At 44.9% G+C, this 144,179-nt stretch overlaps 2 protein-coding genes and 3 pseudogenes across 2 annotated transcripts; 1 reads left to right on the top strand and 4 right to left on the bottom strand.

Moving 5' to 3' along the window:
- Nucleotides 1-21,389: 21,389 nt before the first annotated feature.
- LOC8024047 (beta-1,3-galactosyltransferase 1-like) lies at nt 21,390-22,445 on the top strand. The gene has a single exon (XM_002404110.3). It carries the CDS (start codon nt 21,390-21,392, stop codon nt 22,443-22,445), a length of 1,056 nt encoding a protein of 351 aa, XP_002404154.3.
- A 12,390-nt stretch (nt 22,446-34,835) lies between these two features.
- LOC121836114 lies at nt 34,836-39,087 on the bottom strand (annotated as a pseudogene).
- Nucleotides 39,088-41,237: 2,150 nt separating this feature from the next.
- LOC115317677 lies at nt 41,238-91,967 on the bottom strand (annotated as a pseudogene).
- Nucleotides 91,968-95,458: 3,491 nt separating this feature from the next.
- Nucleotides 95,459-95,917, bottom strand: LOC8024044. The gene has a single exon (XM_002404107.3). The coding sequence runs from the start codon at nt 95,915-95,917 to the stop codon at nt 95,459-95,461; it is 459 nt and encodes a 152-aa protein (XP_002404151.3).
- Nucleotides 95,918-97,999: 2,082 nt separating this feature from the next.
- Nucleotides 98,000-113,372, bottom strand: LOC115317675 (annotated as a pseudogene).
- Nucleotides 113,373-144,179: the final 30,807 nt, after the last annotated feature.

Genomic DNA, 144,179 nt, shown 5'->3' with positions numbered 1-144,179 from the left:
TCTATCGGATTTTCAGTAAACCATCCTGTGGTTGGAAAGAAAGGAGTCTGTGTTGTTCCTTCTTCCCTCACTGTGAGTCCGTCACCAGGGCGTAGACCTATCGTCCGGTTAGCGGTCCTATCAAAATTATAAATTTGTTTGCATAGAATATCTTTTTTTTTTTTCACCGAACCTGTAACAGGATTGAATCAGTGTCGCCAGTGTTCTACTGATTATGAAACAGACACCTTACCACTGCGCCACTTTACAACTTCGAATTGCTGTTTTCACAATTTGTTTTATACGAGACCGATATGGGACAACGGCCGGCATTTTTTTCCCTGGTGTGCCAGCTACCAGCAGAATATCCACTTCCAATCAAATGCTGGGGCGAGACTGACCCCGGCTCGCAACACGGAGCTCCTTATGTACACAAGTGGGCTCCTGAAAAAATCAGCGTAGGAGGTTCGGCCCATAGAACATTCAAACAACAAATAAGCAACAGGGTTCTCGAATTTACCAGAACTCAAAATTTACAGAAATAACAAGAAGGCGCGCCCGCTCCCAGGCATCAAACCTCGAGCCCCTTGCGTAGGATTTAAAGATGATAAACATTCGGCCACGAGCGCTTGGTCGGCGATGCGCGTGACAATAAGGTGGAATTGTTTGCAGTCATATGAACGTAAACGGTTGAGTATATGGTACTGGTGCGACCATATGAATGAATATAGTTTTGTATGGGCTAGACTATACAACCATACGGAACCACATGTGTATGGTATGGCTCGGTATGGTTCAGTCATATCCAACTATACGGAACCATATATGTATGGTATGGCTCCGTATGGTTCAGCCATATCCAACTATAAGGAACCATATGTGTATGGTATGGCTTCGTATGGTTCAGCCATATCCAACTATACGGAACCATATGTGTATGGTATGGCTCGGTATGGTTCAGCCATATGGAACCGTATGAATCCATACCATGCCATACGGTTGGCCATATGGAACCATATAGATCCATACTATTCCATATGGTTTGCCGTATGGGTTCATATAGTTTTTTTCAGTAGGGAACGGCGACGATATCGACATCGCGGGCTCCGAATTTTCCCATAGTTCTACTCCACGGGCATTTCTCGAAACGCTTAATATTGTGTACGCCCGCCTGGAAGGATTTCAGGCGCGTAGTGAAGATAAGGTGGTTCTCCGCGGCAAAAGAAAGCAATTTCACAAAAGCTTGAAAGCGGCGGCGACGCGTGTGCGGTGAACGCTTGTAGTTTTGGTGTAGACAGGGTGTGTGTGTTCTCGTTGTTGACACCAGCCGGCGATAAGGCACTGCAGGCGGTAGCTCAGTACAGCAAGGGCTAATCCGAGTGACCATCAACGTAACCCCACCGCCAACCCCTCGCGAACCGGTCGCCGACATGGCTCAGGCTGTGTCATGAACCACGTGGTAGAAGCTCGGGTGCTTTCATATCAGCGCGTGGAGGGACGACAGTGCGATTCCGGAAAGTCTTTTTCGAAGGCCGCTGACCACAATTTTTTGACTGGAGACTTTCCCTCTTTCTTCCTTTGACGTGGATCAAGCTTTGCCGACAGCCTCAGTTGTGACCTCTCTTTTCAAATGTACGTTTGCAGTGAGTGAGCTCCTCAGCCTCGGACTTGTCACTTGTGCACCCAGTAGTTCTTTCACTTGGCAATTATATGCCATCAGTTGGGGTTTAATTTCTATTATTTATGTATACATTATGAAGACGTCCTGGAGCTCCGAACGAGTGTTTTGTGCAGATTACTTTTGCAAACACAAAAAGACTATACCAAAGCAGCGGAATTTTCGAAGTGTTGGCGAGTTGGACCTAAACTCGTTGAAGCAAATTCTTCCGCCTGACTGTTCCACCAAAGTGAGTGCGACGGACTACCTGTGCTACCATTGCTTCATGCACATCACTAAGGAGATCTCGATGCGAAGCTCAGAGCAGTGCCCTGACATATTTGTGCCAGCTGAAGAAGCAATTGAAGATCTAAATCGCAGCATACTACCTACAGATGTGCCGCCGCTGAGACAACCAAGCGTCGTAAGAAGTCGGGACAGGCCTGCCTATGTCAAGAGAAAGCAGACAGAACTGGAGCAGGTTGCTGTCAAGAATATACGCTCAAGGCTACGTATTGCGTACGACAGGGACGCACAATCGGGGTCGTCCGAACCAACATGCTCCACATGCACTGAGTGGGTGGACAACTTTCGGCAGGCCTTTGAAACCGCCACCTCTCTCCGGGAACGTTGTCAACTGCTTACACTCCTGCCGTCAACACTGACGAAGAATGAGGTTCAAAAGATGATTCCACAGGCCTCAATGTACCTCATCAGTAAATCCCGAAAACTCAAGGAAAAGCATGGCGTGTGGTATGAGCCGGATCCTTACACGAGGTGCAAGGTGAGCCCTGAGAACCTGTCTGCTGCCCTAGAGTACTTCATGAAAGACGAGCTACAATGTTCGCGCCAAAGTCCCAACCAGAAGGACGTCATCTCTGTCATGCTCAACGGAGAGAAAACGTTCGTGCCAAAGCGCTTCATGACACGCTCTATACGAGAGGCCTTCCGTATATACAAAGACAAGCATCCCGATTCCGGCGTTGGGCTAACGAAATTTTATTCGTTGCGCCCTAGATGGGTTCAATGTATTCCACACCAGGAAGTGTGCGTTTGTGTGCGCTGCGCCAATTATTATCTTTGTATTGCCGCTCTAGAGAACGTTACAGGCTCAACATTCAACACTGGTGAAATGAAATCGGCATTTCTGTGCGACCCAGCAACAGAACTGTGCCCTCAAGGAGCAACCCCAAGATTCCGAGACATGCGCGCACCGCCACTACTTACGCCATCTATCGGCCGCCGTTGCGCCGCGGCCCGTAACTCAATGGACGAAAGCGATCTTTTTTTATACCAAGAAAACTAATCGCTCAATCGCTTTGCACTTTTGTGTCACTTTTTACTACGTTGCCCTCAACTTGCACGAGAAATTTCCTGGTCATGGGTTTATATTAAGTACCGCCAAAATGCAACCAAACTTTAACTCATTGGTTCCTATGGCGAGCCGCAAAAAATCGTACGTCTTTTCAACATTTATTGCAAACCCCAAGAGAACCACACCATCAATTTAGTTGCATTTTGCTATACGTATAGCCAATATGTCTAGCTACATGGAGACATTTTTTATTTTCAGATTACTTAATATTAAAGTGGTTCTACAGGACTTTAAATACAAAAAGAAAAGCCGCCGTCGGTGAGTGGACTCGAGAGTTCAGTGACGTTGTTGCGTTCCTAAATACATACTTTAGCAACATATTACCGTAAAACAAAACGGCAATTACACTGAATATTTTCTTAAATTATAAGCACGGAGCCTGAATGCGTTTTTCTTTGTTCTCATCACGTAATTACCTCAAACAAATTCTACTCAAAAAATGTCCGAATTTTATTTCTCCAGCTATTGCACTTCAAGGATAGTATTAAAGATAAGAATGCCACAATGAGTGGGCGTGGTCCAGATATTTTGGCAAACGCGACATGAACAGTACCATTTATGCTGACATTTAGCGCGCTGTTAGTGCTAAATAATCAATCTAATCTAGGTTTGCTAAGCGTACGCCAGAGAGCTTTTGAAGCGGCCCAATATTTCTTCAGTTTTCGCAGCCTCAGACGTCAAAATCAGGCACAAAAGGGGCGTGTCTCAGAAATTTGGGCATGCGCGCCGTCAATTGCATTATTAATGGCGACACTCAGAGGTCTATAATTCATTATAATGAATCTCCTCTAGGTCTGTGACGCATACGCCCGAGTGCTTTTGAAGCGGCCCTGTATTTCTTAAGTTACCGCTCTCCAAAGATGGCCTCAGACGTTAAAATCAAGCAAAAAGGGGGCGTTTCCTACAAATTTGGGCATACGCGCCGTCAATTGTACCATCAATGGCGACACTTAGCAATCTGTAATTCAGTATAATGAATATCCTCTAGGTCTGTGACACATACGCCCGAGTGCTTTTGAAGCGGCCCTGTATTTCTTAAGTTATCGCTCTCCAAAGATGGCCTCAGACGTTAAAATCAAGCAAAAAGGGGGCGTTTCCTACAAATTTGGGCATACGCGCCGTCAATTGTACCATCAATGGCGACACTTAGCAATCTGTAATTCAGTATAATGAATCTCCTCTAGGTCTGTGACGCATACGCCCGAGTGCTTTTGAAGCGGCCCTGTATTTCTTAACTTATCGCTCTCCAAAGATGGCCTCAGACATCAAAATCAGGCAAAAAGGGGGCGTTTCCCGCAAATTCGGGCATACGCGCCGTCAATTGTACCATCAATGGCGACACTTAGCAATCTGTAATTCAGTATAATGAATCTCCTCTAGGTCTGTGACGCATACGCCCGAGTGCTTTTGAAGCGGCCCTGTATTTCTTAAGTTACCGCTCTCCAAAGATGGCCTCAGGCGTTAAAATCAGGCAAAAAGGGGGCGTTCCCGCAAATTCGGGCATACGCGCCGTCAATTGTACCATCAATGGCGACACTTAGCAATCTGTAATTCAGTATAATGAATATCCTCTAGGTCTGTGACACATACGCCCGAGTGCTTTTGAAGCGGCCCTGTATTTCTTAAGTTATCGCTCTCCAAAGATGGCCTCAGACGTTAAAATCAAGCAAAAAGGGGGCGTTTCCTACAAATTTGGGCATACGCGCCGTCAATTGTACCATCAATGGCGACACTTAGCAATCTGTAATTCAGTATAATGAATATCCTCTAGGTCTGTGACACATACGCCCGAGTGCTTTTGAAGCGGCCCTGTATTTCTTAAGTTATCGCTCTCCAAAGATGGCCTCAGACGTTAAAATCAAGCAAAAAGGGGGCGTTTCCTACAAATTTGGGCATACGCGCCGTCAATTGTACCATCAATGGCGACACTTAGCAATCTGTAATTCAGTATAATGAATCTCCTCTAGGTCTGTGACGCATACGCCCGAGTGCTTTTGAAGCGGCCCTGTATTTCTTAACTTATCGCTCTCCAAAGATGGCCTCAGACGTCAAAATCAGGCAAAAAGGGGGCGTTTCCCGCAAATTCGGGCATACGCGCCGTCAATTGTACCATCAATGGCGACACTTAGCAATCTGTAATTCAGTATAATGAATCTCCTCTAGGTCTGTGACGCATACGCCCGAGTGCTTTTGAAGCGGCCCTGTATTTCTTAACTTATCGCTCTCCAAAGATGGCCTCAGACGTCAAAATCAGGCAAAAAGGGGGCGTTTCCCGCAAATTTGGGCATACGCGCCGTCAATTGTACCATCAATGGCGACACTTAGCAATCTGTAATTCAGTATAATGAATATCCTCTAGGTCTGTGACACATACGCCCGAGTGCTTTTGAAGCGGCCCTGTATTTCTTAAGTTACCGCTCTCCAAAGATGGCCTCAGACGTTAAAATCAAGCAAAAAGGGGGCGTTTCCTACAAATTTGGGCATACGCGCCGTCAATTGTACCATCAATGGCGACACTTAGCAATCTGTAGTTCAGTATAATAAATCTCCTCTAGGTCTGTGACAAATACTCCCGAGTGCTTTTGAAGCGGCCCTGTATTTCTTAAGTTATCGCTCTCCAAAGATGGCCTCAGACGTCCAAATCAGGCAAAAAGGGGGCGTTTCCCGCAAATTCGGGCATACGCGCCGTCAATTGTACCATCAATGGCGACAGTTAGAAATCTGTAATTCAGTATAATGAATCTCCTCTAGGTCTGTGACGCATACGCCCGAGTGCTTTTGAAGCGGCCCTGTATTTCTTAAGTTACCGCTCTCCAAAGATGGCCTCAGACGTCAAAAATAGGCAAAAAGGGGGCGTTTCCCGCAAATTCGGGCATACACGCCGTCAATTGTACCATCAATGGCGACACTTAGCAATCTGTAATTCAGTATAATGAATCTCCTCTAGGTCTGTGACGCATACGCCCGAGTGCTTTTGAAGCGGCCCTGTATTTCTTAAGTTACCGCTCTCCAAAGATGGCCTCAGACGTCAAAATTAGGCAAAAAGGGGGCGTTTCCCGCAAATTCGGGCATACACGCCGTCAATTGTACCATCAATGGCGACACTTAGCAATCTGTAATTCAGTATAATGAATCTCCTCTAGGTCTGTGACGCATACGCCCGAGTGCTTTTGAAGCGGCCCTGTAGTTCTTAAGTTATCGCTCTCCAAAGATGGCCTCAGACGTCAAAATTAGGCAAAAAGGGGGCGTTTCCCGCAAATTCGGGCATACGCGCCGTCAATTGTACCATCAGTGGCTCCACTTAGCAATCTGTAATTCAGTATATTGAATCTCCTCTAGGTCTGTGACGCATACGCCCGAGTGCTTTTGAAGCGGACCTGTATTTCATAAGTTATCGCTCTCCAAAGATGGCCTCAGACGTCAAAATTAGGCAAAAAGGGGGCGTTTCCCGCAAATTCGGGCATACACGCCGTCAATTGTACCATCAATGGCGACACTTAGCAATCTGTAATTCAGTATAATGAATCTCCTCTAGGTCTGTGACGCATACGCCCGAGTGCTTTTGAAGCGGCCCTGTAGTTCTTAAGTTATCGCTCTCCAAAGATGGCCTCAGACGTCAAAATCAGGCAAAAAGGGGGCGTTTCCCGCAAATTTGGGCATACGCGCCGTCAATTGTACCATCAATGGCGAAACTTAGCGATCTGTAATTCAGTATAATGAATCTCCTCTAGGTCTGTGACACATACGCCCGAGTGCATTTGGAGCGGCCCTGTATTTCTTAAGTTACCGCTCTCCAAAGATGGCCTCAGACGTTAAAATCAAACAAAAAGGGGGCGTTTCCCGCAAATTCGGGCATACGCGCCGTCAATTGTACCATCAATGGTGACACTTAGCAATCTGTAATTCAGTATAATGAATCTCCTCTAGGTCTGTGACGCATACGCCCGAGTGCTTTTGAAGCGGCCCTGTATTTCTTAAGTTACCGCTCTCCAAAGATGGCCTCAGACGTTAAAATCAAGCAAAAAGGGGGCGTTTCCTACAAATTTGGGCATACGCGCCGTCAATTGTACCATCAATGGCGACACTTAGCAATCTGTAATTCAGTATAATGAATCTCCTCTAGGTCTGTGACGCATACGCCCGAGTGCTTTTGAAGCGGTCCCTGTATTTCTTAAGTTAACGCTCTCCAAAGATGGCCTCAGACGTCAAAATCAGGCAAAAAGGGGGCGTTTCCCGAAAATTCGGGCATACGCGCCGTCAATTGTACCATCAATGGCGATGTTCAGCAGTCTGTAATTCATTATAAGGAATCTCCGCTAGGTCTATGACACGTATGCCCGAGTGCTTTTGAAGCGGCCCAGAATTTATTTAGTTATCGCTCTCCAAACGTACGCGACGCCATATCCCATGTTACAGTAGCCATGTCCTCCGGATTTCGACAACAGCGCCACTCGCGGCAGTCTGCACTTCTGGCTTCACACGGCCGATGGGACGACGCCGACACTTTTTCCACTGCCCCTATATTCTAGTTCAGTGTAACTAGAGCGCCGACGTTAGAACGCGCGACTCGAGAGCGCTGCGATAGGAGCGCGCTTGCCATTAGAGTGCACGTCACAAGAGCGCATGACCAGTAGAGCGCATGTCACGAGATTGATTACCTTGTCCGAAAAAGAAGCTTTATTGTACGCAAACACTCTAAAGCACGCAGAACCACTTGACGATCGGCTGGGTGCAGGAGCCGAGATTGAATGTTATGTCGAATGGTGAAGTTGTGTACATTAGGAAGTGACTTCATACTCAACCATAACCACATTTTCTGAGTTCCAAGTTTGCGAAGCGCTGCTCAACAACACAAGGTGCACCTCACTAGACTGTTTTTCTCTACCACACAAACTTATGGTGTAGTGGAAAGTCATCACTGGGGCCACTAACTTTATCGCGTCGGTGTCGCATTGGCCCTGACAGCATTCACAAACACGTTATGAAAGTGCGTCACACACCGCTAACAAATAAATGCGCCCCGCAAACTCAATAATGAGCGGCCGCATCATCGACGTCTGTCCTGAGCCGGCTCTGCATGCCATTCGTGCCTTCTTTTTCTGGACAGCATCTCCGTCGCAGTGCACGTTGCGATCGCCGGAGTACGGTAGAAGCTGGCCGTGTAGTTTCCGCTTCTTTTTTGTTGCGCGAGCGCTTGCTGCAGCCCAACGCACCACCGTCTTCCATAGCTCTGTTGCAAATCGCGGTCGTCTCAACCACCAGCATGGTCGACACCGGCGTGCGACGTCCTTTTGTGGCGTAGGTGCAGCCCATGTATAGTACAATGATTTGTTTTAGGCTTCATCTAGCAGTCTGAAGAGTCTAGGACATTTCGGTGCTCGAAATATTCGGTGTGCGGAGCTTTTGTTGCATGGTCGTGGAACACAAAGCGACGCAAAGAGTCGCTTTTGTCCTTATTTTACGAGTATTGTTTGCCCGAACTTCATAAAAAAATGTAATCTCTTTCTGCTCGAGTTTTTAGCAGACACCACCGCCCCAAGGGCGTTAGAGCATGTGTCTTCTCGCCTCCGACCACAATGGATAAATTTGCACCCCCGTGTAGCGTCTTTTGGGGAGCCGGGATCAGGTACTGCAATGATGCTCGACGATTCCTCAGAAGCGTTGCTAGCAACGCCGATTAGGTCACAGAGCAGTGAGCACACGCGTTTTGTAAATAAAAGGGGTCCACATTACCCTTTGTGCATGATTATATTTCTTTTGAAGGCAGCTGGCCTCAGACTCTTACTTTATTACGTATACGACGACTCACCTGTGATACGTGGGCGTTATAGTATTTGGGAGGGCTAGAAACTGGCATTCTTTCCAGAATATATTATTATCAAGCCACACCTGTGAATAACTTCATATGCGTATGCTTATGCACGTTACATACCTATCATCCATACATATTTATGACAAATCTTAATAAAGATGTCCTAGACGTATATTCTAACCTTTAGAATATTAAAGCATGCTATTGCCAGAAATGACGGGCCGTTTACACCGAAATATCCGTTTACCTTACGTCTTTTATGAACATGTCCTCATTGGATCACACAGGCAAATAATTGCTTAATTACACGTATCGTTTATTTTCATTAGGGTAAAAACATAGTCAAATAAGACATCTTGATAATTACAACCATTATATTTTATGCGCCACTGCCGCCACAATATTTGAACATTCAAATGTCCGCAATGCCTGCTGGAAAGCTCAGCTATTTGAACTTCCAAACGTCTATTTACACAAAAATCTCCATGCATCAAAAAGTCCTTGCACCGAAAAGTCCGTGCTCCGAAATGTCGGCACCGAAACGACCTACACCGAAAAGGTAACCGGACAAAAGCTCACCGGACAGAAGCTCACCGGACAAAAGCTCACCGGACAAAAGCTCACCCATTTTCTGACAGACCCGACAAAAGCTCACCCGTTTTTTGATAGACACGGGCAAAAGCTCACCTCGATTTCTTTTTTTTTTTTCATACCCGGGCGAAACACGGGCTGAAATAAAGGGCGGACGCAATGGACATTGGACCATTTTTATGAGAACTTGTACCCCATCCACCATTGAGTTACGAATTTTTTTTTTAATACTTTGAAAGAACGGGATTTCGGCCTTTTGGAAAAGTACAAGACAGATGACCAATTCAGAAAATTGTGCGGGATTTTAGATAGGCTCGGGTTCCTTCCACCACAGCTTGTTCCACAAGAACTAACCACCAGGGAAAAGTCTACCGGTGACACCGGCTACCTGCTGGACTACTTTGATTGCACGTATGTCAACGGCCGCTTTCTTTATGCTTCTGTTCCATCTGCGGCGGCACCCAGAGCGAGTTCTTCCCTTCGCCTGACTCTGCGCCGACGGCGACCGGAGTTTCCCCCGGTACGGTGGAATATGTACGACACCACTCTTCTAGATAAAGACCGGATGAACACCTGCGAAATATAGAGTACCGGGTTCCAGAAGCTCGTCGGCCACGCCCATCCAAGCGTCTTGAGGCTGATTGAATACCTACAGCAAAATCAGGCGCTCGTTGCCACGGCATTGACAAAAGTCCGGAGAGGTGAGCCTACAGTAAAGCGGGTGCGAAAAATTACTCTGCACCTGCAGAATCGTCTTAGAAATATTTGCGAGGGCTTGCATGTACATCGAGATCTACCAAGACTGCTGGAGCTAGTGGGGGACTGCATTCGCTTCTAACCAATCGATAAATAAACTTGTTTCTATTAAAATCAACAAACCATGCGCCTGTCAGATTTAATTTATCGTTGCCTTTTTGTGTCGCGCGCATGCACCTAAGTTGTCCGCACTCGTGTTAAGACCAACATGAAATTTTCTCGTGGTGAGCTTTTGTCCGGGTCTGTGAAAATATGGGTGAGCTTTTGTCCGGGTCTGTGAAAGAATGGGTGAGCTTTTGTCCGGTGAGCTTTTGTCCGGTGAGCTTCTGTCCGGTGAGCTTTTGTCCGGTGAGCTTTTGTCCGGGATTCACCGAAACGACCTACACTGAATTGTTCGGATCCCCAGCCTGAAGAATCCAACAACCTTGCGAATAAAGACAGAGCCATTTGACTCTCCTTGTATTTTTCTAAATTGTAAAACGCCAAGTATCCGGGTTCATCAGAGATTTAAGCCATAACTGCAGCGACTGGCGGCTTTATAATAATATATAAAAACAAAACTTATGCAAACTTTCACAAGAGCGGTCGTTGAAACAGGGCGCTCTCGCACTACCCCATGCCTCCCGCGCTTGGAAATATTTATTTAAAAAAAAAAAAAAAAAAAAAAAGAAGCAATACTGGAACGGGGTGTGTGTGATTCATGCTGAAAGCGAGGACCGGGGGGGGGGGGGGGTGAACTTATCATTCTTCTTTGTTCAGTATACCAGGAACTCTGTGATAACGTTATTGCCCCGTTCAAGGTTTTCGAAACGCACAATGGTGGTCGCTTTAGAGCCTGCTTGGGGAATTCCTTCGGGTCGCTGAGGTGGGGCTTGATGGAAGTAGGACATCCGGACGCTACAAGCTGTTCCAGCCGATGCACTGCTGTGAGGGTTTCATAAGCAAAGCGCACATGAAGGCTCCCTAAGTTTCATATGACTTCTCGCTTTTTGGCGCGCATCGCTGCACCAAATCCGAATGCCACGTGTCACTTTTCCCAGCACTGAGGCACCTCCGATGTCTCATGGTATCGAGGCGCTCGAGGCGGAGGGGGGAGGGGGGGGGGGGGAGAGGAGGCTCCACTACGTTCTTTCTTGTGTTTGGGTTCAATGTTTCAAGCCCAAGTCTGTAAATAACGGGGAGGCTTGGGAGAAAGCTTCGAAAACCAGACAGCTTCTTGTAGAAATCGTGATTGATTTGAGCCTGAGCTACGAACTACGTGCATAATGAAATGTCCGAAAATATTTGTACCCTTTTTTTATCCCTTTCATCGCCTCATCTAAAACTTTCTGGTTTTCTCGTGCGTAAATGACATCTTTAAAACAATTGTGAGCTTGGATGTTCCCTACTTTAGACAAGCTTAGTAGCACAAGTGTGACACAAATAGGCGGCGCACACCAAGTCACTGAGCCAGAAACTTTCTGGTTGTCGCGGGGTAGTCAGCACTGCATAGTGTCCGCGTGCTTGTCCTCATGCGACTACCATTATATTGCCGGAGAAAAGCAATTCTTTTCTTGGTCCTGACATTTAATTGAAAATATGAAATAGAATATAGTTATCCTTCGATGCAAAAGGAACTATTTCCGAAAACGAGAAACGATCTCCAAATACTATTTTAAAGCATTCAATTAAACGGCTTTGATGAAATGGCGTTTGATTCAATAACGTTCGATGAAATGGCTTCGATGAGACGGCCTTCGATGAAGTGTCCGGACCCAATCACCATCATTAATTTGAAATACGAGTTCATCTTTCTTACCTTGCTCAGTCCACGGATAAAACCACCTCATCTGGTTGGTTGATAATATCCATGACCTATCTTGATTAGAAATGCCATCAGTGACGTTTTTGCGGTGGCCCGTGACCTGCTCTTTTGTTTCTGTTTATTATTAGTAATTATTTGTTACAGATGTACAGACTATTTCGGCAGTGTATTTACCTTCCGCTCTATAACGACTTCGGGTCACGAGAGTGCATTCGATAAACAAGTACACAAAAGTAGTAATTGTGGTCGCGTTGTCAACTCTATCCCTTGCTTAATCATGTATACAATGCGTAGGAAGAAACGCGTTGACAGCAATATAAGGGGAGAAGCTTGGAGAATTGTTAAGCGGGCGTTGGTTTTTAAAAGCCGGGGATCTTGAAGATGTGTGACAGAACGCGGGGGTTTGCGGCAGGGGTATGGAAACGGGGCTTTCGGATTTGGATTATTTCTTAAACTGATCATGGAATGGGGCAGAATCGTAAATGTCGGCGAGGAGCACTTTATTGTCAGGAAGACCCGGCTTGCTTTTGTAAGTAAACGACCGCTGAAACAGATAACAGACATGCACTGGATTCTCCAGTAGCTTCGAAAAGTCACGTTACGTTCTCCGCTCAAACCGTTACATTGGACTTTAAAAATACGTGGAACAGAAAAAACGATCAGATAGAAAAGCTACACGGACTGAGTGTATCTCCGTTTCACCGTAACTTGATAAACGGCGAAAGCTACGATCCCCGTTAGCCAATCAGAGCAAAGGAGCGACGCACGAGACAGCTCTCCGTGGGAGGATCGTGTTTCAATGGTACATCGTCAAGTGCTTTGCTCCGATGCCCCGATTGGCTCACGAGGGTCGTAGCTTTATATCCTGTCTTCAAAGCACTGGCTCTCACAACGCTTGAACGAGCACTTAACGCCTCGCCTTGTCCTGTGCGGAAGGTAGGTACTCCGTGACAATGGTTTTGTCCGGTTCGACATTCTCACAATATACAATGACGCTTTTGTGAGCTGCTTGGAGATGTCTTCGGGGTGATCCGGAAAGTCAGACATACTGCTTTGGTACAAGATTATGTTCTGCATACCCAGGGATGGACCACACCGGACGCTGCAAGTCGTTCCAGCCAATGCAGCGCTGCGAGCGCTTCATTTGGTCTCGTGCTCCGCGTGTTTCCAAACTCAGCGCATGTCACGTGTCACACACTCAGAACTGATTTAGCTCCGATGACTCGTAGCGTCCGCTGCGGTCCATTTTAAGGTAGAACGGATCGTAACAGACTACGCTGCTTTGTGTTTGCAAATAATGGATCGCTTAGAGTGGTTCATTGGTAAATCCTGCTTGAGTTCAGCCTGAGCTCGCAAACTCTGGACACAATAAAACTATGTGGCGTAGAAATAAAAGCCACTGAAAATGTCAGTACCGTTTTTCTTTTTGTACTTGCAACTTTTGTTATTGCTTGGGACCGAGTTCGGCCCTGGGAGCTGTTTGCCGCACTGTAAATTTCTCCAGTTATTAGTTAGTGCAATGATTTTCATGTAGGTGATAGTCCCTCTTGGGAAGAACATATTAGAAATAGTTCAATGCTATATCTTGAAGACATTGGCAGATAACAACTCACAAATATTGGGTAAAAATTTCAAAGTGGCCTAGTTCGTGTATTTCGAAGCGCTGCATTTTGCATGGAGACAAAATAATGCAACATGTTAATGGAACACCACGCGATATAGTGTAAAATATTTTCCTCGAGATAAAAAGAAAAACGAAGTTTTCTTTTAATTGCACGCTGAAGTTGGGGAACTTTTCACATTGAAGCACGTTTGAAGCGTTGTAAATATTTTCAGTTATAAACTCGAGTAAAAAAATATTTTTAGATGATTTACCGTTCCGGAAAGAATATACAAAAAAAAATTAAACGCTTTATCTAGAAAATATTACGAGATATGCACTCGCAAACATCAGATACAAATATCAAAGTTACACGCACGCACACACGCACGAAGGTACACAATAACCTGAAAACCGAACGCAGAGGCTGATGTACGAGTAGTGATCAAACTGTTTCTGCGGTTGACATCATGGGACGTCGCGTTCATGTGGGAGCTGTAAAGGTTAGGTGATCAAAAATGCACAATCATGACAATCAGAGCACATATCTCCAACATTTTTTACCCTCAACAACCTTCTCTCCCCCTCCCCCTTTTTTCTCGCTCAGAAAAAAAGAAAAGAAAAAGAAGGGAGATCATTTAATGGTGCGACTTTTGCCGACGGTGCACGCGCGCAAAAGTACTTGTCAATCGCAAAAGTGTTATTTACGAGATAAAGTACACATGAGAGTAATTGTCACTTTAGATGTCATTATAATTGGTTTTAGTAGTGCACCGATACAGTAGCACCACATAGTTTTAACCCAACTACGTGAAAACGATCAGTTCTTTCGTTGACCCGTTCAAGACTGGCAGTTGTTGAAATATTTTAGCAAAGCGAAAACCGGGTATCGGCGCAAATGATAATCTCTACGCAAACCCGAGCCCCTGAAACTTCAACAGTGCCTCCGGTATATGCGTGCGTGTGTTCACCTTGATTAGAGAAGTCATTCCAGATATAGTCACGGCAGTCCGGAAAGTCGAAGTGCTTCCGTCGCATTCAAATTAATGCTCGGAGCCTTTATTCTTGGCTGTAAGCATATAGGTTAGCTCGCACCTCACGCGTGATCCTAAGAACAAACGATTCCGTCAAAGCATTTTATGCTCGACAGGTTACGCCACCTCAGCTTATCGGATATCAGTGATACATTACAATAGACTTGAGTAGCTCTTGCTGTGTTGCAACTTACAAGCACAAGTAGAGAATTAAAGAAAAAAAATATTACCTTCTTTTTTATTAAAAACGAGCTTGCGAGAGCACGGTTATGGTCTCATCTCATATGTTGCGCTGTAGTACAGCATGGCGACACCACTGATTCAGACACTTTGGTGTCGTTAGCGCATCGTAAAACCTCGTTGTCATCGGCGGCTTCCTGAACAAGCTCGCGGCATGACAGTAATATATTATATTGCGCCTACATTGCACTGTTTGCAACAGCAGACTGATATTTCATTATCGACAAGCAAACTCTACCTGCAAAAATTAAATGTAATACGAAGAGAATGCCCAGAGTTTTAGTAATCAGTAATTTGTAATGTGATATAATTAAATTTTAGTGATTTTTAAGAAAGGAATCGGTAATGTAAAACAGTTAGTTTTGGAAAGTGCTTTTGCCATCTCTCGCCTAGAAATCTCAAGAGGGCGACTGTACTAAAGTGATTAACCATTTCGAGAAGAGATATTGAGTTGAGAAAAATTAACGAAATATTGTAATTAGACTTCCAAAATTTGACGGGTGAACTTGTACTTTAAACTTTTGCTTACGGAAGGGTGAGTTCTAGTCACCGGTGTGGCCACGTGCAATATGACGTCTAAACGCGGCACTGGTCACTAGTAGGATCTCAAAACGCAATATAAAAATGCAAGGAACCGGAAAAAAAAAAGGCTGTTTCGTATTATGGATTTTTGCAGATCTCAATATTTGGAGTTTCGGTCAAATTTCAGAAAAAAACAACGGTTTGACAGCCCCCAGCACTGTTTATTTCAACGTGTGTCCCATTTAGGCAACACCAGGTGGGTTGGGGTAAAAGCACCGGACATGTTGGAGTACGCACGCTGGCATGAGTTCCCGTCCCGTAAACACTTTTTGTAAGGCTCGCCGCTTCCTCTTCAAGTACCCAGGGTCACAATACACTCTGTAGTACCGTATTTTCCGGACTATACAAGTTTAAAAGTTGAAAATTCACCCGATGCAGAATATCTACAGGTGCGGACAATACAATGATTTAATTTTTCTAGATCCTTCACTATGAATTTTATTTTATGAGTAACGGACTATACTAATGTTGATTTACGTACGATATAGCTTCATCGTGACCTAATACAGTAGGCGTTTGTCAAGATCTGCTGAGTATGATACTTTTTACGTTCGGACTAGGTGCTAAGTGCGGGCTTTGCACTGGGTGCCGATTGTGTACCGGGTGCGGACTATCTAAGAAAACACTTTTATTTTTGACGCAAAATATTTCCCTGCGGACTATGCACCGGGTGCGGGCTATAGTCCGGAAAATGCGGTAGTTCCTTCGAACTCTAGGGTTTTTGGACGATGGCTCTTGGCCTATGCCCATCCTCACATGGCCTTGGGTCACTTTACATGGACGGCAGAAGCAGTCAAATGCTCGGAGTAGCCAAGCATGCTTATCGCAAAACAAAACAAAAATTCAGAGACAAACCCGAGAGGCTAGGCTCCGCCGCAAATCGCCCATTATGCGCTTAGCTTGGCTTATCTGTCCCCGAGATGCAGCAACAAAAGGAGTCTCCCCGCCGTCAACTGTGGGAGAGGAGGAAATGGGAAGTGTGGCGAGGGGAACTTTTTTTCTGGTTGAAAAATATTCTGCAGGTTGGTCTTTGAGCGCCGCGTGGTGGGAAGTTTTGAAACTAGCCCGAATGTCTCGGAATCTTGGCCTTGACTGTGATCACTGCCCAAAAGGCCAGTTTCTTACACTCCAGGAACTTGATATCCCGGAGGATGAAGAGATTGTGCTTGCAACATGGGAGTCCGGCGACCTTGTGAAAAAAACTTTGGAACCTGAGACTTTCCTAAAAGTCATCCAAGTGACGGTTGGAAGTTGGGTACTTCACAACCATATCCGGCAAACGCAAGGTAAAGCGATCTACGATGAAAAACAGTGCATGCAACGCGGGAGCATTGTCTTTCATTTTGACTTTGCTGAAAACTGGACCATCGTGCTTCCTGACGAAGTGCAAGCATATCACTGGAAAAAAAACAAGTTTCGATATTTACATGTGTAGTGACGACAAGAAAATCTACAAACAGCTTTGCCATCATCAGTGAGGACCTGTGTCACGACGCCGCTCACGCTTGCTTGGCTCTAGAAAAAGTGAAGGAGTGGGTTGAAGACAACGTTGCGGTATACTCGTACGTGACGTACGTAAGTGACGGCGCCGCCAGTCATTTCAAGAATCGCTACCAGCTTCACCGATTTGCAAAGGACGATTGCCCACAAGCTTAGTGGTTATTTTCTGCATCTGGACTCGGGAAAAATGCATGTGACGGAGTTGGCGGACTCGTGAAGCACCAGGCCACGCTGAACAACCTGAGAGAACGTTCAGTAAGCGCAATTCAGACGACCAGGACAATGGTGAGCGTTCTATCAAAGAAACTGAAAGGCGTGCATCTTGTATATCTGGACGAAAATGAGGTTGTTCGGTATCGTGAACAAAAAAAAAGAAGAGTGGCTGACGGTGCGCGCCTTCCCTGGCATTCAGTCTTGGCACGCGTGGCGGCTCAGCAAGTCATCAACAGAAGGGACCTGTGACGTATATGTAGCACGGACAGTCGGATCTGCTTGGAAGCAACTTTATTAAATGGGTACAGCGAGGAAAACCTTAGCGTAAAGTGCCGAATTCGATTTCCCGAGGACTGCTCATTTTGAATGCAGGGACATCTTATTTATCACATTTTTCTTCACGGGGTATTTAACCTACTGTTTTTGTTTTGGTTACTAATAATTTTTATCTGATCACTATAAAAAAAATCCCACAATGTTATCCTCGAGCAGGATAAAATATATCGGCTTGCCACGATTCATTCATACACCGAGAGCATCGAAGCTGCTCCAGTTAGGCACTATGGCATCCGTCACCTGAAATTGTTTGTAATCGTAAATACACAGCCAACCTAAATATGTTACTATTATATCTTTGTTTTTGTGTGTGGAAGTAAAGTTATTTATTTTACTCTAGATGTAAAATATACCGGAAGGTACAACTTCACACTGCATCATCTTTTCTCAAATCATTAGTCTCTAATATGATACCACTTTGTACGCTTATGTAAAATGCTGTATATAGTTTCTCCTCCCTTTTACTGTGTTAACGATCGCTCTTTTTATGAATGACCTCATCTGAATAAATGTATATAAAATATTTGTGCAAGTTTCATGAAACTGGAACTCAGAGTCACTTCTTGTATAGGACACTGCTAAGTGTAGGCTTTGAAAAAGGACCCTACTTTGGGGAGTTGTTTCTTCTTTCACAGTGCAATGATGCAACATGTTTTTAATAGAAATGAGTGCCGAAATAGAGTATAACAGGGTACCCAAATTTTAAAAAAATCGAAGGTGGTGTTTTTTTTTTATTCGCATTGGAATTTTTCTTTGCTTGATTTTTTCCCATGTTTGCCTAAATATATTGTAACTATTGTGTCACTCAGATACCTTATTTATTTTTTCAAATAATAGCCATATATTAGTAAAATAATGTCTGCAAGTTATGTAATAATGATTAAATTATTTCATGAGATACAGATTTCCAAAGTTTGCCATTTGTCGTTCGAGCAGGCATGTTTGGCAATTTTTAGAAAACTAAATAAATTTTTAATAAATAATATTACTTTATATTACAAGCAAGTTGTACCCATAGTTTGTTTGTAAAAAGTTTTAAAATTCTCCTAATTTTATTGTTTTAATTATTCACTTTCAAACTTGCCCCCTCCATCAGTGCGTGTTATTGCAACTGTCCACCTCTCCCTGCCTTACGATTTTTCTTGTCTCCAAATTTTTTTTCTGGTCAAAACTAAATGTGGATTCGTTTATACCAGACACTAGACAATGTCATATAAAAACATCAGTTGATTTAAAAATGTCGACCAGCCACCCTTTGGTCGATCTTATCTGAAATCACCCAGCTATTCGTTCAAAATACAGACGCGCGATTATGATTTGCGGATATCATTGATCATATTGAACCCATTTCTGACCATAATAGGTGTATTTCAAGTTTCGCTTTAGTATCCCTTTAAAATCACCGCCCAAAATTAGCTTCTATTTGTTATCATTTACATAATTAAACAACGTCTCGAAGAAATCAACAAAAGGCGCAACTGGAGAACGGGGGAGCCTGTATAAAACTGGATGCAACGTGTTTTTCGTAAATATAGTCACGACTTTCAAGAAAAAAAACAAAAAACAGTGGGTTTGCAGAACCGCTTGAGCAGCTCGTAGCTTGCCGGCATAGCAACGCCACCATCCTGCCTATATGTCCTATTTACGTTAGAATGCGAATATCCCGGAAACAGATTATAATCAGCATTACAACGGCACCACATTTCGGTAAGCATAATCACACCAATATTCGGTCCAGTACAGTCAAAGAAAACATGAAGATCATTGTGCTTGTTTCTTGCGGATCTATCATTTAGGTGAAGTAGTGATTTTAAAATGCGCATTCTTTTTTAAGTAGAGGGTTTAATTGAGAAGGGCGTAATCACGGCTTCTGGCATAGTTCAGGAAAAATTAAAAAAAGAAACAAAAAAACGGAACACAAAAGTGACACAAAACATTGTACCTTGCTGTCTTGCAAACATCATCAGCGCACGTTACCTTCACAAAGGAGGTTTTTTCGGCCTTACGGATTCCCTAGATGATCTCTAGGGAATCCACAAAAATTAAAGGAATATCCATTGGTGGATCACCAATGGATATTCCTTTAATTTTTGTGCTAGCCTCTCTTTGTTACACGTGTCCGGCAGAAAAACAAACACGTAAATTTTTTTTTTGTCATCTGTTTTTTTTGTTGTTTAGTAAACATTGCGAAGATAATTTTTTGGTGTTCGATTCAACATTCGATTCTTTGGCCCCTATTCGACTCTATTAAATTCGAGCTAAAATTTCGCTATTCGTACACCTCTATAAATAAGTGATTTGTAGCGTGTTCTTTTGTGAATGGAGTGATGCAATCTGTCAAAGTACCCTAGTCATCGACGTTCTTTAGGTGACTTTATTTGTAGATTTGCCTGCACCTGCAAAATTGTCTTTCGTAGCAGTGACGCAGCAGGTTCGATAAGATATTTTACTCGGCAAGCCTCGCTTCCACAAAAAGTGTAACAGTGTACAGCCCTCACTCAAATTAGAAATTTACTTTGATTGGTTTGCGGACAACTGTGTTCGTGAAATATGAACGAATAGTGTATGCACAAAGGCGCCTTCGAAATAATAACAGCTAATTCTTTCTAACGGAGATGTTGTATAAAATAATAAGACACCAGGGGCATTGAATCATTACTTTATATACAAACTATGCTGCTCTGCTGCAATTTAGCAACAACCCCAATAGTGTAACAAAATGTCGAGAGATGTCCCTAGCTGGCATGCAACCAGGGATGGGCAGTATTTCAAATACAAGTATTTTAAATACGTATTTCAAATGCTTTGTGTATTTTGCATTTGTATTTAATTACAAATTGGGTAGTGTATTTGACGTGTGTATTTTAATACTAAAACGTGGGCATTTCAAACACAATTGTAATTAAATACAATTTTGTGGGCGAAAATACATCCCTCAAATTTACTGTCACTGTCCAGAGCAGGAAGAAAACTACATTCTGCACCGAATGCAGTGTCTCTCAACCAAGCACAAGCGTTTAGTGACTTTATGATTACAGCGCTAGTCCAGAAAAAGATTAGTGACGAAATCGACGTTCACAGGAAGACTGGCTAAATAAGTGCCTGTGACAACTTGTGGTGCTTTCCAGCCTGATTTCCACCCATTATTTTGCCTGGAACATTCTAAATGCCCAGGGCGTCCAGATTTTCGTAACTGGTGCGAGTTGCAACAATAAAAATTCTGTAGCTTGTGCTGCGTGTCTTGGTCATCTCGGTTCTTTGTTGGTCTATACCAAAATGTAATCGACAAAAAAGCTGCTTGAAGCTCTGTACTTTTTTCACCTATTACGTCCAAGCTGATTACATTTTTTAGTTGATTATATTTCTAATACGTTACTAGAGCCTCGCACACTATAGCTCCCGAGTGTGCGATGCAAAATTAAAATGAGATACCCAGAAACCCGTTGCAGGTGCCCTGAAGTCGCTGACGCAAATATTGAGGAATGTGTTTGGAAAAGTATTTGGAGGACATCAAATACATTTGGTTGCATTTGTATCTTGTACTTAAATGCTTTTTTGGAAATGCAATTAGATTTGTAATTTAATACATTTTTGACGAAGTATTTTGTATTTGCATTTCGATACATATTTTCATGTACTTTGCCCATCCCTGCATGCAACCAATGCCTGATGCTTTCAAGACACTGGTATAGTGGCGTGAAACGTTGGGAGGGCGAATTTGTGGCGGCGGACGGTGATGTCACTCAGCGTGGTGGCGTCACCTAATTAATGGTGAACATCTATCAGCGAAGAAAACGTGAGACTAGACTTGGATATGATTGCTTTCTAACGGGTCTATTTATTAAGGGTTTTTATGCGAGCATTTCTACGGGCTGTTAATTGCATATCCCTGACGTTTCAGAATCGCTCAATGTGGTCGCTCCGCAGACGCCGTGCCATACGTCAGCTTACCATCTCCGTGGTAGTCGTGGCGTTCCTCTCGGGCGGCGTATACCTCTGCGCCCACGGAGGCATTGAATTCAGAGGCAGCAAAGATTTTACTTCGACGCCAAGCCGTGCCCTCCAGTCGCTTCCGCCCAAGGTTCTCCCGAAGCAGCGCACTTACGCGCATCCCTTCGATTATATCATCAACTCACCCCATCTGTGCCTTGGCAACGACACTAGACCTCATCGCGTTGACTATCTCTTTGTGGTATTCTCGGCCGCCGAAAACTCGGGACACCGTGTTGCCATTCGCGAGACCTGGGGCCAAGACCTGAGGGAGTATCCGGCCACCAGGGTAGTGTTTTTTTTGGGTGCCACCAACGACTCGAGACTTCGGTCCACCCTCCGGAGCGAGTCTTCGGTTCACTCGGACATCATCCAGGGGTCCTTCATCGATGCCTACAGCAACGTGACTCTCAAGTCGATCATGATGTTGCAGTGGGCGTCCACATTCTGCCGCTGCGCTCGGTTCGTCGTCAAGGTAGACGACGACACGTACCTGAACGCTGCCAACTTCTTCGCGACGATAGCTCCGCGCCCACCGGATGCTATATATGGCCGACTCTTTGAGGGCAGCATACCTATCAGAGATCCGGCTGACAAGTATCACGTAAGCCTCGAAGATTACCCTGCGTCCTCGTACCCGAACTACGTGGCGGGCTCTAGCTACGTGCTGGGCGGACACATCGTAGAGACGCTTTACAGAGCGACGGGCCAAGTGAAGCCTTTCCCAATTGAGGACGTCTACATCACCGGCTCCTGCGCCGAAAGTGCCGGCATCCGTCGCGTGGGCCTTTCGGGTTTCCACTCGCAAAGAGTGGGGTCTCCCTGCGGTCTTAAGAACGCCGTGACTTCTCACTACACGCCGCCGCGGAAGATGTACACATTAAAGGACCAACTGCGACGCCTGGAATTCGTGTGCTACCGAGTACTATTTGACTTTGCGTACTACTGTTATTGTAGGACGTTGCTCCCGACTTGATTTATGCTGCTGGTGTCTGTGTCCTGTCAGTGGTGAACTGGACAAGACGCACGCAGCAGAGTGGATCTGAAGGCGTTCTGCCGCCCATAAAATACTGATATTTTCAAATAAATCCATAACCAATTCGCAACGTGATTTTATTGCGTCTTGATTGAGAAGTTTGTTCTGTGGAAGTTTAGACAGCGGGAAGTTCGTCTGCCCCGAGGAGCGTCTCATGTTTTCGCTGTACATGACAACCTTTTCCAGTACAGTATAACCGCTAACATGAGGTATTTAACGTGCATCACACAGTAGTAGTATACCAACGCGCAGCGACGCGGTACGATGCTCGTCCAGATTTTGGGTTCGGTTCAGCTACGTGCTGTGCGGGCACGTCGTCCAGATGCTCTGCAGAGCGACGGTCCACGTAAAGTTAAGGATCGAACCCGAAATCTCTGGCCCTCCAGCGGAATCTTTCGCTCCACGGCAACCCTGTTGGTGTCTCATGCGTGCAACCATCTCCAGCATGCGCGTGGGGCCCGGTTTACACATACGTCCCAGCTCTAAATCAGCACTAGGAACAGCGCTGACGCAGCCCTGACATGAATGTAATTTAGCACTGATGCAGCGCTGAACCCACCGAGTTCAAGATGGCTGCGTCTGCGTGGCAGAGTCTGGAATATTTAAGCGCGGTTCAAAACGACTCGTATTTCACTGAAGTGAACCGGAACACGTATAGATTCCCGCTTCCGGTTCTGACTTCGCCACTCCGTTTTCTTAATTTGTTCCGGCTTGCGCGTCGAAGGTTCAATATTTTTTACCCTTCCGGGTGCTCGTATTGTGACGGAGGCGCCCGTATTGAAGAAGCGGCCCAATCACGAAGCGCACTTCCTTTCCGCCGGTGTTGCCGAGCGCGGGGTTGGCCGGGCCAGCCGGGTGCTGCCGGCTTCTCGCAGTGATTTTCTGCGCTTTATTTACACTCGGGGTTTGCCTCTCTCGCCGCAAATTTATGTTGGCATCCGCTTTTATCCGCAGTAGTTTCTGTCTGCTGACACGAAAATTCGGCTGTTGTTCCCCCGACGACTGTTCAACGTCCCCGCGCTTGGTCGAGCGAGTAGACAGAGTACCCGTTGACACCGGAGAAGGGTTTGTTGGCGCCGCTTCCTTTTGTCCGTTGGCTGTATGCCTCTAAGTTGCGTCGCAAACTCCTGGTGGTGTGAGCTTCCCTCGCGGTGGTTTCTGTGGGGCGAAGTGAAAATGCTGTGCTCACCACTATTCTGGCTGCGTGAGATGCTCTATCGATGCCACCACCGTGATGCCTCACCGGACTCTGCCTACTCCTCTGCTGCCTTTAGTGAATAAAGGGTGCGTTTTGAAATAACCCCTTCTAAGCAGTACTTATTCATCTGTGAAATCTGGTGTTCATGCTGTTACGAAAACGAATGTTAACTGCACGAGCCCTTGGCGGATGGCACTGGCGGCGCACAAGGTGTAGTTTAGATTATAATTACTAGATGGCGCAAAAGGCGATCCTTCTTACTCGGCTAGCGTTTATCCTCAATGTGTGATCTGTGCGAAGATCTACTTTTGGGTTGAAATTTCCCTTATGTGGTGTAATACGCCAAAACAGGAACAAAAACGAAGGGAGAACTGGACAGGACGCGGCGTAACTTTCAACTGAATGGTTTATTAAAAAAAAATATACATTTAGAAATATAAAAACCGGCAGACTTGGCAGTGGACGAAGATATGTTCTAATAAACGTGCCACGCGGGCAACTTGAATGCCCTTTACAACGAGCGACATTTGTGGGATTGGCGAATCAGCTCGCAATCTGTCGCGCGTGGAATGCGCCACGCCTGGAGTGTCGCGCGCTAATTGACCGTTCGCTCAAATGTCATTCGTTGTAAATGGCATTCGAGCTGCCCGTGTGGCACGGGTATTAAACACGCCCTCAGATACCGGCGTCATTGCTTCCTCAGATAGTGAAATATTTTATCGAAGAATAACAAAGCGGGTGCGCACAAGAGTTATCGTTGTGGGACTTTAACCAGAAAGGCTTCATGAATTTCTCTCGCCGTTTTTTTTTTCTAATGGCCCACGACACAGGTCTTACCGAAACTGGGGCTGTATTTCTAAAAGCTGGGCCCGCACTCGCAACGGTCACAGTGGCCAACACATGCTCCCTGACCCTATCGTTGATGCACTCCCCCGTCTGGCCAACGTACACCTTGCCATATGACGGGAATTTCGTACGTGGCGCTAATGGCGCACTGATGGAACTTAGTGACATGTCGTATATTACAGTTATCTTGCGCCACAGCCGATTCCTCTGCCGATTTGCTTATTTTTTTACACAGCGAAAACAGTTTGTTTGGGGCTGAAAAAACTACCGGTATTTCAAAGCGATGGGCCGTCTTCTTCGGGTTGTTTGACATCTTGTGAATGTAAAACAAGACGACGGGCCTATCCTCCTGAAAGCCCTGTCGAATACTGCGCTGTTGCCTTTTCTGATCTTTTTCGCTAAGGTTTCGGAAAGATCTCGAAGAAAATGCAGTGGGTACCCTGTCGCTTCAAGTCTGCTGAGCTGAGAATGAAAACCTGTCCTGGCCGAATGCGAAACAGCTTCTACGTACCAACAGCATATAATAAAGTACCACAGTTTTTGTTGTTGTTAAATTTGTTTCTAAAGTACAGCTCTCATGGCTCGTTCACACTTGCGAAATACGCACTCGCCGCCAACTAGATTCGCTCGCCGAAAAAAAAAAAGATCGGGCCGTTCACATTTGTTGCCGCCTGCGGAGTGCGCGGCGCGCCGCGTCTTGCAGTTTCCTGAACAGACGTGAGGGGGGAGCTGACGAGAGTTTCCAAACATCCTCCTTGCTCGCGCGCGTCTCGTCGCCATCGTCGCCAGCTCGTCAGCGGGGTTCTGACGTCAGCAAGCGACACTTCCCCGTACGTTCTGATTGGCTTGCGGCGGGAGAGCGATCTTGTTCTCCGCCGAAAATTCTGCCTGCTTTCGTCGCCGGGCGTCAGAATTCTCGCGGATCTTGCCGCCGGTCCGCAAGTGTGAACGAGCCATTAGGCGGCCGTTTCCGGGTTGAGCGGCGTCGGCTTCACCGTGGGCGTCTGCGTCGGCGTCGGCGTAACCGCGCGCGTTGCATTATGGGACGACATACTATATTTGCCGACCGCGTGCTATATGATGGGTTCATTCTCTAAAACTTCCTAGGGATTTTAATCAATTGAGGTGTCTGGTAGCGGCTGTTTCCAAGTCCCAAACATGAAGCATGATATGATTAGAGCGGTCGTTTCAATGGATAAAGTTTTTCATCTTTGCTTTTGTGGATTTTTTTTTATTATCCTTTATCTGCGGGTGAGTAGGCATGCCATTTTATTTCACAAGCAGTAATGTGAGCTCGTTTCTCGGCAGTTCTGAGTTCAACACCAGTCTGAACGTTCATGACCGTAGGTGTGACCATTTCGACGATTGATTTTCGAAAATACGCAGTAAAAACAATTCTAAAACTATTTTAGCTGCAGTCCGCCGTACTTATTGCTAAAAAATAATGTTTTTCATGCCTCTAATAGAGCAAGCTTTAAAAAAAAACGTTAATAGAGAACTAGCTCTGCCATCGAAGCTATCTGTGTTTTTCCTTGTTGCCGGCCCGAAATTCGCTCAGCCAGCGATCAGGGCAGCACACGTTGTCCAACATAAGTTGCTGTTGTTTCTGTTGCCGAGAGCTGTCATACTGAGGCAACATTTTCGTTGTCGTCCATGTTGTGCTGCTGTTGCCACGATGTGATAGGGTTGTCAGACAACACGGGGAGTGAGCAACACATTGCCCCGCTGTTGGACAACATGTTGTGCTGCTGTTACCGTCGGGTTGCCCCAGTGTAATGGGGGGTTTCGTCTTGACCAGCTGTCGCTGGCCAAGACTAAGGAGAGCGACGACAGAGTACAAACTTTATGATGTTCGTCGTCTCCCGGAAGGAAAGAGAGATAACAGATTAGCCTCTTCTGCGCTTAATGAAGTTCATGCGCGAGCACCCCCGGTTGTTCCGACTGAGTCCAGAACGCACGAAGGTGACCCCCAAAATTTTAAGGAGACTAACCAAATGGGTGCTGTCTGTAATACCCGTTTTGGCCGATCTTTGAATCGGCCTTTCTCAGGGCCGCGCCAGAAAGGGATGCACACATCCCGAAAACTCGGGACACCTCCACAAGTCAATCGCCTCCTAGAGGAAAATGGTGACGTCATCCGCGTACGCAAAGGACGCCGGCCCCTGGGACAGGGAGGCACAAAATGCACGAGCCGTGGAGCGCGACCCTCTAAAAGGGTTTGATGGCCAAGGGAAAATCATCAGGGAAATTGGGCATACTTTGCGAACTCCGCGGCGCAGAGAAAAACTGCGTCCTGGACTTAATTCCAGAAAAGCGAGCGTCTCGGCGTCTCCAAAGGCGCAGGCGAGGATGGCTCTGAACTCAAGCGGTAATCGTGAAAAGGTAAGCGTGCTGCGCCCGCTCGAAGACCACTGATCTAAAGCAGTGGTCTCAAACTCATTTGAGTATGGGGGCCAGATAGCCCACATAGGAAAAGTTGAGGGCCACAGCAAGAAGCGGGATGAAGAACTAGAAATTTAAAAGAGAAGAGACCACTTGTTCTGTGCTTTTTGCAGAACTCACAGTTTTGCCAGTGACATGTTTAGTTTTTATTGGTTATCTCTCTCTCCCGGAAGGAGAGAGAAATAACAGATTAGCCTCTTCTGCGCTTAGAAGTTCATGCGCGAGCACCCCCGGTGGTTCCGACTGAGTCCAGAACGCACGAAGGTGACCCCCAAAATTTTAAGGAGACTAACCAAATGGGTGCTGTCTGTAATACCCGTACCTGATGTGATAACAATAATTAAAATTACATCGCCCCGCCAACGTACTGCCATTTTAGAGCGCAGCTCTTAGGGGCCCGTTTCCGGCTTGAGCGGCGTCGGCGTCGGCGTCGGCGTCGGCGTCGGCGTAACCGCGCGGTGCATCATGGGAAATGTCCCATAATGCACCGCGCGAGCTCCCCACCGGGGTCACGTGACCTCGTGGGGGGCACGTGACCCCCCCCGAGGTCACGTGACCCCGGTGCATCATGGGAAATGTCCCATAATGCACCGCGGGGGGGTCACGTGACCTCGGGGGTCACGTGACCCCCCCGAGGTCACGTGACCCCCGAAGTCACGTGACTCCCCTGAGGTCACGTGACCCCCGCCGATGTCGCGTGACTCCCAATGACGTCATCGTCACTGATGACGTCATCGGCATCCACATCGTCATCGTCATCATCACTGATGACGTCACCGGCATCCACATCGTCATCATCATCATCCCTGATGACGTCACTGGCATCCACATCGTCATCGTCATCATCACTGATGACGTCACCGGCATCCGCATCGTCATCGTCTTCATCACTGATGACGTTACCGACATCCGCATCGTCATCATCACTGATGACGTCATCATCACTGATGACGTCATCAGTGACGTCACTGATGTCGTCACCGGCATCCACATCGTCATCGTCATTGTCACTGATGACGTCACCGGCATCCGCATCGTCATCGTCATCATCACTGATGACGTCACCGGCATCCGCATCGTCATCGTCATCATTACTGATGGCGTTACCGATATCCGCATCGTCATCGTCATCATCAGTAATGACGTCATCAGCGACGTCACTGATGACGTCACCGGCATCCGCATCGTCATCGTCATCATCACTGATGACGTCACCGGCATCCGCATCGTCATCGTCATCATTACTGATGGCGTTACCGATATCCGCATCGTCATCGTCATCATCAGTAATGACGTCATCAGCGACGTCACTGATGACGTCACCGACGTTCGCATCGTCATCGTCATCATCACTGGTGAAGTCATCAGTGCGTCACTAATGACGTCATCGGTACCCGCATCGTCATCGTCAATGATGACGTCATCAGTGACTTCAGTGATGACATCATCGGCATTGGAGGTCACGTGACCCCCAGGGTCACGTGACCCCCCCCCCCCCTGGTTAGTTTAACCCCCCCCCCCCCCCCAGTGCCGTTCCCTCCTCCTCAAGAGCTGCGCTCTAATTCGGCGTTACAGGGAGTTGTAAGCAGCTTTCACTTTTTAATAGAAAAAAATGAAGGCCGTTTACAACTCCCTGTGACGCCGAATTAGAGCGCAGCTCTCGAGGAGGAGGGAAGGCTACTGAGGGTCATGTGTTCTCGGGGGGGGGGGGGGGGTCACGTGACGTTGGGGGTCACGTGACCTCGTGGGGGGTTACGTGACCTCAGGGAAGGTCACGCGACCCCCCCCCCCCCCCCCCCCCCCTTCTCCCCGAGGTCACCGAAAGTACCCGAGGTTCTCCGAGGTACTCCCGAAGAAACCCGAGGTCCTCCCAAGGTCCTCCCGAAGGATCCCGAGGTCCTCCCGAGGTCCTCGGGGGGAGGAAAGGGTGTCGCGGTTACGGCGACGCCGACGCCGCTCAAACCGAAAACGGGCGCCTAAAAGCTGCTCTCTAAAAGCTGGGAAGTAAAAGATAAAGCGAAACAATGGTCAAATGAACACAGATAAGTATAAATCATGCAATAACGTTAAAAGGGCAGAGCTACTTTTCGAACGAAAATGAGTCGGCGAGAAGAGATCACCATGGCGCATGTTATTTCTAGCGCTCGAGACCTGGAAACCGGAACTCGTAGCCGGTTGGCCTGCGGCTCGCGTCCTACTGAGTCGCGGGCCTCATGCAGATCACGGGCCGAGTGTTTGAGACCCCTAATCTAGAGATATGAAAATCCCTGATGCCTCCCATGACGTCGTGAAGGTGAAAAGATCGCGTACAGCCGATAGGGACCTGTTCATGCTACGGCTTGCACCGAGCACGCTTGGGACGGGTAGACTACGGTGCCGAGCACCTGCCGAAGGTGGCTGGACAAAAGCGACATGACAAGTTTGTAATCGGAATATAGCAGCAACATCGGGCATTATGTTGACAGGTCGAAAGGCTGGCTGTCCGGCTTGGAAATCACCGTCAGCAGGCTAAACGTAAGGGAGGGCTTCCAGCGGGGATAGCGAAAAGATGACGTTCCAGTTGCACAAAGTACCGTCGCGTAGTGCCCCCTAAACGCCTTGTAGGAGGCGAGCGATAGTCCGTTCGGTCCCGGCACGGAACCCTTTTTGGAGCGTTTCACGGCCTCGTGAAGTTCTTTCAGCCTGGCCTCTCTACTAAGTAGGTCTGTCTCGACGTCGCTCAGTTCTCGGAAGTCGCGCTGCAGCCAAGTGGAGGGGAGGGGGGGGGGGGGGGGGGTTTGTTGCTTCTCACTGTCCGCAAAAGGGACGATTTTGCTGGCGTGCGGCGTCGCCTTTGGGGTGCGTTTGGTGGTAGCGGAGAGCTCCGGGACCTCGATCATGTTGGCTAGGATTGAAACCGCTCCACGCGGGCTGCCAGCAATGTTGTGCGGAGAAGCTCCATGTGAATCCATGTCAGAATTCATGTCAGAGATGCTCAGTGCGGCCTGGATTAGGGTGCGCGCTAAGACACTAATTTTCTGGTCTACGTTCTTAAAGGAGCGGTGCGACGATATTCATTTGGAATACTTTTCACTTTACACGAATTTACTGGCACTAATGGGACTCAAACATGCTTGCACCAACGCCATTGACCAAGAAACGTCTTTGTTGCGGTGTAAGTGAGCGATTTCTTTCAGTCTCTCCTTCGCGAAACTTGATGACGTAGCGTGGAGGTAGCACTTTCGGCATAGTCCCCCATTGACGATATTTGAACGCGGTTCATAGATTGGAGACGAGCATTGCGTGAGTACCCCATTTGGGCTTGTAATAATCATTAACTCGACAAAGCATTCGGGTAGTGGCTCGTGTCCCATCGTGGCAATGACGACAATAGCCGAACCGTAACAATATCTGGAACTCAGCGCGTGACCTTTGATTTGCCAATTTCAGCGCGTTGCTGTGATAAACTTTGGCGGCATGTAATCGGCTCTAGATCACGCGGCCGCTTGTTCTGGCTGCAAGTTAAGGGGTGAACTCTGCTAGTTTTTCTTTAATATTTTTCTGTGACGTTTATTACGCAGGAAGAGACATCAAGGATTCTTTCTAAGCAGCATTCGCGCAATGTGCAAATATTGTTGCACCGCCCTATTAAAGGGGTCATGAAACAATATCGGGTTGGAATGTTCATGACTTTACCGAGGCGTACTGGTTCTAGTCTGACCCAAGTATACTCGAACGAACCACCACTGATTCAAAAGCTCCTTGGTTGCGGTGAAATTGAGAGGATAAAAGGGGGCCATTTTTTTTTAGCCTTGCCTTCGCAAAGCTTGGAAACGATAGTTGTAGGACCGAACCACCCGCCTGACGACAGTCGAGTGCGGATCATGGATTGGACAGGAAATATGCGTGAGCTTTCATCTTCGGCTCGTAACAGTCAATGCCTCGGCGGACACTCGTGTAGTGGCTCGTGTAGCACCAGTGTGGCGATGAGAATAGCCAAACTCTAATAATGCATGTTTCTCAGCATGCGTTTTCTGCTTTGCCGACCCCCGCGTGGGTATAATGAACGCTAGCGTTAGACCCACAGCTTCAGAGTAACGACACGTACCCATCTTGGGGCTTAAAATCATGGTAGCCTGTTATCTGAAGCCTTATTTGAAATTACAGGAAACACTTTTTCCGTCCTCCGCAAATGTTTCAATAGTTCACGACAGAGCAAAGCAACATTACATGAGCTTCCCAACACAGAATGTAAGGGAGAAGAAGTCGCACTCTTGAATCATGACAACCGGCAGTTGTGTCTGCTCTGCACAAGCACCAAGATTGAACAAAAACGGGGAAGAGAGTGTCAGTACTCTAAGCGTAGCTCACTTAGTGGACATAGTTGGCGGATTAGGATGGGCACGAAGCCACGGAGCCGCTTGTTCTCGCTCGAAGTTGAGGGGATGAACGATGCTCATTTTTCTCGAATTCGTTTTCCGACTGCCATTGTTTAGAAAGAAAAACTAAGGCAAGTTTACTCTGTTATTAATTACGTTATGGAGTGATTGTGAGTAGTATTTAGCGAGAGTGAAAAAATAATTTCAAGGTCCCTTTAATATCTTCAGTTTGGTAGCACGATTTCAGTTTGCGCCAAAAGATGAGAATTCAGGGTTCAAGGGATTATTTTTTATTATCCTTCATCTGCGGGTGAGTAGGCATGTCATTTTATTTCACCAGAAGTAATGCGAGCTGGTCTTTCGGCAGTTATAATTTCAGGACCAGTTTGGACGTTCACGACCGTAGCTGTGACCGTTTCGACAGTTGCTTTCCGTAAGTACGCAATAAAGACATTGATCAAATTATTTTAGCTGCACGCCAGCCTTAATTAGTGTTAAATAACGTTTTCCAAGTTTTTATTTTAGTAAGACGTTATTGATAGGGAACTAGCTCTGCCATCGAAGCTATCTGTGTTGTCGTGTTACATGCCCGAAATTCGCTCAGCCAACGACCAGGGTAACACACGTTGTCCAACCCAAGTTGCTGTTGTTTTTGATGCCGAAATGTGTCTTACCGAGGCAAGATTTTTGTTGTCGTCCATGTTCTGTTGCTATTGCTGCGATGTGACAGGTTCGTTAAACAACAACGGGGAGCGAGCAACAAGTCGCCCGACTGTTGGACACCGTGTTTTCTTGCTGTTGCCATCATGTGGCCTCAGTGTGACAGGGCCTTAACAGAGTGGTCGGACAACAAATCAGGCAACACGGCTGCAGGGCAACAGGAACAGGTTGTCCGACTGTTGTTGCCGCGATGTGACAGAGCGCCAAAAACACGTTTTTTTCGTGTTGCTGGATAGAGTTGTCGAACTGTTGCCTCAGTGTGACATGGCCTTAAGGAGAGCGACAACAAAAACTGAACAACCGCTGAAGCCTCGTCAGTGGTTGAACTTTCTTCTGATAGGTAGCGCGGGATGCTTTATAAGCCACGCGCTCGCCTGGGCGTTTTGAGAACACCCGCAACTGTATATACGTTCTGCGTCGGTGACGAATAGGCGACTGGCCGAAGCTTCTTAAACAGAACATACGATAACCGCCAGGAATAAATTGGAACTTAGAAAAAAAAAGCCACCGGTAAAAGGAAATGAAAAAAGAACCGGGCCTGCGGTGTTTGAAACTCGTACCTCTGCGTGGCACTTGTGCCACCTGCCAAGTCCACCGCGTATCAAGCCGTATGACGTTGTGGGACACTGCCACAGTAGAACATGTGAGTCATTAGCCACAAAGATAATCTCTGTCCTGGAAAAAGTATTTATTTTATTGAGAAAGAGAAAGGACACGAGAGAAATTAGCCTAGATAAAATCTTCGGATGGGCTATTTTGGAGGCGAGGATAGTGAAGGATATAACTGATAAAGGAAAAAGGTCAGGAAGATTTACACTCACATATAACAGACCACATAAACAAGATAGAGCTTAGTGCACGTGATCAGCCCCTTGTCAAGGCCCGTTGATAAGTATCGTAGAAGGGCACTCGTTGGTTTGTAGGACAGGCTTTAATATTCCTTCGGCTCGAGCGACTTTTAACCACACTAAATGAAGAATTGCTTCTCGTTGTTTCAACGAGGGTCAAAAACAGTAATTATATATCTATCCACGGGAAAGAGTTGTGCAAAAAACTAATTATGGATCTATATATTTGAAGAATAAATTTTGATTTACATTATCTTTTCAAAACTACGCTGCTGTAGATCGTCCTGGAAATGTCCCTCTTGCGCGAATATAGAATGCTCCGAATGAATCCAGAACTTGTAAAAGAGATTCGTGTTCTTGTGCAGCTGATGAGTTTCACGAGCGGGTTGGTTTAATAGTCAATACGAAGATAGCAAACCACTAATAGGGGACAGAGAAAGACATCCTTGGTAACAACCGCTTCGTTACCCGCAACGCCACAGTTACTAGGTCTCCGTGGGAAACACAGGATGCCACCTCGCAAAACAATATCCGGGAGCGCTTGGAAATTCTATGAAATTATTTGTCCGTTTGGACGACTTTTGAGTCAATGCTGTCGTTACTTGAGGGCTCATTTAGAGTCACGGATTATCGTCCAAGCATGCAAAGATGCTTCTAAAAGGATGCATCTCGCGAATGGCTTAGCAAATTTACGAAGACTTATTCCAGTGCAAACACAGTATACGAGTTTATGAGATTTAGATGGCACATTAGAAATCTCAAGCTCGTCCGGTTAATATTAAATTAGACGCCGAGGTTTCGAAGCATACAAAATTACCCTAAAACGTATGCTACGTAATACTGCTCGCGCAAACACGACAATAGCACATTTTTTTTTTGGCATTTTGCATTTTGATTAGAAATGGAATTGGCGCTAAATCTTTACTCGTCAGGTTATTGTAGCAGCTGAGTACTTTCCGCCACACTGTAGTACTCAGTTTTACTTCAAGCCCGACTGCAGCCGGTACGCTATGATTTATTGAGTTAATCAACTAGCACCAAAAGTACACAGTCAAGGCTCTCCTTCTTTTGTGGGTTTGCGACCACCCACTCAACCAATTACGCACAAAAAAAGCGCGTTATCACGGAACTTTTAGTGTGCGTGATCGGCTTATAGTCTCCAATAGCAAACGCACAAAGGCCATGAGCGCCGTGACGATGCATTTTTAGCGTTGCCTGATCGGCTGGATCAAATCGTAGAGCTGGCTGCAGTCAGTCTTATACAGTGAAACGGAGTATAGACCAACTCGACTCACTGACGTCACTCCCCTGCGGTGGCGCTCCTGTCGGCACTGCGCATGCGCAAATGCTTCAGACCAATCGAATTTAGTTTCTGCGCACGCGCAGTGCCCACCCCTAGTATGGGCAAAGCAGGCCTGTTTGGAGACACTGCGTTGATGTATAATAGTTTCAACGTCAGCTCTTTGGTACTGAAAAAGGAAGAAAAAAAAAACCGGCCGTTCCACTCTGGTAGAGACGGAAGAGCAACGGAGCTGTACTATGTGCCGCCATCTATGAGCGACGACGACAACCAGACAACCGGAAAGCCGATTGTCTGGTTGCCGCCGTCACTCATGGATGGCGGTAGCTGTCCAGAGGGTTGTGTCGAGATTTATTTGTCCACGGACACGAAACTGGGGAAACTACCCCTTAACAGCTCCGCCGTAAAAAGAAACCGGCGATCGCTTGCTTGCGCTAACAGCATCGCGTAGTGTACGTAATTGAATGATTATCGAGCTCACGATTATTTTAACTAAAATTCACGCAAGATGGACGTACACTACCGTTCTCCCAAATGTTTCGAGTGACATTTTTTGGATCTTCCACCGTTCCACGTTTCGTCCGGACGTGCCGTGAAACTGCACCTAACGAGCCAGAACAGTGCTTCTCAAACAACTTTATTTATATCATAACAGCAAAAGTGAGATCTTTCTAACTGGCAATCCGACGGGGATATAATTTATATCGTGGGGCGCGTAAATGACTGGCGTGAGAACGGAGCAGCGACTGAAGGGCGGTGAGAGTTCGTCGTTGAGACGAACTTTGGCAAGTGGGCGAAGCTTGGCTTCACGCGACGGGCTCAGCTTCCGGCACGGGTTCAACGGGCCTAATGATCTCCTCCGTCGTCTTGGTAATGATGATCTTCTCGGTGAGCGGCGGGTCCTCTGGCGCTGCTTCCGTCGCAGGCGCCTCGGTGGGCGGCTGGAGCTCAAAGCAGTTGGCGTCATCCGGATGGTCGCAGATCTTCGACTCGTCGTTGAACTTGGTGCCCAGCGGGCAGGGCATCAGCACCGGGGTACCCTGTGAAAAGGAACGGAGTGGGGAAGTGCCTCGGTCACCGACTGGGGCTCACGAGGTCCAGCTAGGAGCTTACGCTAAATGCGGTGGGCGTAAAACCGCATTCGCGCCGTCCGCACATTGTTAAAAAAACACGTCGTTTACCGGAGACACGATGACAGGATTATTTGCGGACATGAATATTCGAATATTCACGAATATTTGGGACAACTTTACTTCACACATGCTCTGAACTTGTCTGCAGACAGCCTTTTTTATGACCAATGTGCCGAAAACGTCCCACAAGGAAGAAACACACCTCCTTAGACAATGTCTTCAGATGGTCTTTTGTATCACGTATTAGCGTTGTGACTGCTGCCTTAAAGGGAAACTAAAGCGGTTTCGTATTTGAGAAAAAAAAAAAAAAACACTTGAATCGTCTTTATTTGGCCTCCATAATCCAAATATAGAGATCAATTTTTCAATTTGATGCATGGAGGCTGCTAAAAGCCATTTTCGAATTACCGCTGAAGCCTCTCCTTCCTGGAACATGATGTCATATCCAGTGCTTTCGGAATCCGCTCTCGCGGATCTCCAGCGCTTATCAAAACAATGCACGCGCACTCTCGCTATGTTCAAAAAGGTCACAGAAAGACGTAACGATCGGTGTCAGTGCGGGGGAATATACCTGGCAAGCTTAAAATCGCACTGGCAGCCCACACGAGCGACACGCACATGGCAGCCGAAATATCTGGGTATGACGTAACGACTGAGCGTAGGTGTTTCGTGCTTTCTCGCGTTTCGTTACATCTTTGGGGAAAATGAACGCAATATTCAAATTCACGCGATCAAATTACTCCGGAATGCACCTCTAACTCGTTCTATTTTTCAAGACCTTCTTCAGCTTCTTTTTAAGGAAACTTGTTTGAACGGCAGAACCAAGGAAGAACGTCCGGTGGACGATGCATGTGGCACTTAGGGAAGTTCGTGCTCTATCACGAATGTTACTAAAAGGGGCGGAAAGGCGGGATGTGCTTAGCCTCGATATTGTTTTAATAACGATCCCAGCTGTACCCACCGATAACGAGACTCGCGGTCATAATTAGTTACAGCAATAAGGACATCTGAGTTGAATGATTAAATAGCTCCAAAACAAGATTAGTGTAAAACGTAGGATCACAAACACAAAATCAATATGAAAACGATAGTATGACGCTAAGCCACACGGTAAACGACGCGGTTTTGCTGGCCAAACAACAAAGTCAAAACACTAAATTTAACGCAAAGCCCTGAAGTGACAGCTTAAGAAATAAAATCGGAAACTCCGCTGGCATTGGGTACTAGTCAGTGCAAGTGAAAGGGAAAGCTTACGAAATGTCGAGATGTAAAAAAAAAAAAAAGACTTTGACGAAGGAACGTCACTTTTGTTTTGTGCCATTGGGAAGTCTGACACGTCAAGACCGCCAAAGGGTAGCCTTATTTTTCGTTTAAAAAAATTTCGTATTTTGTTTTAGTCATTTTTGTGTCACGTGCATTGATTGGTTCTTCGAGTGCTCTGCAGAAATACTATACACACGCAGGCATTTGTTTCTGAAGAAACACATACAGCCGTCGGAGTCATAAAAAATCCCCTAGCCAGACTTTTTTTGTGCATACGGACACTGCACGACACCTTTAGCGCGAACAAGCTATGGCGAGTACTTTATTTTTATTGAGTCGAAAGGTTCTCATCATGTCTACTGGTGTGGAGGGAAGTGCTAATCTGGGCACTTCTCTCAGCGGTACAATTTCGTGCCTGCCAATACAGTTCCGAAATGAAATGCGAACATAAGTCGGTGTTGTGTGTCACGCTAGCAGCGTACGCGCTGTGGAGCACTACATATTTACACTTAAAGGGGCCCTCCGGAGCTTTCCGCGATCATCTGTTTATGTTGTTATATTGCGTAGTAGATGCATGTTAATATGTATACAGAGTTTTAGATTACAAAACCGCTTATTAAGCAGATGCCAGTAGAAATACATCGGGACTATTTTCTCTTGGAAGACAATCCCCCATTCCCTGCCTATCGCTAAAACTTGACCAATGGAAATGCTGCATCTCGCGGTGAATGCGAACGTTATTATTGCAACACTTTTTAAGCTTGTTGTAAATTAGAGTTTGAGAAAAACGTAAAATGATTGTGGTGCGGGCAACATAGTCCGCAATTATCGCTCCAAAACCAGCGAGCTATGTTTTCTCCCCGCAAGCTTGTTGCTAGGGTGTGATGCGTCGGCGCGTCTGCTTCCCGGGGCGTCTGCAGGCGTGCGTTTGCGGGACACATGTTCCTTTTTCCCGTGGATCCCGACTCCGAAGCCATTTTTGCGATCCTTCCACGTCAACGAGTCAAACTTTTCTTTGTCATCTGTGCAATGCGACAGCGTATTGCAGTAGCAGCGCGACGGCGCCGTGCGACGAACGACGACTGCCGAGCACGAAGTCCGGGCCCCTTGACGACGGTCCGTGCGTGTTCGAGAGATTCCTCTGCGGGTCGGCGGTCGGCCGCGTTGGTGACGCACAGTGACGCCGGAATCCTTCGCTTGCTATTGGCTGACGCGTAAAGAAATGCCCCTCCCGTTTTCCGGGGTCATCTCAGAAAGGGGGGCGTGCCGGGGACTTTGATAGCAATTTTAATAGGGAAATCCGCCGCGCATGACGGTAATTTTATGATTTTTAGGATCTTTAGGGCCTGTAGATTGAGTTACCGCCATAAATAGACCATCGCAGAACGCTCCGGAGTGCCCCTTTAACGTTACTGAGCCAGTATAGCACATCGCACAGCCATTCGAGCGTTTGCTTTTTATGAAGGAGCGTTTCACGCAAACGCTGTTCAAGTAGACACGACGTGATGTTGTAATAACCTCTACATCTAGAGGCATTGTCTTCTTCTCTGAGAGGTAGGAAGGAGTGTGACTACTTACGTGGTCGCACACGTAGTAGGTGGAGCAGTTGTACGGGTTGTAGAACAACGTCGCGTTGTCGTCTTTGCCCTCCACGGCCGGGCAGTCCACCAGCTGTGCGCTGACAGGACAGACCACCATCACTGCAGCCACGAGGGCGACAGCCACTTGCACCACCAGTTGCATTTTTTTCCTGTGTTCAATAACACCAGTGTGTATAAGCAATGCCATATCGATAATGACATTTGAATCTCCTTTTCATGCTAGAGTTCATTACATTTTGTTTGGATGGTGTCGCAAGTTTGCAAGCCCAAAAGAACATGCCCCACATAGTCCTGTGCAGTATTAAGAGAGGCGCACGTGCGAGTGCTTGAGCAAACAAGGCATTTTACATATCTACACTTTTGCGCCTATGTCTTTGATATAAGTGGTGGCCAGTGTTATAGCGCGGCACAGCTGTATCATCCTTGAGTATCGAAAATGAAGGGTTTTTGAACACTTAGCTATTGTACACTTTCTAATTTGCTTCTTTCAGATAAAAGGAAGGAAGAAAAAATCGTAAGCCCCTAAACAAAATAAAAATAAAATAATTGCAACAAACACAAACAATAAGCTTTACGTGCGTGACGTGTTCATGTGGAATTAAAGGGTGAAAAAGATATCTCAATCTGTTTAACTCTATCCTGGATAAAATATGGTCTGGCGAAACTGTGTGATGAGCGTTTTTGTTGCACCAATTAACGATTTTGAAAGCTCACATCCTAAAGGCACAGCTCACTAAAAAGTTTACACATATCAAGGTCAGCGCGTTTCAACGCCAAGATAATTGTTGCTCACCTGTCTTGGTTACTTCCTCGGCCGAATGAATGAATCCAGCTGCGTTTGTGTGTCAAAGCTTGAACAGGGGCTGCTCTTATGTACTCTGTCTTGCGTTTGGCGGTAATAAAAGTGCAATCAGAGCGTCTGCTCGTCAAGGCTTCTGATAACGCTGGACAAGGGGTTGTTAATTGGCGCCTCACACCGGATTTTGGTGCAAGTCCTCAAGGTGAGCTGCAATCTCGCGTGACGTAGTTCGCGCGGACTCATGTGACTCTGAATTGGGTTGACGGATTTACTGACCTTATTGCGGATGTTCACGAAATCGAGTCGACGGGGTCATAGCAGTTTACTGGCGTGTGATCTAACTGTAGTTTGTTGCGCGTCGTTCGGTGATACAAAATATCAATAATATATAGAGTACACTTTGTTTGTAAAGTGGAAGGAAGGCTTGTCCTTTACATTCCAGAAAATGTGAGTTTGTTTGTCTTTTTGTAGTTTAGAGAAAGCGAAATAGTAGAAAGAATTTTGGGCCTTCGTTGCCGGGCAATAAGCTACCCGGGAATTGAAGGATCACTAAACAAAATCGAGTGAAAATTTAGTTGCATCTTGATTATTTACGTGGTAGGAGCTTTAGTATATTACGCTAGTAATTCTTTTAGCCTGAAAATTTCAGGATGACTCGGAAGAATCTGACCGACGTTCCACGTGGTGTAGCAGGGATTAAAGGTCTCTCTACGGCGTTTATTTTCTTTTGAGTGTATGTTTCATATTTTAAACTTAATTCGTTTCGAATGTGCTGAAGGGGGCACATAAATCAGTAGAGTTTCAGAGCAATCGCGCGGAGTAATGGATAAAAAAAAAAAAAAAAAAACGTTTAAATTTTTTAACCGAATGTTTCATATGACTACAGTATGAACATATTGTTAGGGTGCAAACGAGCTGGTGATGCAAGAATATAATAAATTAAAAGCTCGAGACTAGAGAAAACAAGAAACGACACGACACAGAAGTTGCAAACTAAGACCACTGTGTCGTGTCGTCCCTCGTGCTACATAGCTTCGGGGTTTTAGTTTGTTATGGTAATAACATAATATGATACTTTATGCCGTAAGCTGGTAAGATTTCATGTTCCCTGTTTTTCGGGGCAAGCATCCTTCCAGCCTCGGCATCCGTCAAGCAACTTCTGTCAACGCCAGTAAATGGCTCTGCGGGTGCACTTCGAGAATGTGGACGCAAGCGCATTTTTTTTAGAGCGCTAGTTATCAGCCGTTGATAGCGTTGATTCGAAGACACAACAGTCCTAGACTTTGTTGTTATGTGCTATGCGGAGAGATTAGAGATCTCATCAAATGACAGTTAAACAAACGCTAAATCAATGTCGACCGAAGTTTATTTTGCGTAAGTTCCATTTTAGAATGTTGGATTCAGCTTTGGTTAGTTACAAGATGTGTGCGAATACTGAATGAAATCAAATAAGGCAGCTTGTTCTCTAGTGTCAAGACTGCGACGAAAACTTGCATATTGTAAGTCTCCCTAGAGTTATGAAGGTTATGAATGACGCAGTGCTATTCGATTCGAGTCAATACTCGCACACCCCTAGTTGTTACCTTTTGTTTATTCGTTAATGTAGTTAAAGGGTGGAAGTCATGCCAAACCCAATGTTCTACGTTCTGTCATGCGTTTCCCGTTTATGAGATCTCCAACAACGGTGGACTGCACAGTATGCATTCCAGCGGTCAGTTCTCATCAAGCAATAAAAACGTGCGCGCATTTACAAGCAATGATAAATATACAGACGCTACGTCACAAACGTAAAACATGAAATTGGGCGAATAAAGCCGAAAATCCCGTTGGAGGTTTCAAAGTATTAAGCTTTTCTTTAACATACTTAATAATCAGACAAGTCGGAATTTCTGCGACTATATGCAGTTTACACAGCTAGCCTGACTTGAAAACAATATAGTAAAACAATGTTGATGCCACAATATAAGATCAACGCATATCGGTTTTAATTTTTCCCAAGAATGATAGGCCAATGGAACGACCTCCCGCGTGACGTGGCCGGTAGAGCATCTCAGGATTTGTTTGTATCTTCTATTGCTACCTACTAGTGAGTGAAGTGTGCCTATTTTATTTCTCTTTCGCTTTACCACTTTTAGTAGGATGGAGACCAGCACCATCCCGCTAATTTTCTCATATATAACTTGCGATTGTAGCGCCTTAGGGTCACTGCTAATTTCGTTCTTTCTTATAGGCCCATCTCCATCTGGAAATAGCATTTGTTGGTACTTGTTCTCTTAATTTACCGTTGTTAGGGACCTATGCGCCTTAAGGTTACTTTCCTTTCCCTGATATAAAACTCATTGCTGTAACCACTTCTGCCTTGGATGCCAAAAGGCAGCTGGCAGTCTCGAATAAATAAAATAAATAATAATTAACAATTTGCTTCTAACCTCGTCCCGAGTTGCACATATGAGTAGAAATGACCCGAAAAACGAGACCCGCGACCGTAAAGAATAGATGGGGCTGCAACCAGTATGAACCCTTGCGACTCTGTTCTCCAAGACGGTTACTTTCGTTTTAGTCTTCGAGCGACGGGTGAAAAATCTGGGTGTGCTGCAATGGTAGCGGATCCACTTGCGTTTACGCGTTCCTGGTTGTGGGTTCCTTTGCCGGCCAACTCTATTTACATATCATGCCATTTCGGACCACCATTCTGAACATTTATTTGCTCCAGCTGCGCCCCCCATACGCACTTAAAAGGGCGGTGCAACAATTTGCGGACTTTGGTTAATTAATTGCGGGAAATGATCCCGGCCACATATAAAACGAAGGAGCGAAAACTATTCTTTCCTGCTTGCCCTAGCTTCCATTAAAAAAATAAAAGAAATTGGTATCTCTGGCACCCCTCAACTCAACATTGAAGCGGCACCAGCTTCGCCTGTGACGTCATTCGGAGTGGCGTTGGTTTCCGGTTGGGTGCTTCTGGCTTCCGTTTCCTCGCCAGGCTTGCCGCTCTCCCGCTCTCCCGTCAATTCCCGACCAACATGGCGGCATGGGCGGACGGCCTGAGCGACGTCGAGCGCAAGATGCTTGCGTATAGTAAGTCAGTTGGACTTGTGCGGCGGGCAGTCGATGTGGCGGGCAGTCGAAGTCGAAACACCAGGAACAATAACGATACCACGATACTACGGACCACGACCAACGCACTCCGTCGAGCGAGGGAAAGACAAAACGTCCGGGTTGCTCGTGTAGCCGCCGTAGGCGCCTCGGGCGTCTACGGATGACGGCGACGGCAGGTTTGGTTGACTTGCGGTAGATGGCGCCACAAATCTTTTAGCGGCAATATTAGGCTTTTGAAGCGTTTCTGCATGCCTAAACAAACAAGATTTTTTAAACTTAACCTTAAATCAAGCTTACAATTGCCTAACACTATAACTTACAAAAACCACTCCGAATGACGTCACACTACAGGTTCCATATGCGGCCACCATGTGGCCGCAGGTTGGGAAAAAAAAGCGTTTTTTATTTTGCGATTACGCAACGAAATAGGGGTATCTTGGGGTATGGTGGCACTTTTTCTCTTACTTATGCCGAAGTAAACAATATAAAAAATACAAGCTGCACATTCCTTCAGTGTTAAAATCATTGCACCGCCCCTTTAAGCTCGTCTTCCGTCAACGAGAAACACGAAGACCAAATCGCAACGCAAAAGGCTTGAACACTATCCGCATAGTCCCTGCGTTTCTTACACTTTCAGAGACTATGCGGATAGCAAGTTCGTCTGCTTCATGGACAGGGGTTGCGGTGACGTCAGGACGACGCCGAGCTATGATTGGGTTTGATTGAAAGAATGTGGGTAGACCTCAAAATAAGATGCCTTGAGGTCTACCCACCATCCTTCACTCAGAACCAATTATAGCTAGGCATTCAGACGTCACCCAACCCCTGCAGAAGAAGCAGATGAATTTGCGCTCCGCACATAACTTTCTTACCTCAACTCGGGGAGCTCAACGCAGGGTATACAACGACTGCGGACTTCTCCCGGAACATCACACAGGCGTCTCACCTGATTCGAGGAATGGGAATCATCGGCACGAGTTGGAAAGTGTGTGCTCACTATGAGTGTCACCCTCTAAAAAGAACATCATCATGAAAGCTTTCGCTTTTATTTACAATATTCGCACACTCCTTTCCGGTGGAAACACTTTTTCTAGTATTTGTGGCTAGAGAAGGTCATTTTCAATTAAATTTGGTGCCTAGATGTTCTAAAAATGTTGAAACGCGGATGAAGTTAGCACTAACCAGCTCTGTCGTTAGTTCATTTATTGGGTACGGAAATATGATAGGTAAGGCAACTAACCCACTGTCATAAGCTATGAGTTCTTGCAGGAGGCGCCTGCTTTTCCATCAGTTATCGCGACTCTCTTCTGTGTAAACAGGCATCGTATGTTAGTTACCGTTTAGGAGCAGTGCATTTAGTAATTGATTGATTGATCTTGAGGTTTAATGGCGCAGGGGCTGCTAAGGCCATAGTGCACCAAAACAGTTGTATTAAGTAACTTGGACGTGTTGGTACAACATGATTGTGAGGTTTATGCCGTTGAAGAAAGAAATTGTCCCTATTGTGGCTTACACCTTTCGTTTTATTGACTCTGGAGTATCTGATTAATATTTATAAAATGTAAATTAACTATCTTGCCTTATACGTAGCGATTTCGAAAATTATTCAATACAAGGCAGAAAACAACACCACAAGAAAGTTTTTCTTTTTATTTTTAAACATTTTGTGGGGAGTTGTTTCCCGGGCCATTTCGGTATTCGTTCCATAGGACGGAAGACGCGGTCGGTATTTATATTTAGACAAGGCATTCTGACGTATTATTATCAATCAACTTACTGAAAAAAATGTTAAGATGAGCACATAGAGAATGTTTTTGCCCCTCTATTGTCTTATGTAGGTCATGAGGACCTATTTTTGCTTTATCACAGCGGGTGAAGAACCTGCCATTAATACCACTGACGCAAGGTTAGAAGTGCGAGCTGTTATCTTTAGGGGCAGCTTACATTGTTCAACATACGTTGCAGTGCGCTTTCGAAGGCATCGTTTTGCTCTTGAACCTTTGCTCTAATCACTAAGGTAATATAGCCTTTAAATACCCCTTTTTTTTTTCGACTATCCACGAACGAAATTTACTGCTCTCCGACGGCGCGCATGCTCCTAGCGTCGACCGTTTTGAATCAACTGCTCGAAACTGGACGTAATTTAGTCCTGTTGGGGTAGTTTAAAATCATCTCCAGAATTTTTAAATAAATAGATGAACAAATATCGCGCCAAGCTACATTCTACACCGCTGTGTGTTAGAATGCTTTGCCTTGTGGCTAGAATACCACAGGAAAATTGTGTCGTTTATTTGTTAACAGAACATGTGTTTCTGTTCAAGGGTTGGATCTCATGCAAAAATGATTACGTTCGGATGTGACGAAAAAGCTCTACACACGGGCCAAGGCAGCTTATTAAACAGCATAAATTAAACAAAAAGTTTAATTTATGCTGTTAATGAGTACTTTAGTTAAATAAATTTTCTAGTCAGCCTACGCTGGCGTGTCAAAATTTTTCTCGAGCGCTTAAATTCCTTAAATAAAACAGGTCGAGACAATATCACTTTTTATATGATCTACGTGATTATATAAAACCTTTGTAGTCATTATAAAAGACGTTTCCAGTCTCGCAGTTAGAAAAGGTTGGTGTACGGAAACCAAATATCGAACAGTAATCTTGTCAGTTCATCTGTTCTTGGTGATTCAGCAGATTGTAAATCATGTTGTCGACCTGCTTTTTCACTAAGCACTCATGCAATATAGTCTGTTGGAATATAAGGTTAGCAGTAGCAGCTCTAACTTGGAGCGCGAGCTATATATATCTACCTTCCGTACCACTCGGTGCACGCACAGCCAAAGCACGGCGGAAGGCGACGAGCGCACGTGCAGGCGGAGCTTGTCCTACTCTTTATTTATTTTTTTTCTTCTGGAAATTAGTGTCCGCGGGTACGGCCGTGGACAATGGTACTTTTCCCTGTGCATCAGCGCAGTTGTTTCACCGCCGAACCTGGCAGAAATTAACGATGGACGGAATCGGACGCATATAGTGTTCGTAAAAAAAGATCGCAATTTAGGCTCGAAACCACTTCGTGGTTTGCCAAGTGGCTCAGTACCATTGTTTCATTCGCTGTGTGCTACAAGGAAAAAATTTATATCGCAAAATAATCGGAAGTGGCATGAAAGAGCATCACAATCGCGTGCACGTTGAAGCCGAAACCGACCAAATTGAAGCAACCTAATGGCGGCGAGTGCGCCAGCGCCCTCTACCCGCCGGTCAAGCAACTACTGAAATGAAAAGGTCTATAGTCGGTGTTGGGAGGGATGTCAAAGTTGGCAAACGAATTTAATCGGCTTCTACTCTCGGAACCATTGCAGGAGGATTTCGCGGTTTCTAATCTTGACACCACTGCTCACTACGTGCTGGCTAAAGCTGTATTGGAGAAAAGAAATTAGCGTCTCCAGAAGGCTATGCTACTGTGCGATATCAGCATTACTAACCGTTGACGATGACTCGCCTGCTGAAATGGGAAATTGTTCGTGCTGGATAAAAGAGTGGATAGAGTACAAACACCGTGGAATCCAACATCAATTAACGATATACGATCAGCTCTTTCAGGAGGATCTCCGCGAATTCCAATGATTGCTCCGGGTGCCTCACCGTGTTTTCGTTCATGTTCGAAATCGCTTACGTCATCGCTAGGGCTCCGTGTTTTCGGAGTTGATTTTTCGTGAAATTCGGAGGGTGTTTTTCGGAGTTTATTTTTTAGCAAAAAATAGGTGTTTATCGGAGTTTATTTTTCGTAAATCCCCAATTCTCCAAAATTCAGAGATTAATTTCGCAGTGTTTCCCTTAAAAAATAATAAATGATAACCAGATTCAAACGTACACTAGATAAAAAATAAAACGCGCTTGTAACAATTAAGATTTCTTTGGTTGAATTTAGCGTGTGGTGTCATTGGCAATACTAATCTGTCCCACAACAAAAGTCACACACAAATGTGGCTTCGATAAACGTTAATACCTTAAAATCAATAAACTGCCGGAGGTAGCCGCAAGAAAGCTCGCCTATCCCGCGGTTGCGCGAGGTGGAGTGGTTAAGGATGTAATAGAGAGGTTTCAACTGCCCCTCCTCCCTATTTTATAGACTTTCTGTGGTCCATAGCTTTCACTGTTACCCCCAGAAACATACCCTCTCCTTTCTCAAAACCCCAATTGTCATGGCCCAAACTGGAAACCAAAAGAGTGGCTTTTGTCGTGACACGAATGGTACGATGACCTGTTTCCCTGAACCGACCTTAACGAGACAAGCCGTATAAGACCCCCTTTTGACAACGGTCCGAGGCTTGAAAGATATTTATGGTGTCATTTTCCCAGGACCATTAATACTGCGCTGCTCAAATTGTTACAAATGTTTTTTTTTCTTGTTTTTTTTTTTTTTTTTGGGGGGGGGGGGGGGCATGGGCACATAACAATTCGGAGTTTATCGGATAAATCCGAATTGACAAAAATTTTACCGGTGGGTGTTTTTCGGAGTTTTTCGGATTTATCCGAAAACACGGAGCCCTAGTCATTGCATAGAAAAACAGGACTCAACGATGCGCCGCCCTATAAGCGACGAGACACGTCTACAGGTCACGCTGCGTTACCTGGCCTCTGGTATGTACCAATTTATCTCAAGCGAAGCGATTGCTGATGTGCTTTATATTATAGCGAAAATGTAGAGATGCCTCAAATTTTGAGAATCTTAAAGGGACTATGAAATGGTTTTCCAGCTTTTTCCAAATGAAGACTCCAATGTTCATAGAACGCAGAGCAGGAATCTTGCTTGTTTTATTGCCGGAGGTTTTCACAAAAAGATGAAGGCTGAAATCTATATGACACCGTGTATATATATATATATATATATATACCGGGTGTTCATTTTTAATTCGAACAGATTTATTTAAAAAAAAAAAAAAAACCCGTGAAAGTTGCACTTATGCTGCTTCTGGAGGTGAGTTATACGGCCAGGGGGACATATTATAGGGGCTAATCGTAACGATCACTTGGCTAATTAACTAAAATTTGATAATTAACGTTTTATTTAATGAAAATAGACATATGGTTACAATTAGAAACTTGCTCAGCGTCATCGAAAAACACTAAGGGCCGGTTGCACCAACGCCGCTTAGCGCAAAGCGGAGCTTAGCGGGGAACCTAAGCTAAGTTTCGGTTTCGTTCGATTGCACCAAAATCGCTTATCGCTAAACCTAGCACTAAACTACGCTTAACTTAAGCGCTCAACATTGGGCGCTTTGCGTTTGGTTGTTTCTCAAGTTGTTTCTTAATCCTGGATTTAAAACATGGCGGCTGGTTTGTCGCGGTCGACGCGGTGGACAAAATTGGTTGTGCAAAGTATTTTAGGCTATATCAGCGTGGAAGTTTCGACAGAATGACCTTCGATTATGACAAGGATGCAAAATATTGTCGCGTGAAGTGTTTATCGACCCCTGTTTTCAAGTCGGCTCTCCACTTTCAGGGCTTGTTAGCCCTAACCGAGATACCTACGGACCCTACGGAGCTGTGGATCTCTGCGGCTCACGGGGCTCACGTCTGTCTTCCCGTTGGTTCTTCTGTCAACGAGCTTATTCGTATGTACTCACTAATTTTCGCATAACCGTAAAGCATTGTTATTTACCACCTTGTTTATTTACACTTGCAGCGCGCATCCTTCAATTCGATCAGCGCGTTGAATACTGTAAAACCCTTAATGTTCGCGAGCCCTCAATTTTCGCGAATTTCGCGAATTGAAGAATTCGCGAAATTCAAGGGCGTGCGAAAATTTCGGTCCTGAAGATTTTCAATGCAGGCGTCTGGAATTCGCGAAATTTAGTGGTCGCGATTATGTCATCTGTGACCGATTCGCAAAAAATAGGGGCCGCGAAAATGAAGGGTTTTACAGTAGTGGCAGTACATTATCTCGGCGATCAGCTGATTGTCGACACCTCTGCCGTTCGCATTAGATTGCGGCGCTTTTGAGTAATAAAACAACGAAAATTCAATTTCCTTCGTTTTCTGAGTTTTGAGACAATCTTCAGCAAATTTTAATAATCTCGCGAGTATAATCTTGGCCCCAGAAAACTGTATCGTTCCATAACCGTGACTTTTTTGGTAATCGCGATTTTTTAGGAATATTTTGCTTTATATCTTTCATTCGTGGCGACGACAAATCGTAACGACTACTGTGCTAGATTCGTTCATTGCTGTATCGGGGCAGGCTGGGGCAGGCGATGCGAAGAGACGACCGTTCTTATCGGCACAATGTGATGTACTAGTGGGAGTTTTTTTTTTCTGAACTCGACAGTGTGAAACTGAAGTCCGTTTGAGGCTGCAGCGGATGTTCAACGACGGTACAGTGCAGTTCTGTCACCTTGCTGATAGCAACGAGTACCGTCGATGCAGGGTCTCGTGACCTGACCTCTCGACGACTTCTATTCGACGATTTCCGGGCATTTTCGCAGCTGCCATGGCGAGTTCGTCACTGTTTTGAACTTCATCGGTCTCAGGCTTGATTTGATTTTAGTAGTCATCTTACCTGCCTACTTATATCTATGATGTTTTGTCTTCAGCGATGTTGCGAGTAGAGTGTCCTTCTCGCGTTCGGTGAGATTTGGGGCCCCCGATGGCTCCTTCACCTCAAAATGTGAGCACGAAAACTACTACCACTGTCAAGATATCCTGTTATCAACCGACATTAAACACACAATCACAGATGTAAAGAGCATTCGTGTATATTTGAAACTTTGACTTCTGTTATTGAAAGTTAAACGAAAAAAATGATTGAATTTGGAGACCTTTAATTTGTTACTCACCGAAGAAATACAGCGAAAAGCAGACGCCGACGACGACTACTACGGCAGTTTTTTTTGTTTACATCACGTGATTTTTCTCCGCCAATCGTATTCGTCCCTCTGAGCGTTCCCTAGTTCGCTCTGTTTGTCCCTAGATTCCCTACGCAAATCCAGCGTTTAGCTAGGGGCGCGTCTGTAAAGCCGGCTTGACGTTGGTGCAAGCGGAATTTAGACCCGTGCTTACCTAAACTCGGTTTAGGGCGCATAGCCGGCTTAGGAAAGTGCCGCTTTGGGTTAAGGTAAGCGGCGTTGGTGCAACCGGCCCTTAATCAGTCATTTTCAGAAAAACTTTGAGCGCGTGAGAAGCGTAGTAGTGCACTAAAGTTACCACTCGTGGAGCAGGTACAAAGCTAGCGGTTGCGGTAAGACGCCCTGCGCGATTTTTCCGTCTCCTGTCTAGCCCCAGCCTTGTACCTGCTCCACGAGTCGTAACTTTAGTGCACAAGTACGCTTCTCAAGCGCTCAAAGTCTTTCTGAAAATGACTGATTTAGTGGTTTTCGGTGACGCTGTGCAAGTTTCTAATTGGAACCATATGTCTATTTTAATTAATTAAAATTTAATTAGCAAATTTTAATTAATTAGCCAACTGATCGTTACGATTAGCACCCTATAATATGTCCCCCGACCGTATAACTCACCTGCACAAACCGTATCAGTGCATCTTTTACGTATTTTTTAAAATAAATCTGTTCGAATTAAAAATGAACACCCGATATATATATATATATATATATATATATATATATATATATATATATATATATATATATATATAGAGAGAGAGAGAGAGAGAGACGAGGGAAAAGGAATATCCGTACGTTGTTGGTTGTTCATTTAAAAGTACAGTATTCGGTCCAGCTTTGTTTTCTGAAGAAAGCGGATGAAGAAGGTCGTTGATTTGACCCTTTCTGATGCTGAGTCCCTTGGTCCGAGCAGGTGAGACAAGGAAAGAGCTTCCCTGATGGGAAGACGGAGAGAGTTTGCCAGTTCATTTCGTTTACTTGTGTATAGGCTACACTGCCACAGGACATGTTCGAGTGTGTCTGTGACGGCACAGTTCTCACAGAGAGGAGAATCTAGCTGGCCGATCAGGTTGAGATACAATCCCGTTGAAGATACCTTGAGTCGTAGTTGGTGGAGTGTAGTTTCAGTCCGGCGTTTAAGACCGCAAGGTGAACGGAAGACAGGAGAGGGTAAATATTGTGCAGGTGTCTCTAATAATAAAGCGGATGTGCCCCGAGAAAACTTATCATAGTCTTTACAACATAGTTGGTTCTAGCCCTAGCATCTGTTCGTGTGAATGGGATTATTAGACTAGAATTACGTCTGTGAGCATCCTTGGCAGCTAAATCGGCACTTTCATTGCCTTGGATACCACAGTGGCTTGGAATTCATTGTAATATCAGAGTATGCCTATTTTCGATAGCCTCCTGGTGAAGTTTCAAAGTTTGGTTAACGAGTTGTGCATTGGCGTTCTTGTTTTGATAGATTTGAGGCTCTCAAGAGCTGCCCTAGAATCGTTAAACATTGGCCAATTATGTGAGTCACTTGCAGAAATGAAGCAAAATGTTTTTCCAATCACTTCTAATTGTGCTGTTGTTTATGATGTCGTGTGACCCAATTGTTCATGAAGTTTGTATTGATTGATGGTATTACGCAGCTGTAACTGGAGCTTTCATCAGTACAGGACCTGTCAGTATAGACATGCATTCGTGAACGGCCATGAACCCTAATTGTTTCCAAAGAGTGTTGCCTCAATACGGTCAATGGAATGTTGTTTTTTTTAATGCAGCCCTGGAATATTTTTCTTTATGGTAATTCTTGGATAGGTCCATCGGGGTAATGAAGATAACTCTGCTATTTCGAAATCTCGTGGAGTATCTAAGCTGCCATAATTAAGAACTTGAGCAAATCCAGACGCCTTTCTGCTCTCTGCTATATCTGGAAGATAGTGTTATCTTTGTCTGCTAAGATGACGGAGGTGTGTTCGAAGGGTCTCCATATGAATAGTTGGATTCACGTGGCCAGTGAGTGGCGTGACGGCACTTATCCTCACTTGCGTGTGACAAATTTTATGGTGTGCTTAGAAAGCATGGTCCTAACTTGGAGTATTCGCACTGGTGCCCAAGCACGTAAATACCACACAATTTCTCGTTTCGCTTTTGAGTGGAGGGGAAGAACTAAAAAGGAAGAGTGGATGCCTAAGTATTTTACCGTCTCTGAGTAAGGAATTGGACTGCAATGACATTCTACACAGTGTGATGTGTGAAGAAGAAAAGGAATATTTAGAACCACAACTTTTAAAGGATTGCGAAAGCAGACAAGCTTTGTTTTGGAGATATTTATGTTTATAAGATTAATTTCAAACCATTCCATGAGTTTATGTGTACATTCCTGAAGCATTTGTATTGCTGTATGATAAGACCGATGACTCGTTAGTAGGAGTGTATCATCAGCATATTGAAAAAGGGTACAGTTTGATACCATGCTAGACATATCATTCACATATATATTAAATAGAAGAGGAGAAAGAACTGAACCTTGAGGAACACCCGCTTTTAAGAAAACTTTGGCACTGTATACACCGTCGATCGAAACCACTTGGGATCGATCTTGCAGAAAATTTTGTAATAGACACAGGAAAGGTCCCCGGAAACCAACAGAAGAAAGTTTTTGTACCAAAATCGAATGGCTCACAGTGTCGAACGCCTTCGCAACGCCGAGGAAGCAAGCACAGCTAAACAGGTTGTGTTCAAAACCTAAATTTAGGTTGTCAGAGAGTGTTTCGAGCAGTGCTTGTGTACCCCGTTCTGGAATAAAACCATATTGAGAAGAAGCTATTATGTTATATTTATCAACGAAAGAAGCCATGGTTTTATAAATAAAATTTTCCAATATTTGAACTAGGCATGATAGAATCGATATTGGTCGATAGTTTTCTACTTTATCTCGTTGCCCTCCCTTGTAAAGCGGTTTCACAATGGCAGTTTTCATTTCATTTGGAATAGACCCTGTCTCGATTATTTCGTTAAACATAAGAAGAAGTGCGTCCTGTATGTACCTTAAATTTCTGCGAAGATCAATAAGACATATATTATCGTGACCTGGAGCTTTATTAGGTTTGAGCCCTAATATGATCGACTCCAAATCATTAATGGACATTTTAGGGAGAAATGCGGAAGTTGAATTCGAATTTGGAAAAGATGACGGTGTGGCATTTGAGCGTGCTCTGGCCGAGAAGGAGGCGAAGAAGTTGTTAAAGATATTGGCCGTAGCTTGCGCACTATGTCCAAAAACACAATTGAAATTGTTTGCTTTTAAACGAGGCGATGTAGCTCCGCGCAATTCGTTAATTAAAGACCAGGTTTTAATTGAGTTGGATCGAGAGTCAGTGAATTGCTTCTGAAAATAGGGCCGCTTCGCAGATCTAATAAGCGCACTCACTCTGTTCCGTAATGTTCTGAAGTCATAACGTAGGCTGGTGTTATGAGGCGAGCGGCGACATCTTTTCCAGGCCAATTCCTTAAGTTTTATAGCAGATAGCATTTCGGTATTTAGCCAGCGGATATTTGTTTTCCTTTGCTTTATCATAACAACCCTTTTTGAAGCTTGCGAGAACTCCTTGATTAGTAGCACAAAGGATGAGTAGATGTCAGATTGAGCTACAGATCGTTGAAAAGTATACCAATCATGAGTAGATATTAAGTGATCGAATTTTTTTTTTATCTACAAGTTCAAGACGACGAAGCTTTTTGGGGATTGGTTCTGAAGCGCCAACTAAAAATTCCAAGTGGCAGGCTACAAAGTAATGGTCCGCTAGTTTGTGTGATATAACTGCCGCATTTGTTGTAGTGGATGAAGATCTTACATTGATATGGTCAATTGCCGAAATCACTAAATTGTCTTTCAAGATTTCTTCCCTTGTGGGTGCAAGTATCAGAGGTTCAATACCGTGATCGGCCAAAAGAGTAAGATATTCACAAACCAAAGATTTGGAAGGTTTCAAAAGGTCGATGTTAAAATCGCCTACAAGGCAGAGCGATGCATGATTCGGCAAACTTTTTAGGCCTTTATGCAGGTCAGAGATAAATTCAGAAATTTTTCCAGATATACCAATTAAAAGGCAAGTAAGTAGATTTCAAAGACTGAAGTAAAGATACGCAGTGCTATTGTCTCCGCTGAGTTGAACGATAACTGTACATCCGAAGAAAACAACGCGTTTTTTAAGAACACCGCAATTCCACCACCGCGTTTCTTGTCTCGTGTGTAGAATATGCTTTTAAAACCAGGCAAGGAGAATTGGTTTACATGTTTGCTGTGAATATTAACTTCCGTAAGGACGAAGACGTCAGCTATGGGAAGTACGGACTTAACAGCGATAAGAAATTCATCCCAGTGCTTATTAATGCTTCGGATATTTACATGAAATAAATTGAAGGAACAACTTGAGTTAGGGTTGAAGATTTCTAAGCAAGATTGAAGGTCTTTTAGCTGAAAGAAACTAGTCATCAAAACCTAGTTGATTAGATCCAGTGCATCACTGTGAGCGATGCGAAGGACTGTTGAGCTTTGATTTTGTTTTGCATAAATTTTGCCATGCCGAGCCCATATGTATTTGAAGCCTTTCTCCTTTCCTCTTGTGCGTGCCATCCAGAAGAGCTTCCTATTAGCGTCAGTAAGATTGTCGTTGAAGTATATTCGAGGATGGGAATCCTCAAGGGGGATGGATCTTAGGCTTCCCCGAGTGGACATCCAAGTTTCTTTTAATGGGACTGAGGAGAAACGAATCAGGATTGGAGGTATTGATCCTGTTCTGGCCGGCACACGTTGAGCAGACATCATATGTGCAGGTTGAAAATCGATCTTCAACTTTCCTGCCAGGTCAGTCATGATATCTGCAACTTTCTCATCCGACTTGAATGGAATCCCATGTATTTCCAAGTTCGGGAGGCGATTGGTTTGATCTGTGTCATTCTGGTTGGACTTGAGCTGTTGAATTTCCTTTGCTTGCTCTGCCAAGACAGAACGCAGTGTACTCATTTCGGTTTGAAGTTCCTCGATGACGTTGTCGTGAGATTTGGAAGACTCCACAAGAGAGTCATATTCTGATGAAAAAAAATTCAGTGACTTGTGCATCTCACTCAGGCTAACTCTCAAAGTATCTACAGTCTGCGTCAAAAACAGCAGAGTATCGACCTTCGGGAGTAGCTCATGAAGAGCACCAACTGAGTCTTTCCAAGAAAGAAGTAGGTCTAGTTTTTCATTAACTTCTGTGAGCTGTGCTGAGACGGCACTAGTGTTGGTTGGAGTGGATGGAATATCAAGGCTTTCCAAGTTAGCCTTTGACTGCCTTCCGCGGCATGCAGGGCAGCGCCATTTGTGTACCTTCGATGCGCTCATTCCCTTAAATGTGCTTTCAGAGATACCTGAGCATTTTTTTCCTAGGTGGTAGACCTTGGCGCATTCATCGCACTTCAGGTAGCGGCCGTCATTTGGCATGGAGTCTGAGCATAGTGCACAGAGTTCAGAAGTAGCCATGATAGGCGATTTCAGTTGAGGAAAAATGAGGAAGGTTATTGCCACCGAGGTTATGACTAAACAAAAGGAAAGCAGAATGTATAGATCCAGGCTCACCCGTGAAATAAAAGGTGTCAGATGGCTAAGGCTACGTTAGTTTTGGGCTGATGGTGGCTCTTGAGCGATGATGTACTCGGGCCCGGCACTGAGGAAACCGTGAAAGCTGTAGCGCACGAACAAACACCACACCAGATCCAGACGACACCGATGATCTTGTTCGGATGCCAGTAGTGACCAGGTGTTGCCGGCAAGACGCAGCACATGAAGCCACAGAAATGCCGATGGGAGCAGCCGTGTCGAGGTCTCGGGCTCGTTGTGAAGATGTAGGCGTGTTATAAGCAAGATGGTCGGCGGTTATGCATAGTGGTGATTGATAAAACCTTCAGTGATGTCGGAGTGAGGGAAGCACAGGCCACAAAAGGGACCCTCACCTCGGGCTCGCGAAGAATCGCCGCTGAGGACAGCCCTCATAAGTCAGATAAAGAATTGTGGGTTTGGGTTTCTTGTTTAAATTCTAGGATAATAATAATAATAATAATAATAATAATAATAATAATAATAATAATAATAATAATAATAATAATAATAATAATAATAATAATAATAATAATAATAATAATGTTTATTTTTCCATCAAACAAATGATGAAGGGAGACCGAGGAAAAAAGCTGCATCATGCAGCTTGACGAGTCCCCGGCCCCCCTCTCACACAAACAGCAGTGGCACATGAAAAAATAAACAAGACACAATGACATTCAAAAAGTAATCGGGCGGCAATATTAACGTTTTTCGCAGTAACATAAAAATGAAAATGTCATACATGTAGACATTTAGATATGTACACTGAAAACACAAAGAAATTATACATCGCAAAGCTCTAGAAAGGACTACTAAAAAAACACACTGGAAAAAAATTTTCGAATATCTTTTCTTGATGACTTAGGGCCGGTTGCACCAACGCCGCTTACCTTAACCCAAAGCGGCACTTTCCTAAGCCGGCTTAGCTCCCTAAACCGAGCTTAGGTAAGCACGGGTTTAAATTCCGGTTGCACCAACGTTAAGCCGGCTTTACAGACGCGCCCCTAGCTAAACGCTGGATTTGCGTAGGGAATCTAGGGACAAACAGAGCAAACTAGGGAACTCTCAGAGCGACGAATACGATTGGCGGAGAGGAATCACGTGATGTAAACAAAAAAAAGAAAAAAAACTGCCGTAGTAGTCGTTGTCGGCGTCTGCTTTTCGCTGTATTTCGTCGGTGAGTAACAAATTAAAGGTCTCCAAATTCAATCATTTTTTCGTTTAACTTTCAATAACAGAAGTCAAAGCTTCAAATAAACACGAATGCTCTTTACATCTGTGATTGTGTGTTTAATATCGGTTGATAACAGGATATTTTGACAGTGGTAGTAGTTTTCGTGCTCACATTTTGAGGCGAAGGAGCCATCGGGGGCCCCAAATCTCACCGAACGCGAGGACACTCTACTCGCTACATCGCTGAAGACAAAACATCGTGGATATAAGTAGGCAGGTAAGATGACTACTAAAACCAAGTCAAGCCTGAGACCGATGAAGTTCAAAACAGTGACGAACTCGCCACGGCAGCTGCGAAAATGCCCGGAAATCGTCGAATAGAAGTCGTCGAGAGGTCAGGTCACGAGACCTTGCATCGACGGTACTCGTTGCTATCAGCAAGGTGACAGAACTGCACTGTACCGTCGTTTAATATCCGCTGCAGCCTCAAACGGACTTCAGTTTCACACTGTTGAATTCAGAAAAAAAACAAACTCCCACTAGTACATCACATTGTGCCGATAAGAACGGTCGTCTCTTCGCATCACCTGCCCCAGCCTGCCCCGATACAGCAATGAACGAATCTAACATAGTAGTCGTTACGATTTGTCGTCGCCACGAATGAAAGATATAAAGCCAAATATTCCTAAAAATTCGCGATCACCAAAAAAGTTACGGAGGACACAACAAGGCGCAACTTTCAACTGAATTTTATTGAAAACGTGTTCCAGTATATAGTCTCAACCATCGTCACAATGACAACAAACGACAAAAGTAAAGGGAAAACACCATCACAGAGCACAACTCGGAAACAACAGTATCTCGTTCTCGGGAAACGAATGAAAGATATAAAGCAAAGTATATAAAAAAAATGCGATTACCAAAAAAGTTAGTTATGGAACGATACAGTTTTCTGAGCCAAGATTCTACTCGGGAGATTAGGAAAATTGGCACATTGATACTTTAGACCCATGTTGTTGTAAAAAAAACTATCTCCAAACTCCGGTCTAAAAACATGCTTTTCGTGCAAGGCTCGTCAAATTATGAGGCGCTGGAGAAATGCAGCCTTCTCCGTTAAGTCCTTATTTCGAACTCTTTTTGTTCGCCTTCCGCCCATTGAAAAGCATGCGGCAAGGGCCTTAGAACGCACCTGGTATCGCTGCGCCGCAGCGTTCTTCCGCACCAAAAAGTTCGTCTGCTTTCCTCGCCGTCACCATGGCAACGAACACCGAATGAATAGAAGCACGCACGGTACCGCCGCGTGAAGCTAGCAACAGCTGACGCCATTTTACGAACGCCGTCTGCTAGCCAAAGCCGAACGCGGTGTGTCCGATCAACCGCCTCCGCCGGTGCGCCGCTAGCAAAGACGACGAAGCTGTGACACGCCGACGGCCATCGAGCAAGCAACAACACCGCGGGACGACTGCAACGGCGGCATTTATTCGGATCAAAGGCCGGCTTCGCCGGTGCGCCGCTAGCAAAGACGACGAAGCTGAGGCACGCCGACGGCGAATGGGCGAGCAACAGCACCGCGGGACGACTGCAACGGCGGCATTTATTTTGATCACAGGCGCGAAATAAGCAAGAACAATTTTTATTTGAATCATAACACCCGATATCCAAGTTGGGGACCACATACCTTTGCTGGGTCTTTCCTGTGAACTTTTTACAGAGTCACGGGGTGCCGCATTAAAAACACAGCTCCGTTTGCAAAATATGGGGGCCCTGAAAAGGACCGTTTAGACCGCTACCAGAACCTATAACTGACGTAACGAGCACTCGACGAGTGGCTGGCGCATAAGTCGTCTTTATGCATGCAGGCGGGTGACGGGCTCAGCGCAGCGGATCCCTCGAAGTCACCGGGGCCGTCAGAATCCTCGCCCTGTCTGCGTCGGGGCTCTAGATTTTGGCGGCCGCGGCGACGAACGACTGGAATCTATCAGTGTTTCCGCGCGCCTTGTCTCTCCTCCAAAACATGAACTTTGCAAGGTGACCAGTGAAATGGTGGCTCTCGCGCCGTCCAGATGGAAGAGAGTTTTTGACGTGGGCCCAGGTGCAATCCACCGTATTGGTGTGCGCACCAGTGTTCGCGTCGACAAAGTTAAGCTTATGGTTGACGGTGAGGTGCGTGAAGCGAGCGTCATCTGCAAGCTTGCGATAGCCAGCCCAACAATCAGTGATTATTCTTGTTTCAGGGCGGACCCACTCGGCTATTAGCCTTTGCAGGGTTTTAGCGTCACGGGTCTCCACGGGAACAAGAAAGCAGCACCCGCTGCAACGCGCCACACCGCCGAAAACCCACTGGCCATGCCTTAAATACCCGCGATGGTACTTGTGCCGACCGAACATACTCTCGTCTGGTTCTACAGTCACGCCGTCGCCACCAATCGTGTCTGAATGCTTAAAGACGGCATTTACCACAACCTCCCGACAAAGGCTCGCCCAATCAGTTATTGTCTTACTTGCGATATCAGCCTCCCGCTGAATGACGGCGCACGGTAGGTTCTGGCATCCGGAGGATGATTTTCATGAGTTGGAGAAGCGTCAGGTGCGTGCGATCCTTCGAAAAGGGAACCGCTCCGTATCGAGACTTCGCCCCGGCACTGAGGCACAGTGCAGTAGTCGTCACAATAAAAAATATAAAGAAACAAAATAAATAGCCTTACGGTCGTCGGCTGCGTCATAAGGCCTCGCCAAGTGCGGAGTATAACAATCTTGGCATACGGTATGTATTGTGCATTCGTTATTTTCTTTTCTTTTCTACCGCGTCAAATTCTGACGCCAAGACTCTCTACCTCCTCCGTTCCAACGCGTTGTTTGTTATTAATTTAACAAATAAGCTTCAAATAAGGGTCGTGGCACCCTGTAGAGTAAGAAAAAGAACAAAAAAGGAATATTCCGAACAGCCAGAGCAGCACGGCGGCTCTGGCCGCTCTGGCTAGAGCATCTCCTCTCATCAAAGGAGACGCCGGCCGAAACTCCAACGGCTCCCTTCTTATTTTTTATTTTTTTTTATTCACTTTGTTACTTCATTTTGTTGTTGGGTTCGACTGCTCCCTTCTCTGTGACGATGCCGTCCGTAAACATACGTTTGGCGTTTTTTTTTTTTTTTTTTTTTTTTTTGTCACGCGATGGTGTGGTTTGACCGATCAACCAATGAGTTTGTTAGAATTGTGTCACGAGGTATAAAATGGCGGATGAAATAAATATAATAAATGCAAAGAAGCGCGCAGTTCCCTCTCGGCGCTTTGTTCTTCCAGAGGCGAGCATCGCAGTGCCATGGCGTTCAACTTGTGCCGTCTTCTTAGCGCCATGAAAGACCCTCTTGAAGCAATTAATTTGCTTTAGCGCGTTGGCCTGCTCCTGGCTCCTGGGTTTTCGTGCGTGTCCAGAGTGCGAAGCTGCGATGACAACCTGCAAGTCCGCGCTAGATCTGCGGATGGCTACACGGGGGGGGGGGGGGGGGGGGGGGGGGGTGCGGTGTGTGGATGATTCGTGAGGTGCCCAAGAGGAAGTCGGTCAAAGCTCAGTGCCGGGGCGAAGTCTCGATACGGAGCGGTTCCCTTTTCGAAGGATCGCACGCACCTGACGCTTCTCCAACTCATGAAAATCATCCTCCGGATGCCAGAACCTACCGTGCGCCGTCATTCAGCGGGAGGCTGATATCGCAAGTAAGACAATAACTGATTGGGCGAGCCTTTGTCGGGAGGTTGTGGTAAATGCCGTCTTTAAGCATTCAGACACGATTGGTGGCGACGGCGTGACTGTAGAACCAGACGAGAGTATGTTCGGTCGGCACAAGTACCATCGCGGGTATTTAAGGCATGGCCAGTGGGTTTTCGGCGGTGTGGCGCGTTGCAGCGGGTGCTGCTTTCTTGTTCCCGTGGAGACCCGTGACGCTAAAACCCTGCAAAGGCTAATAGCCGAGTGGGTCCGCCCTGAAACAAGAATAATCACTGATTGTTGGGCTGGCTATCGCAAGCTTGCAGATGACGCTCGCTTCACGCACCTCACCGTCAACCATAAGCTTAACTTTGTCGACGCGAACACTGGTGCGCACACCAATACGGTGGATTGCACCTGGGCCCACGTCAAAAACTCTCTTCCATCTGGACGGCGCGAGAGCCACCATTTCACTGGTCACCTTGCAAAGTTCATGTTTTGGAGGAGAGACAAGGCGCGCGGAAACACTGATAGATTCCAGTCGTTCGTCGCCGCGGCCGCCAAAATCTAGAGCCCCGACGCAGACAGGGCGAGGATTCTGACGGCCCCGGTGACTTCGAGGGATCCGCTGCGCTGAGCCCGTCACCCGCCTGCATGCATAAAGACGACTTATGCGCCAGCCACTCGTCGAGTGCTCGTTACGTCAGTTATAGGTTCTGGTAGCGGTCTAAACGGTCCTTTTCAGGGCCCCCATATTTTGCAAACGAAGCTGTGTTTTTAATGCGGCACCCCGTGACTCTGTAAAAAGTTCACAGGAAAGACCCAGCAAAGGTATGTGGTCCCCAATTTGGATATCGGGTGTTATGATTCAAATAAAAATTGTTCTTGCTTATTTCGCGCCTGTGATCAAAATAAATGCCGCCGTTGCAGTCGTCCCGCGGTGCTGTTGCTCGCCCATTCGCCGTCGGCGTGCCTCAGCTTCGTCGTCTTTGCTAGCGGCGCACCGGCGAAGCCGGCCTTTTGATCCGAATAAATGCCGCCGTTGCAGTCGTCTTGCAGTGTTGTTGCTTGCTCGATGGCCGTCGGCGTGTCACAGCTTCGTCGTCTTTGCTAGCGGCGCACCGGCGGAGGCGGTTGATCTGACACACCGCGTTCGGCTTTGGCTAGCAGACGGCGTTCGTAAAATGGCGTCAGCTGTTGCTAGCTTCACGCGGCGGTACCGTGCGTGCTTCTATTCATTCGGTGTTCGTTGCCATGGTGACGGCGAGGAAAGCAGACGAACTTTTTGATGCGGAAGAACGCTGCGGCGCAGCGATACAAGGTGCGTTCTAAGGCCCTTGACGCATGCTTTTCAAGTTGCGGAAGGCGAACAAAAAGAGTTCGAAATAAGGACTTAACGCAGAAGGCTGCATTTCTCCAGCGCCTCATAATTTGACGAGCCTTGCACGAAAAGCATGTTTTTTTGGCCATCCCGCGTCCTGTTTTTTTTTATCCGGAACATGGGTCTAAAGTATCAAACTGCCGGAAAATTCACTGAAGATTTCTCAAAACTCAGAAAACGAAAGAAATTGAATTTTCGCTGTTTATTACTTAAAAGCGCCGCAGTCTAATGCAAACGGCAGAGGTGTCGACAGTCAGCTGATCGCCGAGATCATGTACTGCCACTATTCAACGCGTTGATCAGATTGAAGGATACGCGCTGCAAGTGTAAATAAACAAGGTGGTAAATAACAATACGTTACAGCTATGCGAAAATTAGTAAGTACATACGAATAAGCTCGTTGACAGAAGAACCAACGGGAAGACAGACGTGAGCCCCACAGCTCCGTACGTCTCTCGGTTAGGGCTAACACGCCCTGAGAGTGGAAAGCCAACTTGAAAACAGGGGTCGATAAACACTTCACGCGACAATATTTCGCATCCTTGTCACAATCGAAGGTCATTCTGTCGAGACTTTCACGCTGATGTAGCCTAAAACACTTTTCACAACCAATTTCGTCCACCGCGTCGACCGTGACAAACCAGCCGCCATGTTTTTAATCCAGGATTAAGAAACAACCAGATGCAAAGCGCCCAATGTTAAGCGCTTAAGTTAAGCGTAGTTTAGTGCTAGGTTTAGCGATAAGCGAGTTTGGTGCAACCGAACGAAACCGAAACTAAGCTTAAGTTCCCGGCTAAGCTCCGCTTTGCGCTAAGCGACGTTGGTGCAACCGGCCCTTAGTGTTTTTCGATGACGCTGAGCAAGTTTTTAATTGTAACCATATGTCTATTTTCATTAAATAAAAAGTTAATTATCGAATTTTAGTTAATTAGCCAACTGATCGTTACGATTAGCCCCTATAATATGTCCCCCTGGCCGTATAACTCACCTCCAGAAGCAGCATAAGTGCAACTTTCACGGCTTTTCTTTAAATAAATCTGTTCGAATTAAAAATGAACACCCGGTATATATATATACACGGTGTCATATAGATTTCAGCCTTCATCTTTTTGTGAAAACCTCGGGCAATAAAACAAGCAAGATTCCTGCTCTGCGTTCTATGAACATTGGAGTCTTCATTTGGAAAAAGCTGGAAAACCATTCCATAGTCCCTTTAAGATTCTCAAAATTTGAGGCATCACTACATTTTCGCTATAATATAAAGCATATCAGCAATCGCTTCGCTTGAGATAAATTGGTACATACCAGAGGCCAGGGAACGCAGCGTGACCTGTAGACGTGCCTCGTCGCTTATAGGGCGGCGCATCGTTGAGCCCTGTTTTTCTATGCGATGACTGGGGCTCCGTGTTTTCGGATAAATCCGAAAAACTCCGAAAAACACCCACCGGTAAAATTTTTGTCAATTCGGATTTATCCGATAAACTCCGAATTGTTATGTGCCCATGCCACCCCCCCCCCCCCCAAAAAAAAAAAAAAAAAAAAAAAAAAAAATTTGTAACAATTTGAGCAGCGCAGTATTAATGGTCCTGGGAAAATGACTCCATAAATATCTTTCAAGCCTCGGACCGTTGTCAAAAGGGGGTCATATACGGCTTGTCTCGTTAAGGTCGGTTCAGGGAAACAGGTCATCGTACCATTCGTGTCACGACAAAAGCCACTCTTTTGGTTTCCAGTTTTGGAGCTAAGAAAATTAAGTAGGCTTGGAAGCGTATAAGATAACATTTGCTCAGCATAGGTCGTTCTAATATTGGGTAACTTCCAGTTTTGCAAACTTCGAGTGGGGTAAGTTGGTACTTTTGGAGCAAGAGAAGCCAGGACAATCAGATTAAAATGATTTTTTTGTACTTCAGATTTATAACACAGATTTATAATCCTGAGAGAGAAACGAAACCGGCGATGGACTGCTCGTGCTAAGTGTGTTGTGGAGTGTATCTGTAGAAAAACATAATAATCTCACATGTCGTTAATTTTTTTTTTTGTAATTTGTAATTCCACCAATAAACGTGTGTGTTGTCGGAAAACACCATAGTCTGTTGCAGCTTCCTACCTCCCATTTTTCCACACAAAAAAAGTAAATAAATTCTTTCGCACGAGACACCATTCATCACGATGGCCCTCGCAAATGGTAATTTATTAAAATTGTTGACAAGCGTAAATGTCTTGTTACGATTTTTTTACGAAATTGAGAAGAAGCTTCTCCTTTCTGACTACTTTCGGCTCTTTGATACAGCTTTGACCAAAAAGATATTTATCACCGATGAAAAAAAGCGGCGTTTGGACGACCCGTCTAAGTGGCTTTTGTTCGCGCTGTAAATGATATTTCCTTCCAGAGTTAACACAAAGATGAATGGGGTGAAAAGGCTTTGTGCGTGTTTGACCCGAAAAAAAGGCTGTACATACTTTGCCACCTAAAAGTTTCATATATAATTCTTCAGCTCATTTATCTAAATTTGTACTGCTGTTAAACGGGCGCTCTCAATATGGTTGAGCCGAAGGTGTTTGGCTCAAGTGCTCTTCGCCGGAGTTACACGGACTCGCTAGCGCTACTTGAGCCAAAGTGAGCTCGGGCCCTATCACTTGGCCCGAGTGACTTCCGCCAAACAGGACAAGATGGCGGCGTCTGCTGCACCACCGACAGCCAGCTTTTGCTACGCATTTAGTGTTTCTGAAAGTAGGTGGATGTATTCACAAGCAATCATAGCATGAAGTATTGTAGAAGGGGGCATATTAAGGGGGTCGGAGCTGACTTTATATCGATCGCAGCCTCTGTTCCAGCGCGTGCTGGAACCCAGCGGTATTACGAGAGCCGCGAGCGCAGTCATCCATGCGGATCCTGATACTTTCTTCCCTTTTGCATTCATTTGAAGCGTTTATATTTTTGTTTTTGGTTTTAACTGGGATGGGGAGAGTGTAGCCAAGTATCGCGTGCTAAAAAACGTTTCCAAAGATAAGAAAGGTGAATTATGATTTCTAATCTTGTATCTTTTAAAATATGCTTTTTCTTCGCGGGCTACGTCAGGTGAAGCTGAGGTCATTTGACCTATGTACCGTGTAACACTGGGCAATTAGGTTCGGCTGAACGATACTAGGGGGAGGCCGAGTATCCTTAACTCAACGACACTGGAGAGCGCCGGTGTAATAGGGCGTAAGACGGCACAAGAGAGAAAATAGCAGTCTGGCATTTTGCCCTCTGACGTGTTGACATCCTCCTAATGTACTCAGCCAGTACTTCAGGAGTTTGTTGCTCGTTGTTTACTAGCATCTTTACGTTGTGAGACAAATTCTGAATGAGGTGCGTTTCTGAAATATGCTTCTATATCAGGAAACTCAGAATGAGTTTTGCAACCTAAATATTGCGTCAGATGTCTTCTTCCTTCTTCATTGGTCGGGGGGGGGGGGGGGGGGGGGGGTATTTTGACTTTCTAAATTTGTTTTTTATTTCTGTGTTTTTGCTTTTTTGCTTCTTTCCCCGTCTAGGCACTAAGCGCGCGTTCCGAGTAGACTTCTACCCCATTCGCTTGCAGCGTTCTACCGGATGTCTCAAGTAGCGGTGAGGCTCATTAATCGACCGCAAAACTCGGTTTCTTAACCTATCGCGCTGCGATTCTGCGCAGCGTTGCCCACAGGTGGTGCATTGTTTCTATACATTTTGCAAAAAAGCAAACTTGCCTGAGGAAAAAGTAAAAAAAGAAAAAAAGAAAGAGGTTTAACTCCCACGGAAACGCAGCGAAGCCACCGGTCTTCAAACAATAAGGCGCCCTATTGATTGAAGACCGGTGACGTCGCTGCGTTTCCATAAGAGTTAAGCCTTTTTCTTTCTTTACTTTTTCCTGAGGTAAGTTTGCTCTTTGCAAATTTTATAGAAAAAATGCACCGCCCGTGGGCAACGCTGCACAAAATCGTAGTGCGATAGGTTAAGAAACCGAATTTCGCGGTCGATTTAAAGAGCCTGCCCGCTGTTTGAGACACCCGATAGATATACACCTTCAATCGCTTATTATCCGCTCTCTGGAAGAATGAGTGGCGTCTAAAATTCCGCAGACGAAAGTTGCTACGCGGGTTCAGAACGAGACCCGCAATCCAGCAGACATTGATGGCAGCACTCAGAAACGCAGAAGTGAATTATTAAAGCGCTCTCTAGAACCTATAAGTTTGGCTGCTCTTCGTTCACCTCGCGCGTCTCTTTACCCCGCCCCGCGCGGCCAGACGTGCTCACCTGCTTTAGCTTTCCCCCGACCTCAACCTAGACGGCGCTCGCTTGGCTGCCTCGTCATCGCACGTTCCCTACTCGTTCACTATGTCGCCCGTTCATTGGCATGCCCTTCCTTGCGTTCCGGTGCGCATAAGAGTACTTTGGAGCACTTGCTTGCCGTATTTACCGATGTCTTTTTGCAAACGAGTTCGCTACCGCCCGCTACCGGCGGACCCCCGCGCGCTTCTGGTTTCCCTCTTCTCCCCTTTTTGTCTCGGATCCTTTTGCTATTTGTACTACTTTCTACAATGCGCGCATGTCCTTACTAACGTATTACGGGTACTTCTCCGAAGGAAAGCCTTCGTTCACGATCGCTGTGCGTTGCTGAAGAACCAAAAAATACGCTACCGGAAGTTTACTGGGAGTGATGTACACGTTCCTCAAAAAAAGGAACGAAAGCTTGTTTCTGGTTCCTTCTGATTTCTGGAACGCGTTGCCGTAACAAGTTTCATCTGCGAAAAAAAGAACTCGTTTTCGTTTCAGTTCGAAAAATGGAACGTATCGTTGCATATGCGTTACATTTGTATTTTGCTTATTACTGTATTTAGTTGCATAGAACAAAGTTTTTTTTTAATCTATCCCATCAAATGGCAACATATGGATTTGAATGCCGTGATGGAAGGACACCGGGAGAAAAAAACATGCAAAGCAGGGTTTCATTTGTTAATATATTTAGCTTTAAAAATCTTCGCTTTTAATCGTATTCATGTTTGTGGGGGGCGGAATCAAACGAGCAAAATATACTGTTACCCTACATTGCGCTGCGAACATGAAAACAGTTGCTTCTCGATGTTGATATCCGCAAAGCGATCAATGGAGGAAGGGGACACGACTTCGAAAGTTCAGTCTTGAAAATTAAAACTCCTTCATCATGAAGGTTGGATTGGTCGTTCAGTTTGAAGGTGGGTGACTAGGGGAAAACGAATAAAGGTAATTTTTGTTAATCTTTTAAGTGACCAATGTTCGGGATTCAAGGGTGCGTTCGGTGTCTGGTAACATGTTATTTTGTTGTAACTCCAGGTCTCTGTGAAATTTCAATGTTGGCTATAGTCTGCTTTATATTTCTAGGAATATGATGAATCGTGGAAGCAAAAAAATTAGCGCAGTTTGAAACGTCTCTTTTTTTTTGTATTTTCTTCTGACTACAAGCTTTGCTCTTTTGTAATGCAGTCTTGTGCACTGAAAAAAGAAACATTATTCACTAGCTTCCCCGCACCCGACTGTTACTAAGTGAAGACGACACAAAATAAACCCCAAGATAATAACCAAGAAGTTAACGAAATTCTGCTTTTGGTAAAGATATTGTTTTTATACTTTTAAAACTTTCATCATAAAAATAAAAAAAAAAAAATACTGGGCGAAAAAAAAAGAACGCCGTTCGTTTTTTTGTTTCAGTAAAAATTTAACGAGTTCTCGTTCCAGTTCCACCGATGCAAAATGGAACGGTGGTGTCGCTTTCGTTTTAGTCATCTGGGAAAGACAAGAGAAGGTCAGCAATGGCGGCTGTAATCTGACGCTTTGCACTCGCGTCAGGTTACAGCCGCCATTGCTGACCTTCTCTTGTATTTCCCAGATGCCGAGCCATTAAAGCGGGCGTTGACAAGCCTCCAGAAAGGCCAATGCTGTGGAGAAGAACACTGTAGAAGCTAAAATGGCAATAACCTGCCCCGCTATGGTAACGATGAAGTGAAGTAAATGTAATAAGAAGAAACAAGAACTGAAGGTCGGTTATGGTGGCGCCTATGCACAGCTGCTGCAAAGCGTCTATAGAGATGCCCTTCGCTTATCTTTGTCCACAGGTTGTAAAGGAAGCAAATATTATGGCTTTGTTTCCGGCAGCCGCTTTTGTTTCAGCCTTGAGAAAGGAACATGTTCAAAATCTCCCCAGGAATTTGCGTCTTCAGAGTGCGGCAAATGCTGCTGCTCTTCCCCAATCCACAGTACCCGATCAGTGTCGATTAAAGGGGCGGTGCAACGATATTCAATTGAAATTTTTTCCACTTTACACCAGTTTACTGGCACTAGTGGGAAACAAGGATACTTTCACGCAACGCAACTGGAGAAGAAACTCCTTTGTTTCGGTGTAATTTCAAGGACAAAAGTGAGCGTTTTCATTCAATCTGTTCTTCGCAAAACTTGATGGCGCAGCTGGGTGGTTGCAGTACCGCCCAGTCACGATATCTGTATTGCGGCTCCAGATTAGACCCGAACATTGCGTGTGCACTCGATCTGAGCTCGTGATAAATGATAGCTCGAGAAGCATTGGGGTAGAGACTCGTGTCCAATTGCTGCAATGACGGCAATAGCGGAACCAGGGTTGTAAAAGTTACTTAAAAAATGTACCTAAGATACAGTTACAGTTACTCATACGAAAAGGTACTTAGGTAGGCACCTAGGTATACTTGCTTAAAGATGTACCTAGGTACAGGTACAGTTACTTTAAAGATACTGTCTTTACTTATTTTCCCTTAATTTGTCAAAATATATTTGAAGTAAAGCTTTTTATAATAAGGATACACTCAAAAACGAGTTCGATAGATGTACTTTATTGGTGTCAATGCGATGTCCACACCGGCGTTGAGTCCTCACGTGCCTTGTCCTCACGCTCCGATTGGTTCACCGAGGCCGCAGCTTCCACTGTTTACCATGTCACACCAAAACCGCCGAAACTTGCTTATTGAAGTTCTTGCCCTCAAAGCCGGTGCTGACGCCGACGGGCCGAGAAGACGTAGGTCTCATGAAGAAATACATGAATGAAGTGCATATGCACCTAACCTTCGCGACGACGAGCGAAAGGCTTCATGCTTCCTCGTTTTATTTTTTCTTTCGTTAGTCAGAAGAAAAATTCGTTGTTTTTTTTTCTTTCGGAACTTTTTCAGTTTTGATAAGTGCAAATTTTTGAGTACAATTTATTGAGTGGAAACTGTATTATATGCACGTTGTTACATTGCTTTACGATCGTAATTATAATTTATTTGCAATTATATTTTTTATTGTATATATGGCGGAACAGTGTCACCACCAGGACAAGATACGGACAACAGAAACGGCGCACATCGTTCAAGTTATCTCCTTCCTTGTATAGCTGTCAAAGGAACTTCAAACACGCAATGAAGTCGATTTTGGTTCGAGATGAAGAAAACAGGTTGCTATTTGCCCTAAACGGAGTTCCGAAGCGGTTAAATAAATTGGTGTCGCTAGAACGGCATCGCTAATTCACCGTTCGCTCAAATGAACACTGCGATTCGCTAAAATGTCGTTCGATGAAACATCATAGGCGGGGCTTTGTTCGCTAAAACGTCGTTCGATCAAGTCAGTGCCTCCGATGTCGTACCCAACTCAATGTTAATCACGGCACATGGTAGTGTGTTAATATTTCAAGGTTTAAAGTTTCTACCATTTTGTCGAAGTCAATAGAAAAGTACCTGTAAAAAGTAGCTTCACTTAGTTACAAGTTACTGGAAAATGTACTTAAGGTACAAATACAGATACCGAGAAATGAAAGTACGTAGATTTGTACCTCAGGTACAACAAAAGTACCTAAATACCGATTTCCAGTTACTTGTACCTAGGCACTTTACAACCCTCAGCAGAACCATAACAATGTCTGGAACTCAGGGCGTGTCGTGTGCCTTGCCAACCCCAGCGCGTGGCTATGACGACCATTGGCGGCACATAATCGGGTCCAGATCACGTGGCCGCTTGAAGAACGCTGCTCGTGTTTCTTTTTAATTTTTTCTGGGACTTCGATTGCGTGTGATGGAAAAACGAACGAGTGTTTCACGGGTCATGGACGTCAGGGATCTGTTGTAAGCGGTATTTGTGCACAGTACAGAAATCGTTGCATCGCCAATTTAAAGCAAAACACTTTTATTGCCTGGTCTGGAGCGTTGCGGAGAGTTGTAACGAAAACACCGCAACACGAGCGTACGACGATCTCGTGGTTGGTGCCACTATGAGGTACAAGATCACGAGACGTGGCGTCACGGTGTTACGTTACTACTTGGAGTCACATCGTCACGAAGCCACGTGACTTGCCGTCACAGTGTCATGTGAGGGCATAACTTGACTTCCCACTGTCACGTGACGACGTAACGTGATGTCATGGTGTCATTTGACACCGTAACGTAAGTGACGTCGAATACGGGGTTTGTGTCACGTGACCTCTGTTGACCCATTTTAGCGACAAATTTTCGTGTGTCACCCTATAACAGCCCCTCAAGTACGCATTCTGCGTAATTTTAACTTTACACGTGGGATCATGGTGATGAATGTTTCTCTGACTTATCTAGCACTTTCGCAACATTGTGCTCAGACGTTTAGGCTAACCTAGGCTAAACTAGCCTAACCTAGCGAAATTAGTGATCTTTAATAATTTTAGCAGAAAAGCTTGACACTCCCGAACGCGCCAATCATGACACAAACACTCATAATCTGTCGATCCTCATTCTGTGATAGCTAGCGCATATAAGTGAGTCTTTCTTTCCGAACACAATTAATTATTCGAATGGACTCTTCCTACGATGTTGTCTGCACATATGATGACAATGCTTGAGTCTGTAATTTATTATATTTTTTGGCTTATCCCGATGATGATTTGTTATTGAATGGTACCATGCACCATTTCTACGCTTGTGCGTAGAATTTTTTTCTTCTTTTCACTTGTGTTTTGTTTTTCGCTTTGTCTTGGCTGTGCCGCGTAGCTTACTGTGTTCTTTTAATTTTATTATACAGCTGTATAAAAGTTTTTTTTTATACATTACTGGCATTGGTATCCCTTTTTCCCGGACGATTTCCTGAGTCTGCAGTAATGTTAAATGAAAAGAAGTGCGCTTAGAACAATACATTTTTAAGGCTATACTGCAATACATAGAAACATGATCATGTGAAATTATTTAAAATGGTTGAAGTCGACTTATTGCAAGTACTGGGGTCACACTTTTCAATTCCAGTACGCTGCGTCACCCAGCGGGCAGGCGACGACGCGGCGAAACGTTTCGCGCAGTTGATTCTACGACGACCGTTTGCATTGGTTGCCTTTTCATAAGCGTGACATTTTACCAAGGGAAATATTTACGACCCATCGGCCTAGTGGGGGATTCAGTTTTTGAGCCTTTTTTTTTTTTTCTTTGCTGTGGCTCTTACATGAAAGATGCTGTCTGAAGAAAATCTCGTTGCGGTGAGTAATATGGGACGGCTGAAAAGATCTACGGAAACTCCCTAACCTGGGCGCGAATTGCACTCGCAGAGCCTACGTGCATGACTGCCACTGGCGCCATGCGGGATCGCGCTGGCGATTTTGTCAACACCTGCGCCTTGGGCCTGGGTAAAACTATAGTCGAGACCGTCATCAAGGAGCCAGGGAGAATCAACGAGCTTTTTGATTTATGCTTCATGCTTCTTGATATGTGCAACAAATTAAGAAGCATGAACAAACGAGAGCAATGTATCTAGCTGTGTTTAGAATTTATTTATAAAAAAAAAGTGCAGACGTCTTAACCGGCAAAAATATAATGTACACACTTTAGATATTTTGGGCGGTTTCAAGACAAATTTCAGTGACATTTTGTTCGTGCATAGTGCCGCAGTCACGTTAAACGTCGTTTTTGTTTTTTTTCATTAACGCCGTATAAAGGAGTTTTTTTTATATTATGAAGACCGTGTTGATCTAGGCAGGGTGGGGAGGTTCATGTAGCTTCCCGCGAAGTAGGCGTTTCAGGACTACTGCTCCTCCGTTCATTAACTGACATTATTGCTTTGTACAAAAAAGGTGGGCGGTGCTAGCAACACGGAAATCTGCATCGTGGGGACTAAGTAAAAATAATAAGAAGACTACGCGAACGTGACCCAGCTTGGAACCGCTGGAATTTATTGCCACCGACGCTCGCCGGCCCCACTTTCTACGCCTTGCCCGTAACTCTTTAAAATTTCCAAAAGGAGAGACTCTCAGCTTTATTCATTCAGCCGTTGAGGCAGTCGTACGCGCAATAAAAAATCAACGGTTCTTACTTTTTTTTTTGTTTGCAGCGTGTTGCGGCCAACATAACGAGGCTTGGGAAACGCTATAAAACCCACGGAAACAGTGCGCCAAAAACACGCCAATAGTTCCTAGCTTGACCACCAGATCCGCCCCTAGTTTGTTTTTAAACAAAAGTGCACAAAGGGCGCAATTCTCAAAAAGGCAGAGAAAATGAGTAAGCAGAACTTTTTCAACTTCTCCTTGACTCGATTTTTAAAATCGGACCCGAGCAGATTTTGGCGAAACATTTCCTCTAAGAGATAAACCTTTTGATGGGCCAAACATCTGCACGCAAAGAAATCTGAACCTGCATTACGCAGTAATTTTCCAGTGTGTTTTGCTTTAACAACTGCGCCGTACCCGGCTCATCAAGGTTTGTGCTTTCTCAGCCACTGCCTGGTATTGTCGCTTCAGAACAGGGGGAATTTGCTACTCTGCTCCGTCTACACACTGAAAAATGTGTGGGCCATGGCAATATTTTAGACGAAATCTTAGTTCGATATGCCAAATGGTCCTCTAAGTATTTATACTATTTATTTGATACATTACCACATGAAGGCTCCGTATCCAGCGAGAGGAAATTCGCTAAATTCGTTCCTATCTACAAGTCGGGTAGTGCTAGTGACACTACAAATTATAGAGGAATTCACTTGTTATTCACGGTCAGCAAACTGCTTGAACATATAGTTCAATGTCAAATTTCTTTGTTTTTGGAGGCATAGTTTGCTTTGTGCTAAATAGCCTAGTTTTAGGCGCAATATTTCTACGGTCACACAGCTTGCGGTGACGGCAGAGCCGTATATGAAGAGAGTTTGGTCAATTGGAGGCGCGGGCAGAGTCAGGGCGTGCGGCAGAGTCGGAAAGAGGGCTTGGCATGCTCTCTTGACCAACCAGAAGCCGAAAAGAATCCCCTAGCGGTGATAGCGGCAAACAGTTATGATCAAAAGTCTATGTTCGTATGTGGTTTTAATAAGCGCGTAAGAGTGAAGTGTAGTAACTCTCTGTGGTTGAAAATAGGGTGCACGGGTTGTTTCGATCATGATCATGAAGAAAGATGTAAGAAACGAATGCGTCGCTCAACTCTGTTTTGCGCGGACAGAGTGTGACCGTTCGGACCGCAAATTCCCGGCCCTGGGCGCTTGGCGTACGTATCATGTCGATCGTTCCGCTAGTCGGACTCTTCCACCATAATTTTGGATTAACGTGATCGAGACATCACGTGTACCGTATTTTCAGCCATTGAGAGTTACTCCAATGCAGTTATCAGGTTTGTTTCTCGCGACCACCACCAGCGTATTATTTCCGGCTTCTAGTTGGTCCCATTCAATTTTCTGAAGACGCCCTGGAACACGCCCAGCCCGCTTTCGGCCAATGGCGCCTCCTCATTTGTCTCCTATACTTCCCAACGAATGGCCAAACTCTCTAAATTTACGGCTCTGGGTGACGGTACATTACTTTTCAGCGGTAATAATTAAAAGGGGACAGGCGGATGTTATATCTTGAGATTCTTAAATGCCTTTGACTATGTGTGATGCGCGCGGATTTCGAAGGTGTGTATGTGCGCGTGCCGGGTCATCTTCGTGCCGCGTTGTGCACGTGACGAACTGTGTGTGCGCGCGCGTCATCTTCGAGGCGCGTGCCACGCGCCCTGCAACAAGAAAAAAAAAAAAAGAGAAAGAAGGTACAGAACAAACATTGGATTGTGTTCGAGCGGGCAGACCAGCGTGTGGAACGGAACCGCCGGGCGTCCAGACTCGGGTTTTTCAAGGCTTCCACCTCGCCTGACCTCCGGCTCCCGCGAGGCCTTCACCCTATAGTTGAAAGCAGGTGCACGCGTTGCGGAGCACACGTCAAGACCAAAGCGGCCCCGTCTATTCCAACACGCACCCCAGACGCCGACGCCGTGCCAACGCCGCCTCTGACCCACCGGCTTCAAACTGAACGCTGGGCTTTCCGATACGTGCTTTGTCGCCGCTCACGCGCACAACACCTCTCAAGACCCAGCACCACGAAACAAGAAAGCGATAAGCTGCTACAGTGAACTTTCGGGTTGCCTTGAGTGAGCAGCATTGAAGCAGAGTGCCGACATTCCGAGAACAATTTGTCGAACGTGCATTCCTGTAACTGTTTCCCCAAAGTCATACCATTCATAGTTTTTCGTGTGTAAATTTAATTAGTGTTTTCGTCTTGGCATACTGTTTTCTAATATCACGTTGTTTTCTACTTCAAACGGTCTCGTCTTTCTTAATCCATGTACCTACTACACTGGATTCCTCACACCATATGTCAGACGTCAGGCTTTTTTAGAGGTTATCCAACATATCCCTGAATGATAATGTTAGTCGGTGGCTAACTGACTACCTACGCAACAGGAAAACGTTTGGGGGGGGGGGGGTAATAGGGCGTAGTTCTTCACATCTACCAGTGCGATCGGGCGTACCTCAGGGATCCGGTTTAGGGTCTCTCTTTTTTTTCTGTACATAAATGACATAATGAAACACAACACAGACATTACTTTCCGCCTATTTCCTAATCACCTGGTTATATTTTCATAAACGCACAATGTTTCAACCAAGCAAACCTCAACTCGATCCTGACCACAATCAGCGTCTGGTGCCAAACATGGCTAATGCTGGAAAATTTTACAAGATCCGCCTTTAGGACCGTCACTCATATGAAGTCCCCATTGCCATTTTCATACAGAATAAATAGAATTTCTCTTCAGAAGACATAATGTTTTAAATTATTTGGCGTCACACTTTCGATCTTGGAAGGAATGACCACATCGAGTCGCTGTGCAGGAGAGCGATTTTCAAATTATGGTGTCTGAGGTAAAACCCAAGGCACGCTGCATCTGTAACGAAGTTGATGATACACAAATATCTTTTTAGGTCCCTCTTAGAGTATTTCGATGTTATTTGGCATCAACCCACACCAACAAACATAAACAAACTCGACAGAATACAAAAGAAGGCCTTAGATTTATCTACAAGAAATATAGAGAACAAGATTTTGTAACCAGGCAGTGAAAGAAAATGAATAGACTCACTTCTTTATATACTCGGCTTAATTACGGTTCTAAAATTGATAAATCACGCTATGCCGCTTCACAAACAGCAAGAAGTACAGGAAGCTCTAATACTTTAGCACTCGCAGAGTATAGATGTTACAATGGCTGCTTTATATCATAATGTTTAAACCATGAGACCGGGAAGGAAACTTGGATAACTAGTAGAAGAAACAGATGAGAGGTGACAGACAAGCCTCTAGCTGTCATCTCTTTTTTACCCCAAACCGTTAAAGACTGGGCCGATCTGCCTTTTGGCATTGCAAGTGCCATATCTGCGCAATTTTTAAAGCATCGCTTGTATCACTGTTAACACATATTTTGGGTCGCTTATACACCGACACGCGGGCTTGACGTCACGGAGCTGCGGCGGCGCTGCGATCGCGCCGGAGCCGGGGGGTGTGGGCAAAAGCGCGCACGTTTCGCATGGGCGTCATAGCATTTCAGCATGTCGCGAAGCTGTGTTGCCGTTAATTGCACCGAAATGTACAAGAAAAACAGCGGAGTGAGTTTCCACAAGTTCCCGGCAGACTCTGAAAGGCATAGAAGGTGGATGATATCCGTGGATCGAAAAGAATGGTCGCCTCGCGCGAACGACCGTTTGCGCGGCAAACACTTTCTTGGAGGCAAGTGCGGCTTCCATTTCAATCTCCGTCCCGAGGCTTGCTTATGCGCAGGGAAACCGTTGTCTGATCGAGACCACCCGGATTTTGTTCCCACGGTGTTCGCGCACAACGCACCGGCCAAGCGCTCGTCGGAGGCTCGCCACGTCCGTGCTACCCAGCAGAAGGGGATTGGCGACAGAACGGCAGTGTTGTAGGCGTTACCAAAAAAAAAAAAGTAACGAAATATGTTACTCGTTACTTGCAAATCAAAGGTACGCGTTACTGAGCTACGTTATCTAAAAATAAAAGGAACGCGTTGCCGCTACCGATAAAAAGTAAGGCACGTTACTTGTGCGTTATTTTTTAAAATAATGATTTGACACATTTTACGGTTTTGACGATACTGGTCATATATCAAGAAACATTATGTTCATGCAGAAACTGAACATAATTACTCTATCTCTTTTTACGGTTTCACCTAAATACTTACGAAAAAAAAAAACCCGCAAAGAACAACATGGCTTGACGCCTAAAACACGGAAACACTTGGGAAGTAGTAACGACTAACGTAACTACGTTACTTGAAATAGCAACATAAGTACGTTACCCGTTACTGTGTCGTAAACGTAACGAGCAGGTTACTACGTTGCTGAAAAAAGTAACGCGTTCCTGGTAACGCCGTTACTTGTAACCTGTTACCGCCAAGACTGCAGAACGGACAAACCTTTACTGGTTGTAATGCCTTGTGGTCATGAGGGTAGGAAAAATATCATACCTTGACTTGAAGACGCTCTGTGTATTTAATCAATTAATGAATACACACACTTCCGCAGACCCGCAGACCCACAGTCTGCTGATCCCGCCGGCATTGCGGAAACCCACTGGATGTAATCGTAGCCTCGAGAGACTTGTACGCCTGCACCGTGTCGGCCGTGAACTGGCTTGGCGAAAAAACTAAATAAACGACGACCTGAGCCGTCGACTTCCGTGGCAACAACTTTACGTCGGAAGTCCAGCAGGCCTTGTTTACGGCGTACGGATTCTCGTAGGGAAAGCCGTCCACGTACAGTTTGTTTCGATACCGCTACCGTTCAGGCTCGGGCAACGAGTTCAAATAGTCGGGCATAGCATACGACATACGTTATGAGGAAATACGACGCACAAATAAACGTACAAGCGTCCCTACAACGTCAACAACGAGCGCACGCCGTAGAGCGCAATGGCGAAAACACAGAGGGCCGGGCTGCTTTTGCCCACATAGCTAACGCGCATGCGCGGCCTCCCGGCCGTGTTGGTAAACAGAGCCGCTCCGCGTGTCGGTCTATACAATGATAGAATCTCAAAATGTTCCCGCTTTTGCAGCTTATAGTCTTTTTGTTAATAATAGTGTGCTGTACTTTCTCCGCAATATGTTTATTTATTCGCGGTGCAAATCGTATGTGTAAGGAAGTGCTCGGTGCCAGTAAATATACCATGTGATTACGCGCCACTTGTTTACTGCTTGGTATGTTTTCTACAATAAGTAGATTATGTGACTGTGCTTTTTTATGTTTTTTTTGACGATCTGTCTTACAACAGTTTTTTTATTCGTTGTTGGATGCGTTCATCTTACCTGGTTTTGCCTCACACGGAGTGCGAGTTATGTTCATCAACTGTGACAGTCTTTGTAATTGCTGCTTATATATTTGGTTTGTTACAGTTACAAAATATTCATTTTATTTTATATTTTGGGCCTTTCAAGCCATTCCTCGACACCTTCCAATAGAAGGTAGTAGTATCTGTAATTAAATAAATATATCCCAATAATGAAAAAAAAGTTAAATGAAGCGCTCTAGTTAATCCGCTAATTATCATGCATCGTTTCTTTTCAGGTGGCCACTATTCTGACAAAGCTGGCCCCAAGACCAAAACACACTAACAACTTCCTTTTTTAAAAACACCAGACCCACTAAAGCGCCTTGTATAGATAAACGGTACTTAATGCATAAGTTAATAAGCATTGCATTTAGATTGAGGTTTTTTGAACCTCAAATATTCGTGCATATCAACTGTCACGTCCGGCAAATTTCAGCTATAAATATGGAGAGTATACATAAGACCTTGCAGTGCATGTTTATTGTGTGTAAGAAAACGGCCCACCTAGCACGGCATAACTATTTACAATCAAAGAATGGGGGTAGCAAAAGATAGACTACCAGGGGGCTAAGTTTTTGAAATACCCGACAGTTAAGTATATATACTGTTCCATAAACATAACATAAGATTGTGAATAATCACTAAAATAATTAGCCGATTCTGAATGAAGGTCGATGGCGCGTTCCTACATAAAGCTATGTTTATGTTCATTTATTGTTGTCCACCAGCAGCAACATGCCGTCCCGGTCGTGCATCACTACACAAACGAATCAGAAACGCACACATATCAAACACTAACATTATACTCACAGCAATATGAAAAAAAGTTACAAAAAGTGATCGATTTAAAATGGGGAGAAAAAGCGAGCTGGTTCTGAAATTTAAGGTGAAGAGGACGTGGACGATGGAGCCCGTTCCAACCATTCTTCCGACGTCAGCACGCTGGTCTGACGGGGTGCGTGACACGAGACACGAGTACACAGCTAATCAGAGCACTTCATTTCCCACAAAGAGCGTTTTTTTTTCTTACCTCGTCATCCTTTCTCTTCTCCGAACTCCGAAACGTTCAGTGGTCACGGCGATTTTCGTTGGCTCTTTTTTTAGTTTGCGCCCCCCCCCCCCCCCCCCCCCCCCCCCCCCCAACATTCCGGTCCTACATTGGCTGACTATGCAGGGAGTTCGAGTTTGGGGAGGTTTGGGTCACGTAACTAAATCACTTATTCAGTTTTCTTGCAAAATTTAGCATAAAATTCGCTAATAAGCTGAAGCTCGGAATCATACAGCCGTTGATCAAGCCCGTGGGCGTCTAGACTACAGATGGTCTCCAAGAAAGACCCCCAGGACGAGAGACAGCGCGCTGATTGCTGGGCCCTGAATAGCGCCACAGTCAGTGCCTGACAGGTATCTGCTACATACATCGCAAACGTCACTATGAATTTCCCTCCACAGCTCGAAAAGTTTCTTCAAAATCGACTTGGTGAAAGCCTATTGTCAGACATCGACGGTAAGCTGATATAAAGTCGAGGTGCCGGATCTCATGCGCGGTGTAGTCGCTGTGGTTTTGGAGAAACTTAAATGTCAAGAGCTTGTAGTCGGTAAGGGTGTGGAACAAGCAATGGGCTTTAATAGTGCAGTATACCTAGAACAAACTATAGGCTTCAAATGGTACAGTAAACACTGCCAACCGCACTAAACTTTTTAAAAGACCAACATGTTTGTATTGGTGACTTAATAAGAAAACAATACGCAAAATGTTCACCTCCAATTGGACTGGTGAAGGCGAGCGGGTTGAACATGAATACATAAAATTGAAATAATAAAACACAGAGGACAAGCACAGGACAACCACTTTCTTTCATTTAGCTACGACGTTTATTTTGGGCAAAGACATTGCATCCTGAGCGAGATTCCGACAAGATAGGTTGACAAGGTGGAAGGCTAACAGGGAGATGGAAAGGGTGATATGGGGCACGAAAGGAAACTTGTGAGATGGAAAGGTGATAAAGGGGAAGGGAAACTGGGAGATGGAAGGGTTGATAGGAGAAGGAAAGGGGGAACCACGAGGCACGGGCAGGACTACCGGGATGTTGTGCAATTACGGGGAGTTGCGATATTTTTCAAGTTCATGCTTGAGGAATTCTAATTCCCGTCTTGATAAGGTTACTGAGGCCGATAAAACGTTGTTTTTTGCGTTCCGGAGAAAGAATAAAACACAGAGGACAAGCACAGGACAACCACTTTTTTCATTTAGCAACGACGTTTATTTTGGGCAAAGACATTGCACCCTGAGCGAGACCCCGACAAGATAGGTTGATAAGGGGGAAGGCTAACAGGGAGATGGAAAGAGTGATATGGGGGACGCAAAGGAGACTTGTGAGATGGAAAGGTGATAAAGAGGAAGGAAAACTGGGAAATGGAAGGGGTGATAGGAGAAGGAAAGGGGGAACCACGAGGCACGGGCAGAACTACCGGAATGTTGTGTATTTACGGGGAGGATGTTTAGGAACATCACACCTCAGAAGGGCTACAATTTCTAGACCTGCGATTAAAAAAAAACCAACGATGGCGTTTGCTGGGCGTTCAGTCAGCGTTCAGAAAAGCCGGTGCTTCCTTTTGAGAGTGCTCGTTCAAAGACTGTTAAGATAGGTATCATCAAGACGCTACTCTCATCAGCTAAAACGAAATCCTGTCAACGTTCGGCAACAGATAGCATGAAGGGCCAAACTCGACGACTCCTGAGTTCCGGATATCCGGTGGAACGCCTCGTGTCCGTTTCCCACCAACTTATTAACCCAAAAGCAACTACAAAAACGCCTTTCAGTCGAAGGATAGCCAGCATACCTTACATTCATAATGCTTCCCATCGTATTCGATCCATTGCATCACGCTATGACACGAAAGTTGTCTTTTCTAGTCGATTCAAATTGGCGAGCATGTGCAACATGATCAACCGACAAGAAGCCAAGCCAGCTTGCGAAAGAAAGCACGCCAAACTTTTCCGAACCTGCTGCACAGAAAAAGTTTACTCAATACCTTTCAAATGCGGTGCCTAGTACATAGGACAAACCGGCCGATGTATCAATGACCGCTTGAGAGAGCACGAAAACGAGGCCACTTCAAGAACCGACAACCCCATTCATCCGATCGCGGTTCACGCGAACGAATGCATTGGATGCGCGCCTGACTTCGCACGAGCCAAGACAAGAGGGGAACACCGCAATCGCCACGGACGTTAAATCATCGAATCTTTTCTCATCCAGAACGCAGAGAACAACGTTTCATAGGCCTCAGTAACCTTATCAAGACGGGAATTAGAATTCCTCAAGCCTGAACTTAAAAAATATCGCAACTCCCCGTAAAGACACAACATCCCGGTAGTTCTGCCCGTGCCTTGTGGTTCCCCCTTTCCTTCTCCTATCACCCCTTCCATCTCCCAGTTTCCCTTCCCCTTTATCGCCTTTCCATCTCACAAGTTTCCTTTCGTCCCCCATATCACCCTTTTCATCTCCCTGTTAGCCTTCTCCCTCATCAACCTATCTCTTCGGGGTCTCGCTCAGGGTGCAGTGTCTTTGCCCAATATAAACGTCGTTGCTAAATGAAAGAAAGTGGTTCTCCTGTGTTTGTCCTCTGTGTTTTATTCTTTCAATTTTATGTGTTCATCTCCAACTTTTAGAATTTCCTCCTGCACGGTACTCCCTGTTTCTTTTCATCTTTAAAGTGTTGTGCTGACGTTTCTTGCCTGCCGATCTGCTGTTAGGAAGCAGGGGCTTCGTCAAGCTGCACCGTTTGCAGTTTTTTTCCTGAATTAAATTGAAGTCCCGGCCCTTGATGAAGTGGCGGAAGTGGTTGATGAAAATATACACTGCTAGAAGTCCCCATGTGAAGGTGCTATACTTCTGCTCAGCGTCTTTGAGTTCAAATGGGAAATCTGCGATCCTTGAGACGTTCTGCTGAACAACTGCTCCGACAGCTGCGCTTTATGGTAGAGCCAGTGGTGCCACAGTACTTACCATGGCCGAGTTTTTTTGGACGACCTCTATCAGCCTTAGCACATAGACGCCCGTAACTATGCATAACCAACTCGCCAAAGTTTCAACGGAGCAGATTTGTTGTTTGTTGCGGTGTTCCGATCGCTGGACAACGGCTAGGACATCCTGTCAACGTCAGCCTCGCCACATCTTTGCTCGTTCCGAGACAATCTACGTCACGATTGCAGCAGATGTCACGTGCTCTCCGCTGGCTGTACTAAGAGCGCTTGCGAGAGTAAGCCGTTTATAACGAAAAATACGGCCATCAGGCTCAAAATACGTGCGTGCAATTGTCATTTATGGATACTGTGGATAATATTCAGACTATTTTTGATCACAACGGGTATATTTCACATTTTGTTTAAGTATCTTGTTAAGTATACCAATTTTCAACTTGCATCAGTTGACCCTGATATTCGGGCCATTTAATATGATTGATGTCCCCAGCAATGTTCAGTATCTTACAAAAAATAATAAAAATAAATTTGTGGGACTGTTTTCCCGCTAACTGCGTGGCGTGGTGTACGCAACGCGGCACAGCCGAAACAAGCCTTCGCCGGTTTTCGTTCTTTCTTTGACAAGAGAAAGGTTGTCATCACAAATACTAGTGTAGTAAGACTCATCTAAAACACCGGCTGGGGCAGACTTGTACGTAGTTCAACTTCTCTACTCAAGTTACTGCAGTTTAACTATTTTTCTGAGTAGTTTAGTAACTTTCAATTACATTTTTATTTCGGTGATTACTAGTTTACTTTAACTACTTTTTCCAAGTAACTTCTACTCAAATTACAAAAATTGCTTTCAAATTTTAGTGGTTGTTTTAGTAGTTAGTGGTCGTTTAGTGGTTGTCAAGAAATGTTCCTGCACAAAAGAAATAAGACGCTGAAAGGTCCGCTTACATTTTCAAAGAGGGGGAAGCATATGGCGTAGGAAAAAGGGGGGGGGGGAGGGGAGAAAGTGGTTTGGGGAGTCCGAAACCCCTCAAACTTTTCACGAGCCCCCCACTGCAACAACACTGCTACGAGGCGCGGGGAGCGACCAGACTCGACGCAAGAGAGACCAACTGACTGCGGGATTAGAGCCAAAGACTGGCGTCTCTTTGTGCCCTGAAGCTCAAGGAGACTTGACCCTTTTGAAGAAACGGCTGGTCCCCGCTTCTCACCAACGTAGGAACCCTCTCCCACTACAGGAGGTGTACATACTGCATCCATATTAAAAGGAGGAAACAAAATGCATCACCCTCACTGAAGCTCATCTGGTGCGCCCGTAGTTTCTGCTGTACTCGAAGAATCGCGTGCTAAAAAGAAACACAAAGGTCGCCTTTTTGTGTTGCCTTCCCTCCCGAAAGTCAGAATATGCTGATATTTAAAATTTCGAAGATCGTTCGAGAAACCTTAGTAATTCCCCCCATCGTTTTTATATAAAAAAAATAAAATAAAAAGGAAGCAGTGTTGGGAAGTACTCTAAGTACAAGGTCCTTGAGGTACTACTGTTTGGAGAACTTGTACTTTACATGAAGTGCATTCTCTGAGCATGTACTTGTACTTTACTAAAGTATTTGGTTTTGGTACTTTCCGAGAAAAGTAAAACTCCCGACTTAGATGTACATTCCTCAAATTTGAAAATAAAAAATGGCGTATCGTCGTGTGAAAAGGCGCTATTTCAAGACGATATCTGGTCATTTTTCTGAGTGAAGTTAAGGCGGCTATAAGACCGAAACAAATAAGTGCCTTATAAGTTGATTGTGTCAAAAAGCTGGTCAGCGAGACTAAAAGAACTAGTCTGTAACGACCCTACTGAAAAAAGAAAAGTGAAATTTATACGGATGGCAAACTGGTCGACCAGTTCGAATTAAACGTGATTATGGGATATGAGTACCTGTTTGAAACGGTACCCGTTTGAACCGGTGCCCGTTTGAACCGGTTTCCGTTTAAAACGGTACCCGTTTGATACGGCTGCCCGTTCAACCTTTTTCGTCACCACATATTTGAACGCGCCCTTCGGATATCCAGGCAAACTATTCGTTAGCCCTAAATTGGTATCGTCTGGAAGGTTGGATATGTTAGACTTATTTAAGATGTTCCGAACTTGATAAACCTATTTATAACATGAAGGAAACCCGTAGAAAAAATATATATTTGCACAAGTGCTTGCAAATAGGCGGAAAGACAGACACAAAATATTGTTTTCAAAAGTTTATTACATACAACCTATGCCGTAAGCAAGTACAAACCTGCAAGCGATCTGGTAAATGGGAGGAGGTACTGCTAAGTTTTTATACAACAGAGGAGCAAGCAAGAACCGAGGTAATTCTAGGATGTAGTGTTTATTTTCCCCGCAGCTGGAAAAAATAATTTCCCCCACATTCTACCGGCAGACGCCTCTCATCGGTGGCGGCAATCAGTTCATTGAACGACGTTACATCGACCGTTTGTTTCATTGACACGCTGTTTCATCGACCGATTATTTTATAGGCAGCAATGATTAGCTTCTTTTGTAATAAGTCACCCCAGACTATCCGCGCGAATATTGTGTGCGGGTAGGCCAGTTAGGATAACATTTTTGCAGTCTTGGGTAGTAACGCGTGACTAGTAACGTGTTACTGTAACATCGTTACTTTTTTAGCAACTTGGAACTGTAACGAGTTACTTTTTAAAAATGTAACTTTTAACTGTAGTTCTATTACTTTTTTCAAGTAATGATAAAACTAACGACGTTACTTTTGTCGTTAATTTCCAGTTTTTTATTAATAATATACCATTGAACGAGCACAATCTACCTACTCATTGCACTTTCCAAAGTGTCGGTTCGGACATTTCGAATGTCAAGTTGGCCTTGCACAAACATGGGAATACGTTCTTTCTCGCTAGCCATGATCCGAATACAGCCACGTGTAGGTTTGATGAAAAAGAAAATCTAGGTATCGTTACGCACGCGCTTGTACTTTGTGACTGAACACTTACTTCTTAGTACCTTGAAGCATTATCTATGTTGCCGTTTTTCTTTTTTTCTGCGGAAACGCAGAAACCGTGAAACAACAACCGTGAAACAACAATACACACAGAGGGCACAGCTAATGTGTCGGATTTCGATTATCGCCAGTACTCCGGCGTGCTGTAAACAGTTGAGGCAAAATTTACTGTTGTTTGCACGGGGTTTGCTTCTGGCTTGCCGGGTACGAACTGAAATATGTCCAGGGGCTCTATGAACCCAGCGCTACCGTCATCGAGCCAGCAATACACTAATTCGAGAAGCAACTGCTGATAAGTTACAATATGAAGTAAAAAGCGTACTTTTTAATTTTATACAATAGAACTTCTTTTTTTTTGTGTTATAGAAAAGGAACTGAAAAGTAGCGCCGCTACTTTTTAAAAGTAACTGCCACTCTAACGAGCTACTCTTTTGTTGCGGTATCTGTACCGGTAACTTCGCTGGTTTTTTCCGAAGGTAACTGTAACTGTAACGAATTACTTCTTAAAAGTAACGCACCCAAGACTGCATTTTTGAAATGAGCCGTCGCAGACTGCCGTCGCAAAACTGCGTGAACGGGTCCGCCGGCCAGGGGTTCACGCGCAACAAAATGTCTCTACAGACCGGGACTCGCGTAACGAGTGTCGGTGATATGTTAGTGTTGACGAAACGTGTTAATGAACCGTTCTTCCACGAAAAGTTGTCTATGAAGCGTGTTTCCACGAAATGCCGGGAGAACAAATTCAGTATTTTACTGAATACTGATAAAGGGCATCAAGAATGATTGTGTTAAAAGTACTTGTACGTTATCTTGAAATGTATTGAGGGTACGCTACTTCGAGTCATTGCACCCGGTGTATTTAGTACTTTACTTGGAGTACATAACCTCTTATTTACTTTGCACTTCACTTCAAGTACTTTTAGATGTACTTTAGGCAACACTGTAAACAAGCAAACACTGTCTAAACATTAAGCTCAGGCAGTGCAAAACCTGAAAGTAGAAATTACGCATTCGCAGTACATCATTAAAAAAGAAGTACAAAACGATTGTGCACCGAGAAGCACAACAAGCTATTAAAGTATTCCTGTGAAAAAACATGCAGATTCATATTCGACTAGCAAAGTTTCGCTAACGGATCAAAACCTATGTACTTTTTTGTTACCATGAAAAAGCATATAGAAGTAACTTCGAAAGGAATTCGTTACTTTTTACGGTAATTAGTAATTTTCTCAATTACTTTTCATTTGAGTAATTTATACTCTACTCAGATTACTTTTGAGGACAATACTCAGTAAGTTAACTCCATTACTTTTTTTGAGTAACTTGTACATGTCTGTGGGGTAGTAAAAGTTTGTTTGTCAATATGCGGTCTGAGCAAAATACAAAAAGCCGCCAATGTCGTGTTTGCGCCATCTCTGTCGCGCAACGTACTGCGCATGAGGAGTGTTTTTTTTTCTTTTTTTTTTGTATGTTTATTAGAGGTACGCCGATAGAGGTGAAGGAACACACTACTTAGCGGAGTGAGTGATACTGTTAACCACACGTGTCGGAAGCGGCCGCTTGCAAGTTTAGCGGTTGCGCTTCTGACAATCCCGGAGTTGTTCCTACAAGGACTCTCGCACGACGCGACTGATCGCGCTGTTGTAAAACGAGGTCTGCTTGTTTGAGCCGCTTTAAGCCAAGAAAGCCAATAACAACGTGCAGATTAGGCGCTCCCGGATATGCGCGAGCTGATTGGATAAGAACGCGGCAGTATTTTCCCCGACGTGTGCGTCCTTATCTTAGATCCTACGTCTTTAGAGGCACTTGGACTCTTGCGTGCTGTAAGCGGGCGAGCTGAAAACAAAACATCGTTGTATACACTTGTTTTTTTTCTGAAATGCGCACTCTTTTATTCTCGGAATTACAAAGTAAATTATTATCGTTTTTACATATATTTTTATCGAAAATTGTAAGGAGGCGTTTAGGAAAGATACTGTTTTGGATGGGGTAAAACGTAAGTACATTAAAACAGTTGTAAAATGCATTGCCAAGTATGACACAACTCGATGCTCATTTCAAGGTCTCATAGTTATTTGAGAGATCGGAATGGTAAAAATTATATCTATTAATTTTTTTCCATGTAAGATACATTGTTAATTACGTGCTCAGGTCGGAGACGATTGGAGTGCCTTTATAGTCTATGTTCTCTAACGAAATGATGATGATAATGGAAAGGTACAAGTGAGCTGGACAAAAATAACGATAATAATCCCTGGAAAAGGGGAACAATGGGGACAGAGGAAAAACACAAATCTCCAAACACAGCTAGGTGACTGGTGCGCGACCGAAAAAATCCGCCTGTTCTTGGTATCAAACCAGGGACCTCTCCATTTCCGGTGGTGGCGCGTTCCACTGGAAATGGAGAGGTCCCTGGTTCGGTACCAGGACTAGGCATATTTTTTCAGTCACGTACCAATCTATTATTTATGTTTTGAGATTTGCATTTTTTCTTCGTCTTCTTCTCCGGGGGCTATTATCATATTTGTGATGCGCTTTGGATCTGTTTGTACGGTGGCAAATAGATATAGACGCCTAAGTATAGCCGCCCAAACAACTATTTTTTTGTAGTAATTTGAGGGTGCAGAGGTGCTGGGGTTGTGAAACCAAAAATAACCATTCCACATATATTTTGCATTGGTGGTACAACATCGATGCATGGAATTGTAGAAAATATTTTTATTTGGCTGAAGCGATAACGTAGCGCAGGGGTTTCAAACTCATTTGAGTGCGGGGGAAGATATTGCAACCTGAAAGGTTGAGGGCCAGTGTAAGTAGTAGTAAGGGGCGATTTGTTTGGAGAAGAGACCTTTTGCTCTCAGCTTGTGACACCTGTAGGTTTGATTTGTTTCAATACTGAGTTCCACCATAAGTCTAGACGCAGCCGATGCTTTAGAGCTCATGGGGCAAATTAGGCAGCATAAAAAGTGCACCTTCATGTTGTTCGTCATGTTTCTGTACGTGTTCCATTATTACTTAACCAATCGTAAACAGAAAAGGCCTAACGACTTGCACCTTTGGAGCTTACTGGTTGGTCCAATTACCTCGTAGCGTTGGCTGTGTCTGGACCCTAGTTGAAACGAAGTATAGGACTAGTATAGGTCCTTACGAGACGTGATAACAAAAAGTAAAATGGCACCGCCTCGTCACCGTGTTGGTATTTTTTTATATAGAAGAGGTCAAGCACACTGGGCAGTTCTCTTTGCTCAATTCACTCGGGGTCTAATTTAACTTTACATGGCTCAAAGAAAATATCTTTATACGAGAGTTGTCGCTTTCATGACGATTTGTATTGCAGCAGTCTAATAAAATATTTGCATTTTAATGGTGATATTTTTTGAAGGCGGGAAGTCATAGCTTATAGCTTTATCTTTGCCAGTTGCTCCTGCTGATCGAGTGTTCGCGCAGCCGAGGTGACAAAAGGCTGGGAAGTGAATATTAAGACGAAACACAGGACAAATTAAAGCGGAATGGTATAAACTATGCGAATATGCTATAAGAACAGAGTTACGTTTCGAGCAGGTATGCAGTGGTGACGTAAGATTATTATGGCGCATGCGCTGGAGACCTGAGGGCAAAGATTCGCAGCCGGTTGTTTGCGGGCCGCGTCCCAGCGAGTCGCGGCCCGTATGCGGTCCGCGAGTCGCGTTTTTGAGACCCCTGCATAAGGCGATCAGAATAAAAACAAAATGCTTCAATGCTCTAATGTTTAGAACTTTCTTTCTTGCTCATGCCTATACTCTGTTTCATACTTAGTGTGCAGCGCTGTCAAAGCTACTGGCACGAGCATGGGGCTTGATCTCGTTAAACATTTGCGCGCGTTCTCGCGCAAACAAAACCATATAGATGAAGCCACGCGCTCGCGCCAGTAGCTTTGACAGCGTTGCACACTAAGTATGAAACGGAGTATAATAATTCGAAAATTTCATACCTTTACCCGAAGCTACCAGTCCGGGCTGATGCAGCATATGCCTGTGGACCCTTGTTGCAAGATATATAAAAAAAAAAATATATTATATTTATTTTAAGTACGTCGTACTGCCATGCGGCGTAGATTCAAATGTAATAGTGCATTCCCATTTCCTGGAATAAGTCCAGAAGGGAATGGTGATGCGGGTCATTTGTCTATCGTTAAAAGTCTGGCGGCCGGATAAGATGGAGGCCCACCCGGATAAGATGGCGCCGACGGGTCGCTTGAAGGACCGGTCACGTCCATAGGAGGTGCTCGAGATCCGCCTCCCGGACTGGGGTGGTACAAAAGACACAGCAGGTGGATGTCATGGTATGACTCCAGTTCGCGCGGAGAGCCGTTGTGATAGCTACATTCACACGAACTCTTCGGAGCGAAACCTCTTCTATGCGGGTAAGACCGCAAAGGAGGTTGGAAGTTGGAACCACACGGAGGAATAAGAACTCATGTGGTGCGCCGCAGTGTGTCCTTGTGAATGACCAGTCTATCCTTGGCCGACAGCTTAAGAAGATGAGTCGGGTAGGCTACCGTTTGAGGATGACAGACAGCGTCTGCCGCTACATGAACAGAAACACTAGAACGGCGAATCAGACAATTAATATTAGTAAGTATGGTATCAATAAAAAAATTCTTACGTTTATTTTTAGAGCGCAGCTCTTAGGGGCCCGTTTCCGGCTTGAGCGGCGTCGGCGTCGCCGTCGGCGTAACCAAGGTCATCTCAAGGTCACGGGACCCCCCAAGGTCAGCCCAAGGTCACGTGACCCCCCAGGTCACTTGACCCCTCCTAAGGTCACCTCAAGGTCACGTGACCCCTAAGGTGACCTCACGTGACCCCCTGAAGGTCCCGTGACCCCAAGGTCACGTGACCCCGAGGTCACGTGGCCCCCTCCCCAAGGTCACGTGACCTGGAGGGGTCACGTGACCCCTCCAAGTCACGTGGCCCCTCCAGGCCACGTGACCCCGAGGTCACGTGACCCCTCCCAAGGTCACCTCAAGGTCACGTGACTCCCAAGGTGACCCCACGTGACCCCCTAAAGGTCACCCCAAGGTCACGTGACCCCGAGGTCACGTGGCCCCCTCCCCAAGGTCACGTGACCCCTCCCAAGGTCAGCCCAAGGTCACGTGACCCCCAAGGCCACCCAAGGTCCCGTGATCTCGGGGGGGGGGGGTCACGTGACCTCGGGGGGTCACCTGACCTGGGGTAGCCTTGGGGGTCACTTGACCTTGAGGTGGCCTTGGGAGGGGTCACGCTCCCCGAGGTCACGTGACCCCTCCCAAGGCCACCTCAAGGTCACGTCACCCCCAAGGCCACCCCAGGTCAGGTGACCCCCCGAGGTCACGTAACCCCCCCCCCCCCCGAGATCACGTGACCCCCCGAAGTCACGTGATCCCCCGAGGTCACGTGACGCCCCAAGGTCACGTGACCCCCCTTAGATCACGTGACCCCCCGGGGTCACGTGACTACCCGCAGGTGACGTAACCCCCTCAGTAGCCTTCCCTACTCCTCCTCAAGAGCTGCGCTCCAATCGGCGTTACAGGGATTTGTAAACGGCTTTCATTTTTTTCTCCTGCAAATATAACGCGTAACAAACAACTGAGAGAGGTTCACCTTACCCTCCTAGCCACCTTAGAGTCGTTGGTGCTTTGTTTTGTGTCACTAGGGAACATGCATACATTTATATTGTTTTTATTTATTTTCGATTTTAAATACCGCCTATCGGTTTAATTTTTTTTTGTGGAAAAGAAAACGTGGTGGTTTGTTTGCTACAGTATGTCGGAAGGATTGCGCAAATAAATGCCTATAAACTGTCCGTTTTTTTTATTTGTATAAAAATGGCTTCGGGCGTTGGCATGTTCCCGAGCGCTTATTTTAGTCCCAGCGAGCTATGTCTGTGGAAAGAGTGGGGTCCTGTCCATCGGCACCTACTGCCTGCTCAGCGCGGCAACTAAAGCTGCTGCTCCACAAAGGCTTGAGGTGGGTCTGGGGCCGAGAATAAGAAATAGATTTCTCTTTGCTCACGAAGGCGATAGCAGCCACAGCTGGCCTGTGCCTGCCAGACCTTAACAGTCCTCTTGTAGAGACAGACGCGAGCGACAACGGTGTCGATGCGGTGTTGTTTCACGAACATGACGGACAGCTACGCCCAGTGGAATTCGCCAGCCGAATCCTTACACCGCCAGAACGAAATGACAGCGTGTTGGAAAAAGAAGGGCTAACCGTCATGTTCGCTCTGAAGGAGTCCGACCAGTATTTAGACGGGATCACTTTTGTCATTCTGACAGTCAACGCCGCTCTAACCGGGATTCAGAGGTTCAAAGAGCCGGCGGGGAGTTTAGCTTGGTGAGCACGCACCCTGCAGCGATACTCCTATACTTCTGAAAGCTGAAAGGGCTCGACCAACAAGGTTGCAGAAACACTTTCTCGGTCGCCCTGTGATAGTGGTAGGCAGGAAGAGACGCACGCAAGGGATAGCGAGAGACGCGTTTTCCGCACAGCCACTCATACGCGAGGCAGCGGGGAGGGAAAGTAGCAACAGGAGCCCGTGGCGGTAATAGGAGGCCGCCCGAGAGAACAACGGATTGTAGCTTGACGGGAAGTGGTAAGCAAAGAAGAGCTTGTCGAGGCCCAAAAAGCAGATGGGTTTTATCAGCGGGTGTTGGGGAAAGTTACGGAAATGGCACGCAACACCGGGGACGCTGATGGTCGACTTAATGAATATACTGATTCAAACCTGATGGGCCAAAACGGCTAATTGCTCCACTACATCGCAAAAATCGACGAGGAGGAGAGGAACTACTCTCCGTTCAGGGTTGTGATTACTGAAGTGTCCGTGATTACGGACACTTCGACGATTTGGCTTTGGCTGGTCACGGCAGCGGCAGCAAGACTTTTTAAAAGTTAGGTCGCGTTGCGGCCTGGCCTGGGATGAGGAAAGGCACACTCCGATACGCCCGTAGCTACCCAGCCTGCCAGAAAGCGAAGCCGAGATGGGAAAAAGCCCCCGGGTCTTATGCAGCCTGTAGTAAGACCCTCCTTTTGGATATGGTCGCTTGTGACATCATCGGCACATTACCAAGGAGTCTTCGTGGGAACCAGCTTTTATTAGCGACAACCGATTTTTTCTCAAAATAGGTGGAGTTACACCCACTGAGGAAGCTGGTTTCGGAGCGCAACTGGGACTTGTTACAAACTTTCATGTGTTTTGGCACATCCACATGTCTCATTAGCGATAATGTTAGTTGTTTTGCTAGCAGTATGTGCACTGACTCCTGCTTGGTGATGAACATAAAGCACAGAAGTACGACATTATACCAGCCTCAGGCTACTACCACTGAGAGAGTGAACGGAAACTTGAAGTGCATGCTGATTGCGCTAACAGAGAGCCACAGAGACTGGGACGAACACATTGTCGAGATAGGGTTTGTAATCCGGACGACCATGAACAAATCGATTGGGTAACGGCTGCGCTTCTTAACTTGAGTAAGGAAGTGACGTCTCCGCTGGAGAACGGGCTACAAAATGACCAAGGTCCAACAGATCGCCCACCCTCTAAGTACACGGCGGAGTTGAAAGTTTGTTAGTTGAATGCGTTGCACCACGCTAGAGAGAATCTTGATGCCGCAAGGATCGAACAGGCGGCCCAGTACGATAAGAATCATCACCCCCTGGAATACAAGATGGGGGACCTAGTTTTGAGGATAGCCTATTCTTTGAGCAACGCAGCGAGGGGTTTCGCAGCCTCACTTGCTTCAAAGTGGGAAGGGATTCACGTGTAAAGGCACGAGTGTCACATCTTACCTATAGACTCGCTTGGAAAAATACGAACGAAGAGTCTGTCCCGGTCCATATCACAGACCTGAAAAGTAATGTAGATACAAATAATGTTCTACTGAACACGTTTTATTTTCTGAAGGATTACACAAGAATAACGATATTAAAACTCCGAGGGATGCTCATGCGTCCTAACCGGGCGCTGCTCGTGAGGTGTCTGCCCTCTTCTCCTCTCGCCCCTCTTGTCGTGGGGCGACTTGAGTTGTCTCGTATACCCTGACGGAGGCCTGGCCGCCTGGCCCGCATCGGGCCCCCCGAGCTGGTGTCGGGTATCCCCGGTGCGTGCCAGCCTCCTCCGCTGCTCGGGAGAGCGTGTTGCGGGGAAGACGTTGCCGTCACTACAAGCCTCTATAGTACAATCTTCGTGATTACGATGACGATGAAGGAGAACGTACCGCACAAAACGGGGAATTATCTTATACGGGTGGTCCACGCGCGCGACAAGGAACGCGACCTGAGCGTGGTAGCTGGGGCTGTGCACGGCGTTATAATCTGCGGCGTAGAATTTGATCTGATATTTTTTAGATGTTAATGCAGCTTTTTCTGCCCATGAATGCCTCTCTCCCCCCAGAGGAACCAGAATGCGAGGTGCCATTCGGAAGGGCGATTATCAACCTCCTTGGACACCGGCGGTGGCAGCCGGACAAACTCATAGGCTGCTCAGCACTCCCCAGTAGAGGGCCAGGTTACCGAACTCAAGGGATGACCAACGCCTTCAGCTAGGAACCAACGGGACCAACCGTCAGGGTGGTCAACCTGGTTGGCAGAGGCGGGATGAACAATGCCGACCTCGACTACGTCAACAGAGGCAGGGCGGCGAAGGGGTTGTCCGAGGGACCAGGGGGGCACACGAGACTCGACCCTAAGAAGCAGAGTGGTCCTGTCTTCGCCTAGGAAAGCAGTTCGACGCAAGCCCTCTCGCCACACTGTAGTAGTCATCTGGACAGCCCAAGAGGTCCTAGGGCTGTCCACTTTGTGCCGAGGGTGAACTGGCGGAACCAGCCCCGACCGAACTTGTCTCAAGTGGCCATCTATGTCCCGCGGCCCTTCCAGGGGCATACGCTGCCCCGCTTCTACCATCCAGAAGCCTGCTGGCTGTGCCAGGTCGCGGTCATCCACCAGGACACCCATGAGGCCAGCCGCAGACATATCGATCTCTTGAAGAGCATGGGCCACCACGCCTGCGTCGCGGCGGCAAATACAGCTGCTTCGTCGGGATCGGCCAGACCTGTCTTTAGCGGCTCTCGGCATTGACGAAGTCACAGGAAGCCGCAGTCCTGACCCGGACCAACTGCTTGTCGACGGAGCCGTCGACGGAGACCCGGTGCTCAGCCCCTCCACTGAACGCACACCGGTCACACCGGTGCCGGCCCCCCGTGCAACAACTGCGGCCCCATCGGCGTCCACCACCATCAGCGACGCGGAGATCAACGAGCTTGAGGAGCGTTTTAACAACAGCCCTATTACTCCGGATGCTCCTAAGCCCCCGGGTTTACAGGCTTGAGGAGTGGAAGTGGGGAGGATGAAGAAGACGGGGGCGCGGAAGGAGGGGGCTCGAGCATAGGAAAAGCGCGTGCGCGGGCGGGCGAGACAGACCGATCAGTCATTCAGTGATCGAGCGCGATTGGCGGAACACGTACAAAGCGGAGCAGCGGAGCAGAGGCCACGCACGGACGACCTCGCTCGCAGAACCAAGCATGACGAGAGGTCGAGGAACCGCAGTTAGTAATTTCCCCACTACCCGGGCCGCGAGCGGACAAGGAATCACCTAAGAACCATTAAGTATTACCTGATGCTAGAAATTGGCCCTTGTGGTTTTCTTGGGGGCGAACGGTACTCGTCGGGATTTGGCAGTATCGGCGACCGACCCACAACGCTATTCGAAAAAAAGTAATCTATTACAATTGCAATTGCCCTCGGTTAAAAAGAAATAAAAGCGATTATTTCATTACCCGAGAAGAAAAGTTATGGGGTGTTACTCGGAAAAAGTTACCGTTACTTTCGATCTTTTCACATGTTCAGAACAAAAATGTTTTTTTTTTTCAGATTTGAAAGGGATTGCCTTTCGTAACGTCCACTTTTGGATTGTAATCACCCGATAATGAACTGCTTATATTCTTACTCCACCAATTTCGGTAAATCATCCTCCTATCGGCGGACACTTGGTTTGAGGATTCCATGATAGAAAACTTGTACAAACGAATCGCGCCATTAAGAAAAGAAGGGGAAAATAGCAAGAGTTACAAGTAATTTAAGTAGTTCCCAAATTAATCAACTATTTTTGCGATCACTTTCTAACTAATTTAATAAAGTAATTAGACAATTAATCTCAGTTGTAATCGATTACCATTATTGCGATTACGTTTAATGAGTGCGTGCACGTCTGAGTGGTTAGATTATGAACTCTACTTCATGAGGTTTCTGACATTATCTCAATTTGATTTTTTTCCCTCGTTTGACTCGACTAAGATAAATAATAAATTATAGTGTAGTTTTGAAATTGCGAACTTCAAGAGCCGCGTTACTTGTAACGGCTTAAGACAGTTTAAAATGTTGCGCTAATGCTCGCAATTTGGTGTCAACGTTGCTTCTAGTGCGGAAAAACAAATCGTGAACGGCACTTGGAGAGCGTGTCATATCCACAGGAATTTTGCCGTGCGACACCAAATATTGGTAGTAGAACGACACCATGTGAAACGCGGTTTAAGACTCGAAGGCATGTGTGAAAAAACAACCGATAATTACGGAAGTTTGGAACAGAACGATAGCATCGTTCCATAAACAATACGCACTCTGCGGGAATATTCTTTATTTAGAAGTCGCACATATGCTGTGAACGAAGATGTAATGGATATTTTTTTGTGCAGTCAACACTCTCGCGTTTTCGAAACAGTGCTGAATAAGTAACGCATATTTCGCATTCTTGAGATTTTCTTTCACATTTCCGAACGTGTGTTTCAAACCTTAGGTACGTAAAAATTGAGATCTTACAGTGGGGTTTTTGACAATCCCATTGAGCAACGTGGATGAGGCAAAATAGTCCACAAGTCAGTTCAAAGCAATACACAATAATCGATTTAATTTATAGTCGACTAATACGTTATTATAAGCAAGATTTTACTGGTTGCACTGAGCTATGAGATTTACAGACAGTGATTCTAGATTACAATCAAGGAATCGCTTACTGACAACACGTTCGCCATGAAGAGAGACATGAGCTGGGTTGCTTCTGCAATATATATCATTACTGAACACCACAACTAAAACACAAAAATAATTTATTTTGGAAGTATTATCACAAAGAGAGCACACTTATTAAATAACTCTAAAACTGCCCATAGGTCTATTGAGTAAGGATTTAAAGTTAAGTTTCCTCACGAAATGTGATTATGCGTTTATTCTCTCTCTTTTCTTGTTATTAGTCTTTTGTTCTCTAACCATGCACAGTCCTAATCAATTCTGTCTGGTTTTATAAACACTATAAGTACACAACGCCAGCGGTGAAAGTCTCATTTTGGAGAATCTGCATCCACCATACACGGCACTACAAATGTTTTTTTGAACTTGATGTCAGCTCTCACCTATATGAAACTTTATGTGACTTGAGTATGCTTTTGTAACCTCCAGAATATGTCAAAAACAATTTTTAATACGTTTTATCTAAAGATTAATAAGGTAGTTCGATCGGCGTTTCGCAACAGGAACCGAGGATTTTTTTAACCGCTCTGCTGTGCTCCAAGTGATCAGCTTGGTTCAGCAGCCGCCTCTCTGGCCAGCTAAACTGCCAATCTGGCTCATGGCCTCGCTGACGATGCCATTCCTGGTTTTGTGACGGATATTACTGTTGATTGTGATGTTTCCTTTGTTGCTGATTTAGTTGATTGTGCTCTTGCCTGTTCTGCTACTGGTTGTGTTGCCCATCTTGCCAATCATGTTCCTGGTGTTTATTCTTGTGTTCTTGCCAGCTCCTTTGCCGGTTTTGCAGCCGCTTGAGCTCCAGGTTTCGTAGATGCCTTTGTTGCGGGTACCGTGAGCGGACTTCTTGCCTATCATATTGACTGTGTCGAGAAAAGTCATGTTGCCTGTTTAGGTGCTCCTCATATTGTCTCTCCTGTTTGCGATTCCGCATGTTCTGATGAGGTACTTGCCGATTTGTATGTCGGTTATGTTGCCGGTTTTGTCTCCGGGGTTGTTGCTTATCTCGTTGATGGGTTTGTTGCCGTTCGCGTGACCGGTTTTCCTGCCGTGCTTGTTGTCTTTGTTGCTGCCGGTTTTGATGGCTTTCATGGAGTCGATTATCTCGCTGGTTGTGTTGCTGATTTCGCTTCCATTCATCTTGCCTTTCTCGTAGGTTTTCTTGCCGGTGTTCTCGCAGGTTTTGTGGATTGTTATCTTGCCAATTGTTTTTCCTCTCTTGTTGCTGGTGTGATTGCCGGCCTCGTGACCTATTATCTTGCCAGTTTCGTTGTTGAGTATTTGGCCGTCCGTTTTGCCGTTCTTGTTGATGGCTCCCCTGGCGGTCCCACTGCCAGTTTTGACGACCATGTTGTTGGTCTTTCTGCCAGTTCATGTGCCAGTTTTGTAACATTGCTTGCAGCCAATTCTCTATGCGGTTCTTCGCCCTGTTAAGCCTGTCCGGACGCCAGTGTGACTGTCGAGTCTGATTGGGGTTTAAGGCATGTTTTTTCAGCTGGTTTGATATAGTGTTGGAAACTGCATCGATCACGCGGTTCAAGATATTGTCCTTCCATCCGTTCTGCTTTTGATTAGATGGTTGGTTCATAACACCTGGATTTTCATTCAACGTCGAGCTTTGCAGCAAGTTTGTCAGTCTCTCCTGCACTCGTTTCTTCAAGTCATCCGGCACTAACTTCAACAAGCGGTCCAGTGTAAATTTTATTTCTGGGCGCAGTAACGGCTTCGTCAGCAGGTTCTTCAACCGGCTCAGCAGCGCATTTATTGCCGGATCCTGCAGCTGCGTAGATAGGACATTCTGCAACTCGTTCAAGATCCGGTACAATGCATTCTTCAGCGGAGCCTGCGCCAGACTAGAGGTAGTAGAAAACGAAACCAAAAAATAATGAGAGAGTGGCGTTTGCGCATGTTATAACATACACTATTTTTCAATTTTTCATTCAAAACTAAATGTGTTATATCATTTATGCATTGCGTTTTTATTGTCTTTGTATTATATATTGAATTGTTACAAAACAAGGTATCAGAGAGCGAAAGGCCTTCCAGAAGGAAACCTTTCGCTTAACAATTAACTATTAACAAAATCATAACAATTATGAGACCAGAAGGTTTTCACAATTGTTATGGTGACTAATTAGCTTTATATTAGGTGCGTTTACCTTAGCACAGAAATACCATAAGCGCCTATTATTTGCTCGTTCCTATCACCATAGATAATCATGTTCGAAGTGATGATTTGCGACATAAACAATATCTTTTAATTTTAGAGGTTAGCGAAAAGTGTAACTTAGAATATAAAACATCAGATTATCATGATATGCAAAAGGATTACCAGCGCTCTTAAATTAGAAATGCATTGAGATAATGGATATAGCTATATATAGTGTGCTCCAAACTCTGCTATTGCCTAAACATGTCGACTGTATTAAAAACAAAAGAAAGCATAAGCTTCATCGCAATGCTTTAATTACTTAATTTGAGAATAAAAGAATTCGAGAAATCTAAGTTCTAGGGAGAAGAAAAGTTTCATACATTTCAGAAGCTGAGCTTATATATTATTTTCTGCACCCATGGTCTTCGCACTCATAAATCTGGGTTGCGCTCAACCGAGATTTATCTTATGTAATGTAACCAGTTTAGCAAAATATAATCGTATGTGAGTAGCGTTCCCTGTGACGAATTTTCCAAACCTTAAGTTACAGTGGTCCACCTGAATTAAATTGCATCTTGGATACAGAAGAAAATCACGATAGCTATTATTACTATCAGTGATATCATTATAACGAATTATTTTTTATCTATCCATATTTTCTGTCCCCTCACTCATTTCCATTCATTACCTTCTCTTAATTATCAACACTCACTTAATAATCATTAACACAACCATCATTTATGACACGAGACTTAATGTGAGCGCTAAGGCTCGTGTAGACGAGTCTCAGTGCTCACGGACGAGATAGAAAAGGTCAGACCGAGATATCATTGTTAATTAAAAGTTCCGATGAAATAACAAATACAAAAAAATGCCAGTTTCTAAGACTGTGCAGGTCATTTTCTCAAGATCCCGATTTGTAATTTTGAACTTTAAAATGTTGAATAGTGAAAACTCTAAAACGCACTTCCAAGACCTCATAATATTTCTAGTAAACTCTAGAATGTTAAAAAAAAAACTATGGAACCAAAAATAGAAAAAACATATAAAGAATTAGCTTTAGAGTGACTCAACCGGAACCTTCAGGAACGAGGGTACCGGAACGAGGGTACCGGGGGGTAACTGAGTGAAAGCAAATCCATGACAAGTCGTTCGATAAACACCGCGTCATATATATGTCAAACACTGAACACTGCCATTTTTATTGGCGAAAATAAGAGTGTAAATAATTTTAATTACAAAGTAATGAAGGTAAACAATTTGAAAGATGAAATATGACGTTACACTTCATCGTCGTAGTAGCTTCCTCCTGCTGGCTTGGGATCTAAATTAACGACGTCTTCCACTAGATCACTTGGTTCAGTCTCCAGATCCACGGAAGGTACACTGGCGGACGTGGCCACAATTTCAACAGCGGGGTCAGCAATCACTTCGCGGACTGTTTGATTCTCCTGTGTGTCACTACGGTTGCCAGCTTTTTCAGTTTTAAGTTCAACATACGGCGGATCAGTCAGAGCGGGCTCAGTATCTTGCATTGGCTGAGGTCTAATTATGTTCTTTACAATTTTCTTAATTAAAATATGTTCAGTGGGAATGTTTCCGTACTGGGAAGCGGGTGTTGGCTCCGAGGAAGTTGGCCGATAAGGGACAACTGTCGATAACAAGGCCAGTTGCTGCTGTGATGTTATTTCCACAGGGTCAGCGGTTTGCGCTGGAGTGGATGACTGCTCCGAGATGGTGGTTGTCTTCGGTGTTGTTATTTGTTCTGAGGCAGATGTTGGCGCTCGAGTAGCCGGCTGCTCTGGTTCAGTGGTCTTATATCGCGTTGTTTTTTGTCCAGCTGCAGCGCTGGGTCCCTGAGTGGCTGACTGCTTTGAATCAGGTGTCGCCTGAACAGTTGGTTGTTCAGGTGCAATGGTTTGCACTGATATAGCTGGATGCTCTGTTTCGGTGGTCTTCGGTGATGTTATTAGTTGCTCTGTTGCCGAGGCTTGTGCTAGAGTAGCTGGCTGCTCCGGTTGGTTGGTGTTCGGTGATGTTGTTAGTTCTGGGGCAGATGTTTGAGCTGGACTAGCTGGTTGCCCTCGTTCGGTCGTTTTCGGTGAGTTCGTTTGTTGTTCAGGTGCAGATGTTTGTGTTGAAGTAGGTAGCTGCTCTGATTCAGTGGCCTTTTGCGATGTTAATGGTTTTTCTGGTGCAGACGTTTGTGCTGGAGTAGCTGGCAGCTCAGGTTCGGTGATCTTTGATGATGTTAGTTGTTTTGGTGCGGGTGTTTGATCTGGAGTAGCTGGCTGCTCTGGTTCAGCTGTCTCTTGATGTGCTGTTCGTGGTTCAGGTGCAGCGGTTTGTGCTTGAGTAGCTGGCTGCTTTTGCTCAGTAGTCTTCGATGATGTTGTCAGTTGTTCAGATTCAGCGGTATGTTCTGAAGTAACTCGTTGCTCTGGTTCAGTTGTCTTCGGTAATGTTATTGGTCGTTCAGGTGCAGAGGTGTGTGCTGGAGTAGATGGCTGATCTGATTCAGTGGTCTTCGGCAGTGTTGATGGTTGTTCTGGTGGAGTAGGTTGTGCTGGAGTAGCTGGCTGCTCCGGTTCGTTAAGCTTCGGTGATATTGTTTTTTCTTGTTCAGGTGTTTGTGTTGGTGTGGATGGCTGCTCTGGTTGAGTTATTTCCTGTTGTGCGGTTTGTTGTTCAGGTGCAACGGTTTGTACGGGAGTAGCTGGCTGCTTTGGTTTATTGGTCTTCGTAGATGTTATAAGTTGTTCAGTCGCAGAGGTTTGTGTCGGAGCAGCTGCTTTCGCTGGTTCTTGTGTCTCTGCGGATGACGGTTGTTCAGATGCAGCCGTGTGCGCTGGAGTAACAGGTTGCTCTGGTTCAGCTGTCTTCAGTGATGTTATTAGTTGTTCGGGTGTAGAGGTTTGTGGTGAAGTAGCTGGAAGCTCTAATTGTGTGGACTTCGGTGATGTTAGTTGTTCTGGTGCAGATGTTTGTGCTGGAGTAGCTGGCTGCTCCAGTTTGGTGGTCTCCAGTGTGCTCGTTGGTTGTTCAGGTGCAGCTGTTTGTGCCAGAGTAGTTGACTGCTTCGGTTCGGCGGTCTTCTTGGATGATGTGGGTTGTATAGGTGCGGAGGTTTGCACTGGAGTAGCGGGTTGCTCTGGTTCTTGTGTCTTCGGGGATGGTGGTTGTTCAGATGCAGCCGTGTGTGCTGGAGTAACTGGCTGCTCTGCTTTAATTGTCTTTGGTGATGCTATCAGTTGTTCTGTTGCAGAGGTTTCTGCTGGGGTATATGGCTGCTCTGTTTGGGTGGGCTTCAGTGACGTTAGTTGTTCTGGTGTAAATGTTTGTGCTGCAGTAGCTGGCTGCTCCGGTGCGACGGTCTCTCGTGTGTTCGTTGGCTGTTCAGGTGCCGCAGTGTGTGCTGGAGTAGCTGACTGCTTCGGTTCGGTGGTCTCCTGGGATAATCTGGGCTGTATAGGTGCAGAGGTTTGAACTGGAATAGCTGGTTGCTCTGGTTCTTGTGTCTCCTGCGATGCTGGTTGTTCAGATGCAGCCGTGTATGCTGGAATAACTGGCTGCTCTGGTTGAATTGTCGTTGGTGATGCTATTAGTTGTTTCGTTACAGGAGTTTCTGCTGGAGTAGCTGGCTGCTCTGGTTGGGTGGGCTTCGGCGATGTTAGTTGTTCTTGTGCAGACGTTTTTTCTGGAGTCACTGGCGGCTCCGGTTCAGTAGTCTCCCGTGGGTTTGTTGGTTTTTCAGGTGCACTGGTTTGTTCTGGAGTAGTTGCCTGCTCCGGTGTGCCGGTCTCCTGAGATGTTGGTTGTTCAGGTGCAGCAGTTTGTGCGGGAGAAACTGCCTGCTCTGGTTCAGTGGTCTTCGGTGATGTTGGTAGTTTCTCAGGTTTCGATGTGTGTGCTGGAGTAGCTGGCTCCTCCGGTAGTTTTGTGTCCGGCAATGTTGGTTGTTCAGGTTCAGCGGTTTGTGCTGGAGTAGCTGGTTGCTTTGGTTCAGTTGTCTCCGGTGTTGTTATTAGCAGTTTTGTTGCAGAGGTTTGTTCTAGGGTAGCTGGCTGCTCTCGTTGGCTGGTCTTCGGTGATGTTAGTTGTTCTGGTGCAAAAGTTTGTGCTGGAGTAGCTGGCCGCTCTGGTGCGGTGGTCTCCCATAGTCTCGTTGGTTGTTCAGGTGCAGCGGTTTGTGCTGGACTGGCTGACTGCACCGGTTCGGTTGTCTCCTGGGATGCTGTAGGTTGTTCAGGTGCAGAGGGTTGTGCTGGTGTAGTTGATTGTTCTGGTTCAGTAGTCTTTCGCAGTGTTGATGTTTGTTTTGATACATAGGTTTGTGCTGTAGTAGCTAGCTGCTCGTGTTCGGTTGTCTTCGGTGATGTTTGTTGTTCTGGTTCAGGTGTTTGTGCTGGAGTAGCTGGCTGCTCTGGTTCAGTTGTGTCCTGCGGTGTTGTTGGTTGTTCAGGTGCAGCGGTTTGAGCGGGAGAAGCTGTCTGCTCTGGTTCAGTGGTCTTCTGTGATGTTGCTAGTTGTTCAGGTGTGGATATGTGTGCTGGAGTGCCTGGCTCCTCCGGTAGTTCTGTCTCCGGTGATGTTGGGTGTTCAGGTGCAGCGGTTCGTGTTGGAGTAGCTGGCTGCTTTGTTTCAGTGGCCTTCGGTGTAGTTATTAGTAGTTGTGTTGCATAGGTATGTGCTGGGGTAGCTGGCCGCTCTGGTTCGGTGGTCTTTTGTAGTCTCGTTGGTTGTTCAGGTGCAACTGTTTTTGCTGGAGTAGCTGCCTGCACCGGTTCGGCGGTCTCCTGGGATGTTATTGGTTGTTCAGGTGCAGAAGGCTGTGCTGGAGTACTTGATTGTTCTGGTTCAGCGGTCTTTTGCAATGTTGATGGTTGTTCTGTTACATAGGTTTGTACTGTTGTAGCTGGCTGTTCTTGTTCGGTGGTCTTCGGTGATGTTTGTTGTTCTGGTTCAGGTGTTTGTGCTTTAGTAGTTGGCTGCTCTGGTTCATTTGTCTCCTGTGGTGTTGTTGGTTGTTCAGGTGCAGCAGTTTGTGCGGGAGAAGCTGTCTGCTTTGGTTTAGTGGTCTTCTGTGATGTTGCTAGTTGTTCAGGTGTGGATGGGTGTGCTGGAGTAGTTGCCTCCTCCGGTAGTTCTGTCTCCGGTGATGTTGGGTGTCCATGTGCAGCGGTGTGTGCTGGAGTAGCTGGCTGCTCTGCTTCAGTGGCCTTCGGTGTTGTTATTAGTAGCTGTGTTGCAAAGGTTTGTGCTGGGGTAACTGGCTGCCCTCTGAGGGTGGTCTTCGGAGATGGTAGTTGTTCGGGTGCAAATGTTTGGGCTGGAGTAGCTGGCTGCTCTGCTTCGGTGGTCTCCCGTAGTCTCGTTGGTTGTTCAGGTGCAGCGGTTTGTTCAGGAGTATTTGACTGCACCGGTTCGGCGGTCTCCTGGGATGTTGCTGGTTGTTCAGGAGCAGAGCGTTGTGCTGGAGTAGTTGGTTGTTCTTGTTCAGTAGTCTTTTGCAATGTTGATGGCTGTTCTGTTACATAGGTTTGTGCTGTTGTAGCTGGCTGTTCCTGTTCGCTGGTCTTCTGTGATGTTTGTTGTACTTGTTCAGGTGTTTGCGCTGGAGTAGCTGGCAGCTCTGGTTCAATTGTCTCCTGTGGTGTTGTTGGTTGTTCAGGTGTAGCAGTTTGTGCGGGAGAAGCAGTCTGCTTTGGTTCAGTGTTCTTGTATGATGTTGCTAGTTGTTCAGGTGTGGATATGTGTGCTGGAGTGCCTGGCTCCACCGGGAGTTCTGTCTCCGGTGATGTTGGTTGTTCAGGTGCAGCGGTTTGTGCTGGAGTAGCTGACTGCACAGGTTCGGCGGTCTCCTGGAATGTCGTTGGATGTTCAGGTGCAGAGGGTTGGGCTGGAGTAGTTGGTTGTTCTGGTTCAGTAGTATTTTGCAATGTTGATGATTGTTCTGTTACATAGGTTTGTGCTGTTGTAGCTGGCTGTTCCTGTTCGGTGGTCTTCGGTGATGTCTGTCGTTCTGGTTCAGGTGTTTGTGCTGGAGTAGCTAGCTGTTCTGGTTCAATTGTCTCCTGTATTGTTGTTGGTTGTTCATGTACAGCAGTTTGTGCTGAAGAAGCTGTCTGCTCTGGTTCAGTGGTCTTCTGTGATGTTGCTAGTCGTGCAGGTGTGGATGTGTGTGCTGGAGTAGCTGGCTCCTCCGGTTGTTCTGTCTCCGGTGATGATTGTTTAGGTGCAGCGGTTTGTGCTGGAGTAGCTGGCTGCTCTGTTTCAGTGGCCTTCGGTGTTGTTATTAGTAGTTGTGTTGCAAAGGTTTGTGCTGAGGTAGCTGGCCGCTCTGTTTCGGTGGTCTTGAGTGATGTTAGTTGTTCTGGTGCAGATGTTTGTGCTGGAGTAGCTGGCTGCTCTGGTTCGGTAGTCTCATGTAGACTCGTTGGTGGTTCAGGTGCAGCGGTTTGTGCTGGAGTAGCTGACTGCACCGGTTCGGCACTCTCCTGGAATGTCGTTGGTTGTTCAGGTACAGGGGGTTGTGCTGGACTAGTTGGTCGTTCTGGTTCAGCGGTCTTTTGCAATGTTGATGGTTGTTCTGTTACATAGGTTTGTGCTGTTGTAGCTGGCTGTTCCTGTTCGGTAGTCTTCGGTGATGTTTGCTGTTCTGGTTCAGGTGTTTGTGCTGGAGTAGCTGGCTGCTCTCGTTGAATTGTCTCCTGCTGTGGTGTTGTTGGTTGTTCAGGTGCAGCAGTTTGTGCAGGAGGAACTGTCTGCTCTGGTTCAGTGGTCTTCTGTGATGTTGATAGTTGTTCAGGTGTGAATGTGTGGGCTGGAGTAGCTGGCTCCTCCGGTAGTTTTGTCTCCGGTGATGTTGGTGGCTCCGGTGCAACGGTTTGTGCTGAAGTAGCTGGCGGCTCTCTTTCAGGGGCCTTCGGCGTTGTAATTAGTAGTTTTGTTGCAGAGGTTTGTGCTGGGGTAGCTGACTGCTCTCTTTGGGTGGTATTTAGTGATGTTAGTTGTTTTGGTGCAGATGTTTGTGCTGGAGTAGCTGGCCGCTCTGGTTCGGTGGTCTCCCATAGTCTCGTTGGTTGTTCAGGTGCAGCGGTTTGTGCTGGAGTAGTTGACTGCACCGGTTCGGCAGTCTCCTGGGACGTCCTTGGTTGTTCAGGGGTAGAGGGTTGTGCTGGTGTAGGTTGTTCTGGTTTAGCTGTCGTTTGCAATGTTGATGGTTGTTCTGTTACATAGGTTTGTACTGTTGTAGCTGGCTGTTCCTGTTGGGTGGTCTTCGGTGACGTTTGCTGTTCTGGTTCAGGTGTTTGTGCTGGAGTAGCTGGCTGGTGTTGTTCAATTGTCTCCGGTGATGTTGTTGGGTGTTCAGGTGCAGCAGTTTGTGCGGGAGAAGCTGTATGCTCTGGTTCAGTGGTCTTCTGTGATGTTGCTAGTTGTTCAGGTGTGGATGTGTGTGCTGGGGTAGCTGGCTCCTCTGGTAGTTCAGTCTCCGGTGATGTGGGTTGTTCAGGTGCAGCGGTTCGCGCTGGAGTAGCTGGCTGCTTTGTTTCAGTGGCCTTCGGTGTTGTTATGAGTAGTTCTTTTGCAGAGGTTTGTGCTGGAGTAGTTGGTTGTTCTGGTTCAGCTGCCTCTTGCAATGTTGATGGTTGTTCTGTTACATAGGTTTGTGCTGTTGTAGCTGGCTGTTCCTGTTCGGTGGTCTTCCGTGATGTTTGCTGTTCTGGTTCAGGTGTTTGTGCTGGAGTAGCTGGCTGGTGTTGTTCAATAGTCTCCTGTGGTATTGTTGGTAGTTCAGGTGCAGCAGTTTGTGCGGGAGAAGCTGTCTGCTCTGGTTCAGTGGTCTTCTGCGATGTTGGTAGTTGCTCAGGTGTGGATGTGTGTGCTGGAGTAGCTGGCTCCTCCGGTAGTTCTGTCTCCGGTGATGATGGTTGTTCAGATGCAGCGGTTTGTGCTGGAGTAGCTGGTTGCTTTGGTTCAGTTGTCTCCGGTGTTGTTATTAGCAGTTTTGTTGTAGAGGTTTGTTCTAGGGTAGCTGGCTGCTCTCGTTGGGTGGTCTTCGGTGATGTTAGTTGTTCTGGTGCAAAAGTTTGTGCTGGAGTAGCTGGCCGCTCTGGTTCGGTGGTCTCCCAAAGTCTCGTTGGTTGTTCAGGTGCAGGGGTTTGTGCTGGAGTAGTTGACTGCACCGGTTCGGCGGTCTCCTGAGATGTTGTTGGTTGTTCAGGTGCAGAGGGGTCTGCTGGAGTAGGTGGTTGTTCTGGATCAGTGGTCTTTAGCAATGTTGATGGTTGTTCTGTTACATAGGTTCGTGCTGTTGTAGTTGGCTGTTCCTGTTCGGTAGTCTTCGGTGATGCTTGCTGTTCTGGTTCAGGTGTTTGTGCTGGAGAAGCTGGCTGCTCTCGTTCAATTGTCTCCTGTGGTATTGTTGGTTGTTCAGGTGTGGAAGTGTGTGCTGGAGTAGCTGGCTCCTCCGGTAGTTCAGTCTCCGGTGATGATGGCTGTTCAGGTGCAGCGGTTTGTGTTGGAGTAGCTGGCTGCTCTGTTTCAGTGGCCTTCGGTGTTGTTATTAGTAATTCTGTTGCAGAGGTTTGAGCTGGGATAGCTGGCTGCTCTCTTGGAGAGGTCTTCGGTGATGTTAGTTGCTCTGGTACAGGTGTTTGTGCTGGAGTAGCTGGCCGCTCTGGTTCGGAGGTCTCCTGTAGGCTCGTTGGTTGTTCAGGTGCAGCGGTTTGTGCTGGAGTAGCTGACTGCACCGATTCGGCGGTCTCCTGGGATGTTGTGGGTTGTTCAGGTACCGAGGTTTGTGCTGGGGTAACTCGCTGCTCTGGATGCGAGATCTTCGTTGATGCGAGTTGTTCTGGTGCAGATGTTTGTGCTGGTGTAACTGGCAGCTCCGGCCCGGTAGTCTTTCGTGGCTTTGTTGTTTGTTCAGTGGCAGCGGTTTGTGCTGGAGTAGCCGATTGCTCCGGTTCGGCGGTCTCCTGGGATGTTGTGGGTCGCTCAGGTGCAGAGGTCTGTGCTGGAGTAGTTGGTTGTTCCGGTTCAGTGGTTTTCTGCGATGCTGATGGTTGTTCTGGTACAGAGGTTTGTGCTGTAGTAGGTGGCTGTTCCTGTTCGGTGGCCTTCGGTGATGTTTGTTGTTCTTGTTCAGCTGTTCGTGCTGGAGTAGCTTGCTGCTCTGGTTCAACGGTCTCCTGTGGTGTATTTGGCTGCTCTGGTGCAGGAGTTTCTGCTGGAGAAGCTGTCTGCTCTGGTTCAGTGGTCTTTGGTGATGTTGTTAGTTGTTCTGGTGCAGTAATTCGTGCTGTAGTAGGTAGCCGCTCCGTTAGTTGTGTCTCCAGTGATGGTGATTGGTCAGGTGTAGCGGTTTGTGCTGAAGTATGTGCTTGTTGTTGTGCAGTGGTCTTCGGTGATGTTATGTGTTGTGCTGTTGCAGTCGTTTCCGTTGTAATAGCTGGATGCTCTGGTTCAGTGATCTTCGTTTGTGTAGTTAGCTGTTCAGGTGAAGTGGATTGTGCTGGAGTAGCAGGCTGCTCTGATTCAGCGGTCTTTGGTGAAGTTATTAGTTGTTCTGTTGCTGAGGTTTGTGCTGAAGTAGCTGACCGCTCTGGTTGGGTGGTCTTCAGTGATGTTGGTTGCTCTGGTGCAGATGTTTGTGCTATAGTAGCGGGCTGCTTCGGCCGGCTGCTCTCTGGCGATGTTAGTTCTCCTGGTAGAGGTGTTTGTGCTGGAGTAGTTGACTGCTTTGGTTCAGCTGTCTTCGATGGTGCTATTGGTTGTTTGGGTGCATCGGTTTGTGCTGGAGTAGCTGGCTGAACTTGTTCAGTGGTCTTCGGTGATGTTGATAATTCGGTTGCAGAGGTTTGTTCTGGAGTAGCTGGCTGCGTAGGTTTTCCTTTTTGTGGTGATGCTGTTGCTTCTTTTGGTGCAAAGGTTTGGGCTGGGGTGGCTGGGTGCTCCGGTTCAGTGGTCTTTTGGGATGTTGTTCTTTCTGCCGGTGTAGATGTCTGGGTTGGAGTAGCTGGCTGCCCTGGTTCAGTGGCGTCCTCTAGTGTTGTTGGTGGTTCAGATGCAGCTGTTTGTGCTGGAGATGTTGGTTGCTCTAGTTCGGTGGTCTTCGGTTGAGTTGTTAGTTTTTCAGGTGCAGCGGTTAGTAATGGAGTACCTGGTTGATCTGATTTAGGGCTCTCCTCTGGTGTTGTTCCTTGTTCAGGTGAAGCAGTGTGTGCTGGAGTAGTTGGCTGCTCTTGTTCAACGACTTTCTGTGATGTTGTTTGTTCAGGTGATGTAGGTTTTCCAGGAGTAGCTGGCTGCTCTGATTCAGTATTCTGATGTATTGTTGTTGTTTGGACTGCTGCAGTTGTTTCCTGCTGTGTCGGTGGTAGCTCTGGCAGGGGTGTTGGTTCTAAAGAAGGTGGTCGTACGGGAGTTGGGGTCTGTTCTGATGTGGTTTTTGTCTTGTGTGGACTTGGTGTTGGCTGCGTGTCAGGAGTATATGTTTGTAAGGGAGAAGCTGTAGTTTGCGGCTGCGGGTTTTGCGTGCGTGGTTCCTCTGGAACTTTAGTAGGTGTTGGGGAATGCGGCGGCTTAGGGTAAGATGTGGCCTCAGAGGTTGGAATTATCTTTGAAGCAGATGTTGGTTCTTCGGTCGGAGCAGGCAGGGGAATCTCGAAGCAATCTGCTCTGTACGGCCAGTCACAGACGTTATCCTTTGCGTTGAACTGTAGACCACGTGGGCAGATCATCAGCAGGGGCGTTCCCTGTGGGAAGTACTCATGAGGAAGCAGGCCAGGTAGATATACTGATTTTACTGGAAACGTAAGCAGATCTCAATTGCATCGCGACGCATTGTGTTTTGGTGAAACAATGTACTGGAACCGAATTTCATAGAAAGTGGAGAATAGCTTGTATTTTTATACTTGTTCATAAGACCACATAATAATGCGATATAACATAAAACACATACCGCGAAACTTAAAAGAACTGGTCCATGCTGCGCGTATGAAAAAAAATCAGTGTTGTTCACAGGCCTAGTGATGATGTCAAGATAGTTTTTGGTATGTACCAAATAGGCTATATAAAACATAAATTAAGGTATTACTTTTTTAAGAAGGCCTCTATTACAACTGTTATAGGGCTTCTTGAAAATCATGCCATCATGTTGTCTCCATGAAGGTGCGTCTAAGGTTTTCTGCCTTTAAGGAAAGCTCACGACACCTATTGGAGTCCACTGACTAAGGGCGCCAACATCGTAGTTTGCCAGCGTGTATTCACATGAGGCTTTTTGTTTTAAAATCTCCCGCTTTCTAAACTTTGAAAAAACTATACACACAAAGGCTAATCTGATGAAGACGACAGGATGATATGTTTTTCAATACGCTCTACAATCATTCTATTAAAAGGTTCGTGCCCAAATTAATGTTTAAAACGTGAGCTAAAGCCTATAATAAATAGCCAGTGTGGCATATCATAAAATTATCTGTACCTGGTCAATACGACCGTGAAGAATACTGTGTATTTCGATTAGCGTTATGTGCACCAGCTTTTTTGAAGTCTTGTCATTAGTTTGTTGAAACAACCTGTACGCTTATAATCAACCGTGTCTGTTTAAGATAATATTTCTTGCTGCTGAATAAACATCGGTTAAAACAAAGTCCTTGATTGCGCTTTTACATTTTTGTATACTAATGTATAGCAACGATTCAACAAAATAATTTTTAATTCGAGAGCTCTTCCAGCGTTTTTTTTTTCTGCTTAAAAAAAACTCAAAATTTAGTCCAACTTTAGTTGAGTTTATACTGTGGAATTAAAACGATAACATTACTTGTAGTCCAATACCGTTGTAGGCCTAGATGGTTCTTACAGGAATAATTTGAACATCGGCTTGCGTCAGTAGACTCTTTGCTAAATCTCCCCAGCGCTCCGGCCGGCACTCAAGGAATCATGGAACGGCAGTCCTTCAGCTCCATAATGACTGGCAATTTCAACCAATTCGACGGCTACACAGTTTTGGCTATAATCCGGAGTCACCCTGACCAAGCGTTGTGTAGTGTCCAAGGACTTGTCTTATTCTTTTCAAAATTTCTCGTCAATGTCAGCGTTTTAATACTGTGCACGCAATCCACCTTTCAACCTGACTGAGCTGCAGAAATTTCTTACAATATTATGATTATCGTGATTGTTGTTTTAGCAAGAATTGCTTAAAAATTTGGCAATTCACAACAACTAAAACCAGGATTAGCTCGGAGACAGGAGCTGGTTATAGCATTTTTAGCGTTTCTAACTTAATATCAGCGCCTTTGACGATGCACGAGAGTGATAATAATTTAAGAGATTTCTGCAGCTCAGTCAGGTTGAAGGGTGGACCGCATGCACAGTACATAAAAAAAAACGCTGACATCGACGAGAAATTTTAGAAGTGATATGACAAGACCTTGGACTCTATTCGCGACTCCAGCAAAACGGACGCCGCCAAGCGGGAAAACCGGGAACCAGTCGATCCAGGTCGCTCCGCGCCCCGCCGCGTCTCTGGTGGCTTTCGCGGACACGTGCTGTCGGCGCGGGGCGAGCAATGTAATTTGACGAAGGTCCGAACATTTCTTAAGTTTGCCCGAGTGTTCATTAGTGTGGTGAAGCCTCAGTAGATTGTTTCTTTCCATCACGTGTTTGAAAGCCCGTTTACTCCACAACACACGGTCGCGTGCTTTCAATTTCTCGGATGGGGAGGAATCACGGAAAAACATTTTGATTTCTTGTCTATCTGGAATCACATTCAAAGTGACGACTACTTGGTAACTGATAAGTGGTTTCTTTATAAGGATGTAGAACAGTGGACTGAGGACATCAGATGAGGTGTTTCACTGGAGGGGACACCAATGTTGCAGTCAAGTGAATGGGAAAATTCGATAGCTGCTTTTCTTGAGTTTTGTTGTGCTCGATTAGCTTCAAGTTTGAGCCACTAACGCCGGCCGGTGCGTTGGCTATTTATCTTGGCTGCTTTTTGTCGAAAAAGACCACACTGAAGGAGTTGGGCTGATTTCGCAAATACTTGATTCAGAAAACCTGCTCGCTGCATATGATTAATGAGTGAAATCATCTGCTTTCAAAAGATGGGGGACGCGTCTCGCAAAGTTAGAAGCTGTCACGGCATTAGGATCTATCGCGCCTCCAATATTTACATTATAACCCCCGTCGAAGCCAGCACCAATATACGTCTACATTGATCAGGTTGACCGGCCACAAAAAATATTCATTTTATCCGTTCAGGATTCGAAGTCAAGTTTAATGCAGAGAGGTCTGAGCGAATCTCCGATGAAGACTCTCCTCAGTTTGTTCGCATTCGTCTCCGTTCTACCGGCTAGAACCATTTGGCTAAGTTTAAGTAGTATCTCTCTGTCTGTCAAATATACTTTTATTCAGCAGTTCACCTAATAGTTAGTCAACAAGTTCATATTTCAACCCGAAGAACATACTAATTTCGCTTTGTGGGACCTTAGTACGTAATATAATACATAATCCGCATATTCGTCAAAATGACTTCTCGATTGCTACTAAAACCTGAATTTAAATACGAGTATCAGCTGCTTAGTGAAGCGCCAGCGGGTTAAATGCTCCTTGGCTCAAGAAGCGCTTGCTTAATTTTCGTAATTTTCCTGCAGCCTGTGTTCTTGACAGAGCATGCGACTGGAGCTGTCTCTTGAAAAGCGGACACGCACAGAAGCTCAATTTCGTGAACAGATAAGCCGCATGGTCGAGGCATGCGAGTTAGCTAAAACTTACTCTCGGTGGAACAATTCTGTAGCCATCGCCGCTTTCCTTAGATGACCAAAACTAATTAGAGTCTATTACCGTTTCTCTGAAGCCCATAGTTTCGGTTTTGAACAAAGTCTCCGAAACGAAAGTTTGACATGAAAAGAACGAAAAACACCGGGAAAACAAAACTATGCTCGGCAAGTTTATCTGCACCGGCTACACTTAACCGTCTCAGTTCAAATACCCATAAAATTGGGCATTAAACAAAAGAAAATCTGTTAAATTGAATGCGCCACCCATTCAGGCGGCCCGGCCGAGCCGACGCGACCTGGACCCAGCCGCCATGTTTGTTTGGTGGTGGCGGCCCCTATAGGTCGCTGGAGTCGCGAATACGTCGCTTTTACAGCGTGACTATGAATTACACTCAAAACTGTGTAACCATTGATGTGGTCGAAATTACCGATCACTGGGGAGCAAAAGCACAACCGTTCCCATGATTCATCGAGTGGAAGCCGGGGCACTTGGAGGATATAGACGTTTTCTGCTTCCTGTAGTTCTCAGTCATGTTTGTCTCATATATTTTATGCTGGACGAAAAATAATATATAATTTCATCCTGGAATATGCGAAAAAATATCGGTGAGGCGAAACAAAAATGTGTGACAATCACGCATTTTTCGTAAGAATCTTTGACCGGCGTTGAGATATCAAAAGGACATTTTACCGTATACCAGAGTGAGAACATTCAAGATGGATGCGCCCTTGTGGAAAACGTGTATAAGAAGCGGCTTTTTATTTTTGCATACTTGACTTTTTATGTATTGCTGGAGGATGACTACAAGATTTGATGACAAGCCCCCAGAAATACCATTACTGCACAGCGAGCAAAGCACTTCTTTTCGTCTTTCGCATTAAGAGTTTGGTTAGAAAAACAGGAATGTGAATGATGAATTGTTCACCACAGCGTCTGATAAAAGGACAATTTAACGCCAAGCATTTTTGTGGCTGCAAACCATTTTGGCTCTTCAAGATTGTTGCGGGTGATGGTTCGAAAAAACAAAATTTCCGCTTAAAAAAAGAATAAATCTGAATGTTCAGATTGTTTGTATTAAATGAGGTAATGGGGAGATGTAGTAGATTGGTTCTTTAACTCGTTGACGCTGCTCAATAAAGGTGACGCCTTTGCGTAGTCAGTTTGATGTTAACAGGATGATGGTGATGATTAAGTCTTCAAAGGCGCAACGACAACGATGGTTATATTGCGCAAATTTAAAGTTATTTACAATAAAAAACGAAGCTTCAAGACAGCTCGATAAAAAAATACAACTGGCGTAAATACCTAGTCTCTGTCAGAAAAACAAAACAAAACACGACCATACGGCACTAGAGGACAGTCACCAACTTAAAACAGGATGAAAGGGAGGAAGATGCCTAAGAACCTTAGGAAAGCTAGATGGGCGTATTGGGTTGCATTTTTATTGGGTGTCATTATCGGAGCCCAAAGGCAATCTACAAAAACACCTTAATAACAATTCAATTTTACACGATGGTTATCTTCCCAGACTTACATCAATTTTTTTTATTTTTGCCCGAAGATTAAAATGCTCGCCTGTAATTCATCTCTGACTGTTTTGTGTATCATGTCTTTGGGCTGTTCTTCGTCATGTAATTTTTGAGAAGGAACGCGCGTGCCATGTTACTTTAACATTCTCGTCTTTAATCTGCGTCCCTTTTAACAAGGGCTGGTGACAGAACTTGGGATTCCAGTGGACAACGCGATTCTGGCGTTTTCACAGCAGAGGCAGTGAAAACGACAGAATCCTGGTCTGCTATAGGTTTTCTACAAGCGTTCAGTCCAGCGATACTTTGATATCGATAGATTGGGACGCTGCGACGCCAGCGGGTCCTCTTCTGCTTTTTTTTCTTCGCCTGCGCTTTAACATCTAATAATACATGGTGATATTTGTGGCGTAGTTGCCGCTTGGAGGGCGCTCATTGAACGGGTAGCATTGAGCGTACGGGTTAGAGAGGCTTTCAAGGTATTCTAGTTTCGGATTGGCGTCCATTAAAGATATGCGCCGGTCTGAAATGTTGTTCGAGGTAAAGGCTGTTTATGTGGCGGTTCGAAGCACTGGTTGGCTAGGGGCACTTTATTTTAAGAGAGAAGATAGAACGAAGTTTTCTATACTTCCCTATTCTAAGCTATATGGGCCTGTCTAAAGTAAAACTAGCACATCCGCCTAATACTGTATTGTCGAATGGGTGTTTTATGTTGCTGAGGACTGCAGATTAATGTATATCGCATTAGAATAAAGGCACAGCTTGTGTCTGATTGCAGTCTTATATATGTATAGGAGAATGAAACGGTCCTTCTGACCAGATACTGTACTATCACTCCTTAATAGACATATCTAGAAATTAATGTGCACATTGCTAAAAGGTTTAGAGCACCTCACAATGGCAAAACTAGGGACATCACAGAGCATACGAATTCAAAACTAATTAAGTTAGGTATGAGGCGGCATTAGTAGATTTTTTAAGAATGCCACATTGTGGCCGCTTGCTACCACAGTCGCGCAGTGATTTTGCAGCTTCCCAGGAAAAGCACGCTTTCGAAGGGGTCTATTAACGGCTCTGGATCGTTATATTGCGATGATTTGATATTATGCACGACGTATGTTGTTTTTGCTCTGCATAAGCTTTGTCGAAATGGCAAAAAAAAATTGTTTATTCATACCTGCACGCAGACGTAGTAAGTGGAACAGTTGTACGGGTTGGGTAGATATGTGGTGGTCGCATCGTGGTGGTCCACGCGGGGACATCCCGGCGGAGGCTCCTGAGACTGGCACTGCTGGAGCAGTGTCACACAGGTAACAGCCAGGGCGAAAGGCGAAACTTTCATTCTCCTAAAAGGTGCATAAAAGAAGGTACATAAAGAAAAAAAAGGTTAGAAACAATTAGTCGGACAACAGTTGATTCAGACCATTGTATGAAACAGCGCTTGCCTTTTACGTCAAGCAATATAATGCTTCACACTAATGTGTGAAATTCGAAGTGCCTCGCACTTCACACAAAGTACAAAACAGTTTAGGGTACTGGTGGGGAAAAATGTGAAGAGGGAAAGGTGCCACGGCAGGGGTCCGTTGGTTATTCGTATTTTGTTTCTTTCCCTGACTAGACCCAGTTTTTTTTTCTTAAATTGTGATTATCCGATACAAAGGGGTAAGCCGCCTCAATCTGATCCATTCCCTATCTGCTTTGTGTCAGCTAAGAACAGGGAAACCGCCTTTGGAAGTGTGTTCCTAAGTGCAGAGAGGGGGTGGTGCTTAGGAAAAGAGGGTTACGCTCTGCAGGTTCAAGTGAGAGCAATCTTGTGTATGCTGCAAGAATGGAGGTGTATATTATTCGAGAAATTAAAGCACTGAAACGAAGTCATTCTATAGTAAAGTTGAGAGTTGAGCTAGTTTCTAAGATGACATCATATTAAAACAGAGCGCAGATCAACTGTGCTGAGGAAGAGAAAATAGAACACAGAGCACTGACTATCAACTGATCTATTCTGAAAGAAAGAGGAAGATGAGGCATCGGAAATAAAACGCGCACCAGAAAAAAGAAATAAAACCAGTTGTACCTGAACCAGTTCTGCTACTTCTAGTTCAATCTAGTTGTGCTAGAAAGGGAAGAGGACAATGATAAAAGACCACAAACAAAACACATTTATATTTATGAACAAAAAAGAGAAGGACAGAGAAGAATGAAAAAGGAAAATAAGATAAATCAAAGACTAGGCCGCACAAAAAAATCGTTGTAATCGTTGGCGAGGAAGGCTACTTCCTTAATGAGTGATAAGGAAGTAGCCTTCCTAGCCAACGAATACAATTGATTTTGGCCGGCCTAGTAGTATTTAGCTCTTTTCATTATCCTTTTATCTTTCCTTTTCTTTTGACTTTCTTTTTCTTGAACTTTATTGTACTCAGTAGAGCCACTAATTAAGCTACGCCTATAGTATCGGCACTCTGTTCCCAGATATTATTGTGCGCGCCGCCATCTTGGTGCTTGTGCAGAACAGACGCAACTATCGATCGTCATGATTCAAAAGTGAGACTTCCTCAGCATTAGATTTGGTGCAAGGATGCTCATCCAATGTTGCTTTGATTTGATCTTAAACATTCATGAAGGACGGAAATGAGTTTTGCTGTTAGTTCAGATAAAGCTTCAGACCACTGCTAACCATGCAGTTAAGCCACAAGGTGGGTAAGTGTCGTTACTCTGAAGCGTAGATTATTTGGCGGCACTAGTCTTTGTGTTTTGCTTTTTCTTCCTCTTCCGTTTCTAACATACTTCATTCATGTATCAGAGGTTTCCCTTTTTTCTGATGTGTGTGTTTCAATTCTGGTGCTTCGTTTTTCTGTTTCTTTTACAATATATCAGTCGAGAGTCAATGCTCTGTGTTCTCTTCTCTTCCTCACTGCTTGCACGTTGGTTTTTAATATGACGACGTCATTTAAGTCGAACTTCAAGGAGTTTGTTTAAAAAACGGGGACGCAGAATTAAAATCATAATGAGCATTTGCTTAATGAGTGGAATTCAATGTGATCTTCAAATAACACAAAACAAATGATATATAACAAAAATCTGCCAAGCGTGTTTTTTTTACTGCGGCTTTTCCCTTAAAATGGCGTTTCTTATGGCTCTTTGCATACGTCTGTCTGACCATCCTTGGCATGGAATGTCGAGTGAGACGGTGCGCCCTTTTCTGATTTGCGTTTAGGTGTCGCATTCAATTGTCTGATTTGTTGCTTAATAAAGCTTTAATATATTCAATTATTTTATTTGATCTCTGCATTTATTTTTCGGGCTGAGTGAATGAGGTCGCTTCACGGCAATAAAGAAATAAACGAATAAGCGGAACATTCATCTAAAGCAACGAGAGATGAATATTTTCAGTGTAGTACATACTGACGCGACAGTTCATTTTCTGTGACTGCGAAAAAAGTAAGAAGTTAATTTAATAGTTTGTATGACTGACTAATAACATGCTTGCTCTGGCAACTCTCTGACGCTAGGTTAATAAATATGCCAAACTCGCAAGCTATATTTTTTAATAAGAATATAGTGACTATATTCTTATTAAAAATATAGTTTGCGAGTTTGGCATATTTATTAACCTAGCGTCAAAGGGTTGTCAAAGCAAGCATGGGATTGTGAAAGTAAGACTGTCGTCAAAATCTCAGGTCGCATAGGTGACTTCGTTTTGCTTTTAAGGTCAATACATGGCTATTCTAAAATGAAAGTTTTGTTCTAAAACATGGGGGCTTTACCGGATAATCATTATCATCCATTGGTTTTACAACGTCAAGCAGAATGATATACAGGGTGTTTAAAGCTGTCTTTTACGTATTTAAAAGAAACCACAGGAAGTACTTAAAATTCGTTTTTGCCCCCAAGCCCTAAAATTCGTCTTCACTTCTAACTGAAACGAACCCGCACGTTTATTCTTAGCCTACAATCTTCTAGTAAACTCAAATACATTAAATATTCGATTTAATTACTGTGATCAGGGTATGTGTTTATATCGGAAACTTAAGGCGTCGATATACGAAAACGGTTTAATTTTAAGTTTTTCTACTAACCCGTGTTCAAGATGGCCGTCTTCAAATTTTTATGTTTTATTTATTTATCTATTATGTTGGCCTTCTTTTGAAGGCTCCTGCCAGAGAGGTAGATACATAGTTACACAATTTCACCAAATTTGCGTCAAAGTAACTTTAAAATTTTCAGAAATTTATAACTTTTAAAGGGCTTCTGAGCCCACCAAAAGGAAAGTATAATCAAATCTTAGCTCAAATTTACAGATATAAGAACAAAATATTTCATAAGTTAATGCCGGTAGAACAGACAAAATTTTTTAATGACGTGCTTTTTCATTGAAGAAAAAAACATATTTCAATGATGATTCAAGATGACACGTTAGAGGAGTTAACACGCGTTGGAAGCCCAGTTTACTCTTTAATCGCTTCAACAAAATTATATGATTGAAAACATATATCATATGGTATTGTAGGGTTAAACCATATTATTGTGATTTAGGCTAGATGGTCGCATATGCTTTTCTTTTAAACATAGTTCCGTGTCGAGTTTAAATTTTTATTGTAGATGGAGTAAAACAGTTTTAACAGGTAAATTCTTCTAGTTTCTATTAACTGAAGACCACATTGATTTATAAATCTAGTCAGAAACTCTGTTCGTTTGTCAAGTACAAACAAAGCATAAAACGTACAGCCCAAATTTAAACTTAAACAGAAATTCACTTTTTTGTTAGGAATCTAGACTACACTGACGTACTTTAAGATTTTATTATTTAATAAGCTGTCAACTTGACGTCACTAGTTTAAGTTTTTGAACTTCAGTTTTATAAAGAATAGACTCCGGTAAGCAAAGGTACAAACATTATTAATAAGGGCCCGCCATTGTACATTGTATCAAATTTTAACACCGAGGTATTGAAAACTGTCCGCATTGCATGCGTTTGCATTCCCATTCTATGCGTCAAAATAAAATATGTGAATCAATAACAAAAGGCAGGACAGATTTTGTTATGTGACTGTATGCCGATTTGCGCACTTTTATCCGCATTTGCACGCCTCGCTCCACTGCCTTAAGAATTTGAAATTCCTGGTGAGGTGTAATTGATTATTTGTGTTATCTATTAGGAATTGAAGAAGGCAGTCATCGACATGGAGATTTAGTTTTGTTGGTTTCTTGATATGTGATGCAATGCTATTCACGTATAGTAAATATAGCAATGGCTCCAAGAACGATACCTGAGGGACTCCTGATAATACGGGTAAAGAAGCAGATAAGCTTTCATTATTTCAACCCTAACATTAATTTAATAGAAACGCCTCGATCCACTTCACGGCGTTACGACATAAGCCTACATATTTGGTTTATATACTTACATTTTTGGGGGTATACAGTCAACATATGCATTCGAAAAATCGATCAATTTGACATTAATGTGGTGTTTTGTTGTCTACCGGTTAGAAAAAAAATTAGGAAACAATTCAACAAGTTGCGTTTGCCGCTCAACCTGGCTGATTTTCCTTACAAAACTGCGAAGATTGGCGCAAAAGCTCTCACTGGTGTGGGGCAAATTGTTGTGTAGAGCATTTCATATGACAACGGGCGGAGAGGATAACGGTTTCTCTCTCGCTCTTGGTGGGCGAAGGACATTTACCAGCTCCGCCTCGAGGTCGCTGCTTCAACCAAGGCTCAAGCAGCGACGACGAAAGAGTAATAACCCCGTATACGACTATGTTCAATAAGTTGCTACAGCGGCAAGCAAAAATGACCGAGATCGTAGGGTATATAGATGTTTATACACGAATATAATAGATGTCATAATACTTGCTTTGGGCATATCATAAAGTAAATTTATATGAAAGTCAATTCACAGCCTATTCTTTTTTTTTTTAACAGGTGAGCGTATTTGCGATTCAACAAAAATAAACGAGAAAAAGAAAGATAGAGATATAGAGGGCTTGGGTAATGGAAAATCCTAATGTGGCTGTTATAGCCAAAAGCCAAAAAGCCGTCAGTAACTGTTTGGCCCTTGGCTGGACTAATGGATGGATGGATGGATGGATGGATGCTAATGGCTGTACCCTTTGCAACGGGCGGTAGCTTCCGGTACATAGCCTAAGGCTGAGAAGACAAATATATGATTCCTCCTTCCCTTCTAAGCCAATTTTCTCTCCTTAACGATCACCAGGCAGTGTCGGATATCATCAAAATTACATTTGAAAGATAGAGAAAAAAAAAACTATAATCATTATTTTTTGTTTTTTCCTTCGGCAAGATAGTGGCCAATATTCCTCTGGTGAAACCCTGTCGGCGTTACCCCAGCACCGGACCCACTGGGAGACAGGGGTAAGACTTTGCGCCGGAGCCACGCGGGAGGGAGTCCCAATTTCTTTCTGTCTTGCCTGTCCCCAGCTGTGCTAGTTAGTTGTGCATTATTCAATTTTCCCTATATAATTTTTACCAATCTTCAATTCGGCTCTTTGTGACTATAATCCTTTTCTCTTCCGTCCTTTCATCTTCTCCAGACAAACCTAAGGCCCCGGCCAAATCTGTTACCTTTTTAGGGAAGGTAGGGCACAGCCCCGTGCACCTCGAAACCAAGTGTTCTACTGTCTCGCTCTCATTATGGCAGGCAGCACATAATGTGTCTGTGTCTTTATAAACTTAGCCCTATACGTCCTCGTCCTTAGAACTCCCGTTCTCCTCAAACAGAAAAGAACTTCCCAGTGAATTGTAAAACAGAGTTTCTTTTCGTATGTCCTGTTTTTGTGTGCTGGACATTGTTAGAGCTATGTTTTCAGCATTCGATCGTGCATGCCACATTTTGTTCTGCCTATTTCACTCCATTTTCCACTGAAGTAATCTGCTCAGCCCCCTGACTAGTGTGTAGGTATTGAAATGTAAGCTTTAAGGTTCGGCTTCTCAATTGTGTGTTTAAAAGTTTATTGTATAAATACTTGAATACCTTCCGTGCCCACCGCGTATCATCCATTTAGGTCCCCAACCTTTGTTTAAATTTAAACTAATTGTCTCCCTTCTCTAAAAAAAACGACCAGCCGATATTCCCTCCGTGTACTCCCTCATTTGGTGTCTTTCCATGTGCTTTCAGTGCCAATCTGCCTACGCTTCCTTGTCGAATTCTTAATTCTGATTGAACCTCTAATTTTATGCACAGTACCCCATTGCCAAACGACTGTCCTGGTACCATCACTCCTTTCCATAGACTTTTAAACACTTCATATGTATTATAGTTTCATAGTGCCTAGAGCTTTATAATAGATTATATCTTTCTCCTTTTATAATTATATTCTCCTCATGTTAATCTAGATATTTCCTTTCCTCACTGAGCTAGACTCACAGATATTTGTCTTTTACTACATGGTCTAGTATCATGTCTTGTGACCTCAGGAGTTTCTTTTCGTCGTTAAACACGATTACTCTAGACCAGGGATGGGCAAAATACATGCAAATATGTATCGAAATACAAATACAAAATACATCGTCGAAAATGTATTTAATTACAAATCTAATTACATTTCCAAAAAAGCATTTAAGTACAAGATACAAATACAACCAAATGTGAATTGTCTCCTTTAAATACTTTTCCATATACATTCCTCAAAATTTGCGTCAGCGACTTCGGGGGACCTGCAACGGGTTTCTGGGTATCTCATTTTAATTGTGCATCACACACTCGGGAGTTAGTGTGCGAGGCTCTAGTAACGCGATAGAAATATCACAAAAAGGTGTAATCAGCTTGGACGTAATAGGTGAAATAAGTACAGAGCTTCAAGCAGATTTTTTTTGTCGATTACATTTTGGTATAGACCAACAAAGAACCGAGACGACCAGGACGTGCAGCGCTAGCTGGAGAATTTTTTATTGTCGCAACTCGCACCAGTTACGAAAATCTGGACGATCCGCGCATTTAGGTTGTTCCAGGCAAAAATATGGATGGAAATCAGGCTGGAAAGCATCACAAGTCGTCACAGGCACTTATTTAGCCAGTCTGCCTGTGAACGTCAATTTCGTAATTATTCTTTCCCTGGAATAGCACCGTAATCACAAAGTCATTAAACGCTTGTGCTTGATTGAGAGACACTGCATTCGGTGCAGAACGCAGTTTTCTTCCTGCTCTCGACAGTGACAATAAATCTGAGGGATGTATTTTCGCCCACAAAATTGTATTTAATTACAATTGTATTTGAAATACCTACGTTTTAGTATATAAATACACACGTCAAATACATTACCCGATTTTTAATTAAATACACATACAAAATACACAAAGTATTCAAAACACGTATTTCAAGTACTAAATAATAAGAGCACGGCGGTAGGCACGGGGCTGGTGTAAGGGATTGTCATCCGAGGCGCCATTGAAACCAACATCCGCAAACTCTTAGTGTTAAGTTCGGTGCATTACCCGAGATACGACCACATAGCACTCACTTAAGGAAGCGTCTGGGGAGGCCCGCAAGCATGTACTTGTAGCCATTCGCTAAAATCAATAAAATACAGGGTGTGTGATTTAAATCCCAAACCGATTAAAAACAAATGTGTGAGAGTTGCATGGGCATCGTCTTTGGGAATTTATAAGGCTCGGCGGACATTAGATGGGGGAATAAGTGGCACGGTAAGTAGGCTAAAAAATTACTTTTTCTGATTAACTTTTTAATTATGATTCAATGGTCATGCTACGGTTGCAGTATTGACAGTAGTTACTATGAGAGGCTAAATCAGTTTAAAGATTTTTTTGAAATGCTAGTGGTTTCAATTTTCACGTTTTCGTCAAATGATTTCGAAACTGGAAGCACGAAGGGCACCGGAAATCGCGTGCAAAATGATGCGGAGAAGAATAAAGTACTTGTTTCGGGCGCTTTTTATCATTTGGAAGGCGCGACTTCGGTGCACACGCCAAGAATATGCAGCTGAGATAATAGGGAGCTTTGAAATAGACCACGCGAAACCTTTGAATGACGTCGTAGCCACTACGCGTGGGCCGAGACCACACCCGTCTTCGAATTGACGCGTGGCAGCGATGACACTTTCTGTATGCAAAACTTTTGCGGGAGCTATTCGAAAACTCGCTATTCACAAAATGGGCGAAACAAGGTCCCACTCCTAGGCATTATTGTGGACGGAAGTCCCGGCGCTGTTTCTGCGTTAAATTTCGGTATTAGGCGACGAAAACGCGAAGACTGATATGATGAATATCTTGGAGGCGGTTAACATGTCGAAAACAGTTTTCCTCTAATCGTAGCTGCAGTTAATACTTCAAGTGCGATATGAGCTATGAAACTAACATTTAAAAAAGTGTAATGAAATATTTCGGGTAATTAGCTCTCTTGATTTGATGCTTATTTCGTCATCTGATGTCCGCCATGCCCGATAAACACAACGGGAAAAGATTATTCATTTACAAAGCACTGCGCGAAACCGTTAGGGCGAATAAGCAATCGCAGCTTTTTTGTGTTTTTCTCTTCAAATAACATGGCTGCTATAAAAAAAAAAAAAAAAAAAAAACCTAATTGGTGGAAAGTGCCCATTTCGGTCTCTAGCGTAAACGGTAAAACATGCTTAGTCCAACATACAAGGTCTGCAGGCGACCGATGGGGCGAAGGATACTGATTCCAGCATAATTATTCCACAGGGAACCGTTGGCGCGTGCCGCTGGCACCCGAATGGCGAAGCCTATCTCCCTACGTTGACTCAAGATATCACGGGGTTAATCACAAGTTCATAGCGTACCAAGAGATAGCGCAGCGGGTGTATGATGTCCCAACTTAACGCAGCAGTGTTTAAATAGCGTAAAGGGCGCAATAACCCTACTTTTATTTGGTATTATTTCAGATACCACAAGGTGTTCCTCGCAATCCAAGAGCCCTAAGAATTTAAGGCCTGGCAGAAACTCACGAAAAGAGCAGAATTCATGGCAAACGACTCATTAAAGTATTCTCGTGACACAGTTGCACTCCTGAATACATTTAAACTTGTCTCGCCAATTCTGAGCCACCCAAAAGCTCTCAGTAACGAAGCAGAGGAACTTGTACCGCATGCATCATTCCCGCACGAAATATGATGTGCTCCCCGGGTTTATCAGCAAGATCGAGTAAATTGAAAGTTTTGAAACCGTGAGCCCTGAGTTTCAGGTCAACTTACTGGAAGGGTTGAAATGGTTTGTGTGTCGGGAACATAATTAAAAATGCAATTCATATCAAAAAGCGAGGTAACGATAGAGATCTGTTCATTTGTAAAGTTGAAAGAAGAAAAAACTAACCTTGGTACGGTAGCTGTTGCGTGACTCGTGCGAGCCTTATGTCGATAATATTGCGAAATCCACATAGCAGATCCTCCTCAAGGTTAGCCACTCATAACGGGAGCCCGTAAACAGCCCCCCCCCCCCCCCCCCCACCCCCAATCCCGCTCCCCCAAGAAACCTTCCAGGATATCCGGCTCCGGTCCATGGGCATCACCAAAAACTCTGAATGTGCGCAACTTGACTAATCGAAGTCATCCAAGTTTCACCAAATAGCTCACGCGGCTCTTCCCAAAAAAACATTTAAAGTACGTAGGTCCTCCAATTAGTGAATAAAGCTACAGCTGAACAATATCTGTCGTACCTAAAACAAAATACCTTGTATCCGGAACTGGTATTTGTTATTACATGTAGAGTATGTTCAGTTCAATTCAGAGGTACCTCTTCGTCTCCCGGGTGTATCTATTGCCGTTTCTGAAACCTGACGCAAGGCCACGCGTCGCTAACGTTGATGTTTACTTGAATAGATAGCGTTCAAGAACAAAACCGACTGTAAACACGTCAACAAACATCTGACGTCGAGGCCTTCCTTACGATTGTGGTCGCTGAGTACTTTGGATGGTCTTTCTGGCTGTTCACGTCACCCATAACACCGCAAACTGATGCAAGGAGTCCGACCAAACAGTATCAGCGCTGTTCACTCCTCTTCCTTTCCGTTAATCTTTAAACCACTGCCTCGAAACGTTTGAAGTCTATGTCGGGAGCTCCAAGGGACAGCCCCTTCAATAATACTAAAACACACGGAGCAATTGACTAGATTACGCGTGGTAACAGTTTGCCAAGGAGATACGTCGGACGTGGACCGGTATATTTGAAACGAACCCTGATACTGCAGTTTAAGAGAGATTGAATTAATATTTCTATAAAAGCTATTTGAAGAAGGGCGAATTTTCTAGGCACTCGTTGGTTCGGGCAAGTTAGTTCAGTTTTAAATAGATGCAGGACTGTTTGTTGCTTGGTGTAAACGTACAGTATACACCTTTATTAAACGGCCATTTGATGAGGCAGTTTTAGGCGGCTGTTCTCGATTCGCTTTTCCCCTGCCCAGATTGTACGACGTGAGTAAATATATAATGTTTTGTTTTATTCTGCCGTTTAATATAAAGTGCCTCTGGCCAAAGCGTACGTAGCACCGTCGCATAAAGCGCCTCAACGAAGGACGTGGGAAAGTGCATTACGATGCCCTACGTAAATTAAAGTTTGCACGCAATAAAAAAACAACTACATAATATTCGACATTCGTACAATGTCGAGCAATACATCACGAAACATTTACCGTGAATTAGGCAGTCTCGAAAATGCAGCTGCTAGGCGGTACTCACGTATATTGGTTAAGTCCTTGGGCTTCTCAGGCGGAGGATGAACCGTCCCTATCGGAGGCCTGTGCTTTTATTCGGCGTAGCCGGCGAGCGTGTCATAAACGCGCTTTGCGCAGATAAAGGCGCTCTCTGACGCCATCGCCACATGCGTGCCCATCCCAGACCGTGGCCACACTCGCGACACCAGCCGCAATCGAAACAGGCGCTAGTTTACGGCGTGTTCACAATTAGGAGTAGATAAAGAGGACCGCGTGGGAAACACCGGCAACGCGCTTGCGGTTGGTTGGCGTTCCGTTACCTCTCCTGAAATATTCCGCGCGCAATCTATCCCAAAGAAGCGGAAAGCAGGATATCAGATTACTTGTGAAGGGCGAAATGGCACGAGCTACTTGGTCGAAGGTCTGAAGGGATTGTTCCGCAAGCATTGAACATGAGTATTTTGGGAAGGTGCATTGTGTTTGTTACATACAGGGTGATTTTCGTTTAGATTTTACACACTACATTTAAAAATGCTTTGTAAAAAAAGAATACTTCAAACTGTCCTTTTTTCTGGCTTCAACAAGACGCTGAAACTCGCTACCTCAAGGAATATAATTTCTATAATATCTACAACAGAATTTTCCAGTGAGGTGGTAAATGCTGTAATTAATGTGAGAGCATTGACTGGATCGGAGCCGGCGGTGTCTGTAACCGGAAATGAAAAAAATAATTCTCATTGGTTGAGCAAAACGGCTTCTACATAGCCATTGGCGACTTTCGTGGCCGGTGTTGCCGGAGGGAGGGGGGGGCGGGAGGGGCTGCGGCCGCTTCACGAGAGCGCGCGCTCGGCCGCCGGCCAGCGAATCGTGGCCGTTTACACCAGTGCTCCGCAGGCGCATTCACGAATCATAAAAAGTGCTTAGGTGTCCTCAGAATTTTGTAGGTATCATGCAATAAAAAAATTTCGCAGTGCATTTAAAGTAAGTTGTTTTTCTTATCTGACCAGGCGTCTTCATGTTAATGCCTCTAGAGAACGACCATGTGATCTGAATTTTGTCTTCCGAGTTTATTCCTCATTGCCCGATATTTGCCCCTTTTGGCTGATATGTATTGGCATCCTTCCCTCGCAATATGGCCTTCGGGCGCTGCGAGGTAACGTGAATGAATAAATAAATGCATAAACCATGAAAGGCATACTAATGTGATCTGTGCACATGAGTTATGCCCCCAGGGGGACATAATATGGGGGGGGCTAGTTGCAATGATAAGCTCTTTATTAGATACTGATTGTTAAATAACTTAATTAGTAAGGCTAAACATACAGTTCGAATTTCAACTTTGGTGAGCGTCTTCGAAAACCATTAAATTATATTATTTTAGAAACAAAAATATTTGAGCAGGGGGGAAGCATGGCGGTGTCCTAAAGTTAGCACTCGTGCGAAATGCATAAATTGTCTCATAATTTAAAGCAAATCGCAAATAGGCATGATGTCCCCGTGGTGTTTCCGGCCCCCCTACGGTTATCCAAGATCATGCGCAAAAGTGGGGTCCGTCCTCGACAATCGTTTACGAGGCTTATGCCAAAAGAGGCGCAAGAACAAGTTCGTTACCTGCACAAACGGTGTGGTCTACAAGATCCCTCTGACGTGTGGTAGATGCTATGTAGTACAGACTGAACGATGCGCCAACGACCGGCTCAGTGAAGATTTCTGTTCACTTCAAGCCACTGTAGGCGGGCACTTGCTTACACACTGTCGCTCCTGCCAGTGCACACCGACTTTTGGTGAAACAGCTGTTCTTGGGAAATTTCAAGACCGGACTACCCGAGAAATCTACGAAGCTTTTCAAAATTAAAAAAAAATAAGACAGCAATTAGTGAGCCAGCCATCCCTGTCGCTGGGGGCTAAGGAGGTGTCTTGTTTGGCCAACGCCTCTGTGCAGTAACTTTGGCCGGCCAAGGGTGAAAGTACCGTTTTCTAATTCTTCCATTTAGTTCTCTTTTCTGCTTTTTCTTTCTGTTTTCAATTGTTTCCTTCTTTTTCTGAAATTTATCAATATAGTCTGTACATATTTTCTTTGTTTGCTTTCTCCTTTTTCTTACACCTTGTCTTCACGTGGGGTTCCATATTCGTAGCTTCTTTTTGCTCCATTTCTCTTCTGTCTAAATAAATCAATTGGGAGTCGTCGCTCTTTCGTTCTACTATCCTTTTCTCTTCCTCCGACGTTTTGTGCGCTGTTTAATATTAGAAATTAGAAATGCACAAAGCTAGCGGTGCGCAGAAGCGCCTCCGCGATTTTTCTGTCTCTTGTCTTCGCATTTTTATACCGCCAGCCTTGCGTCTTTTGCTCGCGCCAAGGTTTTTTTTTAAATTTTCCTATTTATTAGTTGTCAGTGACGTTTCGCAAGTTTCTGATTAGAGCCATGTGTGTTTTCTACAAATTAATATATTAATTAACATGTTTTTACTTAATTATTAGAGTTATCCCGACGATTAGGCTTGTCCCCCTAGCCTTATCACTCACCTGCGCATACCTCATTTGTTTTTACTTTGAGAGTTTTGTTTTGTAAACGGAACTGTGAAGGCTAAAAACACCTTTTATAATCAGTTTTGAATAAGATACATGCAGTTTTATTTTATTTCATTTCGAATACCTTTAGGGCCCATGGGGCATTGCAGAGGGGGTGGGCACATGGAGTAAATACATCAACAGTGGTACAATATACAGTAAAAACATTAAACAAATGCAAAATCAGAAAAATACTCGGTTATGGCGGATTTAAATGATGTCGAATCTTCAATGGAGGCAATGGAAGGGGGAAGCCGGTTCCACTCTGAGTTGGTTTCGGGGATGAAAGAATAAAAAACAATATTTGTGCTGCAGCAAGGAATGACAACTTTCAACTGGTGATCCATGCGGGATGAGAGGTATGAAAGCTGCGAAATAAGTTCCTGTTTCAAGGATCGGTTATAAAAGAAAATTATAGAACAAGAAAGAGAGAGACAGGAACGCGAAGTTTTTTCTTTTTTTTTTTACTGATTAATCGGGAAGGACAACATTAGATTTCACCAACGAAACGCCAGCAAGACGAAAATAATTAGATGAAATAAAATGCGTGGATCAATGCTGGACATATTAAATTACATCAATGAGAGTCCGGTGAGCCGTGTCCCATATACTTGACGCGTGTTCTAGCTTTGGGCGGATAAGAATCCAATATAAAAGTAGCTTGAAGGATAAGTGGACTCGGGGAAAATTACGACACAAGTAGCCGAGGGTGCGATTTGCATTTTTAATGACGTAGTGGACGTGGGTATGCCATGAGAAGTTATTAGTTATGTGAACTCCTATACAGTGTTTCACCTTATGATTTACCGGAGGAAAGGCTACAAGCGCGAGCTTCTTGCTTTAGGGCACATCTCAGCGGTGCAACCTTTCGCGCATTAAGGACAGCAGCGAAGGCTACGAGCTCGCGCTTCCAGCCTTCGCTGCGGTACAACATAAGGGGAAACGGAGTATATGTACTTGTATGATGTGACATGCTCTAATGAGGTACTATTAAGTTTGCAGTCGCAGGTTTGAGGGAGATCAGAAAGGCGTAAGATAGTCATGCTCGGGCATCTGCTTATGTTTAAGGATATCAGCCATTTTTTTACACGAGTTAGCAATGTTGTCAAGGTCAGATTGATAGAGATAATTATGAGATTGGTTGATTATTTTTCGGTAAAGAACAGAGTCATTAGAAAACAACTTTATCGAAGAGTGAATGCAATTGAGAAGATTATTAATATACGTTAAAAGCAATAGGGGCCCAAAACAAAACCTTGAGGGACGCCAGATATTAAAACAGAAAAAGGTTAGTCACAGTTGTTCGCCGTTACAAATTGGGTGCGGTTTATTAAAAAAAGCATTGAAGCCATTTTAAAATATTAGGGTCAATATTTAGGGTGCAAATTTTAAGAATAAGTGATGAGCAACCTTATCAAAAACCTTTGCACAGTCGAGGAAAACGCAGTCAAATGATGATCCATGACCGAGGCCTGAGGTTATGTTACGGGCAAAATAAGGTGGTGGCATTTCACAAGAGTAAAGTTTGCGAAAATCGTGCTAAAATTGGCATACAAATGAGTTCGATTCGAGGAATGACATCATGTCTGGATATATCACATGCTCTAGATGTTTAGAAGGGATGATCGTTAGTGGAATAGGTCTGTAATTTAGAGGAATCTGTGCGTTACCTGATTTATGCAGAGGAACCTCCTTCCCCACCGCCCAATCCTGCGGTACTAGAGAACACTGAATAGACTGCCTAAATATTTTAAGCTAAAATATAGACGAATAAACCTCAGTGTTTATTAAGAACTTCGAACTAATTCCATCAGCGCGACAAGAAGAAGAAAGTTTAACACTCTGAATTAGATGCATAAGGCCCACAGTATCAATAACAATCGGGTCCATTGGAAAAAATGGCGAGAAGACAGTTGAGGAAAATACTAGAAGAAGGGTCAGAGTATGACTACGAAAAGACGTCGTTTAACACTGAGCAACATTCTTCCGTACGGATGAACTGAAAATTCAAATTTACAAGAAATATAGCGTTTTTAGGGTAGGTCTTATAATCTTACAAAACTGCAAAGGATTACGAGGAACAGTCGAGGGAAGGGTATTGTAAAGGAAAGCGTGCTTCGCCTCTTTGATAGCGGTGCGATAAGAGCACAGACTGTCTTGATATGCGCACCGACGAAAATGATTGTGCATATCGCGAGACGAAAGAGTGTTTTTTTTTTTTTGCGCAACCATTTTAGTGCGGTGGTAAACCAGGGTGAATGTTGTTTATCGGAGATGATACGAAGTGGTGTATATTTATGAGTTACCGACATTACTTTTTCACCGAATAAAGTCCAATTGCACTTTACAGTGCGTTCAAAAAACAGGTATATATTCATCAATGAATAGTTCAAGCTCGGTATTAATTTGTGAATAATCTCCTCTTTTTAGACTCCAATTGTTTTGACCTGAGTACCTTGACGAGAAATGCGCCCGATAAATATTTATAGGATAAATATAAAACGAGTCAACAAGATCTGGTGCTATTGTAAGAAATAGGTCTAGTATGTTGGATGATGCAGGACCAGATCTGGTAGGTTGGTTCACACGCTGTGTTATATTGAAGTCTAAACATAAAATTGCAAAAGATAAGCATGCGGCTAACGTTGCGCTGACAGCGGGGTAGGACCCTAACCAATTTATTTGAAGAAAATTAAAATCGCCAAAAAGAAATAAAGAAGAAAAAGGAAACTTTAAGACGAGGCTACTTAGGTCATCATGTAATTGTTCACAGAAAGCCGATGTTTGGCTTGGAGATTGATAGCACATACTGAATAGCACATTTTGGTGACTCAGCTGAACAGAAACATAAACGAACTCAAGGGGGGAGCTAAGCACGAGCGTATTGCATACGGGATCACGAGCTACCGCAATAGGAACACCGCCTTCAGATTTAACATCACGAGCATAGCGATAAAGAGTGCAATCCTTTTCGCAGTTAAAAAGTTCGGCATTATCTATTTTCGTAGACAGTTAAGTTTCCGTCAAGACGGCAGTGTCATCCGAGTAGTCATCAAGAATGAACGAAAAAGCATCTCGTTTATTAACCATACTCCTCACATTTGAGAATACAATTGACAGGTCACAACGAACAGGCTTAGAGTGCGCGTTCTTTTTCAAGATAAAGGGCCCTCATCATCACCAGCTGCAAACATAGACTGAGACAAAGTTTGGGCTCTGTCTGAATAGCTGTTTGATTGCAGCTCGCACACTGAGTTAGTAATCAGTGAGTAGACAGCATTCCTTGTTTATGAACAGCATGTTATAACGTATGGTAAACTGATGGCTGCTCTCTTTCCCGAAATCTTACCGTTTTTTACGTATGGTTCTTGTCGCCCAACAGAAGTTCTCGCTCACCGTTACCCCGGCTTCTTTAAGTTTCTTTTTTGATGCCAAAATGCTATCACGTAACTTAACCGACCAAAATGTGACAATAATGGGCCTGCGTTTCCCGGGGACAAATCTCCCTTGTCTATGGGCGCGCGATATGCGGTCTTTCATACATTCCAAGGTCAAATTGAGCGCAGTGTTCAGAATGTCACAAAGGTTTTCTTCTGACTGTGCCCAAGTCTCAGCACCAATGTAAGCAGTAGCATTAAAAATAAAGTTCTCTCTGCATGACCGATCTTCGAAGTCCTCGAGCCGTTGGCTCAAGACCGTTTCTTGCGGGTCATGACCTTCAGTTGTTTGGCCTACGGGCGGACAAACACTCTCTTCTACAGCGGATAGCCTGTTGTCTATGTCGGCAATCTGTTGCTCAAGTAAGAGTTGGGCTTCTTTTACTTTGTTGAGGGAAGCCATAACTTGTTCATGTTTTGCATCCACCTTATTGTGCAGTGATCTGATTAAAAAAAGCAGCTCATTGTACTGTTTGCCAGGGTCGTCTTTAGGAGGCCCAGGGTCCAGTTCTATGTCGTCAGACATGCACAACATGTTCACCATATTAACATACTCGATAATCAAAGAAAATAAGACTTGCTGGCATGAAAATAACAGCAGGAAAACATTGTTTGATTTTTTTACGGTAAAGGGAACACGTTGAAACCACCTGCACCAAAAAGCGGAAAGGTGTATGATACGCCTGCATCGTCGCTGTGTTTCCATTCCCACTGAAGGAACGCAGGGACCACCAGCGGCTTTTAAAGCGTGCTGGTGGTGCGCCAGTCGATACCGATGGTGGCGCCGTGGTGAGGGTTTGGTAGTCATCCTCGAAGAGGGGTGTTGACGCCAGGCAGCAAAGCGGATCCATTGCCACGGGGGTCTGGTCACTGTTTTCCCTGACCTTCGGTTGTTGATAACAACAATATAGCATCATTTCCCGCGATGAAAGCACTACTGCTACAATAAGCAAATGTAGAAACAAAACTGCATTAGCCTTTTGGGTCTAGGCCATCTTCTCAGGATAAACGTGTGGCCCGGACAAAATTAATCATTTTTTTTGTCCCTCAGTGATTCCCAAGCTCTGGTACTATAAGGGCCCTAACAGATAAAAAAAGAAGTGAAAGCCGTTTACAACTCCCTGTAACGCTGAATTAGAGCGCAGCTCTTGAGGAGGAGGAGGGAAAGGGACTGGGGGGGGTTGAAGTGACATGGGGGGTCACGTGACCTTGAGGGGTCACGTGGCAATGCCGATGATGTCATTAGTGACGTCACTGATGACGTCATCCGTGACGATGACGATGCGGATGTTGGTGACGTCATCAGTGACGTCACTGATGACGTCATCCGTGATGATGACAATGAGATGCGGATGCCGTTGACGTCATCAGTGACGTCATCAGTGATGATGACGATGCGGAGGCCGGTGAGGTCATCAGTGACGTCACTGATGACTTCATCAGTGATGATGACGATGACGATGCGGATGCCGGTGACGTCATCTGGGAGGTCACGTGACCTCGGCGGGGGGTCACGTGACCCTGGGGGGTGGTCACGTGACACCCCCCGAGGTCACGTGACCACTCCCAGGGGGTCACGTGACTTGGGGGTCACATGACCCTGGGGAGGGATCACGTGACCTCTGGGGAGGGGTCACGTGACCTTGGGGTGACCTTGGGATGACCTTGGGGGTCGCTTGACCTTGGAGGTCGTGTGACCTTGGGTTGACCTTGGTTACGCCGACGGCGACGCCGACGCCGCTCAAGCCGGGAACGGGCCAATAAGAGCTGCGCTCTAAAAGTAACGTGCTGACTCCGCAACACCATAACCGCTGAGAGGACTATAAGTTAGATATATTTGTATTAAAGGTACTCCAAAAAATAAGCGCGTGGAAAGGAACCGGAAACCGCTTTTGATACCATATGGACTTTTAGCAAACCGTTACCGTGTTCCGCGTACCGCACTACCGGAGCCTTTGAAGCATCCTTTTAAACGAGCGCCCGCGGGTGATACCGTGCCCTCGGGGCGCGCGCTTGGTCGCATTCGCAGTAGTCTCGTTAATGCTTGGATAATTGATCAGTATGTCTACGTACCGAGAAGCTGAGAGGAAGGAGGAGACGAGAGGGCGATGGAACGTCAAAGCGCCGAGATCTGGTTTGAATGATTAGTGGGTAGAGCTAAAGTTGCCTTTGCCTCAACTGCACTCGTCGAACGCGTTAGGTTGCGGAACGCCGGCGTCTGGTGTTTGGCTCTCGCATTCGAGAATGCACTTTTTGCAAAGACCGGTGCATGTGAACAAAACTTTCATGCATAATGACATGAGATGTTTATTTTCTCAGCACCATACTTTGTGTAATCTGAAGTTCGATCGCTTCCAACTCTGCGAGTTAATGGATTCAAGCAAGTCACACAAAAAGCAATATAACACGAACTTTTTGTGTTTTTATGCGCGCGTTACGCTCGAACGAGCCAATCATGCGCTAGGCATAAGTTGTGAGAATGGGTTTTTGGTCTCTGCGATTGCGCTTTTGTTCCAACTATCTTTTGGCACTACAGAAACTTAAACAAAATATTGGAATAATTTTTTTTTATGAAGTGCCTGCCTGAGACACTCATTTTATATAACAATAATGTTTCCAATAACAATATTTTTTCGATATGTTTAGACCGCCAGACGCAATTTATGGTTCATTGTGACGACGGAGTGATTCGCGGGCGAATTGATCACGTGACGACATGTCCGCGGTTCGTCCGTCTCCCAACTGCGTCCCCACAAGGGAGACGACGAGCAGACGCCATCAAGGAAAGACCGAACCTGTTCGCCACCCCACAGTGCCACGAAACTCCAAAATCGCACCGTGACGCCGTTGTCCAAGAGATAAATCGACGTTTGCTACTGTCATAAAGAATTGTACGCCGCTGTTACGTACAGGTCGAGACAGAACACCGCGATGGGCTTCGCGCGAAGCGCGACTAGCTTTACTAACCCAAGGCATCACATTGAAACAGGCATGGTCCTGCTCGAGAAGACTTCAGGGTAGGAGCGACGGTGTTCTGGACTCGCGGAGGGGTGTTTGAAGATGCGGCCACGGGAAAGGTCTTGCTCGGTCAAAGGATGATTGTGCGTGCAAGAATTATCGCGGCGTGCTAGACGAGTTTAGAAGGAAGCTTCTTGACACGGACCTGGAGGAGTACCAGAACCTGCGTCGGGCAAAGTTTCTGAACTTTCTTTAATACAACGATGCTACATTTTTGCTTTAATCGACCAAACACGTTCACAAAAAAAGCAGGAAGACATGTATTTTTTTGCCTGACTAAACGCTTTTCAAATCGATCTCCCGCCAAAAATTTGCGAGTGCAAAGGCGGACGACTTTATTGGTCCGCGCGTCCGTGGACGAGGCGCGGATCACAGGAATAGGCGACGTGACGGACACGTGGTACACGGTCCGCGGACGAACATCGCGATTCGGTCCTTCGTGTTGGCTATTAGAAAGAGCTAGCTTTGCCGGTGAGCGATACGAGTGTAGATCTACTTCGTTTCAACTCGAGTCCAGACTTAGCAGACGCTTCGGGGTAATGGGACCAACCAATCAGCGTCAAAATAATTTTCTGTTAATGATTGGTTCAGCCATGATAGACCACGCACAGAAACATAACGAACACTGTGATTGTGCCCTTTTGAGGCTGTCTGATTTGTCCGATCAGCTGGTAGCTTCGGCCCCGTCTAAACTTTAGGTGGAACGAAGAAAACCTACGCTTTGTTTCTAGGCTCTCATTGCTAGGAGAGATGATTGACGTGTGGAATGTTTCGTTCAGAATCGTTTCTGCCTGCCGAGGTAGTCTTTTATTCGACATAGCTTTATATCCAAGAAACAAATAATATAGATATGCATTCTCGTCTTCAATATCATCAGAAAATCGCCTTTTCCGCTTCTGTTTTAAACGACAATAAATGTGGCTGCCAGATTCTGCGGCGGGCAGTTTCTTACGGCGCGTAGCTCGTTCAGTTCGTCTATCTTTGAGTGCGTGTTGTTTCGCGTCCATCGAGATATTTGTAGGAAGATTCAAAGCGACGTACTTTGCAGTAAACGACTGTCGGAAAGAAATGCCTTCGGAAGCGCTGTGCGAGTACTTGTTTGTTTCTAGTTGATCTGGCTCGATTTGTCCTTTTGTGTGCGTTTTGATGCTAAAAAGATATGTGTCGGTTCCCATAAAAGCGATCCTGCTACACTGAGAATTGTGCGACCGCCGCGACTGTGACCATGGTTTAAGTACTCAGAGGTAACCTCTTCATGTAAGAATTTGCACGCAATTTGGCTGGGAGCAACGCTGATGCCTTGCATCAGCGTTGTCCAGGTGTGCCATTTTGCTTCGGAAGGCCCGTAGCTCTCAAGTCTTATGCAGTGCACCCGGCTTGCTGGAGCGAAGATGCTTAAAGCGTGTTTTGATTGTTCGTTCTTACGCTCACACACCTTGCTCGGGGACGCTATGCTAAAAAAGTACAAGAAGAAGAAAGCTGAATGAACTGCGTAATTTTTTTTATTGAATTTTCTTAGTTCTTTCGGTTGCCTTTTACCTGACATTGAAAGACGCTGACAGACGCTTGTATTGGACCGTGGTTCGTGCATGATGGAAGGCTAGAACCCCGCTTTCGTATTGACGTCTTGCGAGCGATGTAGACGGACGCAAGCAATGGTGGACGCTGACTCGGGCTGTTTACACTGTCGCGTCTTACGGCATTACAGGTAGGTAGTAGACTGTTCTAATGCGGAGAGCAAGTCGTCTGCTTCATGCGCAGGAGTTGCGATGACGTGGGAAAGACGCCGAGCTATGAATGGCTCTGATAGTAAGTCGACCTCAAGGCAAGCTGCCTTGAGGTCGACACACTCTCCTTCATTCAGAACCAATCAGAGCTTGGCGTCTTTCTGACCTCACCGCTACTCCTGCGGACAAAAGCAGACGAACTTCTGCTCCGCATAGCAGACGATGCCGTTTGCTGCCACGTGTCTGCCCGCACGACTGACAGACGGTGTCAGACGGCATACTAGACGCACCGGACGTCGCAAACGTGTCCCGTTGAACAGGCAGGCCAATCAAGTAGTAATGGGCGGGGCCATCACTCTTTGGGCGGGGCCTAGAGTGCGTAGCGACTTTCGCCTAAATTTCCTATTGTGGCGCAAATATTGCTTTAAACCGTTTTATTTTTTTTTTGTGTGGATTTTGTTTTTGTAAATTACGTGTTGCGGAAGGCGCGTAGCTCTAAGCCCTATCAACTTTTTTATTTCAGTGTTTTTTTGTTTTTTAGTATAAACCGTGTATGCTTAAAAGCTAATTGCTTTCTAACCTATGGAACTTTGAACATTTACCACATACTTTTATCAAAATTCGATAATGGAATCTAGACCCAAACGGCTATTGTCTATCTATGGCGCAACAGGGGTAACGGCGCGCAACGTATGGAAATATCCAGTGTGTTCCTTCTTGCCTCCGTAAAATCAAGCAGATATCACTGAAAAGATAGTGTTGCGCATTTGCTTGCCTGCCCTCGCCCGTTCGCCTGTGTATTCTTCGTTGTTTACGACAGTTGGATCTGTACAAACCTTGGCATTCCTTTCAGCGTCATGAATGACGCAGCGTGTTTTGTAAAGAGCCTTTTATTGCGGACATTGCGATAACTGACCTTTAGGACACCTTTAGACACACTACTCTTGCCACGTTTTTTGCCCTCCTTTATGTATTCTCTAACGTTTCTCTCAGAACTACACTGGGAACTGTGAAAAGGCACATCTTGTTCGTGATTACATCACTAAAACGTGCTTAGATGAATGCCAACTTTGTGAGCATTCAGGTCATGTTAATTGCTAAGTTCCTCGAATGTTTTGCATGAAGTTTTCTGTGTTGCGAGTACAAACACAAAAATCTATTTGACTGAAAAAAAGAAAAAAAACAGTGACGGATCTCATGCCGCAGTGAAGTTCACATTTAAAGGGGTGTATCTCAGTTATACAATGACGCGAGGTGAATTAACTACACGGTTCTGCAAGAAAAGCAAAAACGAAATCTAGCATGTTATCTATATTTTACTGGCCCTTATGAGCTTACTATCCCAGTGAACAGAAAAGCAATATTCCAGTGCCTTCCAAAAGACTGACTTAATAATAACAACAAACATATTTCACAACTGATCGTTCGGCCTCGGGTGTTTACCCGAGGCCGAAAGAATGACTTAAATGAGAGTCGTATACACACATCTCAATTGAGAGAAGTTATCAAGTAGCTTGACTTCAAGAATGATAATATATTTAATATCAATAAACGTACCGATTCGCGTGAACACATATTAGATTTATCCATCAACTATGAAATATATCCTGGGCCAGAAATTTATCAGCTTCACTCAGAAAAATGGAGCCATCACAATGTAACCACCTGGCACCTACAGCTCTCGGATCAAGAGCTGTGATAGTGATCTAGAAGCTCCTAGTAATAAGAATACACTTAAATGTTAAATTTCAAATACCACAGTTTTTACGGGCTAGATTGCACTTTAGCGATTCATATATTTCTAGACATGTAAGAAATCAATTTTGGGCTCCGCCTTATGTCATAAATATTATGTGAACGATGAAGGGTGGTTCGAAAGTTAATATTTTGCAATTCCTGTTGATATTTACGAGACAAAATCAAGCCCATCATGCCGCGCTCATAATTGACCTTGTTTTGAAACTGTTCACTTAAGCAAAGGTTATGCGAAGTCTGTCGTCCCAATCAATTGTTTGTTCAGATAGAAGCAGCATTGTCCGGTATTGCGAGTGTAATCGCAATGCAGGAAACAGCACGGTGACCGCGGCCTGCTCCAAGGCCGTGTTTTGATACGCGGGTGCAACGCGTTGTCACAGCCCACAGTCCTTCTCGCCCTCGTTGCCCACATTCCCATAATCTGCACGGTATAGATAGGATGAATTCCTCAACTCCTGAGGCAGCTCCCTGACCAAAGTTCCAGAGAACTTTACGTGGCGCGGAACATCAAGCTTGGGGCTGACGCCCGTGTCAGTGCACCTGCTGGGTCATTGTCGGTCAGTGCCCTGGGTGAAAAGTCGTTCAAGATCAGTATACTAGAAGTGCACTGAAGTATACTAAAAGCATACTTTCAGGGTGGTCTTTGTACTGAATGTATAGTTTAAGTGTTTTTAAAGTATACTTCCAGTAAAATGGTGTTGGATGTAAAATGTATATATATATATATATATATATATATATATATATATATATATATATATATATATATAGATATATATAGTTTTTTTTTACATCAGCGCATTAAAAACACGGTAGAAATGCCGATGCCGTTTTCACAGAATATTGGTGGGGGTTGGCGGACATTAGATGAGTAAATAAACGTCACAGTACGTTGTCTATATAACGTTTTTAATTGACAGTGTAATTGACCATGTTAAATTTTCAATTTGAAAGGGGCTATGAATAAAATCTAGCCCGATTGAAACAATTTGCGAAAAGGCGACGAGTTTTGGTTTATTCATAGCTAAAAGTCTGCCTTTTGTCGCCTGATTAAAAAATGTGGAAAAGGTCCATTGTGTGATGTAAATAGAGTCAGTTTGGATGTCACGTTTTTTAGTGCCGGCGAAAGCCGCTACAAAAAACAGAGCAGTTAGGAAAAGCAAAAGCGTGAAAAGTGCGAAAAGAACTTGAATATTCCATAGAGTTGAAGGACTACCAACATACCAACTCGCCCAGTTATTCTTTGTGTTAGAGAATAATGGCTAATAGTACTATATTAAATAAATGCCAACTTTAAATTGGTTAGAAATTTATGTAATTGATGCAGTAGAGTCCTACCCTGATCTAGTGTTTTTATGATATCAGGCAATGTGTAAATGTATAGGATAGTTCATATAGTAACCATTTATGTCCGATCTATTATATTGAATCTTATTTCTAAAAGCTCGAAGTTATATAAAAAGACGCGCTCGTCATAAATTAAGCCGTACCACTGAATGTGTAATAGCGTGTGACTTGTACGTGTGTTCTCAGCAAAAAAAAATGATGCATTCAAGAAGGGCTAATCATTTTCTTTCCCCTGTGTTAGAGCTTCTTTGAGTACACGCAAAATGTGGGTGCTTACGTCGAAAAGAGTGGAATTGAATTTTCCCGCAGGGCTGCGGGCCTGATCCACTCAGTTCGGCTAGCAGGTTGCAACCTATGGGAACCTGGGAAATTGCATCACAAGAGTAAAAGTGACGACCGCCCACTGATGTCTATTATAGGTGGCTGGATTTTGCATCGAGCAGACAGGTATGAAGCCATCGGAAGTAAGCGGCCTGTCCCGATAGCGAGCGCGTGACAGGCTTTTCAGCTCCACCGAATGCTGGTTCGAACAGCGTTCAGGGCGCTGGGTTTTTTCTTGTCATCCCAAGAGAGCCTGCTTGTTGCGGAGTAATAGTGCATACGAACCCGAGAAGTCTCCTGGGAAGCCATTTGATGTGAAAATTTTGACATTCTAGTTTATCAAGTGTACGTATGTCCCACGTTCAAATGCCTTATTGTTGGGATTTAATCCGAAACTAATCTCTGCAGCCCACTGGTACATGCGGAGAAGCGCACTGAACAAAGCAATCCCATCGCAATGGTGACTTTGCGAGCGCTTTGAAAGGTGTGAATGCCATAAACGATTTCATTTTTGCGAGCTCAATATTTCATACATTTTATAAAGTGTTAGTGTTGGGAATAGTTTGCAGGAACGAAATTTCGCAATCAGGTGTAATGTTCAATGCATTAGTTTCCATGGGGTTACTTTTTCGCAAGACCAATTTTAAGCAATTCCGATAAACTCGCAGAAACCAAGCCTTCGCAAAAATTAAGTCGTTTACAGTAGTACAATTAGTCTTCAAATCAATATAAAATACCGTATTATACGAGACTTCAAAAATAAAATTTTAATATCAGCACAGTCTGAACATGGCAATTCTCGATATTTTCGCAATGGCCTTCATCAATCCACACGTGCTTCAAGTGTAGCAGCTGCAACCTTGACCTGGAAAAGGCTATTGTTTAATTGTCACACATTTTCGTTATGGTGCCTAATGTTTCAGGTTATAAATGTTGTGCCCTACAATATTACCCCTAGAATTGCCCTGGGTATGCAGAGAAGGCACACCACCATTGTCTGACATATCCGGTTTTCAGAAATGCTATTGCCCGATTTTCCTCACCCTTGTGTTAGGATGAAGTTGTCACTATCTTGCCTTCCTCACATAGTGGTCCTTTGAGCGAGTTAGGTGATGTTATATCATAGGGTGGCTATAGTGTAATTTTCACTTTTCTTTTTACGCAGGATGTAATGGCACACCATCATCACAAATGAGAGTGTACAGTGAGGCAGGCTCGGAAACTTGAATAAAGTGTTAAGTAGGATTTCAATTTCTGTTTTATCAATTACGTAAGGTACACAGATCATAATTTTTGTATGCTACACATACACACTTTCAGTTGAAAAATGCAATGTACCTTTTCGTTATGATTTTTCTCACAGTTTCAGAAGACGCTGGTACATCATCTTCACGAGGAATGTTTGGAATAGAGCTGCGAAAGATTTCCTCGTAATTTTCATGTACATAGCCGCAAGTCAAAATGACAACTTTTCTAGTCAATGTAGGAAAATGGCAGTGCATCATTTTCACGAGGGAACATTTGAAAATGATTCAATTGTTATTTTTCAGGTCTATGCTTGCAACTTAAATGTTCGGTAGCTCTTTTTTTTTTTACAACTTTTTCCACATAATTTTATAACATGATTGTAGGTTATTTTGACGAGAAATATTTGGAAATAGAGAGGCCAAAACTTTCCTCGAAAATTTCCTGACTCATTTTTAAGAGTGCATCTCCCGATGGTTGCAACTCTGTATTATCATCAATTAAGTTGTCAACGGCGTTTCTTAACATTTCAAGAGAATGGAGCTATACGTCATAAAATTTCACAAATTGAAATCCAGCCGTTCAAAATAAAAAAGAAAGAGAAAACACTTTTGAAAAGTCAGCTTTTTAAATGCAGGCGCCGCTTTTTCTAGCCAATTTCAGACCGTTCGACCGTTCTTTCCATTTAGAGCGCCCGACATACACGGCGTCCCAGATAGCTTGCACCATACTTAAAAAAACACCGAAGCGCTCTGCAGGAGTGAAATCGACTGTCTGTTGTTAGTAAGTGTCTTGCGAAAGTGCACATATTTTTTTAATGCACCTGGTTATTTAAATAACTAAGATTAATTAGCAAAACTTTTAAATACTTTGTTAACGGCCGAAATGCCAATTGGAAAGTTGCAGGGTGCATTGAGAAACACCCAATTTAAAGTGTTTGTTACATGATACGCTTTCTGGCTTTTTTCCGGCCTTCAAAAAACGCACTAACGCGGCGCGCCCGCGCGCCGCTATTGGGGAAGCGAGTTGTCACGCGGTATTTCTTGTATATATTTCGCGGCCGTTTTTTGAAGGCTAGGAAAAAGAAGCATGCAAAGTGCACCTTGTTGAAAATAGTTTAATTCGCTGTTTCTTAATGCACTCTACAACTTCCAATTCACACCTCGGCTTTTAAATGAATATTTCAAAAAAGTTAGCTGGTTAGTCTTAATTAAGTTACTAGGCGCACTAAAAATATCCCGTGCACTTTTGCAAGAGACTTGCTAACAGCGTACAGTTGGTTTCACTCCCACAGAACGCCTCGGTTCCTTTTAAAGTTTGGTACAAGTTATCTGGGACACCGTGTACCTATGTACTGGTAGTGTACATTTAGTAGACTAAAAACGTAAATGTGGTGTACTAAATGTACTCATATTTTGTTCTAGACGTGCACTCGAGGTTCACTTAGAGTATATATACTACATGTGTACTCGTGGTTTACTAGGCGTACACTATTTTGTTTCACAAAAGTGTGAAACTAGTACAATTCTAGTACACACGCGAAATACACTATTATTATACATTCAGTATACTGATTTTGAACGACTTTTCACCAAGAGCTGCTATACCTCCACCATCCTACATGAGTTGTAAATTGGAGTTTTTCTAATTTAGGCTTGTGTTTTTTTACCGTCTTTTAAAGTTATGTAAAAAAAATTAGTTCTTCGTTTTAATTTATTCCTTTATTCAATGTCAATAATAATTAAATTTTGAATAGCTCTTCATCACTGAATTAGCCTTGATCTAACCTGTTCATTCCATTTCTTTTGTCCTATTTGTCTTCCATTTCACTTCTTTGACTTCATTTTTTTTATTTATGCTTTTTTATTAAAACGTCCGTTGTGAGTATAGCGCCGCCCTGGCTTTATAATGTCCTGCGCTTTAGATATTCAAGTGAAGCGTGCTTTGTCTCGTCAAGAGGGTCTAGAAATTTCTAAAACCGGAAAGTAAAGAAGCGGATTAACTCGATGCTGATTGGCTGAGCCCGGTGATGACGTCCCACTCCCTAACTCGACGATGGTTGGCTCGTTCTGGTATGACGGCACGCGCGAGGCCCGGTCACTCAACGCTGATTGGCTGGTAATTGCGCAATCACCCACGCGCCACCGCTCGCCCGACAGAGGGTGATTGGATGTCGTCGGAGAAACATCTGCGGTTATCGAGGGTTCTGTTAGAGCGTCAGCTGTTTAAAAAGAAATGTACAGGAAATTGCTTGACAAATGTGTTAAGCATGAAACGTCGAAATATCGCCAAAGTAAAGAGGCCACAAGTATTAAGTGCAACATAATTGCCCAGCAGTTTACTATGCATTTTTTAGAATGTTCGGCCAACAAGCAAATATAAATATCTTATATGACTTCCCCAATCTCGTAGTTTGACAACACCAGTTCCAAGCTCCCCCTCTAGAAAGTCCAGGAAAGCGTAATGACTTAATTTAAGTCCGACTCAAGTTGGCGACAGATTATTAGGAGTACAAAGTCCTAGCTTGTTTCCATAGTTTAGTTTTTATTGCGTTATTTGAATATTAATAGTTCGGCTCGAGTTGAGAGCTTTTACTCATAAAAGAACGAACAGTATAACAAGATTGAGTTGGGTAAATGAAAGGCGAAGTTTTACATCATTGTACTAGGAAAAAAAACACGAGCTGGTTACGTTAAAAGAACGGGGGAAGTTTTCAAGTCGCTTAGTTTGTTTTCGCGCGAAGTAACAACCTTTGACCGTTCTTTTGGTGAAGGTAGGGGAAAAAAACAACCTTCAACAAATGTTGTTATGAGAGAGAGAGAGAGAGATAGAGAGAAGAAACTTAATTTTTCTTGAAAAAGTTTTTCCCAATTTAAGTTTTTGCACGTGTTATCTTTTGTAGCATAATAACGATTCGATATCAGAAAGTTCCCCTTTTTAAAGACACATTTTTATATATATATTTTGTTCAAGTAAAAATAGTTGCAAAAAATCACCTATTTCTAAAGCTGTGCGATTCGGGCATGTGACGCTAAGTTTTTAGCTGAAGAACTAAATTTATATACTTTGTTGACTGCTAACAGATTTTTATGAGGTTGTCACAAAAGACTAACAAAAAAGGTATGTAAAACTCTACAGCAGCGTCTTTCCGAACTAGGTTACATAGAAAAGATTTATACGTGCCAATTCGTCTAAAAGGGGCCGCCACTCAGGGTGTTCGAGCTGTGATCCGAAAACCTCTCGAATGTATACCGTCATTCTTGTCCAGTTCGCTTGCACCTTTGTATTAAATGCATTATCATCATGTATACTCCACTTTTCACGAAGTTGTCCCTCATGGGGCGGCCGTTGTCGATCGCGTGACGCAAGACCATTCTTGTCTTCGACGTACTGTGCAGGGCCAGGATCATAAACATGTCATAAGGGACATCACGTTGGTTATTAATGGCCAAGTAATGTATGTCCCGAGAGGTTGTAGGTGATGCACTAACTTCATGGTGCCTACCTACTGCAGAGGTAGGGAGAAACGTCAGTGGCACTAAAGATAAACGGACACGCGCTGGTAGGTGCAACGTTAGCAAAGCAGCTCGGTAGTGGGTCAAACGCGTGCCCTTGAAGCGTCCGCCCGGTACCGTCATATAACGGTCTTGAATATCTTTAGTGTGCACGCCTACACGCTGTCGTAAGAGTGGTCGCGACGTTACGTCACTCGAGAAAAGAAATACACAGAAAACAAACGAACTCCGGGAAAGATTATTTTATCTATCCTATCAACGTGCCGGACCTATTTTTGTACACGGAGATGTCACTTGGGGTTGGCTACGATATCTGTTTTTCCTTCCTTCGCTTTGTTTCTTTGCGTATACCATTGTAAAGCGAACGAAGAAGAAACTGTTATGGGAGTAGGGTTCAGGTCTCACCGGTGCTCTAAACCTAAGCGAAGAACAACCTCGAAATTGAGCCAGGGATTGGTGCCGAGATAAGTCGCTTTACTGCTTTGTTTAGACAAAAGCGAGATGTTTCTACGCCGCACTAAAAATAAAGAAACGCGTGCAAGTAGTGTACTCAGGACCTATTCCTGTCTCAAACCTTATAAAATGGACTAACAAATTGTGAAATAAGCTAAGACATAGACGCCAAATTTTCGCAAGCAGTTGTTAATCGCTAGTACACCATCACCCTTCTTGTCCTGTGATGCAGAACCTTCAACAAGGAATGAGCAGGCCAACTTACTGGGAAAACACTTTGAGCAAGTGTCGAGCTCTGAACAATACAATCCCATGTTCCTAAGGCACACTCCTGAAGCTGAAAGGGTTAATATATTTATACCAGATGGCTGTAACGAAGATTATAACTAGTCCTTCACGCTTGCTGCGCTGCGATTTATTTTGGCGAAATGCAAGGCTAGCTCTCCCGGGCCCCGTAGTATTCATTACGCCATGATATTTCACTTACTTAGCACATTCCTCGTGATTCTCTTACAATCCTTTAACCACGTATGGGACAGGTGTCAAATACCCACAACTGAAAAAAAGGCAATAGTGGTGCTCCATTGTAAAACCTACAAAATACAGACGTCAAGCCTGCTGCTACCTGCATATTGCCCTGACCAGGGGCACAAATCTGGACAGGAAAATGCGCGAGCACGCTTTTAAGTGAGCGCGAATATTTCCTCGGCTAAGGAAGCTAGATCCGCCTGGCTTTATTGAGCTGCAGTGATCTAGGTTGGGCCTCCCAAAAGCCCCTTGTGTGTCTATTGTGGCTGAACTTTGAATATCGAAAAATAAATACTAAAAAACAGGAAAGTTCATACAAGTGAGGGGCGCTAAACTGGGTCCGAGAGATGGCGGGGGACACGCGTCCTCTTGCGTCTCCGGTGGGATTGGGGAAGTTCGTGTGTGCCTGGGTGCTTGTGTCGACACTTCTCAGCACAGCAATCACCAACGAGCAAATCCACAGCCTCAGAGACTTAAAGAAATGCCGCAATACCCCAGTTGCGGTCCTCCGACCTCTTCCCGCGCCTGACATACCGACGGTCGCTACAGCCGTTCCCCTCAAATGCGCGGAGGCATCCGCCCCCGACAAAGC

This window comes from Ixodes scapularis, unplaced genomic scaffold (genome assembly GCF_016920785.2).
Source record: "Ixodes scapularis isolate PalLabHiFi unplaced genomic scaffold, ASM1692078v2 PGA_scaffold0__279_contigs__length_252992795, whole genome shotgun sequence".
Lineage (NCBI taxonomy): Eukaryota > Metazoa > Arthropoda > Arachnida > Ixodida > Ixodidae > Ixodes > Ixodes scapularis.
This window is presented reverse-complemented; position numbering and strand designations above follow the sequence as displayed.

What these genes read in the sequence shown, in the direction of transcription:
- LOC8024044 (XM_002404107.3), bottom strand. Translation starts at nt 95,917, where the DNA reads ATGGTCGTCAAAACTGGCAGTGGGACCGCCAGGGGAGCCATCAACAAG.
- LOC8024047 (XM_002404110.3), top strand. Translation starts at nt 21,390, where the DNA reads ATGTGGTCGCTCCGCAGACGCCGTGCCATACGTCAGCTTACCATCTCC.